The sequence below is a fragment of the Myiozetetes cayanensis genome, unplaced genomic scaffold (genome assembly GCF_022539395.1).
Source record: "Myiozetetes cayanensis isolate MyiCay16 unplaced genomic scaffold, myiCay2020 scf9, whole genome shotgun sequence".
Classification (NCBI taxonomy): domain Eukaryota; kingdom Metazoa; phylum Chordata; class Aves; order Passeriformes; family Tyrannidae; genus Myiozetetes; species Myiozetetes cayanensis.
Window position 1 is genome coordinate 774,787 of NW_026088185.1, and position 141,234 is coordinate 916,020.

The 141,234-nt window shown below is 49.2% G+C and overlaps 2 protein-coding genes across 8 annotated transcripts; one reads left to right on the forward strand and one right to left on the reverse strand.

Annotated features, from left to right (window-relative positions):
* Window positions 1-5,758: 5,758 nt before the first annotated feature.
* SPP2 (secreted phosphoprotein 2) lies at window positions 5,759-16,043 on the reverse strand. 3 transcript variants are annotated; one of them, XM_050339483.1, is made up of 7 exons: window positions 15,876-16,043; window positions 15,663-15,787; window positions 14,565-14,687; window positions 13,572-13,682; window positions 11,282-11,336; window positions 10,783-10,884; window positions 5,759-6,068 (listed from the first exon to the last, which is right to left on the reverse strand). In XM_050339483.1, the coding sequence occupies exons 1-6, from the start codon at window positions 16,024-16,026 to the stop codon at window positions 10,793-10,795; spliced, it is 657 nt and encodes a 218-aa protein (XP_050195440.1). In that variant the 5' UTR covers window positions 16,027-16,043; the 3' UTR covers window positions 5,759-6,068; window positions 10,783-10,792. The 3 variants fall into 3 exon arrangements, with proteins under 3 accessions (XP_050195440.1, XP_050195439.1, XP_050195441.1); XM_050339482.1 differs by having other exon boundaries at window positions 5,759-6,073; XM_050339484.1 differs by lacking the exon at window positions 5,759-6,068 and adding an exon at window positions 7,757-8,687.
* Window positions 16,044-45,015: 28,972 nt separating this feature from the next.
* On the forward strand, window positions 45,016-101,242 carry COL6A3 (collagen type VI alpha 3 chain). Of its 5 annotated transcripts, none has more exons than XM_050339452.1 (43): window positions 45,017-45,378; window positions 52,601-52,750; window positions 62,427-63,029; window positions 67,346-67,912; window positions 70,536-71,156; window positions 72,172-72,771; window positions 73,334-73,936; window positions 74,345-74,947; window positions 75,677-76,023; window positions 76,455-76,533; window positions 76,876-77,021; window positions 78,130-78,222; window positions 78,616-78,669; window positions 79,555-79,626; window positions 80,534-80,560; window positions 80,674-80,718; window positions 80,828-80,881; window positions 81,034-81,096; window positions 81,495-81,560; window positions 82,259-82,312; window positions 83,033-83,068; window positions 83,602-83,664; window positions 83,944-84,006; window positions 84,678-84,740; window positions 85,211-85,273; window positions 85,450-85,500; window positions 85,623-85,658; window positions 85,755-85,817; window positions 85,954-86,016; window positions 86,729-86,761; window positions 86,850-86,886; window positions 86,985-86,996; window positions 87,152-87,645; window positions 88,292-88,391; window positions 88,880-89,578; window positions 90,701-90,809; window positions 91,720-91,973; window positions 92,965-93,219; window positions 94,642-94,716; window positions 96,868-97,047; window positions 97,163-97,213; window positions 100,104-100,274; window positions 100,434-101,242. In XM_050339452.1, exons 2-43 carry the CDS (start codon window positions 52,663-52,665, stop codon window positions 100,472-100,474), a joined length of 7,797 nt encoding a protein of 2,598 aa, XP_050195409.1. In that variant the 5' UTR covers window positions 45,017-45,378; window positions 52,601-52,662; the 3' UTR covers window positions 100,475-101,242. The 5 variants fall into 5 exon arrangements, with proteins under 5 accessions (XP_050195410.1, XP_050195409.1, XP_050195407.1 ...); XM_050339450.1 differs by having other exon boundaries at window positions 70,539-71,156; window positions 97,160-97,213; XM_050339449.1 differs by having other exon boundaries at window positions 45,018-45,378; window positions 97,160-97,213.
* The last annotated feature ends 39,992 nt before the right edge of the window (window positions 101,243-141,234 follow it).

Consider the following 141,234-nt stretch of genomic DNA (forward strand, 5'->3'; position numbering starts at 1 on the left):
ACGCTGGGCTCAGCCACTCAGAACTTCATTTACCAGCGCTGTAAACAAGCACTTGCCGTGTTTTTTTAACACATTAGGGGCTGGGGAGGTGTGTTTGGAGGACAGGAATCACATCACACTCTGCACTCACAGCAGGTAAGAGAGAACACACACGGAAAAGGATGAGGGAAAGTGCTCCCAGGACTTTCAGCTGAGCCTTGGCTGAGCTTTGCTGTGTGCCATGGGTGTGAATTTCCCAGATTCCAAAGGTCACACTCAGCTCCTCGGGCTTTGGGAGCCCCTGCAGGACCAGGAGTACAAACCAGATGGAGTCTCCTGCACCAGCAGCATTCACACTCAGACTGTGGCAGACTCCAGCCCCCCCAGCACATCCCTGTGCAATTCCAGCCCTCTGCTCCTGGTCTTCTCCAGCACAGCCAACACTGCAAATGTCAACTGATGACAGGCACGAGCCCCACGCTGAGAATCCGTGCTCTTGTTCACAGTGGGGCCAGGCAACGTGCTCAGTAAATAGTAAGTTCTCCTAAAAATAGGATTTTTTAGGGGAACTGGATTTTATTGGCAACTTTTTGCTGAGTTATTTCAGCCAGAAGAGGGATCAGAAATGAAGAAGTGTCAGAACACAGCCTGTTGCCCAACACCAGACAGCAACTAAACAGGCATAGTGATTAGTCATTTAAAAAAAGATACAGTCATATATTCATGGCAGAAAACCAAGGCCTAATATTTCAGCTCCAAGCTTTTGTTCCATCTCCTCCACTGAAGGAACTAAAATCCGTGACACTTTTCAAACAGCAACAGCAACCCAGCCATTCCCTTCTGGTCTTTCCCAGACACCCCCACTTCAGCAGGTGTATTTGCAGGCTCTGGCACGTGGGATTTTTGGACAAAAAGCTGTGTTTTGGTTCACTGAGCACACTAGCAGACGCACAGATCTGTGCACAAACCTCATCTATTTGAGTCCTTTTCTCTGCTGGGAAAGGAGCCTGCTCCAGAAAATTAACCAGCAGGACCTGTGAGTCCTTTCAAAGCACTCAGGAGCTCAAGAAGCTGAAAAAAAATACCATGGACAAGTGTTTCATTCCGTTCTTTCCAAGTCTGCAATTAATAAAACTACAGGTTTTAACCAGCTCAGAAAACCAGGCAAGTCAAAGGCTCTTGCAATCAATTCTACCATTTCCTGTTGTCAGGGCTTCTTCCCCTCAAAATACCTTGTAAGACCATTCCACTAAACAGGAAAGGTCTGAAAATATTCCTTGGCAGCCCCTGCATCAGAGACCATCCCAGGGTTTTCTGCTTGGTCTTTTTTTTCATCCTCTCTGCCTGCTTCCAAAATACCTGGAAAACCTGCTTAATGGAGATTTCTCACTGTTGAACAAGGCTGCCTTCAATATTCAAACACAGAAAGACCTTTAAAACATGCACAGAAAATGTTATTGGGCTTTTGCTGCCCCATCATTAAGTTGGCAGTTGGACTGGATGATTTTCAAGGTCTTTTACAACCTCAAAGCTTCGATGAGTCTATCCCAGTAACCCACAGGTGCCACTGAAGCCCCAGGTTTAAATCTTTCTGACCCCATTCTTCTGCACAGGACCCCTTGTCGATGAGATTATGGGCTTTCTTTTTGCTGTTTAAATCCACAGCCCTCTGTTTGGGATGCTGGTATTTTCCCCTCTCCATCATTCAGCCCAGATCAGGAGGCTCAGCCAACACCATCACCTTCCCCCTGCTCAGAAGAAGGTTCTGCCTCCAAAAGCACTTAAGATTCTTTTTAAATTCTCATTAATCATGGCCTGTAATCCCTGGGATCCTGCCAGGCTCTGTGGTTTTCCTGGTGGTCTCCTCCTTCAAATCTCACAGATAAATTATGCCCTAAATCAGTTTGGAGGCCAACACAAAATCCCAATCTCCTTCTTGCACTACATTTCTCCCAGTTTAATCTCCCCCTGATTTAATCTCAACCAAACATCTAGATCACTTCCAGGAGCTTTACTTTCTTAGAAGAGTTAAAACCCGTGTTTTAAGCTTCCCTTTCCAGGTCCAACACTGGTTTTCTAGCCCAGGCTCCCTGTTTGTCACAGAGAACAAGCAGTGCCCACGGACATGTCACCACCACCTTCTCAGAATCCCTCACCACACGATGATTGTCAAGGGTTGGTGCTCCATTTCCTACAGAGAGTCCCCACCTTGCCACGAGACTGAGGCAGCAACTCATCCTGGGAAAAAGGAGAGGGGGGAAGGGGGGAAAAATCAGGATTTTAAAGCCTGCAGAAGGTCTGAAAGGAGCAAACACAATGGCAGCTGTGAATGTCAGACAGCAGCAAATTTCTTGCTGGTTGTGGAAGCATTAATTAGCACATCTAATCATTATGAACCATTAGGATGCCCTTGCTAATGTTAACCAGCTGCAGTGAGTGAGCTGAGCTCTTGAATAAGAGGAGAGATGGCAGCTGGGAGCAGGTAGAAAACTTCAACTCTAAAATTAAAACCTCTCCACAACCAGCATTTATTTTGCTACCTTTTCTCTTACCAAAGGCACTTCACAGCCAAGGCAAGGGGAGGCTGGAAAATTGGATTAAAGTTTTATTTAAAGCCACTTTATCAAAAAGGGTAAGTTTGTCACATAGGAGAGAGAAAACTCCACTGCCCCATGGACTAAAAAGCAAACCCATCTTTGTGCCTGGAGCAGAATTTAAGCTCTGGGCTGCCACGGGCAAAACAAGCACTTTAAAACCTGGCCAGGACTTCTTGTGTCAGTCATTTCTCCTCTGCAGCCCCTGCTCTCTTCACCATTTAAACACACAGATCCTCCTTGCCCAAAGGTCATTTTGCCACACAGCAGGCCAGAAATCAGGTGGAAAAAAAAAATAAAGGGGAATAATTTGAGAGCTGAGCTCCTGCCTACCCTTGCGTTTGTTCAATCCTGACATCTAGTGGGCACCACTGCAAAGCAGGAGCAGCACGACCAGGCTCTCACCAGCAGCCACTGCTTTGGCTACTGATTTATCCTGCCACAAAGGACAATCTCCACCCTCAGCACAGCTGTGTCTCCTTGAAACCCTCCCAAGCCTCCGTGTTGGGCTTGCACGTGCGGACGAACCACGCGCTCAGTCAGGACGGGAAATCGCTCAGGTCCCGATCCCAACATCTCCCTGCTCTCTGAATCACCACACGGGTTTGGCAACGAGGGCCTCTCCTTTGTTTCTGAGAGATCATCCAGGGGTCAGTCCGAATTAGCAACCTGAGAAGAGGTTGCTGACAGCAGAGCATGTGCCAGGAAAGCTCTGCATTCCTCCAGGGTGAGCAACAACCTTCTCTCTGACATGGGCTGGGCTCCATCCAGCTCATCATCTCTGCTCTTTGACAGTGGTTTAGGCCAGTTTCATGTAGGACTAAACCCCCCGTGTGTTGCTGCGAGTTCTGCTCATTCCCAGCTATTCCACATGAACTGAATTTGCTGTAGGGCTACCAAGGCACCGGCACCAATCCTGTGGTGGCACCAACCACACCAGGGCCCAGCAGTGACCACAGAATCACAAACTGGTTTGGACTGGAACTGACCTTAAAGCTCATCCCTTTCCACCCCTGCCATGGGCAGGGACACCTCCCACTAGCCCAGGTTGATCCAAGCCACGTCCAGCCTGGCCTTGGACACTTCCAGGGGTGGGGTGTCCATGTGGGGTATGATGCCAAAAAGAGGGTCTGGGAAATGAGATGCCGTGACACCCTGGAGCCCAAATCCCACTGTGCTTCCACAAGTGTTGGCTGAAGGATGAGAAGGGAACTGAGCCCGTTTTTTCTGCAGCATCACTGGATGGTGGTGTCCTTCACCCGTCCCACACCATGGGAATTCCTGCCCAGACACTGTCAGCATAAAAAGTGTTGGGGTGTACAAAAAAACCCCAGAGAAAATGCAGACAAAAGGAGTGATTCTGCCATGGATGCAGGTTTTACTACTTCTCCCAGAGAGCAGAAGGTCAGCAGTTTCCATCCTTCCCCAGGGACACATGGGCTGTGCAGGGGCCGGGTGTCCTGCCACTGCCCCTGCCGCTGCAGGTGGCTGAAACTGCTCCTGCTCATTCCCCAAATTACTACACGAGTCCAAATTAACATAAATCCTCCCCTCTTCCCTCATCCTACACATTGAAAGGGTGACCATATTGCAGCTTCTGGTGAGGCAACACTCAAACCAACCACCACACAGACACCCCAAGTCCCGCTCTAATCCCTTTGCCGTCCCCCTTCAGCCATCGCTCCTTTTTTTGCTGCCTCGGAGTTTCTGAGCAACCTCAAACCCTGCAGGAGGAGAGTTTCTACTCTGCACATTCCTGCCAGGGCAAGGAGCATGTGGAAGGGCGTGGGGAAAGCTCCCTCCCTGTCCCTGCTGCGGCATAAATCTGCACTCCCGGAGCAAAACCCCACAACCAAACGCGTGGTCCGCTCACACAGACCCGACTGCAGCCAGGGGGGCTGGAAGGGAACATCCACAGCAACTGTCATTGGTGTGCTGGAGCATCCAGTGCTTGAGTCAGCGATTTGAGACCAGGACAAAGGAAATACTACTCCCTGCTGCCAGATAAACATCTGCACAGCAGATGCCACGTCAGCTTCTAGGTGTGAAGGCATTTGCATACACGCAGCAGGGAGCAGAATTCATTTTGCTGGGTGGGGGGGGGGAAATAAAGGGTTTTCTTTGCCTTTTTTTTTTTTTCATAGAGAAGTGCACATTTGATTATCATACATCAGCATTCTATAGAATCATGGAACATCCAGAGTTGGAAGGGACCCACGAGGATCACTGAGTCCAACTGCTGGCCCCGCATCACTGCTTTTAGGCCAAGAGAACTGTCTGTTAGGAACTGGGAAATGCAGGAGTGAAACAGGGAGGAGTACAAACCCAGCTGGATCATGTGTCAATCCACCTTATCCTCCCTAGGACACAAAGACAGGTCTTGGGGGAACAGCCCAGGAGGTTCTTCTGCTCACCTTCCACTAGACCAGGTTGCTCCAAGCCCCATCCAAGCTGGCCCTGAAGGGCTGATTGTTCTGTTGAGTCAAGCAATCCAGAAGAACCATGGAAGAGGAAACATCCCTTCCTCTGTTGGACCTCTACACCTTATCAGCACCTTTCACCTCCTTCTGCTACAGCTGATCATCGAGGGCTCTGACTCTGTGTCTTCCTGCTTTTGAGACAGAAATTCCTACAAATTAAGTCACCTTGCTGCAACGAGCAGGGAAAATTAACTGAGAGCCAAACTGGGTGGGAGAGCCGCTTTAGACAGAAAAATCAGTTGATTTTGACTGTGGCATAACTGATAAAGCATTAAAAAACTCAACAAGAAACCCCCCCAAACTGCACAGTAAGCTTTCCCCATCACAAAGAGCTGCAGGGTGGGCTCTGGGCATGGAGTGGAGGGGAACGGGACAAGACTGCTCAGACCTGTTTCCCGGGAGAGGAATATATCAGAGGTCTGTTCTAACCTGGCCTCCTTCCTAAAGCCATTAGTACCTGACAATCACCGTCATCAGCGTCCCTCAGCTCCCCACATTAGCGACCCAAGTACCATTAAAGCCGGATTTCCTGGTGGGCTACAACTCAAGCCTTTGGATTTGCAGGAAGGCACCTTTTCTGCAGCTGCTGCACCCCGGGAGAAAAAGGAATCGAGTGAGTTTGTTTGTTTGTTTGAATAATCAATAATTAGCCGAGACCATTACAGAAAATTACGAGCAAACAGAGAGCAACCTAGAACAAACAGATGGAATAACGAGCTTTTAATAGCATCAGTATGGGATGGCACAAATATCCTGGACACGGTGGCACTCGGTGCCTGAGAGTCCTCCCAGGGAGAGCCCGCACATCAGAAGGGGTTGTCGATGGACAAGTGTGTATTTAGCATCTCATGAGCTCATCCAGTTGCCATCACTGCAGAAACTGAGTTTGGGGAAAGACTTCCTTTCACTGCAGAACAGTTTTTCACAGCAAAACAAACAAACAAACAAGGACACAGCATCAGGTTCTTCCTTCCCACGTTGGATCTCTGAATCTTGACTCCTCACATTCTCCAGCCTAATCTGGAAAACAGCGAGGAAGGAGAAATATCAGAGCTGAGAATTCGCCTCATGCTTCACAGAACCAACCAAACATCCACAGCCTTGGGAAAAGGGTGTTCAGCTTCACCAATTATCGCTTATTGACTCGCTCAGCGTCAGAGTCCCACCACGTGGAATCTGCAGAAAGAAACCTGCATATGCAAAACACTTCATATGTGCACAAATGTCATGGCAGTGGCTAATTAGGGTAACAAAAAAAGAAAAAAAAGAGGGGAAAAAAAGCACAGCAGATTGTTAGAAAAATTAACGGCAGTGAAATAAGTACACAAATCAAGAGGCATTGTCAAGTCTCAAAAGCAGAGATGGTCGAGGCTTGGAGCTGGTGTCGGGTCTGCTCTGAAATGGATCTGAATTAAGAGCTTCAATATGCAGAAGAAATTGGAGATGTGTTTTTCAGGGGGAACATGTGACTGTTTCCCCAGCATTCTGTAGCCTACACTGTCTCTTCAGCAAGTTGGTCACCATGGCAACCTGAAAATTTTTTCCCTGAGACAATTCTGTTGGCAAAATTTGAGGGCTAGATTCGGGTTGGAAAGGAGCATCCCCACGTGTGGAAGTGATGAAACAGAGTCACCGCTCTGCGAGCAGTTTGTCCAGGAGCACCTGGGTCCTGCCCAGCCCTGGAGAAGGGAATGCAGGGCTAAGGACCAGGACCAGCCACTGCACTCACCACTGGGGACCAACTGACTGGAGAAGATACAGGAACCAGTGGGAACATGGGAAATTCCAGCTCAGTTTAAGGCAAAAAAAACCTTCCCCCAAGAGTGCTGCTCTCTAGAGCCCAAAGAGGATGAGGGATCTCCATCTCAGGGTATCCAAAGCAGCCTCAGGAACCCAGCCTTGCTTTGAGGGGTCCTTCCCAGCCTGCCTGATCCTTTGACAAGCTCGATTCCAGTGCTTCCAAACTGCAACCCTGAGCAGCAGTTTGAGGGCAGCAGTTTGAGAGCAGCCAAGAGCCCTTTCTGCTCCTCCAGGGGGGGAAGTCCTGGTGGTTTTCTCCAGGAATTTGATTAAGGGGCTTGTGAAGCCTAAGGGGTCATCCAAGCTCTGCATCCCCCAGAAGCAGGGACAATTTCCTCCACGCAGCTGTGGGTCTAATCCTTCCACACAGATCGAGAAGGGGTGGACAAAGGGCAAGGCAGAAATTGCTGCTGCTCAGAGCAGCAACAGGAGATTGTCAGAGCGATTCCCCTCTCTGTCAGAACAGCTCTGACCTCGGCCAGGAAAGGTCTCTGTTTCCATCCCAGTCCTTTCCCCCTGAGCAGATGAAAGCTTGCTGTCCTCCCTGCCAGGGCAGGGCACAGCTGCCAGGTGCCACCAAGGGCTCAGCCATCACAGGAGGACTGAGCCAGCAGCCTGTCATTCCCCAAGCTCTCGCTCCCAGAGCTGATCCGACACGGCGCTCACACACTCTGCAACAGATCCCACTCTCCAGGGATTTTCCTGCCCTCTGGTGCTTCACTTTTTTTGTTTTTTTTTTTCTCTTTTTCTTCTTTTCCCCAGAAAGCAATAAGCTGCTTTCTGAGAACTGTAGAAGGTGAGTGGGTGAATGAGAGAGGAAAAAAAACAACAACTAAGACATGGGGATATGAAACGGCAACTAAAATCAAGCAGCTCCTTAATGAGGACACCGGGGATTAAAGCTCGTTTTTCCAGGCCCCAGGAGGGCTTTGCACCCTGCTCTGGTGTTATATTAATAGGAGACAGATAAACAAGCATCCTTTTCACTCTGAAGGTTTGGATCCTGGATTTCTTGGGATGAAAAGAGGCCCAATGCTGCCAGTCACTCTTCCATTGAAAAAACCCCCAAAAACAAACCCTGATATTCAAGGATGCCAGACCATTCAGTTCTGCATCTGCAAGGCTGCTAATCAGCTGCCAGCAACTGCCACCACCATGTTCCTGCCAGCAGCAAGGTGTGCCAGGTAAGAGAGAGTAATTGCCAGGAAAATACAGACAACTCGAGGAGGAAATCACAGCCTTGATGCTGGAGGGATTTGATTTTCTGTTAAAAAATGCTTTCCTTGTGTGATTAATAAGAAAAAATCAGCATTCACATTGCAAAGGCAAGGAACTTGCTGCCTTATTTTCCTGTTCAAGGACAATGAAGCATCGCTGGTGGGATTCCAGATGAAAGCCACGGGTCAGGCACAGGAAAACTTCCTCAGGCCGGTGGTTTTGGAACAGCAGAACGCTGGGACCCCTTTGCTTTCTGGGCTTGGAGGTCATTAATCACTGATGGGGTTTTTCAGATGCAGTTTCTAACTCCTGCAGGCACCAGCAGACCGGTGGGTCTGACGGCTGCAGACTCCAAAATGTTCTTTGTGTAACAACTGCACTGATTCCCCCCCCCCTCGAATATTTAGCACACTCTAATAAACAAAAAGAGCTACAAAGCACCAGTGAGATCATTTAGCCCAGCTTATTGCACAGAATTCCAGGCAAAGAGTTCCCCTGAAATAACTCCTGTAGCCAAAAAGATGAGAAGATCTGGTTCAGGAAACGGAAAATCCAGCATGAAAAACTCTTGTCAGCCACTTGCCTGAGCAATTTTTGCAGCAGCCAGTTACCCATCCTGTTGTGCAAGAAAAAAAAAAAAAAAAAGGAACCACATCTCATTTCTCACCTGAACTTGTCTAGCTTTGCCTGTCAGCACCAGGCTCTTTGAGGAAGAGATGAAAGTCTTCTATTATTAAATTGCTATTTCCCCAGCCTCCCCCAAAAATATTCTCAGCTAAGCTGAGCCAGCTGAGCTGCTGCCATCTCAACTCTCATTTCCCATGCCCCACCAAACACTGCCATCGCACTATGGCTTATAATAATTCCAGTCAGGATCACACAGGTGCCAAAACCCAGGGAAGACAGGCAGGAATAACTTTCCCTGGCCTCAAACATGAAATCATTTGAGGGGAGGGGGTGTGTGGCTCCAAATTAAACCCAGGGATGAAACCCTCTCATTCTGGAAACAACTGAAATCAAGAAGACCTTTCTCCACACTTTACAGCTAAAAAGTCAAATTGATTAAAAAAAAAATAAATAAACAGGGAGCTTTGGGGTGTTTTGATGTCCTCTCCCAATCTCATGGTGTATCTGCCTCTGAGATGTCCAAAATCCAGGAGGACACTGGGATGAAACACAGCTCTACAGATGACACTTGCAACCCCCCCTTCAAGAGCAAGCAGAAAGTATTAAATTTCAACCTGCTCAGGATTTCAAGAACCATAAATTTCTCCCCATGTACTTCACTTTCTCTTTCAAGAAGATTTTACAGCTTGCTTTTGGCCTGGAGATTTGCTAGACAGTAGGTACAGGAACACAAAGCATTCCTGTTAAAGCTTAACGGGGATAGCTCCTCTTGGGAGCCAAAGGATTAAAGATACCTGGCACTTCCCAAATGCAAAGGAAAATCAGGATTCCTCTAAGGAGACAGGCAGTGATTAAAACAGCCTATTGGCTTTAGTGGCTCATGGATGAACTAAAATAGCACGTGGATTTAAAGAAATCATTTGGACAAACGGAGCTGAGTGCCTGGGTTTTCCTTTCATATCTTGTTTCCAGGAGAGCAGGGGAGGGGGGTTTGTCTCCTTCAGCACATGGAGGTTTACCAGGGATACGCTTATGAGTAACATGTGTTAGGTTTTTGGTGAGTCATCAGTGTTAAATTCCATTTAAAACTGGCTCCAGTGCAGGAGGCTTGAGCTGAGCTCAGTTCTGGCACTCTCCAGGGACAGAGACCTGCTAATGATATGTACCTAAACGAGTGCTTGAAGCCTTTTTAATCACAAAGACATAGCACTACCTTCCTTTCCCAACTGCTTTAAACCTGTTCAGCATGCCAAGGAACAGAGCACGCTCTGCGTTGCCAAAACTCTTTCAAAGCACTCCCCTTTAGATTAAATCCCTCAAATGGCAGGTAAGATATCAGCAGCAATTAGAGCTGCTCCCACACAGAGCCTCAGAAGCAGGTCAGCAAAGGTGGATTGTGTAGGATAGGCCTTGCCAGCTCCAATAAATCATGGGTGTCTTTCGTTATCATCCCCATTAATTGGGCTCCAAACATCTCCTTCACAGATTCCCTGCAACAAATGCTTTTCCCTGGGCAAACAGCACCAGATCCTCCCAGATCCATCACACCACGGTCAGGTTTTGTTCCCTAAGCTGTGTGGCCCCTGGGTCAAGGTGTTTTGGGACAAGGTCCAAAGAATCCACAAAACATCAGGCAGAAACATGAGTCTGCCAATAAAGAGATACAGAATCACAGAAGAATTGCTGAGGTTGGAAAAGATCATCGAGGCCCAGCACCATCACCTTGTTCACCACTAAACCGTGTCCTCAGGTGCCACATTTCCATGTTTTTTGAACACTTCCAGGATGGTGACTCCACCAGTGCCCTGGGCAGTCTGTTCCGAAGCTTTACAACCCTTGTGGTGGATTTTTTTCCCCCTAACATCCAACCTGAGCCTCTCCTGGCACAGCCTGGAGGCCGTTCCCTCTCCTCCTGTCCCTGTTCCCTGGGAGCAGAGCCCGACCTTGCCCTGACCCCCCACTCCTGTCAGGGATTGCAGAGCCAGAAGGTCCCCCCTGAGCCTCCTTTTCTCCAGGCTGAGCCCCCCTGCCCCAAAAACTGCAGACCCAGGGTGTACAAATGCTCCACCTGGAACTGTACTCACCCAAACCAGATTATTCCATCTTGTCAGAGCTGGGGTTGTGCCAATCCCCACGGCTGCCACCCCTTCCCCCTGAAGGGAAGGCTTCAGGAGCAAAGGCATCTTCTAAAACAGAACATGGGGACATACATGAGCATGAGATGCTTTCAAACATGTGGTCATTGTTGCCCAGAGCTGTGGCTGCCCAAGGAAGTGTCCAAGGTCAGGTTGGATGGGGTTTGGAGCAGCCTGGGCTAGTGGAAGGTGTCCCTGCCCATGGCAGGGGTAGAGTGAGATGGGCTTTAAGATCCCTTCCAACCCAAACCAGTCTGGGAGTGTAAAATAAATAACATTCAGCATTCAGGACAAAATCAAGGCACCCTCAAGGCTGCACACTAGTCCTGGTTATGAGAGCACAAACTGCTGATCTTCCACATTGTCTTCCCCCTCACACAGGTAACCATGAGATGTTACAAAGGACAAGCACAGGCCAGGGCAGTCCATCGTGGCAGGGCTGTCTCACCTTCCCTGTGAGTGCTGCCTCGCCGGCTGGGGATCATTTTCGGCCCGTACATCATCTGTAAATTAAAGACATTTCTGTGAAAAGCTCATCCGTCAACAAGGCCACCTCTCCCTTTCCTCAGGCATGGGGTGATCGCTAAAGGAACTCCAAACCTCATTACTAACATTGCTGAAAACAAGCATTGCTGATGCTGCTGCAGAGTAGGGGTGTTGCTCAGGAAGTTCGTGGTCACAGGGAGGCTCTCGGGTCAGAATCCTTCGTGCCTCACACCTTACCTCACCTCCCTGCAGTGCAGACACAGCCAGGGGAGCAGAGCCTGCACAGCTCTTACTCTGTTGCAGCCACAGGACACATTTATCCAAAGCTGTATTTTTAAAAGCTTTGTTTTATTGGTTTCTAACCCGGTACCGAGATCCCACTGGTCGTGATCAGTTGACTTGTTCAGGCTGGAGGAGACTGAGCTCAGCCCTCATCAGAGTCTGAGCTTCCTCCTGCAGGGCAGCTCCAGTCTGCTCTGTGTGAGCACTGGCAGGATCCAAGGGAACATCTGGAGCTGTGCCATGAGGGGTTTAGGCTGGATCTCAGGACAAGGTTCTTCCCCCAGAGGGTGGTTGGCACTGAACAGGCTCCCCAGGGCAGTGGGCACAGCCCCAAGGCTGCCAGAGCTCCAGGAGAGTTTGGACAACACCCTCAGGGAAGGGTGGGATTGTTGGGGTGTCCTGGGCAGGGCCAGGAGTGGGACTTGTTGATCTTTGTGTGTTCCCTCCAGCTCAGGAGACCCTGGTGATCCCAGCCTCAGTCAATCACAAATCCTTCTCCCCAAATACCACCACAGCTACCCCATCACCATCTCTGCCAGGCTGAGGTCCCTCGAGCTGAGTTACAGCTCTCGAGCAAGAGCTACAGTGCACTTGCTGCAGCCCTCTGCGGAGGGAAACACTTCCCTTTTCAAGTGCAATAATTCCCTTTGGCATTTATTCCTTATTAACATTGCAGGAAACACATTTCCCAGCAGGACTGGTGGCAGCAGCACTGAATTTTAAGCGATGGTGAAGGAAGACTCGCAGAAAGATGTCTGCTTGTAAAAGCAAGTGTTTGTGCTGAGTGCCCTATTAAACAACAGTTATGTCAACCCACAGAGGACTGACTGAACATCCAACACTCTGTCCCACATTTCAGGGCTTCACATGCAGCCTTTCCACTCTGCAAATCAAGGCTTCCTGTGGTGCACCCACCAGCTAGCTCTGAACAGAGATTTTGAGGAAAAAAGAAAAAGAATAAATGACAAGCTAATTTGGCAATTCAAGCCAGGTGAAGGTGACACAGAATCCTATTTGTTTACAAGGCACCTGGAGAGGGACTTTTCACAAGGGCTTGTAGTGACAGGACAAGGGGGAATGGCCAGAGGGCAGGGTTAGATGGGATATTGGAAATAAATTCTTGGCTGTGAGGGTGGGCAGGCCCTGGCACAGGTTGCCCAGAGCAGCTGTGGCTGCCCCTGTGTTCCTGGAAGTGTCCAAGGCCGGGTTGGACAGGGTTTGGAGCACCCTGGGCTAGTGGGAAGGTGTCCCTGCCCATGGCAGGGGATGGGTCTAGATAAGCTTTCAGATCCCTTCCAACCCAAATCACTCTGTGATTCCATGGTTCAAATTATTAATTTAGTTGCTCACACTTTCCAAAATTAAAAGCTGTCCACGTGCTTCCTGGAGAAACTTTGTTCCCTCAAGCACAACACCCAGTGTAGAGCTGTGTTCAAAGTGCACCCAGGTTCAGGTGTCAGTTCACAGATAACATGAACACTGGCACGATTTGAAAACAGCCAGCAGGAATCCCCAGGTTTGGTCAGCATTTCATCACAGCCTAGAAACCAAACAAGAGCTCAGAAAGGGAACACAGAGATCTCAGCAGAGCAAACGTCCTTCAGTGGTGCTGTGGTGACGTTCCCAGCTGAGAGCGGGGTTTGGTGACAGAGCCAGAGCCACCAGGATTTGCTCTGTCCAAGACATGCCTCTGTTCTCCAGGCACATACCAAGGAAGGAAGTGCTGGAGTTGGTGGATGTGCCAGGCTGCTGCAGAGATTCACACACTGAGCAAGGTCACACCCCTCAGCTGATGGAAAGGGAAGCGTGACAGGACACCGCTGGATTTCAAACCACGGGCAGTTTTCTGATCAAGACACCCAGTTTTGGAGCTGCAGTTCACACACACAGACACCTGACTTCTCTTTAAAAGAGGATGAGAAGACTTTCCTGTCCCCCAGGCAGCACAAAGCAGTTTTCCCTTTCCTTACCTCCTCGCTGCTCAGCGACTCAGAGCTGACCGTGCCGTGGTGGCAGCGCACGATGACGCTGGAGACCTGCTCACCAGAGACCTCCACAACGCTCCTGCAGGAAGCAGTTGGCTGCAACAGAACCAAACAGAGCAAATCTCAGAGGGCAAACCTCCAGGAGATGAGAGTTTCCTTGGGGGTGGGAATCTCACGGATCTAGAAAACAAACTCCAAGACAAAGACACTCAAGAAAGATTATACATGACTGACACACAGGTTGTTGCTCCACAGCTACCTGCTGGCTGTACAACCTCCACATCCTTTTCACTGGCCTGGCATCACCAAGCACAAAACCCAGGGTCAGTGCAGGGCCATGCCAATGGCAGCTCCAGCTCTGAAAGTTAAATTACCTTTTTTTAAAAAAAAAGTTGCCTCTGCAGTTTGACAGAAGCTCCAGTAAAACCTGCACTCCAGTGCATCCTCACACTATCTTTCACACTGTATTGCCCAAGAGGGATGGTGCCTGTTTAGGGTCCAGGGATCAAGAACCTGTTTATTTGAGGCTGAGAGCTGAAGAGCTGAAAGCCATCAGCACAGGGAGAGAATCTGCACTGCATGGGAAGAGAAAGCTTTATGTGATGCCCAGATGCACAACAGGCTCAAGCAGGTCAAATATCAGCTCCTCCAACCACCTTATCTTAGAGGAGAAGCCATCCCTTCTGGAATTTGGCCCCAGAGCACACAGACACTTTTCCTACATGCTGCTCCAAGACACAAGTCCCATTTTCAGCTCACAGCAGCCCCTGTATTCCCTCCCCACTGACCAGGCAGAAGAGTTTGCCAGCACTGACCCTTCCCACCTAACGCCCACTCCGTGCTGGGGGTTTTATCTGCTCAGGCTTTCAGCAAGCCAGTCAGTCATTCCTTGTTTTTCAGCACCAGTAGCGTTCCCAACACATCCTGAGAGCATCCTGCAGGGAGGGGAGGGCTCCCACTCCCCCCAGAGGCACTCACCACATAAGGCCCAGTTTTGAAGTGGCAGGTGAAGGGGTCTCTCCCCGAAGCCTTCGAGCACACGGTCTCACGGATGCTGAACTGCAGCTCTAGTCTGTAGGCATCACTGTCCCACATGTCAACCTGGCAAAAGGAAGGTCAACACAACGTGTAATTAGTGCTTGTCACTCTCCTGTGCCCACTGCATGGCAGCCTTGCTTTGATTTGTCAAGCAGGAGATGGCACGAGGGCATTGGGGGTCAGTGCCCAACTCAGAGCAGGGTGCTGTGGGTGAGAAAGCCTTTTATTGGTAACAGCAACATAGTCTATTGCAAACACCTGGCTTGGAAAGCAAATCCCCTGAGTGCAAGCAGGTGATTTAATGCAGCTTATAGAGGCTCCCCATGCCAGCTCAGGTGCCTCAATTGGCAGCAACAAATCAGCATTGCTTTCAGATATTTGTTGTTGTGGGGTTTTTTTGTTTGTTTGTTTGTTTTTCTCCAGACTGTATAAGTTCAAAAGTCATCTTGTCATTCATTCTTGCAGAAGACTGGATACACACCACCTATAGAAACAGTTCTGAGGGTGTTCAGGAGCATGGACATGCTACCCTTGAATTAAGAAGCGTAAACTCCTTAACTCTGGGTATCCAGTTTAATTCTTAGCACCACGAATTAAAACAGATAGAGGTTTCCTACTTGCATTTAGACTGCAGCAGATTTAAACCACAACTGGTGGTTCAGACAGGTGACAAATACAGAGTGGAGAAAGAATGTGTGGTGGCATTTAATTAGATGAATTGAGATGAACCAGGTTGCTTGGTGCCCCAAGCAAAGCAGTTAGCTGGAGATATTCAAAACCAACACTTCTGAACAAAATCTTACAAACACATCCTTCAAAGATTTCTGTTCTGAGGGCGAAAAACCTGAACTCCTAAAGTATTTTTAATTACAAACCAACAAAACAAAGGATTTTTTGTTCCTAAAGCCATGACTCCGGATAATGCCCCAAGCCCACCCTCTTCCAAGCAGAAAACTCCAACTAAATCTGGGTTTCCAGAGCTGGTTTGCAGAGCAAAGCACGTTTGGGGTAAAGGATCCCCGTTGCCTGTGCACTCACTCCCGTGACGTGGCTCCTGACAACACCATACAGGTTTCTCCCCCAGGACTGGGAGTTGATCCGTGCAATGGAAGCATTGAGAGCCTCTTCCATGACAGGGAGTTCATAGTCATAGGCTGGAAACCCTGAGAGGGAAGCACACTTCCATTAGGAATTCACTGTGGACTTTCTCCCCAAAACCACCCTGAGGAAGAGGACGTGGCTCCAACTTACCCGAGCACGAGAGAACGCTCAGTGTGAGGAGAAAAATTAGGACTCTCATGGTGTGTCTCTGAAAATTCTCCCTTTCTAAGCAGGGATTTCCAGTGCATATTGCTCTGTCTTTATATAAATGCAGCCTTGATCCCATGCCTGACCTCCCCATGCCCAAGCTCTGCTACAAACATTGCACTTTAAACAGAATTGATCCCAGGATAAATATTTGCTGTCAGCTCTTCTCCCTTTAGCAGTAGCTCTCTGATAAGGGATGGGCTGCAGTGCCCTTTTCCCAGGACCGAATTCCCAATAGGAGAATTCAGGGAGCACTGAATTCCCTATATCTCCATAGCCAAAGGTAGAATGTAGTTACTCTGTTCACTTTTAACCATTAGTTTTCCATGGGGTGAGACAACTCTTTCCTTAGCACTTTCATCAGGTTGGACATCAGGAGGAATTTCTCCCTGGAAAGGGTGCTCAGGCACTGGCAGGGGCTGCCCAGGGAGGTTTGGAGTGCCCAGCCCTGGAGGTGTCCAAGGCAGGCCTGGCCGTGGCACTCAGTGCTCTGGGCTGGGGGACAAGGTGGGGATGGGGCACAGGGGGGATCCATGGGCTGGGAGGGCTTTTCCAACCTCAGTGATGTTGGGATTCTGAGGAGTGTCTAATCCCTTTGGCACTGCAGGTCCGATGGACACAGCCTCACCCTCCACAGCTCCTACTGGTGTTGCTGGAAGTGGACTTTGAGAGTGAAGCAACAGAAAGTACAAGTTACAGCAAACAAACCCTCAGTAACACACCCCTGGCGGGTGTTCTGAAACACCACAGCCTGCAGCAGAACCTCAGAGGCCCCACTGCCTTACCTGGAGCCTTTGAAACTTTAAATATTTAGATTTCCTGTGCCTGCCTGGTCAGCAGGAACAGCTCTTACAGGCACGACCCAGTAGCTGATGCAAGGCAAATATTACCTCCAGCCCCAAAGGCTGGTACTTGAAAAGCCACAGAGCTATGTCTGGTTTTAAATGTATTTATTTATTTATGTTTAGCTGACCGTACTGGTCATTTCCAAGGTTTTCTCCCTATCTCTGGGGCACATTCTCCATCAGTTCTGCTGGTACATCCTTGCATTTAGTGAAAGTTACCTGCAATCACCAGTCCCTCCCCGTGCTGTGCCCCTGCCCACCCATCACATACGTACAGGGCACTCTGTGATGCATCCAGACCACAGTGTTGGCCACATCTCCTGTCCTCCTCTTGGATAGACTCCCTGGACCCCCTGGTTCCAGTGGGTGCTGGTCCCTCCTGCAGTGAGGATGATGGTGGTGCTTGGTTACACCTCCAGGAGAAACTTCAGCTATTCCACAGGTGCAGCCAAGGGGAGCAGGACAAGGTATTCTGGAGTCCAAACAGCCAGCAGTGATTGCTTACACCCCCACAGAAGGAAGAAATGGTGTGAAGAAGACCTGTTGGACCTCTTATGTGTCCCTCATTTTAGATTTATAGAGCAAAGCAGCTCCAGGACCAGAGCAGGAAAGGCCTGAGCAGGAAAATCATGGGGGCCCTGCTGCAGCCCTCTGTGTTATCAGCCTGCCCTCATCCTGTCACCACCAAAACAAGACACAGAGACACAGCCTGATGTCCTGGGGAGAGAGCACAGGTCAGGCTCTCTCTGAGCCCAGGCAGGAGGTTCACAGCATCAGGGACCACTCCTGAGAAACACCTGACCCACCTGAGGATCCACAGTAGGTCCTGGGTGATCGTGGTCAGTAGGCACCTTGCTCCATCACCTCTCTTCTGAGGCAGGGACCTTGCAGGACCATCTTAACTTCTTGTAGTTCTACTGTTTTCATCGACCCCCTTGCACATACACAAAGCTTAACCCCCTCACCCCCATGGTGGTGGCAGCACAGGAGTTGAACTTGGGATCCCTGTCACCTGACACAGCTTTTACACCCAGTCTGCCAAAGCCAGCTGATCCTCTCTGCTTCACCGAAGTACTGCAACACCTCTTCCTTCATTTGTGCTTGGAGGCAACCCTTGGGGTCGAAATCCTTCATGAGATTTCACAATGAACCCAAAAAGTTCATCCTCAAACATCATTTGCCCCCCTCTCCGACCTGCTTCCAGCTAAACCAGCCACCCATTTCCAAGTGAACCTCATCCCTTGCAGTCTCTTCCTGGGTACATAATTATTTTGTCATGTTTGTTGCAACATGCAGCTTGCTGTTCCAAACCATAACTTGCTGCACTGGGTTTGGCTGGGATGGATTTAATGACCAAGAGAATGTTGGTAACACGAGGACGTTCCAGCTCCTGCAGCCAGGCTGGTGATGAGTGACTGCTTTTGCATCGCTGTTTTTCTTGTTTTTCACTCTTCACTTGTTAAACTGTTGTTGTCTCAACCTAGAATTGCAGTTTTTTTCCTTTTTTTGCCCTTTCCACGCTCTCATCCCAGCGGGAGAAGGCTTTGCTGCCGCCTGGAGCCAACCTGCCGCAGCCGCACTCGCGGCCATCCATCCCCGCGGAGTGACGCTGCCTGCTTCCAGTGGGAAAAGCCATCGCAGGCACTCTCGGCACTCCTGCCACTCGAGGAATTGGGCGTCAAACCGAGAGGGCTGAAAGCCTGGAGAAAATTACAGAAGGGGGGAAGGCTGTTATCCCCGGATTTGTGGATTTTATAGTTGAAGTTTATGCCTGGCTGACCCTTTTAAGGGCTTGAAGTGAGATTTGGAGTTTGTGGGTTTGGGAATTTTTTTTTTTTTTTTTCTTTTAGGTGGAGATTCTTAAACTACACAAACACCCCAAACACTTCACAGCTCCAGCTCTACATTGATACCAGCCACAAAAAAACAAACAAACAAAACCCAACAAACCACACACAAAACCCCCCAAAAACCAAACAAAAAAACCCCAACCAAACAAACGAAAAAACCCCACAACAACAAAAAAATCTAATATCCAAATAAATGTTGTCTATTTGCTCACTATTTTGAGAGCAGAACAGGAAAGAAAGGTGAAGTTTGTGAATAAATTATTCACTACAAATTACAAAGTAGCCCTTGCTTTTGGCAACGGGGCACCCTCCAGCCCAAAGGGGATGTACTGTAGAAACTCAGGAACATTTCACCTGGAGCAGTTCTGCTGCAGTCAATCCAGCCACGAGGTTCCAACCTCACCCTGCTGCATTTTTGTTCCTGCTGAAACCATCCTGAATTTATGAATCCAAGATTTCACAGAAAGCAAAAAGCAAAAAAAAAATATTGCAATCAAGGTATAATTACAGCCCGTGATTAATGTCTAAATTACATTAATCTCTTTTCAAAATACCTGCATACAAGCCACCAGCTTAGGCAAGCAGAACACTTGCAGCCTTCCCTTACTCATATCTCCTTCTCTGAGCTGATCCTTTAAACTGTATGTGACTTCAGAATCTCCCAGACCAAACCCACACTGCAGATAAACCAAAAATGTTTTCCAGCTATTCACCAAGAAAAGCAAATCTACATTTTTTAAACAAACTAAGAACCTCTTAAAAGGGGGGGGGCTTTTATATAATCTCATTGGCATTCCTTATCACAAGAAAGATTTCCCGATAGCAGAACACTCAACATAAATTAACAGGGAGATCATCAGATTTACGTGTTCCTTCAATGACAGCTTTACAATGTTGTTGTTGGAATTACATTAACATCCTACACACAAAAAGAACAAGAGGAATGGTATAAAGCAAGAGCTACTGCCAACTTACACTGGTGAGGCAGGAAAATAATAACACCGAGTTGCCTTGAGACAGTATCATATCAGTGTCTTAAATCAAATTAATAATGGAAAAGCAGGAGACAGCCAGGGGCAACAACATGCAAGCCACCTCCTCCGTGAGGAACTACAGACTGGCTCATTGGAGAACTTTGTGCAAGGCATTTAGGCAGGTGGCATTGAGTGATGTGCCCCAGTCAGTGCAAGTGATGACCTTGCACAAGACTTGAACCACAAAACCACCCTCAGTCCCTCCTGAATTTATTCCCTCCCCAGGCTGGAACGCTCACCACGGGGAAAGGAATGGATTAATGGGTGAGGCTAGGTACAAAAATTACACAGTAGCAGGGGAAAAATGTAAGCTGTGAAGTGGAAAGGAGGGCTTTTAGTGATCCATTTACTTTTAGAAGAGCAGTTAGTTGTGTTGGGGAGACAAACACTGGGAACACTGCTTTGGTTGTAAGATCCAATAGCACTGAGCAAGGGAAGCTTCCCATGAGGGAAGCTGTGAGAGATACACCCTTACCCAGAGCAATAAGGTGTCAAGGCCCAGAATGTCCATTCACACAACCAGCTCTAATCACACCCCAGATAAAATGAGTGCGTATTGGAGCTTAGAAAAACCTTGCAGGATCGAGAATGCAGAGGGATTTGATGGGCTGGTTGGGGTCTGGGCTTGGAGTTCGAATTCCATCGACCAAGAGGTAGTGGCAAACAAAGTCAGTGCAGTGACCTCGGATCTGGGGAAACTGGAGCTCCCACTGAGGTGATCACTGATCACTCCAGATGAACCACAGATGCCAACGGCAGCTCTTGTTCCTCTGGGAGCCCATCACACCACAGGGGATTTCCAGTCACTAACACCTTTGACAGAGGGTTTACAAGGAAATGTGTCCCTGGCCCCTCAGTGCTTACAGCCTCAATTATGGTTACAGACAGTGGCCTCTGACAGAATTAGGGCAGGAACTGTAGGGGATTTACCACAAGAAATTAGGGAAATAATTGCTAAAAATGATACCACCACCCCTTTTGAAATCCATGTCAGGCATGGTGGCAGTTGGTCAATTTTAGCTATAAGGAAAAAAAGGGACAAAGAGAGACTTATGTCCTCACTCTCAGGGAAGAGAATGTTTGGGACATTTTTCCAATGATCTTGGCACTGGGAGCAATCCATCGAGACGCTGTGGTAAGGCCAGTAGGGCTTAATGCATGGGCTAAATATAATGATGGCACAGAGAAATGGCAAACCATTGGTACTGAGGCTTGTATCCCTTTGGGACAATGAGGGTGTATCTGTGAAAATGCAGTAACAGAAAAGGAGGATCGATGCCTCCATGCTGAAGACAGTACATGCACACTTGAGATGCTTCCCACAGGCCATGCACAATCACAAGTGTATTATGTGGGAAAAGGGGGGGCGTGTATTTGGACACCCTGTGCAAATGTAAGCATTGATGACTGTACTGAAGAAACCAACGGCATTAACTTCTGTGTTGGGAATTTTACTGAGATCCAGGGCTGTGATTTTCATTATTCCGCTCCAACTACCCCATCTCAGCTGATTTCTGGTGAATATATGTTGTGTAATGAGGTGTCTAAACTGCAAATTGGAATGGACACTCCAATTTTAAACAAGATGTTGTACCATCCAGATAGAGAAGAAATGATAAAATCCAAGGAACCTCACAACGAGCCCTATGGCAAGTACAACGTGGCACCATAAAAATTCAAGAAATCGTACCCTCAGTTGACAAGGCTGGAGAACATCACTGGTGGGACGTTTCCCTAGGATGGACTTCCCCAACAGCAACACGTCTTCCACTTTCTAATACATCCAGTGCTAATCCTGATCCCCGTGGTCCTATTACTGACAATCCTAAACCTGTGGATGTGGTGGAAAATTAGAGCTGTTGCCCACCACGTGCATGTTTTATGGACTGTAAACCAAATATTGCAAACAAATTTGCAATAGGTACAGAAAAGGGGGGATTGAAATAGAGCCTGGATGGTTTAGGCTTTGTTAACATAAGTGTGACTTAAGGAATATAAGGTGACTGAGATGTTGCTTTGACAGAGGTGCACTTTGTAGGGTGTGCACCCTGTGCTCTCCCCACCAGTGCTTAATAAAGGTATTTTGGTTTACAGTCCATCTATGAGTTGATTCCTTTGAATCAGTCCCCTTGGGGGCTGGGGGGGATGTGTGTCGGGGGGTCTTGGGACTCCTGTGTCCCCTGTGGGGTTGGGGGGATGTGTGGGGAGATGTGTAGAAGGTGAGCAACCTGGGTGAAATTGGATCCAATTTGAAGCAACCTCTGTGTTTTTGCACAGCTTTGGTTCTTGAGGGCAGAAAGAATATCTATGATTTTTCTTTCTCTATTACTGGTACTGGTTGTCATCCAGGGCAGAAGAGGGGAGAGCTGTACTTTACTGGCCACTTAGCTCTCTGGAGCAGAGGGAGGATTAGTGCTTTTTGCAATATCCTGATTTGCTTGGGTTGCTTTTGCAACTCTGAGTGAACTTCCATTCCTTGAGAGCTTTTATACCTTAATAGAATTATTAGGTTCTTACTCCTTAACAGAAAAGTGTTTGAAAACCAAACAATGCCAAATTCTTTTTTTTTTCCCTCTGTTTAGTGTTTATTTTTTGCAATTGACTCTCTGTGGACCCTGTTAAGACAAAGGAGTTGCTGGTTTGGGATCAGAAGCAAACTTCCAAATATTTTACGTTCTCAGGTCATGCCAATTAATCTGGGAAGTTTGCAACCTGCTTTTAAACTACTGGTATTGAGCAATGAAAAGTAATGTGATTTCTTGAATTTAGGACTATTAAATGGCAGAGGAGGGGAGGCCCCAGGGCAGGTGGCAGGGTGTCACAGGGCCCTTTGTGACACGGTGGGCATCGCCGAGGGGATGGAACAGGGCCCTTTGTGACACGGGATGATATAAATACTGGTGTTGATGTGGCAACGCCTCAGTGCTCCTCGGAGCGTGCGACGGGACAGACGGGACAGAGCGGTGCTGTGCGGAGCCCCCGCACAGACAACTCTTTCCTTGCCGACCCGAAGCGTTTTTGGACGTTTTTTGTTAGTGCGAGTGTCCTCGAGGCCAGACCGTGGGACTTGGTGACCCGAACTCTTGTGAGGTGTCTCCAGTCCCTGGGCAGGTGCCCTCGAGGCCGTGCTCTGGGACTTTGTGCCCCGGAGCTTTTCGCTGGCGTCTCCATTCCCTGCAGCAGTGCCCTCGAGGCCCGACTGTAGGATGGCCGAGAGACGCTTCAGCCTGGCCAGGCTGCTCAGGAGGAAACAAAAGAAGGAAGGCCCTGGGCCTGCCCCAACAGAGCAGCCTGAAGAGATGGAGCAGCCCCAGCCCCTGCAGGAAGGTGAGTGGCAAAGCTGGGCTGGGCCATAGGGCTGGTGGCTGCAGCCAGATGGGCATCATTCCATGCCATTCCATCTCCTGTGGACATGGCCAGGGATAGGGAAGGGGGAAGAGGGCCCGTGGCTGATCCCCCAGCAGCTCCATGCACTGGGCATCCCGGGGCTGGCCCTGCCATGGAGCGCAGGGCTGGGCTGTGTTCTCCGGGCTGTCCCGCAGCCCCTCAGCTCTGACCACGCTCGCTCTTTGCCAGATCCAGGCCAGGACCGGACACAACAGCACGACCGTGCCCGTGGCCGCTTCCGCAGGGCAGCACAGGTACCTGCAGGGTGTCACAGGGCCCTTTGTGACACACTGGGTGTCACCAATGGGATAGACTGGGGCAGGGTGTCACAGGGCCCTTTGTGACATGTGATGTCATTGCCTCCTGGGCTGGGCCTGCTGTCCCTGCTCAGCCTGGCACTGCTGTCAGAGCTCTCCATGACACATCCCTCTCTTCCCTGCCCTTTTTTCTCCTGCAGGCCTTCCTGACATCCTGGAGGCGTAGAGGGGCCAGGATCACACCAACTGTGATCATGGTACAGCCAGAGCCCACGCCGAGTGAGCTCAAACCAGTGCCTGAGTTCATCACGGAGACTGAGGGTGCAAGGGCTGAGGACATGGCAGGCACTGACAGCACACCCGTTCAGTGCCTGGAGGATGACCTTGCTCTGGTCATTCTTGAGGAGGGAGATGTCTCTGTTGAAGTAAGCAGCCTGTGGGTAGGGATTGTGTTGGGTCCTCAAGCTGTGTCTGCTTGCCCCCCTCAGCCTTTGAGGCCAGCACAGTGTGGTGGGAAGGGAAACACTTCTGGGGGAAAACTGGGGAATTTCTCCTTCTGGTAGCTCTCCTCTATGTCCCCTCCAGGCCAGACTATGGGACTTGATGTCCCAGAGCATTCCCAAGACTCTTCTGTTTCAGGTGCCTTCGAGGCACTTCTGCAGGACTTGGTGACCCAGAGCTTTTTGATGCCATGTCTCCTGCAGGTGACACCCCACAGAGACACGGAAGGGAGACCTCCCAGGGTGCCCAAGCTGGGCTTGGAGAAGAAGAGGGAGGAAGAAATCCCTGGGGCTGCCCCAGCACAGCAGCCTGAAGAGGTGGAGCAGTCCCAGCCCCTGCAAGAAGGTGAGTGGCACAGCTGGGCCACAGGGCTGGTGGCTGCAGCCAGATGGGCCTCTTCCCATCCCATCCTATCTAATCTTCATCGTCCCTGTCAATATGTCCAAGGAAACGGGAGGGGGTCAGAGGGCCCGTGGCTGATCTCCTGGCAGCTCCATGCACAGCCAGAGCTCTCCATGACACAATCCTCTCTTCTCTGCCCTTAGTTCCCCGGCAGAGGATGAAGAAATCCCTTCCTGCTAAACGCAGAAAGGCCAAGACCTCAGCAACCAAGGTCCTGGCACAGCATGACGTGACACCTCGTGACCTCCAGGACAAGGGGGAAGGAGCAACAACTGAGAGCATCACAGACACTGACACCACACCCATTCAGTGCCTGCCTGATGCTCCTCGAGTGGATGTTCCTAAGAGGAGAGTCATCTCCATTGAAGTAAGCAGCCTGTGGGCAGGCCCTGTGTGGGCCCTCAAGCTGGCTCTGTTGGGCCCCTCAGCCTTTGAGGCCAGCACAGTGTGGTGGGAAGGGAAACGCTTCATGAGGGACAGTGGGCAAGTTGCTCCCTCTGACAGCTCTCCAACTGGCCCATGCCCTCTCCAGGCCAGACTGCCAGACTTGATGTCCCAGGGCATTCCCAAGGCTCCTCTGTTTCAGGTGCCTTCGAGGCACTTCTGCAGGACTTGGTGACCCAGGGCTTTTTGATGCCATGTCTCCTGCAGGTGATGCCCTACAGAGGCCCAGAACAGAGACTTCCCATGGTGTCTGAGCTGGCCTTGGTGAAGAAGGGGAAGGAAGAAAGCCCTGGGCTTGCCCCAGTAGAGGAGACTAAAGAGGTGGAGCAGTTCCAGCCCCTGCAGGAAGGTGAGTGGCACAGCTGGGCCACAGGGCTGGTGGCTGCAGCCAGATGGGCCTCATCCCATCCCATTCCATCCCCTGTGGACATGGCCAGGGATAGGGAAGGGGGAAGAGGGCCCATGGCTGATCCCCCAGCAGCTCCATGCACTGGGCATCCCGGGGCTGGCCCTGCCTGTGGAGCGCAGGGCTGGGCTGTGTTCTCCGGGCTGTCCCGCAGCCCCTCAGCTCTGACCGCGCTCGCTCTTTGCCAGATCCAGGCCAGGACCGGACAGAAGAGCAGGGCCGTGCCCGTGGCCACTCCCGCAGAGATGATCAGGTACCTGCACCATCGCCTCCTGGGCTGGGCCTGCTGTCCCTGCTCAGCCTGGCACCGCTGTCAGAGATCTCCATGACATTCTTTCCTGCACTTTGTTCTCCTGCAGAGGGTGCGGAAATCCGTTCCTGTTGGGCATAGAAAGACGAAGACCTCATCACCAAAGGTCATGGCACAGCCAGATCCCAATGTGACCGAGGTGAAGGCCAAGACTGAGACCCCACGGACTGAGGACATGGCAGGCACTGACAGCACACCCGTTCAGTGCCTGGAGGATGACCTTGCTCTGGTCATTCTTGAGGAGGGAGATGTCTCTGTGGAAGTAAGCAGCCTGTGGGTAGGGATTGTGTGGGCCCTCAAGCTGTGTCTGCTTGCCCCCCTCAGCCTTTGAGGCCAGCACAGTGTGGTGGGAAGGGAAACACTTCTGGGGGAAAACTGGGGAATTTCTCCTTCTGGTAGCTCTCCTCTATGTCCCCTCCAGGCCAGACTATGGGACTTGATGTCCCAGAGCATTCCCAAGGCTCCTCTGTTTCAGGTGCCTTCGAGGCACTTCTGCAGGACTTGGTGACCCAGAGGTTTTTGATGCCATGTCTCCTGCAGGTGACACCCCACAGAGACACGGAAGGGAGACCTCCCAGGGTGCCCGAGCTGGGCTTGGAGAAGAAGAGGGAGGAAGAAAGCCCTGGGGCTGCCCCAGCACAGCAGCCTGAAGAGGTGGAGCAGTCCCAGCCCCTGCAAGAAGGTGAGTGGCACAGCTGGGCCACAGGGCTGGTGGCTGCAGCCAGATGGGCCTCTTCCCATCCTATCCTATCTAATCTTCATCGTCCCTGTCAATATGTCCAAGGAAACGGGAGGCAGTCAGAGGGCCCGTGGCTGATCTCCTGGCAGCTCCATGCACAGCCAGAGCTCTCCATGACACAATCCTCTCTTCTCTGCCCTTAGTTCCCCGGCAGAGGATGAAGAAATCCCTTCCTGCTAAACGCAGAAAGGCCAAGACCTCAGCAACCAAGGTCCTGGCACAGCACGACCTGACACCTCGTGAGCTCCAGGACAAGGGTGCCAGAGCAACAACTGAGAGCATCACAGACACTGACGCCACACCCATTCAGTGCCTGCCTGATGCTCCTCGTGTGGATGTTCCTAAGAGGAGAGTCATCTCTATTGAAGTAAGCAGCCTGTGGGCAGGCCCTGTGTGGGCCCTCAAGCTGGCTCTGTTGGGCCCCTAAGCCTTTGAGGCCAGCACAGTGTGGTGGGAAGGGAAACGCTTCATGAGGGACAGTGGGCAAGTTGCTCCCTCTGGCAGCTCTCCAACTGGCCCATGCCCTCTCCAGGCCAGACTGCCAGACTTGATGTCCCAGGGCATTCCCAAGGCTCCTCTGTTTCAGGTGCCTTCGAGGCACTTCTGCAGGACTTGGTGACCCAGAGGCTTTTTGATGCCATGTCTCCTGCAGGTGATGCCCTACAGAGGCCCAGAACAGAGACTTCCGAGGGTGCCCGAGCTGGGCTTCGAGAAGAAGGGGGAGGAAGAAAGCCCTGGGCTTGCCCCAGTAGAGCAGCCTAAAGAGGTGGAGCAGTTCCAGCCCCTGCAGGAAGGTGAGTGGCACAGCTGGGCCACAGGGCTGGTGGCTGCAGCCAGATGGGCCTCTTCCCATCCCATTCCATCCCCTGTGGACATGGCCAGGGATAGGGAAGGGGGAAGAGGGCCCATGGCTGATCCCCCGGCAGCTCCATGCCCTGGGCATCCCGGGGCTGGCCCTGCCTGTGGAGCGCAGGGCTGGGCTGTGTTCTCCGGGCTGTCCCGCAGCCCCTCAGCTCTGACAGCGCTCGCTCTTTGCCAGATCCAGGCCAGGACCGGACAGAAGAGCAGGGCCGTGCCCGTGGCCACTCCCGCAGAGATGATCAGGTACCTGCACCATCGCCTCCTGAGCTGGGCCTGCTGTCCCTGCTCAGCCTGGCACCGCTGTCAGAGCTCTCCATGACACCTCCCTATCTTCCCTGCCCTTCCTTTTCCTGCAGAGGGTGCGGAAATCTGTTCCCGTTGGGTGTAGAAAGGCCAGGACCTCACCACCCAAGGTCTTGGCACAGCCTGACCTCAATAAGAACGAGCTGAGGGCCCAGGATGACGCCCCATGGATTAAGGCCATCACAAACGCTGACACCACATCTGTTCAGTCCATTGTTGAGGCTCTTGGACTGCTCATTCTTGAGGATGGAGTTGCTTCCGTGGAAGTAAGCAGCCTGTGGGTAGGGATTGTGTGGGCCCTCAAGCTGGGTCTGCTGTGCCTCCTTAGCCTTTGAGGCCAGCACAGTGTGGTGGGAAGGGGAACATTTCTCAAGGAAAATTGGACAAGTTGCTCTGTCTGGCAGCTCTCCAAATGCCCCATGCCCCCTCCAGGCCAGACTGTGGGACTTGATGACCCTGAACATTCCCAAGGCTCCTCTGTTTCAGGTGCCTTCGAGGCACTTCTGCAGGACTTGGTGACCCAGAGGTTTTTGATGCCATGTCTCCTGCAGGTAACCAGGTTCCCCCCCAGAGACCCAGAATGGAGACCTCCCAGGGTGTGGAAATATGTTCCTGCTGGGTGTAGGAAGACTGACATCCCAGGGACTGAGGGCACCACAGGCACTGACACCACACCTGTTCAGTGTCTACTCGATGATCCCAGCCTGGACGTTTCTGGTGATGGAGTTGTCTCTTTTCAAGTAAGTAGCCTGTGGGTAGGGATTGTGTGGGCCCTCAAACTGGCTCTGTTGGGCCCCCTCAGCCTCTGAGGCCAGAGCAGTGTGGTGGAAAGGGAAGCACTTCCTGGGGGAAACTGGGGAATTGCTCCCTCTGGCAGCTCTCCATCTCTCCCCTGTGTCCTCTCCAGGTGCCAGCTGCAGTGAGGTACATCCACTGGTGGCTGACCTCCAGTGTGTCTGATGGGCCTGTGCTGGGTAAAACCCTTCTAGCACTGACCGAGGCACACCCCGAGGATGTCGTGATCTCCCTGCTGCGCTGTGCCCCTTCATGTGACAGGTACGACCCCACCTGCCTGGAGGGCTCAGAGCTCACCAGCCTTCAGAGCCCATCAGCCCCCTGCCCCTGGAAGCACCGTGGCTCTGGCACCCGGCCCTGCAGCTGCCCAGGTCAGGGTGCTGTGGTCGAGCCCCCCCTGATGCAGAGCTGTGACTCCCCAGAGCTGCTGTGAGCATGTGGAGGACCATTGCCTCGTCAGCAACGGCGCTGGAGAAGGTGCTGCCCCCGCTGCTGTGTGTGATGGAGGACTGGCCGTGGCACAGCACATCCACCTCTGATGGGGACCACACAGACATCTTTGCCCTGGCTGTGAGTTTCTGCAACTTTTGCTTGCCCCCAGGTTGCCTCTCTGGCAGCTCTCCATCCTCCCCCAGCATGGCATCTCCCTGCCCATCTCCCTGCAGGCACTGGGCTGGAAATGTGATTTAGGAGCAGGTCCAGGGGCACCAGGCCAGGCTCTCTCCCTCAGTGTCCCCTGGCTTCTCCCTCCCACGCTTGGGCCCTGCCACATGGATGTCTTGGCACTGAGTGCTGTGTCTGGGTGGTTTGTTCTTTGCAGGCAACTCTGGCACTGTGGATGATTGTCCAGGAGCCCCAGTGCCCAGTACCAGTGATGGACTATTCCCCCCATCTCCTCGTGGCTCTGCTTTTCCAAGTTTTTGTCAGCACAGAGCAGATGTCAGAGGAGGTCGACACCTTCTGGAGGGAATGCCAGGAGCAACACGACCTTCCCACCAACCCCAGCAGGTGCTCCATCCCAGTCCTCCCCTCATTTTCATGCCCTTGGGGCTGGGTCAGGTCTCCCAGTATGACCTGGCCTTTGCTCTGCACACAGCTTTGCCGTGCTGACCATGAAGGCCCTGCTCTGCTGTCTCCACTGTGAGGATGTGGTGAATTCAGTGGAAGACAAGCGTGGCTGGGCGAGGCTCCTCAACGCTCGCAGCCGCCGCTGTGCAGTGGCTCTGCTGGCCAGGTGAGACCCCCTTGTCCCCACTGCCCCTGGCATTTCTGCCTGTGCACGGGGCACCCCCACAGTGCCTGGGCCAGAGGGCCTTGTCACCCAGGGATGGCTGAGCAGAGTGGAAAAGGCTGGGAGAGGCGGGGGCACAGGAGGAGCTGCCTCCCAGAGTGCCCTTGTCCCCTTCTGAGAAGGTGGGGAAAGACCAGGCCTCTGTGAGTCCATCCCAGGAGAGGTTTTACCCACCCAACTCAGGCCAATGGTGCCTTTTTCCCCCTGCCAGGGAGATGCGCTGTGTCTCCAACCCCTTGCCTTCCCGGATCACACTCCACCTGCTGGAGCTGCTGAGCAGGGAGGAGCCATGTTGGGACCTCCCTGCCATGGCATTCCTTGTGGAGGTGAGCCTAATGGCGAGTGCTACCTCACCCAACTGCCTCCACCTCTCTTTTCCCCCTCTTGGAGGCCCCAACCCTGTGTGGGTCCGGGCTCCTGCTGGCTGGGCACCCCATCACTGCTCTGTGCCTTTCAGGTCCTGGACTGCTGGAGATCCTTTCAAGGAACCTGGGGAGCCCAAACAAGAAGTGGCGTCAACTGGCACTCCGAGTCCTCACAGCACTCAGCCAGGATCCCCTGATGGTGAGCAGGGGGCAGGGGCTGAAGCCGTGTGGGCAGCGTGGGGCTGGGCAATGCAGTCACTTGGGCTGGGCTGGGCTTTGGGAGCTGTGGCAGCTGCTCCCAGCTCTGCTGCCTCCCTGTTCAGCTGCCCCAGTCCCTCGGGACAGGCCTTTGGCCTCCAGGCCCTGCAGCAGCACCTGGGGCTGACCCACCCGAGCGGGGTTGGCTCTGCAGCCGTTCATGGCTTCACAGCACAGCCTTGTGTTCCTCACAGGACAAGAACATCTGGAGCCTGAACGAAAGCCTCGTGCAGCTACTGGGGGATGAAGACAGAGATGTGGTTTGGATGACCCTCTCTGTGCTGGACAACATGCTCTGGAGCAGTGTCTGGACACAGCTCCACAAGAGGGTCCACAGCAAAGACCCCCCGATATCCATCCCCATCGGCCTGCAGTTGGCTGAGGCACTCCGGCCACTGTTTGACCACGTAAGGCTCTGTGCCCCTACCCCGGGCTCTGGGCACTGCTGGGTAACTTTGTGCCCTGTGGATTTTCAGGCCTGTGCCCAGTGGGGCCTGGAGAAGCTGGTGCTGAGGTTTTTTCCTCTTTCTTTCTACCAGGATGACAGCAGTGTGCGGGAGGGCTCCATGGTCATCTTCACTCGTGTGGTGAAACTGATAGAGAGAGCAGGAAGGAGGGCCCTGAAGCCACACGTGTGCCTGAGCCTGCTCCCACTCTACTTTCACCAGCATGATGAGAACATGGCTGTGAAAAAGGTGAGGGTTCATGGGCTCTGGTGTCCCTGTGGGAGGGGGCTGGGCTCATGGGCTCTGGTGTCCCTGTGGGAGGGGGCTGGGCTGCCTCCTGCCCTGGCACCTCCTGGGCTCCACCTTCTCCCGGCCTTGGTCCAGGGACACGAGTCCTGTGCCCTGGGCTGCGGTGCCAAGTTCTGGTCTCTGTTGCTCTGCAGGCCTCTCAGAAAGCACTGCTGGCTGTGACCAGGTTCCTGAAGAGAAGGGATCTTGGGCACCTGGTGACCAGAGAGGAGCCATGGAGGTTCACCGAGTGCTTGGTAAGGACGGACCTGAAGCCCCAGTCCCCGATGCCCCGAGTGTGGGGCTGGCACTGTGCCCCTGCCCACTGCTGCAGCCCCTGTGGGACAGCAGCCTGCGCCCCAGCCGCTGCTGCCTTCCCTGGGGCGTGTGGGCTCCTCTGCAGCTCCTGTGCCCCCGAGCCAGGGTGCCGCTGGAGCCCCGGCCCAGCTGGGCTGTGGGGCAGGGCGGCCAGTGCTGGGCGCAGGCAGCGCCCGGCCAAGGGGCAGAGCCCCAGCCAACCATTCCCTCTGTGCCTGCCGCTCTCTGCAGCTGAAAAAGGACCGGACCCAAGTGGCCAAGTACATCCACCAGGCCCTGCCGTACCTGTGGAGCCCACAGCAGCCCTTGCGAGAGGCAGCCGTCACCTTCATGGGTGAGCCACAAGGTCCAGGGCTGTGCTGGGGAGCCCCGAGTGCCCTGACGGTGCTGCCGCCCTGTGCCAGCCCAGCCCTGGGGTGTCCCCAGGCGGGAAAGGCCCGGGTTCAGCCCTGCCAGGTCAGGAGGATGTGTGGCCAGGCTGGCAGTGCCACTGGGGGAGCTGTGACACCGCTGGGGCCCTGACAGCATCTGTGTTCCCAGGGATCGCTGCAGGGTACCTGAGGGGACAGTACCAAGAGCTGCAGCTCATCATTGACGGTGAGTGAGGGCAGTGGGGGCTGGTGAGGGGAGCTCAGACCCTGGGCAGGGAGCTGCAATCCTGCCCTGGCTGCAGAGGGCTCTGCTCCCTGCACGGACGAGGGGCCACGTGGGCAGAGCAGAGACAGATTTCAGGGGCACGGGGGTGTTGGTGGGCAGCACCTTCTGGCTGATCCCACTGGGCCCTGCTCCCTCCAGACCACGGCAAGAGCTGGGTGGGATGGCCCTGGCAGGAGGGGCTCCTCGGGTCCCCACCAATCCAGGCTCTGACCTTGGCTCTGTTCCTCTCTGTTCCAGCCCTTCAAGCCACGAGAGATGACAGGAGCCCTGCTGTCTCAGAGCTGGCACTAGAAACCATCAGCCTTGTTACAGCTGTGCAGAGAGCTCCCTACCCCAGGTTGCAGCAGCTCCAAGACCAGCTCTGCAGGGCATGGAATACGCACCCTTCTCAGTGAGGCTGTGCGTGCCTGTTCTGCTTTAGATGTGTGGAGGGTTGATCCAGGCAGCTCTGTCTGTTGGGGACACCTGAGTCAGCGCTTTGGGGTCTGCTGCAAAGATGGCCCAGTTCACAAGCTCAGCTTTCCTGCTAGAAGATCTGACTTGGGCTTGCTGGAGCCCATTCCCTGTGGAGGATCCTGACCAGCCTGACCAGACAAAGGGTTACCAAAGCAGCGGACTTGGAGAGAACGGAAAAGAACACAGCAGAAGATAGTAGGTGGTGACCACAGTCCCTGGACCCAGATGGTGTGATCTTCGCCTGACCCAGAGCAAGAAGACGACTGAAGAAAGGAAGAACAGCTTGTTGATCGGTTGAAGACGCTTTGCTCACAGATCAGAAATGAAATGAGTTCCTCTATAAATAGAGGCTTGAAACAAATAATAAATGATTCTCTTGCTGACCAGCAACAGAAAGCTCTTGCTGTCCAGGTAGTGCCGAGAGTGGTGCACCAGCTGTGCTTGAGAGATGGAGGATAAGGGCTTCCTTCCCCGGGTGGAACGGCAGTCGCTGGACTGCGGGTGCGCCGTGCTGAAATTGGCCATCTGACTGCCAAAATTCAGGATGGAGGAAGATCCCTCCCAGATGAAGTCCTCCCGTTCAGAAAGCTCTTGCTGTCCATTGGCACTGGGGAAAGTGAAGGGGATAGGGAGGACTCTGGGATCCAAACCTGTTCTGTGTCTCTGATGAAGGTGCCACCCCACTGAAGGAGCAGCCCAGACAATGCTGGCAGCAGACATCTTCTGCCAGTTGCTGCTCTTGCGTGGACACAGGGTACACGTGTACCCACGTGTCCAGAACACTTGATCCAAGAGCAATGCAGGGCCATGCACTGGTAGGGAATGGGCTCCAGCAAGCCCAAAGTAGCATCCTCTAGCAGCAAAACCTGAGCTTGTGAGCTGGGCCATCTTTGCAGCAGACCACAAAGGACTGACTTCCCTCCATCCTGGAAGCTAAACCATACAAGGCCCTGCTTCGGCTTCTACTGCTTCTTCCTTCCATTCCTGAAAGGCGTGGATTTAGAGTTCAGAAGGACATGCATGTGTTTTTGAAGTGCTCCATGGAGGAGAGCTTCAGCAGCTGCACCCCAAGGTTTATGTCCCATCCCAGTCTCTAAGGATGGCAGCAGTGCCACCGCTGTGGGACTCCAGAGTGTGGCAGGTGAGTCTACCCTCAGGCACGGTCGTGCAAGTCAGTCAGGATGACAGGCTGCCCCTGAAGCTGCCAAGCACTGCTGAGATGCTGGGGTTCCTTGAAAGGCTGGAACAGAGAGAAAGAGAGCCAAGGTCAGAGGCCAGGTCTGTGGGGACCTGAGGAGGTGGTCACCAATGCCCCATGTGCCCCTGAAATGTCTCTCTGCTCTGTGCACGCAGGGAGCAGAACCCTTCACAGCTGGGGCACGATTGCAGCTCCCTGCCCAGGGTCTGTGCTCCTCCTGCCAGCCCCTGTTGACAGCCACACACTACAAGTCTACTGTTATTATTTCACGGCCTTTGCTGCCATCCAGCATCCTTTTGTGACAATTGCAGCCTCTGAAACACTTTAGCATTTGGGTTTTAGTCCATAAATTAATCCTTTATTGTGCTGTATCTTTTCACTGTGCAGCCTTGAATGCTGACTGGTTGCTTGCCAGTTCAAAGATATTTTCTATCTGTTTGCAAAATTTATGTTTAACAGCTCCCTTTCATTTGTCCCATTTCCAAGCCTTGAAACTGGTTCTTCTTTGTTCTTGGATGGCAAATTTCTGCTTAGTTTCTCCTTTTAAGCAATACAGAACCATACATCCTTTCCATCTACAAACTAGGTGTCTTATCTTAAAGGTGTCTTATCTCCCTGGCAGAGAGACTTGGAAGCACTCAGAGGTCCAAAGTGACCTTGTGTGGGCAGCAGGGAATTGCCTGAAGTGATTCCTGTGTGCTCAGACAGTAATTATGAGAAATCAGAACTGTTGCCAAATTTGTGTAGGTTTTCCTGAAGGAATTTTAGGTGTCAGATGTAAATAAAAACCTCACGACAGGGCCTTGTAAAAACAAAGCAAGTTGTTTTTAGTCGGGTTGTGCCTGTGATTGTAGATTCTTTTATACTGGAATTTCATAAACCATGTGGTTTGTTCTGTAACAGCAAAACAGACCATTGGTTACCCAGTTTTATCAGACTTCTGAGCAGTAATTTAGGGAACTGGGCTTGCCATTTCAGAACCTTGGGACACATAAAAAGGTCTATCTGTTACCTGTGACTTGAGACAAACGTTTTGGAGACTGTGAAATGGTAACAAGCAAATTCTTGCTACCAGAGGGCAGCACAGACTGCTAAGAAGCCTTCTGAGGTTATTTTGCAATAACAAATTCTCTGTAGCTTTAGAAACAGCTGATTTCTAGATGCCATTAGTAGTTTAACTCATTGTTTTTGTCGGTTCTTTTTCCTGCTTCTGACCTGTTTGACACACAGGCCTGTTGCAAGTGGAGAATGCCATCAGATGCAGGGTTTCCTGGAGTGGTTTATGCACTGGTGGGAGTGCCCAAGACGCTGCATTTGGAGGTCAGTGTGGTCTCTGAGGGGTTTGGTCCTGGCAGAGCAAGTTGTTGTCTCTGGCTGCTGACTGGGATGGGTCAGTGCAGAGTGGCAAGGAGGGGGAACTTGGGAAGGGCTCACTTTGGGGTTGGTTGTGGTTTTCCAGAGGTGTCAGAATTGGGAAAGTGTTCTCAGATTTCCTGCCTGTGTCTGCTCCCAGTGTTTCTGTGTCCTCAGATGGCAGTGGGAGACAGGCCCTTGCCCTGCTTTCTCAGGCTCAGACATCGACAGCTGCAGATGATTTTGCAGCTTTCCTTGGGCTTCCTGTGGAAGAGGCTGGGAAAGGTAGGTGGCACCTCTTCCCTGGGTATTTTTGGTACTGAGTGAGATCAGAGAGATCTGAGTGATGATTAATAAAATGGGTATATGGATTCTGAGACTGTTATAAAGAGAAGTGATGGGGCAGTGAACTGAAATCATGTCCTTGTTCTGGATAATGGTTGCATTTTTGTAAATTATTTGCCACTAGTTGTTGTTTATTCTTCCCTTTTATATGTCAAAGCAGTTCCATGGTGGGGGAAAGGTGCAGCTAATTCCTTGTGCTCCTGCTTTCCTGATGTTATTTGTTGGACTGCAAGTGTAAATATAAGCATGTCAGTAAGAAATCTCTCTTGCAGTTATGGCACGCAGGCAGTGAGCCGAGGTGCTTTCCTACTGGCCTTAATGTGCCTCTTTATTTTGCATTTCTAGCAATCAGATAAGAAAACGGTTCTTACAAATGCACCAATGCCCTTCCAGGTGGGCTGGAGCGGGGCGGGCGAGAGGACTTTGCAGCTCGCACGGGGACGCCTCAAAAGCCGGGTAGGGGGAGCTGTTATTTCATGAAACACCGAGGGAGCCTTTTCGAGGAACTGGGTGTTAGTTTTTAATTAAAGCTGCACAGAATTCTGTTAGGGATGTTTTGGAGGCTGACGCTGCTTATAAACACGGGACAGCTATAAAAGGTAAGTACAAAGCAGTGGGTTTGGTTTGGACTTTGGAGTGGTTTGGATTAAACCTCACGTGAATATTTTTAACCAAAAGCTGCAAGGAGATGCTGTGATTGCTCTGCTCCTCTGCTGCTGGCTCTGACCCAGTGGCACATAAGCCGGATGACCTGGCTTAACCTAAGAAAGATAAGTAAAAAAATAGAGCATTTTGAACCTGAGAATTCTTTCAGGAGCATGAGAGCATCTTTGGGCAGGGATTTAGTGAATCCTTGTCTTCTGAGGAGCTCCAGTGGTTGGTATAATTTCCTTTGCTTTTAAACTTTATTCTGCTGGATCTTTTCTTCGCTGTCATGGTGTTGATAACAGAATTTTCTGCAGAAATACTCGGGTTTTTTTTGCTAAAGCTGTGTCTGGCTGAGGCAAAAATAAATATTAAGCTATGAAAGCAGGATGGAGTGACTGGTGTTAAGCTGCTCTGTGCAGCTCTGGGAGAAGGAGCCAAATTCCAGCATATCTAAAAGGGCCAGATCTATTAGGCTGAGAATTGGAAGAGGTGCTCATCACCTCATGGAATCACAGGCTGGTTTGGGTTGGAAGGGACCACAAAGATCATCTGGACTCTGGCATTCGAATTCATGGCAAAGAGCACATCCAGCAGCACCTCCTCACTCTCCTGGACATCGTGAGTGTCTTCCATGGCACCACCCAGCCTGTTTGGGAATGGGAATGGCTGCTGGGAGCTCTGGCAGGAGCACCTGGAGACCGGGGTAAAAGGAGCCATGGGATTGTTTGGGCTGCTGCTGGATCTGGTTTTTTCAAGATGTCCCTCTGATTGAGCTATGTCACAGTGGGTTTCTAGGGCACATTTGAGGGCAATTCCAAGAATTTGGAAATAGTGGGAAAACAGTGGGATGACATGTGAACTTGATCCATTTCTAGTAATTCCAACCTTCTCCCACATCACAGTTCTGGGGGAAGCCTGGTTAAAGAGTAAGGATGCAGAGGAACAAGTGATCTAAAGCCCCCTGGCTCTCTGTCAGAGCACACCTGGTCCTTCCAGTGGATCTCTCTTCGAAACTGTGGGATCATAGGGTTTTCCAGGAAACAATAACAAGGACTGAGGTGAGCTCATAGGCTCCCAGTTATAGTGATTTGATGGACATAGGAATGATCCTTGGACATTTTGCACACCCCTTTTTATTTCTGAAATAATTTAAAAATGATTCCCTTAACAAACCATCTAAATTTGAGAATTCAGAATTTAGAATTACCTCCCTGCCAGGTATGTTGTTATTGCATCAGGTCACCATAACCAGTCCTCCCACTGCTCAGGCACGAGGCAGAGCAGCCCTGCAGACATCCCTGCTGCCTGCTCCGAGCTGCAGCTCTCAGCAGGGAGTTCGTTCCCATACAACGGCTTTTCCTTCAGCCCACGAGCATCTGATTTGATCCAGGGGCTTGCAGAGCAGAGAGCTGGCAAAACTCAGTGAGCAGATGTTTTCTGAGGAGGCCCGTGCTCCTCTGTGGCCCAGGGAGGAGGATGTCAGTGGCAGCCCCGCTCAGGGATGGAGATCAGTGCAGAGAGAACACGCTGCTGTCAGCAGGAGCCACGTACACGTTGTGCTCTCTGCATCACTGCACGTTCCTGCTCCACCGAAGCCTCCCTGCAGTGCAGAGGGGCAGGTCAAATACTGAAATTCATCCTTTGCAGCCACAAAAACCCTTTGGTGTCAGCTCTACAGCGGGTTGCTCTCTGCCCCTTCAGCTGGGGACACCAGCTGGGATTTTCATGCCCATTAAGTGCCAGGCTTGGGAGGTGAAGAGGGAGCTTTGCAAGGCACCTGAGTTCATCACAGCCCAAAGACTGGACCATGAGCTGCCACAGAGCAAGGCCCCCTCCTTGGTCTGGGCATCATGTGAACCTGTCAGAGCTCACCTGCTAGGGTGTGGACCAAAACTGAGGGGGAAAGGGAGATTTGGAAAAAGCTGATGGACAGCCTAGGCCCTCGCTGCTGCAGCCTGGGCTGTGCCTCTGAAGGATGCAGCCTTTTCCATGATGCATTAAGGTGGACAAACCTTCCCTAAGAGTCAGAAAAGGACCACATTCACCCAATATATAGAACAATAATTTTCTGGCTGGTGGTCAACTCACCTTGAACCAGCACAGCAAGGAAGGTTTCGGATAGGCACCCAAAATAAGCACCTTAAATATTTAGAAGAGAACAGTAAGTCTGATGCATTGAGGAATCAAAGCTGCTGGGCCAGAGGACAAAGAACAAACCTCCCAAAGAATTAGATTGCTCTGAAGACAGGAAGGAAGCCCAGCACAGATTAACTGTGACTTGGGAGAGGAAACCAGTGAAAGAAATGCTGGTGTTGGTGGACGGTGCTTGGGGGCTGCTTGGCATCCCTCTCCTCTCTCCTTGGAGGACCAGAGACCCCTGAGTGTTGGATAAAACAGGGAAAACCACACAGAGAGTAAAGCAGGACAATCCAAGCTTTGGGACCCAGCCCTAAAGAGGAAGAGGAGCTGGCTGGTGGGCAAGGTGAGGTTAGTGCTGAGGCACACTGGTGCAGCCCATGGGGAGAGCCAGAACATGTCCAATCAGACTCTGCTGGCACTCAGGCTCACTCCTCCCGAGTTTTACTCCCATAGACACTCAGACCCATAAAGACCATCCCTGTTCCAGCTTGCACTGGAGCTGACAGGTGACTTGCTGCTTGGTAGCACAGGGATTTTTTAGGGACAAGCAGACTGTTGTTCCGCCCTGTGGAAATGATGTGATTTTCACGTGTCCCCACTGCAGGATGAATGAATGAGGCATTTGACAGAGGACACATTTGTAAGGCTGGCAAGCCCGCTGGCTCTGGGTTTTATATGGAGAGCTGAAGGCTGTTTTTCCACTCGTTTCTGCCACGAGTGGTTGGAAAGGGTGATAAACAGCAACAGTCACCAGGCAAAGCCAGCCCCACCTCTTCCTACCCCAGCACAGGTTAATCTTTCTCATCCAGGGACATCCCCAGCCAAGGGGCTGCAGCAGGATCCTGGCACCATCAGAGCTGCAGGTGCTGGTTGCCCAAAGAGATACCTGAAGGTGGGGAAAGGTTCAGTTTTGCAGAGGTTTCCCATGAACTATGAGATGTTTCCAGAAGCAGCAGGGAGGAGAACAACCTCCTGAGCCTCCACAGCCAATGTTTGCTCCCCAAAACTGAGCTACAGGACAAAGAAAGACTCAGCTTCTCCTTTGGCTCTGTAAAACCAGGCTGGCTTCCTCAGCAGAAAAACCAAACCAAACCAAAACCAACCAAACAACAAACTCACTGACAAAACTTAAGAATTTTAGCAAAACAACGTCATCTTCCCCAGGAAAATAATTTGCTAATGCTTTTTTTTTGCCCCTTTTACCCCAGTTGTAAGCAGGAGCTGGCACCTGGTCACATGTGCAGCTTTAGCAGATGAAATTGGGGTTTTGTTCCACACTTGAAAATAACCTCAATACCAAATTAGGGTCTCTCACTTTCTTACTAGCTTGTGTTTGACTGCGTGGGAATAACCTGGCAGTGCCAAGGAACTGATGTTTGCCTAAACAAAAACTCTCCAGTAGAGCTCTCATGCAGAAAAATCCATTGCTCTGAAAATTGCCTGAAAATAGACCAACTTCAGCTGAGTTTCTAGATGGATTTGGGCAAAACCTTTGGCTTTTTAGCTTCCAGAGGAGCTCCAGCCATTTACAAGGGGAAAATCCAGCAGCTCCCATATGATGCCTCATCAGCTGTACCCAACACAGTGAACAGCACGGTGGAAACAAGTTTTACCTCCTTGTTAGAAACTCGGGGTCTCCAGACGCCTCGGACAAACAAACATCTCCAGCACAAGTTGTTCCATATGCTCAGTGTAAATCATGGAGAAGCCCCTGAGGAGTAAATACATACTGACCACATACATGCTATTTCCTGGGATTTTTTTTTTTTTTGGTGCTGACTCCAAACAAAGCAGCCAGGACGTGGAGATGCTGTTTACATCAGCTCCCCATCAACTGACGGGATGTTTACAAAGGAGGGAGCAGGACCCCTGTGCCCACCCAGTGGCTCCAGGGACACCTCAGAGCCCCTTCCAGTGCCTAAAGGGGCTGAAAGAGAGCTGGAGAGGGACTGGGGACAAGGGATGGAGGGACAGGTCAAGGGGGAGTGGCTTTAAACTGACAAAGAGCAGGGTTAGATAGGATATTGGGAAGGAATTCTTCCCTGTGAGAGGGAAGGTGGGCAGGCCCTGGCACAGGTTGCCCAGAGAAGCTGTGGCTGCCCCTGGATCCCTGGAAGTGTCCAAGGCCAGGCTGGACGAGGCTTGGAGCAGCCTGGGCTGGTGGAAGGGGTCCCTGCCCATGGCAGGGGGTGGAATGAAATGAGCTTTCAGGTCCCTTCCAACCCAAACCATTCTGTGCTCCTCTGGAAGGAGATGGAGAAGGGATTCAACTCCTCCAATCCCTGGAGCAGAGTGCAGGTGTTTTCCCCACTTTAATTCAGAGTTCTGTCAAGTCAGGAGAGTGGCCCAGTTTTCACAGCTGAATTAAGCCTGTTCGACTTTGCTCCAAAGATTAAAAAGCAGCAACATTTTGGACAGATCACCTGGCAGGATGCCCACAGGGTATTTCAGTCTCCAGCACTGCTGCTCTCTGGGCTCCTTCTCATTCTACCCAAGCAAAAGAACTCATGGAAAATTCTATTTATCACATAAAAGCCCACATGGGCGCTTTTTTTTTTTTTTTTCTTATTTCTTTAATAGGGAACCCTAACAAGAACATACCCCTGAGGGCTGGGATATATGGCACATCAGTACATTTCCAGGGCTCTCCTCTCCTTTTTATCATAACACAAGATTTTTGCTCTTTGCCACTGGTGCACAATGACCACAGGTTTCCAATGAACTGGCTGCAGCAAATTCTCAGGTCTTTTTTTCCCCTCCATATCTTCCTGACTGACACAGCACTCATTCATGGGTATAAATAATTCTCTGTAATTCCTCTTTGAGTACAAATAATTCCCTATAATTCCTCTTCGGCTCGTCTGCCGTTACATCATCCTGTCCGCGTGGGCAGTGAGTATTTCTGGCTTCTCCCTCACTCCAGCTCTTTTCAAGCCACCTCACCTCTCTCCCCGTAATTAGTAACAGGCTTTTCCATCACAGGAGTTGGAAGTTTCATTGAGCTGCTGAAATTCAGCCCGTTTCAAACAGCTTTTATGCAGCACAGGGCTTCCAAGTGTTGCCACAGGACTGGGAGGACAGGACTTGGAAAGACTTTTTTTTTTTTGATCCCCTTGTGCAAGGCTTGACCTGGAAGGGTCCATGACAAGAAAGCAGGAGCAACCCAAAGCAACGGCTGGCAAGGTCTGTGTTGGCCAAAGCACATCTTGTGCTCCCTGAATTATCTTTTATTCTGGAGAAGAGCGTAGCTATCTTTCACAGAAGCGGGGCATCACACTTCACATCACACTTCACTGACCTAGAAGCTGCACGTTGTGTGAGAGGGGGAAATATCCACGCTATTTACATATTTGACAGTAGTTTGTTCCCTGTAATCACAGAAGCTGAAAATCTCTTCCAGCAGAAGGGCTTTTTTTGCAGGATGTAGTTGGTCAGGGCTCCAAGTTTCACCTTTTGAATTATGATCTCTCCTACAGGCCATGGATTAAGAGTATATATATATATATATACACTTAGAGTTTATATACACACACAGCCTGGGGCAGGCTTGCTTTTGTTGCTGAGATTTTTAGGAGGGGAAAAAAAAATCCCATAGAATTATAAAAATCATAAAATGGTTTGGGTTGGAAGGGACCTGAAAGCCCATCTTGTTCCATCCCCTGTCACTGGGCAGGGACACCTACCACTAGCCCAGGTCACTCCAAGCCCAGTTCAACTTGGCCTTGGACACTTCCAGGGATGGGAAGGAGGTTTTACAGAGGTGTTTTAACATCTTGGCCAGTGCTGCCCATCCAGAGATGCTCTTGCCCTTTTCCCTGGCAGTTTCAAAGTCTAGAGAGGTATTGCATGCAACAGAAATACATCAAGAAACATTTGCACAGGGGCAGACAGACAAACAGAAAGAGAAGGAGAAAAGCAGAACCAGGAAAAGCTTCAGGGTGCTGGTGGTATGGGAAGCAGTTGAGATAAAAGCAAGTCATTTCAAACTAATGAAAACCATCTACTGCGAGCAAAATTAAAATGTGATTTGCAGCCCTGCCCTTGTTCCTGCAGAGCAGCTCTCTGCATTGATTTGCAACCAGGAGAAAGATGGGTGTGAAGGCCCCAGCTGGACCCCACATCTCCAATCCACTGTGTGGGTGCTCAGCCGGGGATGGAAAAGTAACGGAGCAACCCTTGGTTTTGGTGGCAGTCCCTGATTTCAGGGTGAGCAGCAGCCCCACCTTGCAGGGGCAGTTTCTACTCGAGGGGGAAAAGATGACTTTGGGTTTGGTGGCTGCCCAAGGAGTCCCTGGAGGAAAAGCCAGCAGATGGTGCTCAAGGATGGAGCCAAGGTGGGATGTTCCTGGGTGTCCCCCTGCACAGGGGACCCAGAGCCAGCCCCCCCCCCACCCCGAGCTTGTGTGAATCACACGTGGGAAATCCACAGAGCTGCTTAAATCAGGGGGAGAAACAGCCCAGCTGAAGCACAGCAGCAAAGAACTGCAGAACTTCACCACCTCCACCAGTTTCACTGAAGTTTTTTAGGAGGGCTCCAGCTGGGACCCTTATTCTGGGGATGGGAGGACACCAAGGTCCCCTTTGCATCCAGGCAAGGATGTAGCACACGTGGCTTTTTTTTTTTTTTGTCGTGGGTAGAAAGAGAATTCCTCAAAACCCATCTCCTGACTCATAGCATTAATCACGTCTAGTTATTAATACACCAGGGACAAAATCTTGCTAAACTTAATCCCAGCCGCCTCTACAAATTACCAGTGTGATGTGATTCAGTCTTTTATTAATTATCAGAGGGCTTGCTGGTGTCTGGGGATGGAAAGAAGTCTGTGCCTGCAGATTGTCACCCTCTCCCCCGGGGTGTCACTCACCCTCAGAATCGTCCCAGGAGCCACAGAAGGGACCTGCCTGGGTTCCTGTCTGCTGCCAGGATGGACTGGGAGAGCTTTTCTGGGGGTCACCAACACAAACAGAGAGGGAACTGCTAAAGGAAGGATTGGAAAGAGTGAAAGGGGAAAAAAGTAACCCCACCCCAAAATGCCCTGAGCGTCCTGGCTCCCTGCTCCCCAACTGTGTGCCAGTGACAAAGCCCCTTTTTGGAAAGCAAAACCTCTCAGCTCGGTTAGTACAGCCATAAAGGCAGTCAGATGGGAACTGAACAGCTCTTACAGCCTCATTAATTACTGGAGCACTGAAAAGAAGTCATTTCAATATTAAAACCATATTAAGACAAAGAAAAAAAAGAAGAAAGAAATGCTAACACCACAACAAGAAATGAGTCTAACTACCCAGTTGAATATGTTCTTAATCGAGCTGTGATAGGCACTCAGCACAGGTCGTGCACGTTTTACTAGCACTGTTACATTATTTATCTGGAATCCTCTGTCTTGGCTGTTTTCACTGTGGTTCTGAGGGTGCCTGGAACTTTCCCGTGGTTTGTTCTTCTGGGTTTTTCTTCAGTCAAATAAAAACATTTCCCCGTGCTCCTTCATTGCCACACAGAAAATTCTGGTTTTTGGAGGTGTATCTGAAGTAAAGGCAATAAAGATCCCAGCTGCTACTGAACTGATATGACCAGACCATACTGGTTACCACTGGTGGTGGCAAACTGAAACCACTGGACCCCATTTGGTGGATGCAATTCTTCATACAGGATCATGAGCTGCTGCTTTGCTGGGGTGCTGGTGCTGCTGAATCACAGAATGGCCTGTGCTGGAAGGGACCTTCAGGACCATCTCACTCCCACCCCCTGCCAGAGGCAGGGACACCTTCCACTAGACCAGGTTAACCTGGAGCCTGTCCAACGTGGCCTTGGACACTTCCAGAGGTGGGGCAGCCCACTTGGGCTCTCTGCCTGACATCCAAAATCACCTGGAAAAGCCCTTGGTTTGGATGCTTCTGCTGACATAATGCACCTCCATCATATGTATTTTATCCTCCAGCAGCTGTCCCTCACCCATTGTGAGTGAAAATGCAAATTAAAAGAATTAAAATAAACCAAAAACAACCTGCTTGTCAGCGCTTCCCAGCTGCTCCCATTCCCACCATCCCTGCTCAGCACCCACCGACCCCCAGCGAGGAGCTTTAGCTCCCTCCTGCCAGGCACATTTGTTATTTGGGAACACCCAGCCTGACAGATCTGGAGGGGGGACACCACACCCGGCTTTCTTTGAGGCTCGAGGCTGGGGAGGGTCACTCTGGATCCCCCTGCGAGCTCGGCGTTCAGCCTCTGCCAGCACCAAGCCAAGCACCATTTCGAGAACGAGCTGTTGCATCACCCCGAGGGCTCAGCACTTTCCTGAAACATTCCAGCTATTTCTTTATGGGGCTGGTCTTTCGAACAGGACAAAACCCAAGAGCAAACATCGTAAATCCCCATTTGAAAGGAGGAGAACTTGACTGTTTGATTCCAGGGACTCCATCTCTGTTCCAGCCTTATATGGAACCAAACAAGAGCAAGAGATAAGAATTAATGTTTCCATACTATTTCTTGAAAAAAAACCACCCAAAAACCAGCCTAGGCTGAAATGTTTAACTTTGACCAGTGATCTGCTCTCGCTCAAGGCGGAGGAATAAAATTAGTCCCAAATTTATTACGCTCTGCTGAATAAAAGGTTAAAGGTATTCTTTCACATTATAGAAGTTTAAAAACTTCCAGAACTCGATTTGTTGCCTTTTAAACTTTAAACCTATATGTATTTTAAAGTACGTGTCCTTATGCTAAGGAATTAGCTTTTATTTGTGAGTTATGCTATAACATAAATCCCCACTCCTTCCTCCGCATCTGGGTAGGTAAAAAACCCCTGCTGTTTTCAGTAGGAAACAGCAGATTTCAATAGGAAACTGTATGAAGAGACTGCCGCTGTGTAGATGCCCGTGACTGTCCAGTGGGGGAGAGTTTGAGCTTCCCGCAGCCTCGAGCATCTCGGAACGGCGCTTCGCTGGAGCCCTGCATAAATTAGCATGGTCCTTGGCACCTCCTGGCTCCTGCAAATACACCCCAAGCCCAGCCCCTCCTGACCAGAAGGCATCGTTTAATCGGCTCCTTCTATTCCACAGGGCTTATTTATTTATTTATTTATATTTTTTTTATACATTTCTTCTCAGAGGTAAGGGGGAGGCACTTTGGATACCGCATGGCCAGCGCGGGAACGGGAAGCCACACATCGCGGAGGCGTCCCCCGACCCCGGAGCGGGGGGGTGGGGGGACGGAGATTGTGTGTGATGAGCAGCTCTGAGCTCAGCCCCGGCAGCGCCAGCACCGACCATCTGGATCCAATTTGCGGCGCCGGCTGGCCCGGCCCCCCCGGCCCTGCCGCGCCCGCCGCCCGCTCGGGCCGCGCTCCGACACACGGACAGACAGACAGACAGACAGAGCCACGGCAGCCGCCGCGCGGGGACCAGCGCGCCCCGTCCCTCGTCCCACGCAGCGAGGCAGGCAGCCCCCGGCAAGGCTGAGCGGCACCGCGTGCCATGAAGCAAGGCTGAAAGAGGCGCTTCGGAGCAGAAAGTCCTGGAACACGCAAATTTTTTTCTCTCTGGAGGTTTGCTCAGGGGTAAGCGTTGCTCTCCGCGCGGGAGCCCTTAGCCTGGGCTGCGGCCCTGGGCAGCTGCTGCGCCGCTTATCCCCTCGTCAGCGGGGTGTTACTGAGGGCTTTTGTTGTACCTGGGGAGTTTTCGAGGAATTTTGGACAAAACCCATTCCCAGGTTTGCATTAGTCTTGGAAAAGCGGGGTGTGTGGGTGGAGGGCGATTCTGCCGGCTTGCTACCCTGGGAGTGTCCTCTCGCAGCTGATGCAGCGCAGTTGTTTCGGGGACACGCCGCTGCAGGTGAACGAATCCATTCAAAAGAACTCAGCGGAGCATTTTCCCCTGCTCCTGCGGGGTGGGTTTTGCCTTTGATGCCTCGAAATCACTGCAGCGGCAGTCGGATGGGATCGGGGCAGGATGACATGCCCCGAGAGGGGCATATAATATTTTGGGGAGCTTCTTGCGCACAAGGAGGTGGGAGCATGAATGGGAGCCTGCAAGGAGCGCGGCTAAGGGGGTGTCTCAGTGCCTCTTTCCTGCTCCCAGGGCTCGGGGGGTGTTCGATAGCCACCCTCACCCCTCCTGTCGCCAGGCGAGGCGGGATGAACCTGGCAGAGGTGCTGGTTCCGTGCCACTCGGGTCCTGCTGCCAGGCGTGTCCCCGCCGCTCCGGGGTGGGCCAGGATGTGGCTGCAGGAATAATCCTCATCCTCTTGTGGTCATCCCCAGAGAGGGAAATGAGCCAAACAGACTTTCCCCTAAGGGAACGGGGCTCTCCAGCCTTGCTGTCACCTCCTGTCCCCACAGCTCCCGTCCACGCTCCCCGCAGCCTTCCCCAGCCCTTTTCCCCCGTAGCCCCAGCTGCCCTCGGCTCCCTGGGGCTTTGAACAGCAGTGCTCTCGCTGAGGGGGCGGCTCTGACTAATGCTGGAGACACCGCTGCGCTCGGCAAAGCCCTCCCTTCCCAACTGGAGCCTGGAGCCACAAATGGTTGTGGCCAAGCTGGTTTCCTGACCAAGCACGGGGGCCAAAACTGGCTGGAGGCAGAGGTGGCCAAAGCCACTCTGGTTCCAGCGGGTGTACTGGGAAACTCTCAGCTCATTTCTGCCTGCTGTGATGATTCATGTGTGCTCTCGGGGGAGGAATCCTGCGTTTTTCAGACTTCTGGCTTTACCCCGTTCCTTACTGGTTTAAGGGAGAAAAAAAAAGTCAGTGTTTGTGGTTGGATAATTACTGTGCTTACATAGTGCTGTTTCTGGGGCTCAGCCACCCGGTTCAGGAGGTTTGTGGAGGACAGACAGATGTCTCCGGCCTGAGTGTGCTGCAGGGAGCTGGAGGATTCCTCCAAGGCTGTGTAGGAATGCAGTGGCAGAGGAGAGACTCTGCACTTCCCTGGCACCATCCCTTGAGTCACAGGTATCAGGGCTCAGGGAAACAGACTTTTCATCCCCAAACTTACACCTTCATTCCATCCTGCTCTTGGCAGAGGGGTTGGCCATGACCAGAGCTGTGATGGCATTTTTAGGACAGGAGTGGAGGGCTTTGTGCTTGTTGCCACCACATTGCCATTCATTCATTCATTCCCTTCCCATTTTCCAGCACTCTTCCCATTCCTCTTTCTGGTTTTTCAAACATTCCTGCCATTTTCCATCCAGATGCGTTAACTCTCCCCGCTTTCAGGGTGAGCTAAACCAGCCCCTGCTTTACTCCCACATGTAAGGGGGGGGGATGTTCCTCTTCTGCTTTTGCTACGTGCCTGTCCAGGAACAGGAGGGAAGGGAAGGGAACATCTTATTCCTTCCATTAGTACAAACTGTGGTAACTGCACAGCCTTGCCAGCCTTGGACTGTATTCCCGCAGCCTGGATGCGCTGGAATTCCAGGGGTGAGGCCGTCCCTGTGCTGGGCGTGCCCGGCAGAGGGTGGCAGTGCGTGCCTGCTCTCTGCCGTGAATCACAGCCAGCCTTACCCCTCCGCGTGCCCATCACTTTTTCCACGTTTTTAAGTGCTCTGTGTTCCACATTAAGCAGCCGATTGGTTTGGGTGGAGAGGCTCCGGGAGGCTTCAGTTGCTATGCATAAAGAGGCATTGATCTTTGAGGGAGTTTCCTCTTCTTTTCTAGCAAATACTCCTTTTCCCCTTATTAACACCTCTATTTTAGTCTCAGCCTTAGGATGGAGAAAACAACTAGATTTTAAGCCAGCAGCATGCTTAGAAGGACAAAAATGGGTATATGATTCATATCAGACTCTTAACAGCCAGGGAGCTAGCCTGGGTAGGACATAAACACAGCCTAACACTGTCACTTTGCTGAATTGGAGCTCACAAGGCTTGCAAAAGGAGGAAGATTTTCCACCCTTTCAGGCTTGTTTGCTCTTAATATTCAGATCTACCTCTGTGGGAACAATAAATGTGTTCAGGTGCAGCCCAACAAGCCTCACCTTCCCAGTGCCACATGGCAGCAACCTCGATGGAAACGCTTCAGAAGAGCCCATGCAAATTAAAATGGCTCCACCTGTAGCCATGAATAAATCCAGGATCTGTCCTGTTCAAGCTCACCCTGAGCCTCTAGAAGTAGCTTTGCTTCTCCTGGACTCTGTGGAGTCAGGTGAGATTCAGTGCTCTGTGATGAAGAGGCAGCCAGGCATGGGACACACTTAATGCCCCTTGGAAAGATAACCCAGCTGTTTCACATGGAAAAATCCTGGCATTTAGCCTGACATGTGCCCAAATCGCTGCCAGAAGTGGCTCTTGGTTAACAGTTTGCCCAGCTCAGAGGAATTTAACAGGGTATTCATGCTGGCAAGAGAGAAGCATACCATCTGTGCCTCCGTGGCTCCACGTCAGGAGTTCAGGTTTCTCCTCCCAGCTTGCTCCACAGCTGTGACCGGATGCATATCCCACTGCTGGGGGTGCAAATAGCTGTTCTGGGTGGCTGGCACCCACTTTCAAGGCACTGACAGGGCTTACAGCAGCCTCTTGTCTTCACTGCCACTTCCTATGGATGTAGATCCAGCAGAGAACAGCCAAGCCGAGGGGATTTGAGGCCGAGCAGTTTGACTGGGAAACAGGGTGATGATGGGCAAGGGGAGATCCCCACAAAGCAAACTGAGGTGAAGGCAAAAGCAGCTCGGTTTTGACTCTGACATCCCCGTGAGACAGACTTTTAGAGGGGTGTGGAGGATGCTCAGAGCACCTCATCTCCTGCAGCATCTCTGGGATGGTGCTTTGCCCTCCCTGATCCCCTTTCAGGAAGCCTGTTGGGGCCCAGCTGCAGATCCACCTCTTTCCCCCAGCCCAACGTGGTGCACCCCCCACGCACAGGGAATTTAGGAGATGACATTGGTTCTCAGGGTTTTTTTACTCAATATATTCTTTGGGGATCCTCCAGGGCTGGGCAGGAAAATTGGACCACATGTACCATATTATGAGTCAGGGGGGCATCCCAAAGGTCCCATCCCAAAAGGGACACCTTCCACCAGCCCAGGTTGCTCCAAGCCCCATCCAACCTGGCCTTGGACACTTCCAGGGATGGGGCAGCCACAGCTTCTCTGGGCAACCTGTGCCAGGGCCTGCCCACCCTCACAGGGAAGAATTTCTTGCCAATATCCCATCTAACCCTGCCCTCTGGCAGTTTGAAGCTATTCCCCCTCATCCTGTCACTCCATTCCCTTATCAAAATGTAAGCTAAGATTTTGGATTTCCTGCTTAGCACATGCCAAGAGTCGGTTCTGTCCACCTCAGCCCTTTAACCTTAACGAAAAAAGCATCAAACTACAAAATACCAGGACAGAAAACCCCTCTGACAGCTTATTGCCTTCTCTTAAGAGTCCAGCATGACAGATAACATCAGTGCCTGAAGCACTGTCCAGCTGAGAATTCAGATGTAGGAGGGATTTTGCAACATCAGTTATTCCCTCTACCCTACTAATTGCACCTATCTATATCCCTGCATGACACACATCACATTCCTATGGCCAAAGCCAGGGATGCTTCCCCTCCTTCCCAAAGCCAGGCAGCCCAGCTCAGAGGCAGATAGGATGAACCAAAGTGGTATGCAACAGCTGCAGGAATTTTCCCCTGCCTTTTATGTTTTGCTTTCTAAGTCTTCTCATCTGCTTTGCACTCTCACAGATCTTCTTTTAAATGCACTCCAGTGAAAAAAAAAAAAACCAAAAACCAACAACCCACACACACACAAGCACATGATTGCTTAGAAAGTGAATTTGAAACATTGCCTCAAGGGAAAAAAAAAAAAAAAAAGGAAAAAAAAGATGTAAAATGTCGAATTTTATGCATGGAGAAATATGCAATATGCAAAAAATAGCTGCTGGGGAAAATATTTAAGGAAATCACTTCATTGTGTCAGGGATAGAAATGATTGCTTTTTGAGAGCACTATTAGGAACAGATGTATTTCTTCTGATGGAGGACATACTGTAATACTAAGAGGTCAGCACACACTATATAAACCCTAGACACACATAAACCCTTCAGATTATTTAAGGCTGCAGGAGTTAGTCTTTTAGCACATGAATCAATGATTAGAAAGGGTAGCCAATTTATTATTGCTTGGGAAAGGGCATTGTATTTTCCCAGTCAGGGAAAAGAAAGAAAAGCTGAGACAGGGTGTTGCTTTGGTGTTGTGTTATCCAGATTCATCTTGTGGTGCCCATGGGCTGTGGGAAGGTCACAGGGGATCCCATGGGCTGGGGAGGGGGGATTCTGTAGCACTAGGGGGGTTTCACTTTTCCCTTCTGCTGCCTTTCGTGGCTGTAAACAGGCTCTGTGCAGCTGCTCAGGGTAAAAACCCCAGAGCTCCCAAATGTTTGCTTCAGTCCTGTCATTTATTAGCTGGCAAGACATTCATTTTCACTGATTTATCCCGATGCTCTGCTCGTCCCCAGCTGTTGCTGGGATGGGCTGCCAGCATTCTGATAACACAGGATGATAACGTGACTTCCTACGCTTTGGAAAAGAAATGTGAGCACTTTGACAGCATTATTTTTTCCTTAGCATGAATTTTAGTTCGCAGTTTTCATTCATTGCTTGCAGCATTTTAAATCTGTGGCATCCCACCCTTAAGGGGAAGGGAGCACCCAAGGTTCTTGGGTGCTCAGGGTTGAAAGGAAAGATGAAAGTCAGAGGGTCCACAAAAGCTTACCCAGGTTTATTAGGAAATTACACACTTGGCATGGAAATTGGTCTGTCAGGCCCTGATCTCTGACAAACACATTAGCCCCCTTTATCTTAGGACCAGGACCCACAGAGATCGTGGCCCTGCATGGGCCACCCCAACAATCCCACCGTGTGCCTGAGAGCTCTTCTTGGCTTCTGCACACTCCCAAAACCCTCTCCAAAAACTTGCAGCTCTTCCCTAAACCTCTTCTTCCTAGAAGGGAGATGCCCCAGTGGGGTTGGATGGGTGGTTGTCATGAGCTCAGTGTTTTCTTGCGAATCTCAGCTCTGGGACCTGCACAACTTTGTGTATTGGTGTGCTCAGGGGTCAAACCCCGTGGCTAATCCTGCCTCCATGGGGAAGCAGAGCTTTTCCCTCTCCACGTGTCCTTTGGGTGAAATTAGTTTTTCCAGGAGCAAGCTGTCCATCAGGGAAGCAGTCCAGCAGGGCAGGTTTGTTCCCGCTGGAGGCACCGGTAGGCTGGGCTTGGAGTGGAACAGCCAGGGGGATGGACCAGTGCCAGCTTACAAATGTGATTTTTTAATTTATTTATGAATGACAGCGATACCTCTGGGCTGCATGCAGCAGCTGCCTCTGTGGATTGAGGGATTGCCAATAACAGGGAGGACTTGCTGTGTCTTAACTGACATGGTGTGCTGACTGCTGGCTCTGGGTGTCTGTCAAATGTCTCTCCATCTGGCATCATTACTCTTAGTATTGTCATTATAATTATTATTCACAAATGTGGGGGGAAGGTAGGAGGTAGCTTTTTCCAAACTCATAAATGCCAGAGTCAGGATCCAGTCAGGTTTTGGGAAACCGGGTGGAAGTTGTCCCCTCCCTTCCACTGAACTGCCCAGTGGAATACCCTGAGGAGTGTTTCCTCAGTGAAAGTGGGGTTAGCTGTTTATTTCCAAATTTTCCCAAATTCCCAGCTCTTGGTTCTGCTTCCAGCTGTGCCAGCAATGGCCATCAGTGTAGTTACCATGGCTTTCCTCAAAAAGGGGGCTAGTCTTCCCCCTAACCTTCTTAGGCTCTTTGTATTGGTCATAACTCTCTGGATTGATGGAATTGGCAAGGATGGTATGAAGAAAATTGAATTACCTTTTTTTTTTATTATTATTTTATTATGATGATGACCTGGTTAACAGTTTGATGTATTTGAGTCACTTTTGGCTGATTTGAGTATTTGAGCTCCTTTTGGGGAATGAAAAGTATTAAATCACTGTGTTCCCTTTTGGGAGGATATTTTCTCAGTTAAGCAAGCCTTGCTGGTTTCTGTTCCGTATGCTTGCAAGTGAAGATTAAATATTAAATTTGTCATCTCCATGGCAACAGAAACACAGCTTTCCTGACAGAGACATTGTTTCAGAAGGCTTGCCAGGTGGATCACAGATAACAAACTTGCTTAAATTATAGTTTTGGCTCCAAGAGATAAAATATTATTCCTGGGGCCTTTCCAAAATACGATCAGCCAGCACAGGCCATTCCACCACCGGTGCTGTGAGCTTGGGGGAGTCCAAGGCCTTTTTGCTGTACAGCCAGATCATGTGGTTCAGTCAGGTCTGGAGTATTTAAATTTCCATTTGTACATTTGGGACAGCTGAAGAGGTGAGCTGAGGCTAAGTGGGATGTTCAGGGCAATTACTGTGGTGTTTAGAAAAAAATAAGGGAAGAAAATGGCAACAGCAAGAGGGAACATCTTGGCCAAGATGTTTCAGCTGGTTGTCCATGAGTGAGGAGGGCAGGTGAGAGGCAATGACGTATTTTGATGGTAGAAATGTAGGCTCAGCAGCTTCCTATGTATTCAGTATTACCTGGGACAGGACAGGCAAGAAGAAAACCATCTGAGTCCACAGGGGTGATTAAATGTCAGTTATGTGAGTGAGGATTCCTCTTGCAAAGGACTGCTTGCTATGAAGTAGATTGTCCAGCAGTAAAATATTTTCTTTCCTGCCCAAGTGCCCCCAAAGCCCTGTAACACTGCGTGGTTTTGGCTTTTCTATCTTGCACCTCATCTGCGCCTGGGCAGCTCTGCCACTGTTTCTCACTCTCCCTGTTTTTCTCCCTCAGGTCCCACACTGGGTGCTTTGAAACGAAGGGAATAAAAGAAAATCTCAGATAAAAGACCCAAAATGAGGAAACACCGGCATTTGCCCTTTGTGGCACTGTTTTGCCTCCTATTGCCAGGCTTCTGCCCGGTTCGTGCCCAACAGCAGGCAGGTAAGACCGGACCGCTTCTCCTGACTTTGGCCCTGTACAAATGAGCCACTAGCTCGCCCTGTTTGGTTTTTAACATGCATGTCGATGGTTATGTCGTGGATTGGTGACCTTCTGCTCTGCAGCTCCCACCTCGCTGGGGGTCCTTTGGGACCCAGACCTCACCCGTGCGCGCGGTGCCTTCCCGAGCATGTCGCTGGCCCGTGCCGTGCCTTGGAGGGTGCTCTGTGGGGGACCGGGCTGTGGGATGCGCACCCAGCGTGGCCCTGAGAGGGTGTTCACGTGGGCAGAGCTGTTGTGCCCTCCTTGCATGTGTAGGATGGCTTTTGCAGTGAGAAGAGCACTGCCGCTGACCTGCAGGGAGGCTGCTTTAAGAGGAGGTGCCGGTGCCTTTGGGACCGGAGCTGGGTGTTAACAGCAGGAAAAATGTGGAAAACTCATGCCAGCACCCAGGCTGCTTAAACCAAGGAGCCCTTCCTTTCCCTGAGAACCACCACAGAGCCAGCAAAGCCCTGAGTCAGCAAAAAACGTGCAGGAGACTGAAATGGAATGAGCCTAAATTCACATGTGGAGCTGCCAGCGTCTTTGTCTGGCTGGGGGCTGCTGTCCAAAGCTGTGAGGTGAGGGTCTGGGAGTGGGGAAGCACCTCGGCACCCCTTCCCTGGGAAGGGTAGGGCGCATGCTGTCCCCTCCTGTCCCCCAGCACTGCGGTGTCAGGGCGCTGACGGCTGCCTGGGTGTTCTGCAGCGCTTCTCGTTGTGCTGCGGGCGATGAGGGGAAGCTCAGCTTCACTGTCACCCCGCGGAACGGGCTGCCGGTTGTTCGGGCGAGGAGGCGTGCTTGTGCTGACCGTAGAAATTCCTAAACCCCCCCATTTGTTTTTTTAAAGCTGTCAGAACCGTTGCCGTGGCTGATATAATATTTCTAGTGGATTCCTCCTGGAGCGTTGGGAAGGAACACTTCCAACTTGTCCGAGAGTTTCTGTATGATGTTGTAAAAGCTTTAGATGTGGGAGGAAGTGATTTTCGCTTTGCCCTGGTCCAGATCAGCGGAAACCCCCACACAGAGTTCCAGTTAAACACCTACCCCTCTACCCGAGACGTCCTGTCCCACATTGCCAACATGTCTTACGCGGGGGGAGGCGCCGAGCCTGGAAAAGGATTAGAGTACCTAATCGAGAAGCACCTCACTAAAGCTGCTGGGAGCAGAGCCAGTGAAGGCGTCCCCCAGGTTATCATAGTGCTGACGGACGGCCGGCCCCAGGGCGGCGTGGCCCTGCCCTCCTCCGTCCCTAACTCAGCCCCTGTAAACGTGTTCGCGGTCGGCGTGCAGGACGCCGCGGAAGGGCAGCTAAAGGAGAGAGCGGGCGGACCCCTCGATGCGCACCGTTTCAACCTAGAGAATTTTACCGCTCTCCACGGCATAGTTGGGGACTTAGTGGCGAGTGTGCGCTCCTCCATGACTCCAGAAAAGGCTGGGGCCAAAGGACTGGTTAAAGACGTCACAGGTAATGGCTGGCTGGTGGCATCTGCTGGCGCTGCGCTGTTTGGAGCCTTTGTAGGGGCGAGACTGAGATGGACGTTCAGAGGTTTAAAAACAAAGGTTTGAAGCGTGTGGCCCGGTGTTTGTGGCTACCGAGCGTGCTGTTGTTTGCAGACCGGGCCGGTATCCCTGCTGGGAATTAGCTCAGGAGTCCTTGGATGGGCAGCAAGCACGCCGTACCCGTCCTTTGGCACACGTGGTGTGGAAATGCAAATGCAGGGGGCCCTGCAGAGTTTTTGCTCCATGCTGTTCGCTCCCAAGGCAGGGAAATAGGGCATGAACACACCAGACCTGGTGGTGATCCTGACCGAAAACCCTCTGGAGACCGATAAGGTCACTGCTGATGGCAGGGACACCATGCAGGATGTCACCTCACAGCCAGATCATGTGGTTCAGTCGGGTCTGGAGTATTTAAATTTCCATTTGTACATTTGGGACAGCTGAAGAGGTGAGCTGTGGGGGGAGACAGGCAATGTGCCACTCCAGGAAGTCACGTTCTTGGCTGAAGACAGCAAAAAGAAGTTGGGTGGAGAATTTCTCTGCTGAAAACCCCACCCCTTAGCCCCTCTCCTCACGCACTTGAAGAAGGTGTGTGGTTGGAGAGTCATGGAGAGTCCACCTGCTGGAGTGCTGGACCCTTCCTACAACCAAAACCTCCCTCCAAGCCACGTTGGCTTCGATGGATCTGCACTGACCGCAAGACAGAGGGGCCCAGTTTTCCTGGAAACAAAATAAGACAGTCTCCCTCCGTCCCTCCTCTGTTTATGACATAAATTCCAGCATGGAGAGGGCCTTCTGAGCAGCTTTGTTGTGTTTCAAAACACAAGTCCTGGAGATCAAACCTTTCTTTTTATTCCTGGGACTCCATCTGAAGGTCAACAGCTTGTGGGGTGACGTGAGGCAACGGGAGTGTGATGAGGCAGCGTAGCATTAATCTCCCTGTGCTGTCTTGCCTATTAACCCTCACACCAGCCCCGCTGGGTGCTCTCCATCTCTGCATGACGCCCAGCAGCACCAAAAGGCCGTGCTCATGTGTGTTTTCCTCGTGCAAAGCGCTTGGCAGGGCAACTATGCAGGCCACGTGGAAGCCACAGGGGAGCAGCTGCCCCAGAAAGGTGACAAAAAGCTCACTGATACTAAGAAAATGATACCAATATATGTGAAAAACGGGTGTTACACCCAACCTGATGACAGCACTGCAGTGGCTGTTGAGCATCTTCACCATGAAGGACCCCAGTGATTCTTTTTTGAAATGAGTAGAGGAACTGGTCTGTGGCAGCTGGCTGCCCTCCTCTGGGCCATGCCAGCAGGTAACCCCATAGTGTGGAGGCACAGACATTTCTTTAAAAGCATTGAAGCCAAAATCCTGCTCTGTGTGTATCACAAATTTCCAAGTTTGTTTCTCCTCAAAGGTATTTTTTGCAAGTATTTCTTTCCCATCCTGTAGCACAAATTTGAAAAATCCCACTATTGTAGTTTTGCCCCTGTGTGACTTTCATGGGCAGTACACAGAGTATCATTTAAACATGGGAATAGTTGTTACAGGTCCTAAACCTCGGATGACAGTAGATTGAAAAGCATGGTACAAATTACTGTTGGTTTAAGAGTTCAAGGAGTCATTTATTGAGCTGATAAGCAGGGCCATCAGCCCCGAGTTTGCCCTGATGGATTTGTTCAAGCTGAGCTGTCTGTCTCATCTGACCTTCCTTGCTTAGTTGTGTAACCAGCACGCTTTTCACTTGTTCTCCACACCGCCTTGTTCCATAAATGTGCACTGAAGTACAAGGTTTTGTTTTTTTTTACAGTGATGACAAATTATCCAACGCATCTGTTTCAGATCTGTTTTCTGTCTGGTGGGAGCGGCCCGAGCTGGTGTGATGGCACCCATTAGTGGCTGAAATCTTGCTCCTCAAAAGAGATAAGCAGCCCTGGGCAAAACCACCTCGAGATTTCCCTGTCATTTGTACGATGAAGTAGAAGGTGTACATCCCAACTGAAAATGGCACAGGAAAGACAGCCCTAAGCACCCCTAAATTTTGTCTCCAGGGAGAAATAATTCCTGAAGCTCTTTGCTGAACCCTGTTGAAGTTCTCCAAGCCAGCACTGGCTGTTGAGTTGGCCCAGGGCAGTGATGGTGACCTGGAGACCTTGTTACTGGAGTTGCAGCATTATTTGAATCTCTAGAGGGCATTGCAGTGAATGAAAACATTTACAGAAGAGCAATCTAACGGGCAATAAATAAACAAATTGGCACTGCTGGTTAATAGCAGAGACCTCAAGTTTATTCCTGGCCTTGCCAAACTACATATCAGTTTTTCTACTGGTTTCACCTTTGGCTTTCAAAAGTTGAGAGCTGATTGATATTTCTAAATGCTGCTTGTCATTCATTTGCAAATAGTCTGAAATTTGAGTTCTTCACAAGATTGGAGATCAATAGCGTGGAAATACCCAAGCATGCTTGGGGTATTTGCTACTTTTTTCCATGCACAGAGCTCTTGGTGAGGTTGATGGTAAAATTAGTTGAGCAAAAGGAGTAAGAGCAGACACCAGGGCATTTTGGGTCTGCTTTGGTAAGTCTCACAACAGAAATGCTCCCCCTCAACCCCGTGTTCATGCCATATCCAAGCTTTGTTTGGTGTGTGTATACTCTCAGCAAATGTTTGTGATCATCTGCATATGGTCACAACAAATAGAGTTGGATAATTGTGTCATGACTGATTTCATCACCCTTTTTTAACCTGATTCTGCATTCTTTGATTGAATATCCAGAGTCCACAGGAAAAACACAGATCAGACCCCTCTAGCAATAACCAACCCGTCCTTGTGCATAATATTTAAAGTGAGACAGTTTTTGCATGGCCCGGGTTGAGAATTGTGTGGGTCCACTTTGCTGGACAAGTTGGATGCTGGCAGCTGGTCAGAGAGTTACAGTGCAAGAAAAACAACCTAAACCTTTTCAATTGTTTCTAACAAATGCATTTCAAATACTAGTCCTTCGTGGTGGGAGAAGCCAGTATATTCAGCCCCTGAGTTTAACCAGAAGAGAGCAGCATTGTGACAGAGGGGCTGAAACACTCCATGCATCCAGTAAATGCTGGCTTTTTACCTTCCAAAAAATGAGAGACTGCAATGATAAAAACCCCCAGGGAATATTACTGTCCTCACCTGCCAACTTTGGTGTGAATTGCCACCAAAATCCACCTTTTTCGTGTGGCTCTGTCTAAACATTAGGACAGTACTGGTGGAATGGATCTTGGTTTCCCACATTTTTTATTTTGCTAAGTTTTCTCCTTGTGTGCCAGTACTGCTGACCCCTGTGTAAATACAGCCACCGGCTCAGGTTGTGTCCACTCGAGCCCTCTCCTGATGGGTCGTGGATGCTGCTGGGAAAAGGGCTGGGAGTTCATATTCAATCAGAATGCAGAACTAAGAGGCAAATGTCACCTCCTCAGCGATCACGTGTTTTGTTTTCTCGTTTTTGTGTTTCTTACTGGTTTTTCCAAGAAACGTGTCAGAACACTGTACAACCGCATGTAATCACCCATTTTAATGCTTTCACCTTTTGCATTTCTGTTTTTTTAAAGCTCAAGAGTCCGCTGACCTTATTTTCCTTATTGATGGATCAAACAACATCGGAAGTGTCAATTTCCAAGCCATACGCGATTTCCTTGTAAATTTGATTGAAAGCCTCAGAGTTGGAGCTCAGCAGATACGCGTTGGGGTGGTGCAGTATAGTGACCAGCCCAGAGCGGAGTTCGCCTTGAGCAGCTACTCCACAAAAGCGGATGTCCTGGATGCCGTGAAGGCTCTCGGCTTCCGCGGTGGCGAGGAGGCGAACACCGGTGCGGCACTGGAGTTTGTGGTGGAGAACCTCTTCACCCAGGCGGGAGGCAGCAGGATAGAGGAAGCGGTGCCTCAGATTTTAGTGCTGATAAGTGGTGGAGAGTCTAGTGATGATATCCGAGAGGGCTTGTTAGCGGTGAAGCAAGCTGGTGTGTTTTCGTTTAGCATTGGGGTCCTGAATGCTGACAGTGCAGAGCTGCAGCAGATTGCTACTGATGGAAGCTTCGCATATACTGCCCTGGATATCCGTAACCTCGATGCTCTTCGAGAATTATTACTGCCCAACATTGTTGGAGTGGCCCAAAGGCTCATTTTGTTAGCGGCCCCAACCATTGTGACCGAAGGTATGTATGTCATTCTAGACCTTTGCATTTCTGTGAATTGATGAATGAATGAGCTTTTGCACACCTGACAAACTCTTTAATTTAGCTCTTTAATTATCTAAAGAGTTTTTTTGCTTTTTCAATTCACCTCTCTGGTCTGGTTATGGACAAAGACAAATAGTCCTGTGGCTGATGTGCAGAAACTCAGTGGACCACTGGGTTATCTTTCAAAAACCATGAGGTTTTGTTACAGTGCATCACATGAAATGGTGTTTTAAAGGACAGAAGCAGAGTATAAAAAAGGAGTATTAAAAGGCTCATATGTAATCCTTACTGGGATATCTAAGCAGCACTGTCAGCTGTAAAACATTTATGTCATGTAAGCTTACATTATACGTCAGTTGAAAGTGTCATGAGCATAAAAGGTGACTGGGGGAGCTAACAGGGATGTTAATGGATCCCTATTTACCAGAGCTGAAGATACCATCTTGCTAAAACAGTAAAATTCCATACCTCATGGAAGCTGGGGGCTGTCCTTGGGAAAAGGGTGAAATTCCTGTGTTGGTAACTTGGTTAAAAGGCAAGCAGCCCTTGGTGCTTCTAAAATGAAATCTGTACCTGGCTAATGTGCATTTCCCTTTGATCCATTAGCTGAGAAAGTTTACAGCTTTCCACGAGGCCATGGGGCATCAAAATGCAGGTGTCAATGTTCCTCTTAGGTCACTTTGTCACCCTTAAGCCCCACTGACTGTTTCTGGACTAGCATTATTTTGGGGATCAGCAGATCTGGATTTACAGAGCAAGCAGGTGATTATGAGTTTCTCACCTTCTGGGTTTAGGACTAATTTAAATCCAGTGATGGAGAGGTTTTATGACAGACACAGTATGGAAAGGGCCAGGCTGGAGTTGCTGCACTTCATTAACAGGATGCTTTAATGCAGACAGCACTTTTGGGATCCCATTGCCAGTCTGGAGTTCTGTACACGCTGTTCCTCATGATGTATGTTGACATATAAAACTGCATTCCAGATGTCTTCACTGATCTGTGTCTAAACATGATTGCTTGTCCTGTGGCTCAAATCAAAGGGAGGAATTTGCCTAAAAGATCATTTTATGACCTTGGCTTGATTATTCCAGGAAAGAACATGAAGAGCTTTTTCTTATAGCATCCTCCAAGCACCATATTTAGCTAAGAAAGATGAAGTCAGTGTGTCTGGCTAAAATGTGCATGCTAGGACCCCTGCAAGTCAGTGGAAAACTTCTCTTTCCTCCCCTCTGATTTTTAACAGTTTGTATGGCAAGATTGAAAATGTGGGTGCATTTGGTTTCACCTGCAGTTGCCTGTTTCTCACTGAGAATGCCAGCTCATTCGTGGAGGGTACCACAGCAGCACTGGCCTGTGCAACTATATGCAGATGGATATGCTAAATGGAGAAGTGGCTATTTTCAAAGGACCTTTAGGGAATTTCCTATCCCTAGCACCCATGGAAATCAATTCTGACTGCTCTGCTTGGTTTGCAACAGCATCTTGGAAGCCTGGAGTGTAAAACACTGGTTTGGGAGACACACCACAGCCTGAAGTGGGTGCCAAAGCCACTGGGGTGCCATGTGTTCCTGTGAAATACTGACGTCACCTCACTTCACTTTAGCACTCTGGCTGTACACTGATCCTCCTGGGATGAATGGATATCTCAGTGAATTTCTGCCTCTCTTCTCCTCTGTCCTTCAAGTATTGGGGGAGCCTGGATGATTAAATTAGATGAGGTGCTTCACCAAAGGTAGCTGAGATGGCAGTGAGGAGGGAACTATGCAGGGCTGGCTTTGATGCTGACACCCTCTTACATTCCCAACTTTTGGAGTCAAAGATGCAATGCTTTGATCCCAAATTCTTTGAAATTCTTGGGAGACTTGCCATCAGCTGTATAGGGCTTTGGATTAAACACTAGGAGATGTGTACAGCCTTGCTTAAAGCCTTTTGCTCTAATTGTATCCATTGATATCAGCATTATGTGCTGTTTCTTCCTCTGGGTTTTGGTTTTGGTTCTTGCATTCCTCTAGGGAATCACAGTGCAGGATTTGAGAGCTGCAAGAGGAATGAGCAGTGGAGGGAGCTCTTCCTTTCTGGCCTCCCTCACCTTTCTAAAGCCCCTTTGATGTTTTCCCCAATCTTCTATATAGAGTCAAAAGTTTCCAGGGTCTCCATTTTTGGGTTTCTAGCTGCTGACAAGCTAAGGACATGCTTTGGGCTCCCTTCTGGGTGATGCAAAAAGCAGGGATTTCAACCCTTGTTATCAATTTGAAAAGTTTCCTGTTTTCAGCCCTCTCCTCCTTGGAGTAACTGCTGAGAGTAAAAACCTGGCTGGAGGGATGAATGCTGGAAGTCACGGCTCTGGGAATGGGATCACTGAAACAAATGCTCGTTGCTTTGTTGCATAGCTCAGTTCTGACAGCCTGGGCAGCCAAAAGCAGCTCACTGACCACTCACATTGCGGCTGTGGCTCAGGGAGGGCACCACCACATTCACTTGGGGCACGTTCTCACCACTCCGTGTCCAGCAGCACCATGGGGGGCGATTTCAAACTTCATTTTTTGACAACTGGACCTCAACAAAACTGTTTGCAGCACAAATCTGGGAGAGGCTTTTGCAAAGGCTGGGGCTTGCTGGTGGAGGCAGGTCTGAGGGCAGAGGGGCAGCTCAATCACACGTGTCATGCCAGCTCTAAGTCACTCCCTGGGCTAGCCCGGCTGAGGAACCTGACAGCCACCAGCCTTTGGGAGCACTGCTATCCATGGCCAGCTGGTGTCTGGCCAGGGAGGACTGCAGCCAAAGCTTTGTTCTTTGCTGAAATCCAAAGTAAACAACCTGCAGGCAGAGGAGCCCTGAGGGGCTGCCCTTCTGCATCCAGGCAGGGCAAGGCAGTGTTTGCTACCACTCACCCTGAGGGCTGTGAGATCCCAAACATGCCAGGGCTCCTCTTCCCCTCAGGCCCTGCACTGGGCATAGCAGCGAGCCTGGGAGGTGGTGGGGCTGCCTCCTTGAATAATGACTCCATCTCAGGAGCTCTTAGGTGGGTAGGGGATTTAAGGACACCCCAAGTCCAAAGCACAGTGAGTCACAGTGCTCAGCAGAACTGGGAAGCAGCACAGAGTTTCCTCTTCAACATCAGTGGTGTGAAATCAGGGACATGATGATGTGAGTGGGGTCTTCTAAAAGATGGTATTAAGATTAGGCCCAGTGATGATCATGTAGAAAGCTGTTATCATAATGTTATTGGTCTTGTTAATATTTACCTTTTTAAAAATATATTTGCTGTATTAAATGTGATGATGCTTTGGTTCTAATGCTGCACAACAGGGTTTTTTTCCTCCCTAATTATCCTTCTTCAAACCTAACCAGGGCACTGGAGTGCTCTTCCATGATTGGGCTAGCTGTGCCAGGAAAAATCCTAACATGTTTTTGTTAGATAAGGAATAAAATGTAGGACTTGAAGACCCAAAATCAGGTATGTTGAGTAAGTGGAGACTGTTCTTTACTTGTGTCATTGGTGTTGGGAACTAATCCTTCTGAGAGGCTCAAGCATGATTCAGATGGTTTCACCGCAGATAGAGGGAGCATCACCTGCTTATTTCATCTGCTGTGCCAGCTGAGTGCCAAGATTTCTCCTCACTGTTTGGCTTTCATTCGTTGCTTTGACAGGTATAGACAGTTTGATATTAAAGCTTGTAAACAACACCATTTTTGCCAGCTCTTCTGTGTTTTAGGAAGGGGAAACATTCAGGTTTACTGTTAGCCCTCTGTTAGAACCTAAAAAGCAATTCTGTTTTGGAAGCAAGAGCCTTTTAAAGGTGTTGAGATTAACAGTACCTCAGGCAAACAAGAAGTTTCCAAACATTGCTGAACTGTTGATGTAGAAATGATGCGGAGTGTGGCGAAGACCTCTGCTAACGTGATGTTCATGTGTTCCTTGCAGTTATTGAAGTGAACAAGAAGGACATAGTCTTCCTGATAGATGGCTCAACTGCTCTGGGGGCTGCCCCCTTTAACTCAATCCGTGATTTCGTTGCCAAAATTGTCCAGAGGCTGGAGGTGGGACCTGACCTGATCCAGGTGGCGGTGGCGCAGTACGCAGACACGGTGAAGCCGGAGTTCTACTTTAACACCCACCAGAGCAAAAAGGACGTGATGACCAACGTGAGGAGGATGAAGCTCATGGGGGGCACGGCGCTCAACACGGGCTCCGCTCTGGACTTCGTGAGGACCAACTTCTTCACCAGCGCCGCCGGGTGCAGGGTGGAGGAGGGGGTGCTGCCCATGCTGGTGCTCGTCACCGGGGGTAAGTCCATGGATGCTGTGGACCAGGCTGCGGCAGAGATGAAGAGGAACCGGATAGTGACCCTGGCGGTGGGGTCGAGGAACGCCGACCTGGCAGAGCTCCAGGAGATCGCCCACGAGAGAGATTTTGTGTTCAACCCAGAGGACTTCCGCCTCCAGTTCATGCAAGCCATTCTACCTCAGGTGCTGTCGCCTATCCGGACGCTCTCAGGAGGGCTGATTGTCCAAGAACCACCCTCAGGTAGTTAATTACCTTTTTCTAATTAATACAATTTATATGTTTGTCAACCCTTATTTCTCTGCCATGTGTAGATAATGGGCAGGGAAAAAGCATCAAACACATGTTCCAGCGTGGTTAAACGTTGTCTCTCGGTTCAGTAAGTGCATGAACAGGTTGGTGAGCTTGGTAGTGCGGTTGTTGTTACAGCTTTATCACCCCTCCCTGGAGGTTTTTGTCCTGTTTCATATTTGTCACCAGGGCCTGGATGTGGAAGATGTGCTTTACTAGATAGGTACTGAAATTGTTCAAAAAATTGTCTTCCCTCACTTAGGGTTTGTGTAACCTATTAATGGGGCACACAGGGAATGTTAAAATCTCTTCCTCAGTTTGAGAATCACTGGTGGTGGGTACTTGCTCAGGAACATAGGAGTTTCTCTGGGGTGTGAAGAACATAAGCCCATTTGTTCATGGAGAATGTCCAGAGAAAGCTACCCTGACACTGTTGGACTGAGACTCGCCCTTTAAGAACATAGTTACAATTTCCTTATAATTTATTAAACTCAAGCCCTAAGAGGTGTAGCTGAGAATACTGCAGTGTTGTTTGTCATTTAGTCTGTTCAGAAGATGATCCAGAGCCCCATGGAGCCAGTGGATTCTTTTTAGTTGGTCTTGCCATTGACACCAGTAGACTTTGGAAGCAATCCAGCTGCCAGGGTCGTGGCTTTTGAGGGAGTCTCCCCTGCACTTCAAGACATGTTCTGGGTGCACAGAGATTTTATACCAGATTTCTCAGGATTTCTTCCCCACAGAGATTTTATACCAGATTTCTCAGGATTTCTTCCCCACAGAGATGCTTGGGGTTGAATCCACGTTGTGCTAGATCAGATTTGAACCTTGCATTTCCGTCTCATGGCATTAAAAAAACAGGACTTCTTCCAGCCCTCAGTAAGGTCAATAGTGAAGTTCCCATCAGCTTAAGTGGCTGTTGAACCATGTCTGTATTTTTTCTACTTTATAAAGTAAGTTAAAATTATAAACCAAGTGCAAAAGAAACAGAATGTTTGGAAAGAGCCCATAAAGAATTAAAGCCTATGGCTGATCTACATGCAGAGCAGACATTCTGAGGTCAGTTTACCAATACTTGTCTTGAATTAAGATGCATATCACAGGACTTATCATTTAATAAGTTTTGTTTCAGAGTGTGTTTCCTGCTAATACAGTTTTGCATGGCTATACACCAGATCTTGCATTTTTATTTTTCAGTGTAAATTCAAAATGTTCCTATATTTCCCTGTTTCAAGCTCATTTGAGCAGCTGTGTCTTTTTTCCAGTCTTTTTGTTCTACTGTACTCACAGCAATTCCCATACATAATGAGCAAGGGATCAGATCCTACTCCTTTAAATTATTAGTAGCAGTAACAAAACTGATTTTGACACTGGGCACTTCCATTTTAGCTGGATATTGTCTCACCCTGGGCCTTGAATGGCACTGTTCTGGGAAAAAAATTAAAAATACAGTAAACCATGACAATCTGTAAGATCAGAGAACAATTCCTGTATTCCAAACAGTCCTTTTTCCCCCCCTTTCGTTTTAAATATCTCAGTATTTATATATTTTATATATAGGACAGCATGCTTACAGGGACAAGGCAAGCTAGAGGGATGGATGAATGTAGCCATAAATGCTTTAAAGAGAAAAACAATGGGCAGAATTAGCAATGGGCATAAATAAATTTTGAATAACTCTTTGGAGGAAGGCATCCAGGAGGAATGAATTAGATGAGTTATCAATTCTCTGAGATCTCATTTAAAATCTTGGCATTTTGGTCTGTGATCTGGACATGACGTGTTCAGAGCAAAAAAAGAAAAAACAACACAGGGTGATAGTCCTGTGGTTTCTTGGGGTGTAGATCTGTGTGCTGGGGCACAGGTGTTGGGGATGCAGCCCAGGAAGGGTTTAACCCTCAAAAGGAACCGAGAACTGGCTGGTTACTGCCCAAAGTAGGAAATTTCTCCTCCTTCACCAGCCCCCAAGATGGATGTCTGTAGCTGCAAACTTTAAATCGATTAAAGAAAGCGATATAATTCCCTAAAGCTTTGCAGGGAAGTCCCAGGTTCATCTGTGGTGACTTGCAGATGAGCAAGGTGTCTGTAGGTGTAATTTGGTGTCGCTCCACCAAAATTAACCTCTCTCTCTCTGTGTCTCTTGATAAGCCTGACATTGAGAAGAGTTTTCAGTAGGAGTCAGAATCCTTCCCTGCCCAGTTCAGGCATTTCCACCAAGGTCCTCGTTACCTCTGTGCTGATCTCGCCCTTGCTCTCCTCTCTCTGTCTGTCTCTCCTAACAAGGCCTCCATGCGTGTACGGCGTACGCTGCATGCACACATGAGAAAGATATTTCCGTTTTTGTTTGTTTGCCGTGATGTCTCACGTTGTTTTCTGTGCTCTACCGCAGTTCAAGTAACCAAAAGGGATATCATCTTTCTTTTGGACGGATCCCTCAACGTCGGAAGTGCCAACTTCCCCTTTGTGCGGGACTTTGTCGCCACCCTAGTTAACGACCTTGATGTCGGCAGTGACAAAATCCGGGTTGGCTTAGTGCAATTTAGCGACACCCCCCAGACCGAGTTTCCCTGTACTCGTACCAAACCAAAGCAGACATAATCCAGCGCCTGGGGCAGCTGAGGCCCAGGGGGGGGTCGGTGCTGAACGCTGGCTCCGCACTGAACTTTGTGCTCTCGAACCACTTCACGGAGGCCGGTGGGAGCAGGATAAATGAACAAGTGCCGCAGGTCCTAGTGCTGGTGGCGGCAGGGAGGTCCGCAGACCCCTTCTTGCAAGTTTCCAATGAATTAGCTCGAGCCGGAGTGCTGACCTTTGCTGTTGGCGTTAGGAGTGCGGATAAGGCAGAGCTTGAACAGATTGCCTTTAATCCAAGAATGGTGTATTTTGTGGATGATTTCAGTGCTCTGGCAGCTTTACCCCAGGAATTAAGTAAACCTATAACAACCTATGTTAGTGGAGGTGTGGAAGAGGTTCCACTCGCCCCAACAGGTAATACCTATCTTCCTTCATGTTGACTGCATTAAGTTGATCTTGTTTAAGTTAATTTCTCCTTTCCAGTGTACACTTTGGCATCTGTCTAAGCCCTGAGTCATCAAAGAGGTTATGGCTGTGCTGAACTAGGTGACCTTTAAGGTCCCTCCCAACCTAAACCATTCTGTGAGTCTGTGAATACATGGCTTGCCACTGGCAGCCCTTCATTTTGTTTAAGTCACTGCCAGCATGCTTTAAAAGCACAATTTTAAGCTTTTTGGTCGGTCAGGACCAAAAGAGGATTGGAGTGAGTCTATGCCCACCAGTCACTGCCTCAGGTGTTCCCTTTTTTGTTGCCATGATGGTGACACAACCTGTAAATGCATTACATGCACTAAATCAGGCAATGGGAGCACGAGCTTTTGACCACAAGGGCTGGTGTGGAAAGGTTAAAGCCACCCCAGAGAGCACAGAGAAGCAGAGGTCTAGCCAGGCACCACTTGGTCAAAGTGATGTTACCAGGCTGTCACAGAGGCTGGGTTTGACTCCCAGTGTTATCCTCCAACATTAAACCCAAAAGCTGTTGGCAGGTTTAACCCTTTTTAAACAGGTATTTTCTCCCTAATTCCATTATTGTGGCTATGTGCCTATGAAGACATGAGAACAACCAGGATTGGTTAGTGTGGAAAGACCATCAAGATTCATATGAAAGATGTTAAGACAGGCACAAGATGCTTGGGTTTATCTTGGGAATTCAATGAGATTAAAAGGGCATCAAATGGAAACAGGTAAAAGGCTTTTCCTCCTCCCAGAGTCATAACTTGCCTCTGGATTTAGTTGTTCCTTGTGATGCAAATGGCAAAAGATACAGAACATGCTTTATGTGTGTGTGTATGAACTAATCTCTCTTTGTCTTCTACTGAGCCTTTAAATAGAAAAAAGACCCCAACACTGCTGTTTTACTTCATGCTTGTGTTATTGACGTATTGCTAGACCTTAAACATCACTGAATCAGCCAATTTATCTGGTGTGATGCAATATGTGGTGTGTCTGTCTGGTGCATGAATTTACTGGGTCTTAGGATGGAGGTGTTCTTGCTTCCCTTTCTTCCTCAGATAAATAAGTCAAAGGGGCTGTGTAATCCTGTGTAATATACCTTGGAATACTTTGGTAAATGGGAATACTGAAAGGCTGAAACCCAGCTGACCCATAGAGAAGTTTTCTAGGATGACATGTAAGGAGAAAAAAAATGCCTTCATATCTCTTTTCCCCCCCTCTTTTCATTTGTGAATTTGTTCTAGAAAGCAAGAAAGATGTTTTATTCCTGATCGATGGCTCAGCCAACCTCTTGGGCAGCTTTCCTGCCGTCCGGGACTTTGTGCACAAAGTCATTTCTGACCTGAACGTGGGCGCCGACGCCACGCGCGTAGCGGTGGCTCAGTTCAGCGACACCGTCCAAGTCGAGTTTGACTTCGCCGAGTACACGTCCAAGCAAGACATGCTCCTCAAAGTGAAAAGGATGAAGATCAAAACCGGGAAGCAGCTGAACATCGGAGCCGCGCTCGATGAGGCCATAAGGAGGCTGTTCGTCAAGGAGGCTGGGAGCAGGATCGAGGAAGGGGTTCCCCAGTTTTTGGTCCTCCTCGCTGCTGGGAGGTCGGCTGACGATGTGGAGGAGCCATCAGACGTTCTGAAGCAAACTGGAGTCGTGACCTTTGCTATCAAAGCCAAGAACGCCGACCTCGCAGAGCTGGAAAGGATCGTCTACTCCCCGCAGTTCATCGTGAACGTCGAATCCCTCCCTCGGATTTCAGAGTACCAGCCAAACATAGTCAACCTGTTGAAAACTGTCCAGCTTCAGCCAACAGGTACAGGGAGCCCCGGGGATTCCAAGAGGCTGAAAGGAATTGCTTAACGTGCCCCATCTCAATTGGCAACTGAGGCATTTGGGTCTGGTGGCGTTTAAAACAATTACAAGTAGAAAATGCTGTTGCACTTAGGTTTTCCTCTCCTCAGACCCTGATCCAGCAAAGTATTAAGGTTCAAACTGAATTTTAAAGATAAGTAAGGGAAAGGTCTTTTCTTCAGCTGGATGAGCTGCAGCTGGTGCTGTTACATGGGTACAAACCTGAAATAAGAAGGAGCCATTGCCCCAGAGACAGTGCATTAATTGATGTGCAATGCTGGGCAAAGGCTAGAAGAAGCAGATACAGGCTTGTCTCAATTTCCTTTTCCATCCTCCCTTTTCTGGAGGAGTGGTAGGGAGTAGGGAGCACTACAGAGCACTGGATTCACTCTTGCTCTGTTGTTTCTTACAGGATATGATGGCAGTTTCTAGGTTTTGTTCCTATGCACCAATAAATAAAATGCTCTCCACTCTCTTGTGATTGGAACTCAGTAGATGAGATGGATTAATTGAAGAGTATTTAAAAAAGAATCACAAAGAGGATCACACTGCCAGTTATAAATTCACTCTGTGGTACTGGAAATTATGAATGTCCAGCTGTGTGATTTCCTGAGGCAGCCCTAATTTGAGCATTACCTCATCTCCGAACAGGAGGTGGAGATGAGGAAAAGAGCAGTGACATCCACGTCATCTCTCCATAAAAGTCCTGGGCAGATGGACTTAGAATCATAGAAACATAAAAAAGAAATAGGGCTGGAAGGAACCTCAGGGTGCCATCTGCTACGTGCCCTTGTCCCCAACAGGATCTTCTTGTCCAGAACCAGCTGACATGGGTCTAATCTGTTCTGGAAACCCTCTGGTGGAGATTTCCCAGCCTCCATAATCAATCCCTTTGATCTGTATCAGTAAACATTTTCCCTTAATGTCCAGCTTCTGCCTCCTTAGTGACACTTGAAGCCTTTTACATCTCCTTCAACTCCAGAAGGGTTCAGATGTCAGCTCACTCCCGTGTTTTGTGTGCCATGCATGTCTTGTCTCTGTCCTCATGTCACCAGGTCTGTACCCAGCTCATTCAGTCTTTCCTGGTAGGCCTTGTAGATCATCATCTACATTTTCACCCTATCCTCTCCAGCATCAGTCTGCTCCAAATGACCTGAGTGCACCAGTGGCATCCCCTGATTATCTCTTACCCCACCTTTTCCATGTGGATTCATTACCCTTCCCGTATTTGTGCAGCTCCTGCCCCAACAAAAACTTGTGCAACCTGTGCTCTTGAATTCCATCCTCCCTTTTCAAACCATTTGTGTCATGTCAAGATCATTTTGAATCCCTTGGACCACCAAGAACTTTTGATAACTGTGCTGTTGAGCTCACTGATAGCTGCACCTACCCACTTTTCCTTTTGTTCTTGGCTAAAAGAGAGACAATTCATTAGAGCATCCATATTTTTTTCTTCTTTATCCACTACCTAGAGACTTTTAATAGGACTTTTTCCCTGCTTCTGAATTTTAGAGGAAGTATATGAAGTTGAAACACCAGGCAATGTCTGCTCCCTCTTCCCACCTATATTGATGTTCCATCAGGTTTCCAACAGTCCTCTTAAATAATCCATTTGTTCTGAAGGCTGCATTAAGAATTCAACTGCCCTTGTTATGTCTTTATATTTCTACCATTCATAAGCAGATATTTAAGATTTTCTTCAGAGGGAGAGATCATGTTCCTGCCAAGACACTTTTGGGAATCCTGTCCAGCAGTTGGTGTGTTTGAGAGCCAGGGATGTTTTCTGCTTGGTTAAGCCAAAGTCTTGCAATTTTCTGCTGATCAGTAGCAGAATCCGTCAGCAATTCTCTGATCTTTGACAATTCATGTTCTTGGAGGTTTTTCCTTTTCTTTTTTCTTTTTTTTTTTTTTTTTTTTAATAGAGAATGTTTGGTCATAATTATTTATTTTTTTCCCTGCCTGAAAATAGTAAAAACAAACAAACAAACAACCAACAACCCCCCTCCCCTGCAGTATCTAACATTTTAGAAGAGCATTTCAGCATTTTCAGCTGGATGTCCTTTCAACAATTTCTTATTTTTATTCTGGGCATGTGCAGAAGTTTTTGTTTCTAAGTTCAGTGATGCCTCAGAAAAGCTTTTCTTTCCCTCTCTTAACCATCTCCCTGTGATATGCCATTTCATCCCAAGACTCAGTGTTTCCTGGGAGCAGAATATTCCTGATGCCCCAGATTCCACCTGCATACTGCAAAGCCAGTGCCAACTTCCCAGTTCCCTTAGGAGCAGGTGGCTTCTCCCAGCCTCAGGTAGGAGATGGCACCCAGAGTCCCCTGACATCCTATTTCCTTTGGATCTGTGATTCTATGACCCGGTGGGTAAGGCGTGGCATCCACTGCACTGTGTCTTCCACCGACTTCCACCCATCTGCCTCTCCACCAGGGGTTGGATCTGATGGCAAAGGAGCTGAACCACTTGTCCCAACACCTCGCTTTCCCCTCCCCGGGCTTTTGTGCTCCTTTGGAGAGTATTAATCACTGCAAAACAGCATCTCACCTGTTCCCCCCTTCCCTTGCTTGTCTCAAACAGTAGTTGAGAGAGGTGAGAAGAAGGACGTGGTGTTTCTGATCGATGGCTCGGATGGTGTCAGAAGAGGCTTCCCTTTACTGAAGACGTTTGTCCAGAGGGTCGTGGAAAGCCTGGATGTGGGCCGGGACAAGGTCCGTGTGGCTGTCGTGCAGTACAGCAACATCATACAGCCTGAGTTCTTACTCGACACCCACGAGGACAAGGCAGATCTCATCAGCGCCATCCAGGAGCTGAAGGTTATGGGAGGGTCTCCTCTGAACACTGGAGCAGCCCTCGACTATCTCATCAGGAATGTGTTCACGGTGTCGAGCGGCAGCAGGATAGCGGAGGGCGTCCCACAGTTCCTGATCCTGCTGACTGCTGACCGCTCCCAGGACGACGTGAGGAGGCCCTCAGTGGTCCTGAAGACGAGTGGCACGGTGCCCTTCGGCATTGGGATTGGAAATGCTGACCTGACAGAGCTGCAGACCATTTCCTTCCTGCCGGATTTTGCGATCTCGGTGCCCGACTTCAGCCAGCTGGATTCGGTGCAGCAGGTCGTCTCGAACAGAGTCATCCGGCTGACCAAGAAAGAGATAGAGTCCCTTGCCCCTGACCTGGTTTTCACATCTCCCAGCCCAGGTGAGAAGATGTTTGTGTCTGCACTGAGAGCCAGTGGCAAAGTATGATGTTTAGTAACATCATGGTTGCAACACAAACCGAGAAAAGCAGAGATGGTCACGGTTAAGACTCCAAGTCAGTCTTGGTCTCACTGTTGGTGCACTGCTCAGGGTTGGTAGGAGCTGTGTAATTAAGCTGAGCCACCTTTAAGCCCAGCCTCTCAAGGTGGTCCATGCTATATCCACACGGAAGACCCATAAAGTGAATGCTATTTCCTTAATCTTGTTTTAAGTGGATGGATTTTAAGTCCATGCTGTTCCTTCTGGAATGGAAATTGCATCATTTAGATGCAACAGGAACACCGTCACACTACTATAAATCAAGGTCAGCTCTCTGCTAAATGAAAGACTTGCTGATTTTTCTTATATTTGCCACCCTCATTCACCAGGGGAAGGGGACTTTGAAGTGAGCATCAGGAAAAGGATCAGATCTTCCATTTCTGGTCTCACTCGGAGTGAAATACAGCCAGTTATGCCTGAGATGAAGAATACCCCAGATCAGTCCCTTAGCAGTTCACCATTCTGCTCTCTGTCTGTTCCTTCCCTTCTAAGCCAGACCACCTTCCTCCATCCCCACTTATCAGGGAGATGTACTGCAATAATTTGAGCTCTGACCTGAATTACCACTGCAGGAAACACTTAATTAGGAATCAAAAAGCCATCCTGGAAAGGCAGAAGCTGAGAGAATAATAAGATAGAAAGTTTCCTAGAGGACAAACCCAAAGAAAGAGGGGTGGTTCTGAGTGTAAAACCATTCCAGGCTGCCTAGCAACCTGCCCTGAGTAAGGACTATCACCAGGACATGTTTCCTTGGGTGGACATCCCGCAAGGAATTATTGTTCCAAGTGTCCCCTGCTCCCTCTTGCTTCCTTTGCTCTGGAAGTTGCTGTTCTTGCACCCTCTGGGGATGTGCCTAGCAGACTGGTCCTGTCCCTGTGTTGGACCCCGAGCTCTGACCACTGCCTTCTCTCCTGCAGCGGGCGTGAAGAGGGACGTTGTGTTCATGGTCGACGGCTCCCGCCACGCCGCCCAGGAGTTCTACCTCGTCCGCGACCTCATCGGGAGGATAGTGAGCAACCTGGACGTGGGCATTGACACCACCAGGATCTCGGTGGTGCAGTTCAGCGAGCACCCCCACGTGGAGTTCCTGCTCAACACCCACTCCACCAAGGACGAGGTGCAGAGCGCCGTGAGGCAGCTGCGGTCGAAGGGCGGCCAGCAGGTGAACGTGGGGGAGGCCCTGGAGTTCGTGGCGAAGACCATCTTCACCCGGCCCTCCGGGAGCCGCATAGAGGAGGGCGTCCCTCAGTTCCTCATCATCCTCTCCTCCCGCAAGTCCGACGACGACTTCGAGTCCCCGTCGCTCCAGGTCAAGCAAGTGGGGGTGGCGCCCATGATGGTAGCAAAGAACGTGGACACCGAGGAGATGGTGCAGATTTCCCTTAGTCCCGATTACGTGTTCCAAGTCTCCAGCTTCCAGGAGCTGCCCAGCCTCGAGCAGAAGCTGCTGACTCCCATTGAAACCCTGACTGTGGACCAGATCAGGCAGCTGCTGGGAGATGTGCAGCCCCCCATAGGTAAGGTGCTGTCAGGACTGACCATCTCTGAGTTGCTACTCAAGTAAATGTTGCCCCAAAAAAACTTCCCTTAAGTTTTGAGGTTTTCCTTAGATAAAAGCAAACATGCAGCACGTGTACAGTCTTGGAAGGAAACTTTCAGATAGGTGGAAATTCTACCCAACTACCTAAAATACATCATAACTTATAACTTTCAGGTCAATACATTGCCTTTTTAGGTTTTCAGTTCAAATTCTGCAACGTGTGCAGTTGCCTGTTCCTATCTAGCAACTCCTTAGGAAACAGGTATAAAGATGGAAACATTGTCAAATCCAGATAAGAGTATTAATGAACAAAACAGATGAGGTTCTAAGTGAGGCATGCTTCAAATATCAGGCAGACTGTTAGCACACACATGCCCGCTTGCACACAAACCCTTTTGGAGAGGCTCCCCAGAACACCATGACTAAAGCTGACTAAAATATGCCACATGGCTTTATCTCACACGAGAGCAGATAGCGCAGAAATCCTCCAGCAAAGGCTTGGCACGCTGGTAATTTCCTCTCTTCTTGCTTCCCCGCAGATATCTCTGGTGAGGAGAAGGACATAGTCTTCCTCATTGACAGCTCCGACAGCGTCAGGCCTGACGGGCTCGCTCACATCCGGGATTTCATCAGCAGGATCGTTCAGCAGCTGGAAGTGGGGCCGAACAAAGTGCGGATCGGGGTGGTGCAGTTCAGCAACAACGTCTTCCCCGAGTTCTACCTGAAGACCCACAAGTCCAAAAATGCCGTCCTGCAAGCCATCCGCCGTTTGAGGCTTAGAGGGGGGTCCCCCCTGAACGCTGGCAAAGCCCTGGACTACGTGGTGAAGAACTACTTCATCAGGTCTGCGGGGAGCAGGATAGAAGATGGAGTGCCCCAGCACCTCGTCGTCATCCTCGGGGACCGCTCCCAGGACGACGTGAACAGGCCTGCTAACGTGATCACCTCAACCAACATCAAGCCCCTGGGTGTTGGAGCCAGGAATGTGGACAGGGACCAGCTGCAGATCATCACCAGCGATCCTGAGCGCGTGCTGGTGGTACAGGACTTCACAGGGCTCTCAACCTTAGAAAAGAGGGTACAGAACATTCTCGAAGAGCTTCCAGTACCTACAACAGAAATACCTGGACCATTCTTACCTGGTAAGGCTGCTATTCTTCGGGTAGACTTCTCTGAACAGAGCACAGATTGTATCTGTACAGTGTGAAAATGATTCCCTAGTTACACCTTTTGATTCCCGTCCCTTTTAGTCACATGGATGAAAAGAACACTTTGAAATAGATTTTACTGAGCACAGGAAAGAATGGAATTAAATCTGAAAGGAGGTGAGGGTGTCTATCACAAAAACAAGTAATGCTGTATGAAGTGTTACACAAAACCTTTCTTCCTGTGTGGATGCAAAATCCTGCCAATGGTTGATGAAACTAAAATGGCAGAAAAGAGAGGGAAACTTCACCTTGCAAAGTGATGCTTCACAAAGCACTGAGCCACTTTAATATTATAGATGCTGCAAACAATTGTTAACCACTGTGTTTGTGATTTCTTTTCAGGAGGTAAAAAGCAGGCTGACATTGTGTTTTTGCTGGATGGCTCCATCAATCTGGGGAGAGATAACTTCCAGGAAGTTCTTCAGTTTGTCTACTCTGTGGTGGACGCCATTTATAGGGATGGGGACTCTATCCAGGTGGGACTGGCCCAGTACAACTCAGATGTCACCGACGAGTTTTTCCTCAAGGACCACTCCACCAAACCTCAGATCTTAGACGCGATCAACAAAGTCATCTACAAAGGCGGGCGTGTGGCAAACACTGGCGCTGCCATCAAGCACATCCAGGAGAGGCACTTCGTGAAGGAGGCCGGCAGCAGGATCGACCAGAGGGTGCCCCAGATCGCCTTCATCGTCACGGGGGGGAGGTCCACGGATGACGGGCCCAGGGCCTCGCAGGAAATCACACAGAAAGGCGTGAAGGTGTTCGCAGTGGGCGTGAGGAACATCGACCTGAAGGAAGTCAGCATGCTGGCCAGCGAGAGCGCCACGAGCTTCAGAGCATCCACAGCCCAGGAGCTGTCTGAGCTCAACGAGCAGGTCCTGGTCACGCTGGAAGCCGCTATGGAGGAGAAGCTGTGCCCAGGAGTAACGGAGGTGACAAGAGGTAAGCACGGTTCTTTTGTAGTGTGCTGAGGAATGGGGCAATCTGTGCCAGTGCCTCACCAGGAACAATTTCTTCCCAGAGTACCATCTGACCCCGCCCTCTGTCAGTGGGAAGCAGCCTGATTTCCCCATGCTCCAGACCAAGGGGCAGCTTGATGGCTGCAGGGTGGTTCCACTGCCCACACTGAATATTCCAGCAGAAAGGCAGACTGGGCATCACCTTGTTAGCTTGGGCTGAGCATCTTCAAATCCTGTTTCTTTCCTAATTCCCAGCTATGCCATGTAAATCCTAGCTACACTTCCCAGGGATTTGGGATCAGTTACCTGGTTGTCACCTCCCTCTGCATCCCTGAGGCTGGAGGACTGTCACTTCAAGCACAGGCAAAGGGTATAGGTACACTGTGCAAGTACTGACAGGTTTTCATGTTGTGGAAAAAAAGGAACAGTCTTGGCTGCCTGGTGAAAATGAAAATTTCTCTTGGACTTGTTTTAGGCAGCTCCTCCCAATGAAAAAAGAAAAGAAAAAGAAAAAAAGTTAAAATTAATAAAATGCAAATTTTTCCAGGTTGTCATTGCTATGGTGAAAGGAAATAGAAGGCACTTGTGTATCAAGTGGTGGCAGTTCTCGATGCAGAATGTCTTCATGTCGCCAGTGACTAAAAGAGTAACCAAAAAAGCCATTACCTGAAAAACAATCATCACGCTGCTCAATGATGCATTTCCCTTTCAGATTGTGACCTGGATGTGATCCTGGGCTTTGATGTCACGGACGTTGGGCCCGGCCAGAACATATTCAACTCCCAGCGGGCTCTGGAGTCGCGGGTCGAGTCGGTGCTGAACAGGATAACGCAGATGCAGAGGATCAGCTGCACCGGCAACCAGGCACCCAACGTCAGGGTGGCCGTCATGGCCCAGGCGCAGGGCGGGCCCGTGGAGGGCCTGGACTTCTCCGAGTACCAGCCCGAGCTGTTCGAGAGGTTCCGGGACATGCGGGGCCGCGGGCCCTACGTGCTCACGGCCGACACGCTGAGCTCCTACCTCAGCAAGTTCCGATCCTCGCCCTCCGGCAGCGCCAAGGTGGGTCAGATCCACAGCTGCTGGGGGGTGCTGGCTTCTGGTGTATTTAAAAAAAAAAAAAGACTGTAAACTCATAATGTTTCACTTAAACCCCTGCCTGTTTCCTGCACTCTTCACTTCATTGTCAGGGTGCTGTCCTGACAGCTGACCGAGCATCGCTGCAGCCAGTGCCCACAGCCACTGCTTGGCTGCAAACTATTGCTCTCCAGGCATTTCCCTGACCATGCTCTAGCAACAGGCACACCTGCATGAGACAGTGTGCAGGAACCTGGCACAGAAATGCCTGGAAAAAAAAAAATGGCCTGGAAAAGGCAGGACATTTCCCCCACCTCATCTCAGATGAAGCGTCCCCTGGAAAAAAAGGCCCTTCAGGTTGCACTTTGATCGTGTTTCTGAAACTTTGTGACATAAACTTATTTCTTCTCTCCCAGGTCATAATCCATTTTACTGATGGTGCAGACGCCCCAATAGATCAGCTGGAGACTGCTTCATCTACTTTGCATGCAGAAGGTAAACCTTTTACTCTTCAAAGCAGTGATTACAGTCCATGTTAGCATGTGGCCCATTTTACCCCCATTTCTCATGAATCCACTGGCTTTTGGCAGTAAGGAATAAGGGTTTCACGAGTTCTGCAGGCACTGGCTGTTCTTCACTGCTTTCCTGTGGTACTCAGCTGCCTGCTGCCACCTAAGCACGGGGGTATCTTGCACTGAATGTGCCTGTTCTCAGTCAAATAAGCTCCCTTTGCAATCAGAGAGGTGGATGAGGATGTGTCAGCACAGGGGAGGGTGTGCAGGCTCTGCACAGCACCTTGCCCCGTCCCAAAGCCCCCTCTGCTCCTCTCCCCTCCAGGTGTCAGCGCTCTCATCTTCGTGGGGCTGGACCGAGTGAGCAATTTTGACAGAGTGATGCAGCTGGAGTTCGGCCGTGGGTTCACCTACAACAGACCTCTCAGAGTTAATCTGCTGGACCTGGATTTCGAGCTGGCAGAGCAGCTCGTAAGTACCTTGGCACAGGCAGCGCTGCCTTGTAATGCTGGAGGAAAGCCCGTGGCTGGATCTCCTGCAGGGCTGCCATGCCAAAAATCTACCCTCTGCCTGTATTTCTGCTGTTGGGGTTTTTAACCTTATGGTAGTGCCCTGTCATACCTGGCCTCTTGCAGAGGCACTGCTGTCTAGGTTTCTTTCCCCAAGATCCTGTTTGGTTAGTTTCTGCTTAGTGTTTATGTAATCAGAAAAAGCAAACAAACTATAAGTCACTGTATTTCAGACGTGCTTTTGACAGACAAAGGAGTTATCCTTTAAGGTCCCTTTCAATCCAACCCTTTCCATGATTCTTTCTCCACAGATTACTGCCCTCACATATACATAGATCCTCTTGAGTCTGTTTTGTTATTTGCTCTCAACCTTGGAATGTCCAGTTCCTCCCAATTTCTCAGCTGCTACCATCATGATTGAGCTCCTTTTGCAGTAGATTTAATAAGATTGGGCTTAGCCACTGATCCCCATGGTAATCTTGCTGAGCCCTTCCCCGCACATCAAAGTGCTGCCACTTGGGAGCGAACCTTGGGTTTTGGGGTAAGAGCTAGTCTTGAGCCCATCCCTGAGTAATTCAGCCTGGGAAAACCCTTCCAAAATGTAAATGTGCAAAGCTGGCAGGAAACATTTGCAGCCAGCAATGTACTTGGCTAAGAAAGTGATTTTTTTTTTTTTTCTTTCTGCTGGATGATGCAAAAACCAGCTGCAATTTCTCTGAGCCCGTATCTTTCTTTTTTATTTTTTTTTTTTTGTCTTTTATTATGTATTCACAAATCATTCTCAGCCTGCATGTTGCTGGTGAGCTGCTCACTGCCACAACTGTCTCGTGACCTATTCCACATCCTGGGTTGGTTTCTTTGGAGATGAGATTTCTCTCTTCAGTGACAGGCTCTGCTCTGGGGACTGATCTCCTGCTAAATGCACTCTAGGAATTCTGCCCCACGCAGTTCCCATTTAAACCCTTCCCTCTGATGTCCAAAATACAGTGTTGGCTTCTGCTTCCTAACCATGTAACCTGACCAGTCTTGCCAACACACCTTCCTGTTGTGTCCTGTGCTGTTTGCTGCAGGACAACATCGCAGAGAGGACGTGCTGCAAGGTCCCGTGCAAGTGCTCAGGACAGAGAGGGGACAGAGGTGTGCCAGGCCCCATAGGACCAAAGGTAGGTCACTTCGTCTGGGGACAAAAGGTGCAAGGGACCCCGGTGGTGATGGGTGGGTGAGCTGTGGGTGTTGTTAATGGGGAGATCATCTCCACTTACTCCCCTCATTTTAAAACTGACTCTGATGCATGCACTGGGGGTTGAGAGCTGCTCTTCTTCCCTTTCCCCACAGCCTCTGTGTTGTGAAATATCCAAGAGGGCAGGGATGAGTGGCTGAAAGGAGGAGGTGAAGCATCTTGTGAAACAATTTAGGGATGTTAAAAGGAGATAGTTTCTCTCATTAACTTGTTTACACGGATGACCAAGCGGCTGCTTTGTGCAAATCGAGGGAAATCTTGAATATCAATCACAGAACTGTGAAAGAAATGCATAATTCTCTCTGTTGTCTTCCAGGGTGTCACGGGTGACCTTGGATACGCGGGCTATCCCGGTGATGAAGGAGGACCGGTGAGTGCTTGCCCCTGCTCAAGCAGGGACCTCACCACAGCAAAGCATTTAGAGGCTTTTCCACTAAATATTTTCTGCTGGGGAGGTGGGTGAGGGTTAGAAGAGACAGAAAGCAGAACTTTGAGGTGCCCCCTCCTGATAGCCTGAGTAGCAGCTCAGGTCCCAGCTGCTCCTGGGATAAAGTCAGTCAGGAGCTTCTTGAGAGCTGGACAGGCATGACAGGGGAAGAACTCCCATTACTTGATGTGACCCAGGCCTGTGCTGTTCCTCCAAGGCAAATAAAATCCCCAGCTTCATCAAAGCTGCAGCCTATGCCAGAGCTTTCCTGCAGCTGAAAGACTTGAGCAAGTCCAAGGATGGAACCAAGAGGGATGTTTCCGTCACATGGCAGACAACATGAGTCCCATGACTTCTCACTAGCACTGCTTCATCCAAACTCTTCGTGAATCCCACGTCACCCCTGCAATAAACATCATCCCCTGCATCACTCCTGGGAGGTGAAGCCGAGGCCAACAGCACAGGCCGGGGCCAAGGGCTGCAGTGAGACACTGCCTGCAGTGCGGTGTTTTCCTGGGGCTTGGAGGCCAGGGTGGGATTAGGTGGCTGTGCAGAGCTCTGGGGGTTTCACCTCGTCATTTCATTTTTGAAAGAGAAGTTTTATAAAGCTCTTTCGTAGCTGAGGGTTTGGGAAGGGTGTTTCTCTCCCAGTGATAAATAAGGCCTTGCAGTTGGTCTCTACGCCAGGAATGCTGCAGGCAGCAGATGGTGGGGTGATCCAGCAAAACCTGATGTTCCATTTGCTCCTGTGCCTCCTGTAGCAGTTAGCCACAGAAACATGCTTAGCAGGCAAACCCTGACCATTGCTTTTTCCCCTCCACGCAACAGGGTGAGCGTGGACCCCCGGGTGTGAACGGGACACAGGGTTTCCAGGGATGCCCCGGGCACAGAGGAACAAAGGTATGTGTGGCACCAGCCTGCACGGAGCAGACCCAGAGTCCAGTGGGTGGGAGTCCACCAAGGGCAGCTCCTGCTGCTTTAGAAGGTGACACAGCAGCTGCCACGTCCACTCCAGTGGTGGTGCCCACCTGGCCAAGCACCAAGGCTTTCAGCACGAGTCGTGGCTTTAGTGTTGCTGTGAAGAGTGAAAGGAAAGTCCAGAGATACCCAGGCTCAATCCACAGACAAGGCTATTTTCTGCAGTCAGGCTCTGGGAAAAGATTTGGGAAGAGATGGATCTCTTCACAACACCCCAAAGTGGCTCAGAGCTGGGACAGTGTGTGGATGGAAATCTGCTGTTGGGGTGGAGGGAGACAAGTGAGCCATGGCTGCAGCTTTAAAGAGGAACCTCGAGCTAATGGCTCAGGACAGCAGCCAGAAAAGGTGGGGAAACATATAATATTTATGGGAAATACTCAGTGAAACTAAGGGGGTGTTTCCATTTGCTCTGACCCCAGGATCCTCTGTCAGGGAGAAAAGGAGTGCATGAACCAAGCCCTTTAGTTGCAGCTGAGATACTGAGTCTCTTAAAAAGTCTGTCCAGCCTTGTCAAAGGCATCAGGACTGGCTCTAGATTAATAAAAAAGTGGGTGCAGGGAGAAAAAAGAGTCAGTGGGGAAAGAGTTGTGGCTAAGGAGTGAGCTATTTTATTGGATAAGCTGGATTAACCCCACAATCCACATATTTTATCTTGGCACAAACCGTGAGGAGGCAGCTGAAGAAAAATGTTGGCATAAGAGGAAATAGGCAAAGTCTTACCCTGGTCCTGGCTCTGGGTCTGCCACCAAGCCCAACCCTCCTTCTCCACCACTTTCCACAGCAATGAACCGGACAAAAATGGAGTAACTCCCTTTTCTGATCTCTTTAGGGTTCTCGTGGATTCCCAGGAGAGAAGGTAGGGAGCAATTCCCTCCCGCCACGGCGGTGAGCATGAATGTTTGGACACAGCTGGATCCCCCTGTTCCCTTTTCCCTCAGTCAGCATTTGCCCTTTGCCTCTCATCCACAGGGTGAACTGGGAGAAATGGGCCTGGATGGTATTGATGGAGAAGAGGTCAGTCATTTTAAAGGCTTTGCTCTTTGTATCAACATGCTTCAGTGGCGTGTTCGAGGAGCACCTTGGAGGTGGCAAATACGCTGAAATATTTTTCTTTTTTTTTTAGGGAGACAAGGGTTTGCCTGGCTCCTCTGGAGAGAAGGGATACTCTGGAAGGAGGGTAGGATTTTAACCACTCCTTCAGCGGGGCTAAGGGGTGGTGTCAAGGTGGATTCAAGCCAGGGGAGAGGATGGGTAGAGGGATGAGGGCCTGGGTAGAGATGCTTTTGACAGGCCAGGGCTGCTCTCCCAACCCTCTGTGTCTTCCTGCAGGGTGATAAGGGAGTTAAAGGCGAACGAGGAGAGCGAGGTGACCGTGGGCTCCGTGGAGATCCGGTAAATACTGCTGAGGCATCTGCTTGGTTTGACACCCCCTTCCCACCGCTCCTGGGGGTCATCATACGGCTAATTAAATGGTGCTGGACAGTGGCAGGTCCAGTGACAGAGCAGGAGCTGGGAGGTGACATGTGGGCACCACGTGGCTCTTGATACCCACCTGCCAATCACCATCTCACTATATTAAAATCCCCCTTCCTCCCCTTCTTCAGTGTTATTATTTCTCCCTTGAAAAGCTGTGTCTGCCTGAAAACAACAATAATACTTCATTTATTTCAGTCAAAAAAAGAGAAAAAAATAAAAGTTGGTTCTGAGCTCTAGCAGAGCAGTTTAGTTTATGATGCCTGATTTTTGTGTCCCACTTACACAGATGTTTCTCATTGCTCTGTTGCTTTCAGGGAGATTCAGGAGCTGATAACACTCAACGGGGCTCCAGAGGCCAGAAGGGTGAAATTGGACCAATGGTAAAATTTCTTTGTTGTCTTGTGTTGTTGTTTGGTTTTTACAATAGGGTGGCACAGAAAAAGTAAGGAAAAAGGGTGCTGCCAAAAAGGTGCAGGTTTCTTAAACTCATCATGCCTTGTCAGATGTAATGGGTTTTTTTCCAGAAGATGTTTCCAGAGCATTTCTGGAAAATGTTGCTCATTTGCAACTAAAACTTTCTCTGTGAAGATGTCAGTTTAGAAGATGTTTTGCATAGAAAGTGCCTTTTAAAAAAAAATTTGTTACTTTACAATGTCTTTTTTTGATATTTTCACTGAAAACAACTTTGTTTATGGAAATTAACTTCACATGTTCTTGTGGGTCATAAACAGAAACAGAGAACTGTTTAGATGATACCAAATCTGAACCTCCTGATTCACCTGAAACCTTGGGGGGGGGGGAAAAACCCCACACTCTCTTTGGAAAATTTCAAAACCCGTCTGTTTTCAAATCAGCTCAGGATAAAAATGCACCTTAAAATGTCAGAAGGCACTCCCAAAGAATGGGGATGTCAAATTGTGCTGGCTCAGAAACTTGATGGGAAGTCTCTGTGACCAATGCAGGACTATTAAGTACCTCGTGTGAGAACATGAAAGGATGCAGGTTTTGAGAACTGAATCCTATTTTCCCAGTGCCTGCTCAGCTCAGGGCTCTCACTTGACTTGTGTTTTTCCCTTAGGGAGAACCAGGACTGCCAGGGCTCAAGGGCCAAGACGGTGGAGTCGGGAGGAAGGTGAGCTGCCAGACCCCGGTCAGCAGGGGGCCAAGCTTAGATTGACAAGAACTTTTTCCCTCCTCCTTCCCACGTATTTTGTTTCACAACCATCAGGAATGCAACCTCAAAAACCAACAGAGGAAAAAAAAACCCAAAACAAACCCACCCAAGCTCAAAAAGAAAAAGCCTGAGGGCTTCCTTGCTTGTTGTAGAGACTTTAAAGGTCTGACCCTGAATTTATTCCCATGCAAATAACTCAGTGCTGAGATCAGTGGAGCTGCACCTGATTTATATGTAAGGACAGGGCTTGGAGCAACATGGCAGGGGGGGTGGGAATTAGGGTCCTGAAGGTCCCTTCCAACCCAAACCATTCCATGATGCTGTGATATGCATCTGCATTGGGCTGCTGGTTTTGAAAAGGTAGAAAGCCAAACTGGAGCTGGTGTGGCTGGAACATCTACAGATGCCTTCCCTGCTCCCATCCCAGGGATGGTGACACAGTCCTGCAACACACCTACATGGTGGAGTGTTGGGGGACGTGAGGGGGGAGAAAACATGCCAGAGGTTGATTAGAGACAGCTGACCATGAAGATTTCTCTCTCCCTCTGTCCCCAGTAGTTTAAACAATTCAAATTTAATTTTGGACTCAGAGCAACAGTAGATATATGGACATAAAAGCCATAGAGAATCGTGTGGTTGCATATTCCAGTAACAAACCTCGTTGTTTCTCCATTCCAGGGTATGACAGGACGAAGGGGACAGATAGGGGTTAAGGTAAGTGGTGATGGGGACAGCACTTCAAGCTCCTGCCACACCATGGGCCAGGCAGCCCCAGCACCCAAAGACATGTGCCAGGAGATGGGTCTGTTCCTCTCACCTGCTCTCTCCCCTAGATTTCCGTGCTCCTCCTGCTCAGGCTCATCTCCCTGCATGCTTCGAGCTGGACTGGGTGCAGAACCAGCCGTTCTGGGGCTGCCTGTCCTGTGCAGCATTCCCTGGCCAGATGTTTTGTCTCCACGTGCTGCTGGAGCAGTGTGACAGGGCCAAAACATAAAGGGGGTTGATGCCCATTGATTGTAGGGGTCACATTACCCCACCCATGCTGTGCTTATTCTCTGCTATAACTATATCCTGAAAAAAGAGCCAAACCAAGAAAAAAACCAAACAACAACCCTCCTCCCCCCCAGAGAAAAAAAAAAATCTGTTTTTCCCTGCTCTTTGTGCAGTTGCAAATGCCCTGAGATCTCCTTTCCCTTGGCATGATGATGACCATGTTCCTGCCATGCCAACCTGTTGTGTACTTGCAGGGCACCAAGGGCGCTCCGGGTCAGGCGGGGCCGGCTGGAGAACAAGGCATGCGAGGGCCTCAGGTCAGTGAGCCTGCAGCAGGGCAAATGTCCTGCCTCCTGGGGCTGCTGTGTCATTTCCTCACAGCCCCTTACCCAAAGGGTCTCATCAGCAGGGGGACTGTCAGGATTTGGGTGTTTTTGGGTGTGCTGCCCTGGGACATCAAGCCTGGTGTGCTCACACCACCCGCAGTGTGATGAGTTTAGGAACCACCTCTCAGGGGCTGCAGCGTTTGCTTTCCTTGGGGACTTGGTGTGTTTCTGCCTCTGTGTGTTGACAGTCTCTCTTTTCTCTCCATGCAGGGCCCGCCTGGCCAGCTTGGCACACCAGGCATAAGAGGAGAGCAGGGTGTTCCTGGACCCAGGGTAAACCTTCTGCTGCTTCTCAGGCATTGACCCAACAATATCCCTGTTGAACTAACAAGATTAAGCCAATGTGTCTTTCCATTCCCTAGGGCTCCAGCTCTGTTCCACTCTCTTATAACACACTCTTCCAGCATGATTCTCTTCTCAACTTACGCTAAAGATTTCTTGATCAAGAGTTATGGAAGAAAAAAAGTTAAAAGCAACCACAGAGGGGTCAGGACTTCAGCGTTTGACCTGTTATGGTTTACCATTTTGGTTGAAGAGCACCCCTGAGTGACTGGCAGGGCATTTTCTGTGACCTTTCAACCTCTGAAGCCAGAGCATGACCATCTCAAATGCTTGCTGGGGACCCCATGTATTTATTTCTCTCTTCTACTGCATGGACATAAAGCCAGACAATCTTGCATTTCCCCATCCCCAGCATGATTTTTTCCCCTCCTGCTTTCCCAGAGTTGGGGGGTCTCTAAGGGCAATATGAGGTTGCTGCTGACATTTTTATTGATCTGAGCTGGGTGTCCAACTCTTCATGAATTAGACTTCTAAATTTCCCAAGGTGTTTTGAGAGGCACCAACCCTACTAGTCAGTACATGATTTTCTGTGGTCACCCCAACCCCTGGTTTCTGGTACCCAAGTTTTCTTGACAGCATGCCTCTCCCCATTTCCATTCCAGGCTGGTGGTGGACCCCCAGGAACCCCAGGAGAGCGTGGCAGGATCGGCCCCCTGGGACAGAAGGTATGTTTTCATGACCACTTGGCATCAGCAACCAAAACAGCATTGAAAAGCTTCTGGATTTTGCATGAGCTTAAAAAAATCTATGAGATGGACCTCTTGCTTGTACAGTGTGGAGTGAAGCAAGGTCATTGCTCTGGTTGTCTCATTAGGCTCCTGTTTCATTGAACAGAGGGGCAAAAGTCATCAAGGAACTGGGCAGATTCTCAGAGGATGCCCACGTGGGAAGGTGGTTGTGCTGGATCTCTCCAGACCCTCCATATGATTTTTATCTTTCCTGAAATCACTAAAGGCCCCACTAAAGAGCAAGAATTTTCCAGAATTGCTGGCTGTGTAGGTCCAGCCGTGCCTTTCTGCCACAAGGACCACTGCAGACTGGTTTGGGTAAAGAAACCAGTGCTGATGGGGGGTGGGAAAGGCTCAGAGCTGCCTGGAGTTCCAGCACATGCTTTAACAGATGCTCCTGTTCGCAGGGTGAGCCTGGGAACCCTGGACCCAAAGGGCCGAATGGACAGCCGGGCCCACGAGGGGAGATGGTAAGTGTGACCACGCCCTCACACCTTTGGGGACACTTAAAGAAGTCTTAGGAACCTTTAAGAGTTTCTCAAAGACCTGTAGCTTCAGTGGGTTCTTTCTGTTGATGCTGCTGGACATGTGGGGTTTCAGCTATTTAATATGACTCATATTAACAACTTTGGCTTTCTGATTTTAGGGCGATGATGGACGAGATGGAATTGGTGGCCCAGGTCCTAAAGGCAGAAAGGTAGGTGTATGCTCAGTGTGCCCACCTCCTTAACAAAGACAGGGAAGTTGCCAAGGTCTCCAGTGCAGATGGAGGAGGGCATTTTCTAAAACACACTCAAACAAACCTTTCTGTCGTTTCAGGGAGAACGTGGCTTCGTAGGCTACCCTGGGCCCAAGGTAGGGTGCAGCCCATGGGCTGTGCATTCCTTTTCCACGGAGTGTAGCCATGATCCTGCAGATCAAGAGCTATAATTTGTGTTTTTCCCCAACCAGGGTGGGCCTGGTGACCGCGGTGTTGCCGGAGGCCCCGGCCCAAAAGGAAACAGAGGCCGCAGAGTAAGTTGGATCGTGGCACAACTTTCCCCTTCTGCGTGAATGCCCTGAAAAGATGTACACATCTTTTCCCCCAAGTGCTCCTGGCATTCCTCCTGAAGATGTTCACAGGTAGAACTTCTCTGCTCTTTGTCTCTAGGGAGATGCAGGAGAACCTGGGGCACCTGGTCAGAAAGGAGAGATTGGATATCCTGGACCATCGGTAAGTGTTCATTCAGCTGACATCAGCATTGCTGATGGAGCCTCTGGCTTCACCCCCAGAGAGAATCCTGACTGAGGAATGTGGTGGTCCCTGCTGGTGTCAGGGATTGAAAAATAAGCCCATCACCACCTCCTGCTGATTTCAAGTTGGGCAAATCCCTCTTTATTTGTCTTGGATATGTCTCTAAATTTCTAACTGGCTGTTTATCACTGATAAATATTTACCCATCCTCAAACTGAAGGAAAAATTCAAGAGACACACTCTTACCAGGCACTAGGATTTCCCCATGGCAATATGCCCCTTAAAATTCCTTCTGGGAGATTCTCATCTCCTTATCATTTATCACCCCCCACAGGATATGGTCCATGACTGAACCTGGCTAGCACAGAGCATCCTAAAGAGTCCAAGGTGACTTGAACTTAGAGCATCATTAATTATAGAAGCAAAGAGTCATCAAATGGTCTGGGTTGTGAAGGACCTTAAAGATCATCTAGTTCAAACCCCCATTTTGGGTTTGGTCTCAGCTGTGTTTAGTCCCCACATGGGAAAGCACTTCCCCCTGTGCTCGAAACACAGATGAAAACAGACAGGTTTTCCCTTGGCTTCTGCATAACGTGTGGTTGAGTAATTATTCTGACAGCGTTCATGTGGTACCCTGAAAATACACATTGCTCCCAGTTTATTTATTCATTTATTTATTTCTTTTAAACAGGGACTTAAGGGCGACAGAGGAGAATCCAGAGATGTAAGTGTGGCACAATTTCTCTCTTGTTCTGAAATCCCCTCTGGCTGGCTGTGTGACATATCTCCTTTTTCCCCTCTTTTTCCTGAAGCAATGTGCCCTTGTGCGGAACATCAAGGACAAATGCCGTGAGTACATCAGTGCTCTGCTGAGTCCCTTTCTCTGCCCTTCTTTGCCCACCATGTTACGTGACTGGCACTGACCATGCTGCTTTTTCTCTCCACAGCTTGCTGCTATGGTAAGTCACGTTTGGCCCTTTAAACCCCAGGGTGCCAGAATTGTTACCCTCCCCGTGTGCATGGTGTGGGTGATTTAGCCCTGCTGAGGACGCGGTCCCTGCAGCTCTGGCAGGTGTTTGGAGCTTGATTTGTTCCCACTGCACATCCCCGGCAGGTCCCAAGGAGTGCCCTGTGTTCCCGACCGAGCTGGCCTTCGCTATCGACACCTCCTCGGGCGTGGGCAGGGAAGTTTTTAACAGGATGAAGCAAACCGTGCTCAGAGTCGTCAACAACTTGACCATCGCTGAGAGCAACTGCCCTCGGGGTGCCCGGGTGGCTTTGGTCACCTACAACAGCGAGGTCACCACAGAGATCCGCTTCGCCGACGCCAGGAAGAAATCCAGCCTCCTCCAGCAGATCCAAAACTTCCAGGCGACCCTGACCACAAAGCCGCGCAGCCTGGAGACTGCCATGTCCTTCGTGGCCAGGAACACCTTCAAGCGCGCCCGGAGTGGCTTCCTCATGCGGAAGGTGGCTGTGTTTTTCAGCAACGGGGACACCAGAGCCTCCCCGCAGCTCAACGACGCCGTGCTGAAGCTCTACGACGCCGGGGTCGTGCCTGTGTTCCTCACCAGCAGGCAGGACGCGGTTCTCAGCAGAGCTCTGGAGGTTTGGGGTCATTCACTCTTTGTTTCCTTCTCTGCTGGTGACCTCAGTCTGGCTTGCAGGGGGACTGATGGCATTGGGTCCTACAGGCAGCGAGGGGTTGGCTCCCATGGGCCTCTCGAGTGCTCGGCGCTGAGAAAGCTCTGCTGGCCAAACTCATCCAGTGTGTCTCCTGGGAGAGAAATCCTAACTCCACAGTCACCACAGCACGTGCTGTGAGACACTACTGGGGTTATCATGAGTCATTTGTGCTCCAGGCCATGGCTCCAGGGTGCCAGGTGTGCTGTAAAACAGGAGGAAGGAGTCTCCGTAGTGAGAAAGGTCTGGCAGAAAAGGCAAAGGGTGGGAAGGTTGGAAGTACGTTAGCATTGTTGGCAGAGGGAGAGTGGATGTGCAGAGATTTAAAGCCAGAAAAAAGCCCCACAGTGAGCACTGTTTCAAGCACTTGATCCTTTTCTTGGAGTTTATGACTCTAAACCAGTCCCACTAACACATCAGGGCCCTGAGGCTCCTCCAAATGGGATCCACCAAGGCCACTGTGCTGAGCAGAGAATCTCTCAGAGTTGTGCACTGCCTTCCCTTACTCTGAGCTGGAAACAGGAGAAGGCAGCATTGCTAACACTGTGTTTCTCTGTTTCTGTCTAACCAGATCAACAACACAGCGGTTGGCCACGCCATTGTTCTTCCAACCAGCGGCAGTCAGCTGAATGAAACTATCCTAAGGCTCCTGACTTGTCACATTTGTCTGGGTAAGGCATCCAGTTTCTGCTCTAGACAGTGCTAAATCCTTCTGGTCACACAGCAGTGAGCTGTAAGTGGTGCAGAAGGGAAGCCCTGCTGGGAGTCAGCCCTTGTGCTGATGAGGGCAAGGGATTCGGGTTCTTGGGTTGAGCAAAAAACACTGGCACTGTGAGCGAGGCCCACTGGGGGTTCTCCACTTTGTAAAGAGAAGCTCCTTTTTAGTCTGGTTCCCACTTTAACAGCCCAAATACTGGTAGGTAAATGCTCTCAAAGGTGGCCTTCTGCCATTTATGACAGAGATCCCCTTGGTCGAAGGAGCATGTAAAAATTCTAAGTGCATAACTAAATGTAGCGTGAAATGAATTTGGTGTCAAGTAATGGACCAGTGAATGTCCATGGCTTGATAGTATTTAGTATGGTTCAAGAGATTTTTACTCTGATAAAAGAGGGTCAGTTTTAGTTCCTTCAGGTGAAACTTGCTATGTTTCTTCCTTAGATGTGTGTGACCCCAATCCCATCTGCGGTGCTGTTACCCAGAGACTTGGATTCAGAGACAGAAGGGCAGCCCCGACAGATGTTGACACTGACATAGCCTTCATCATGGACAGCTCGGAGTCCACCACCCCTCTGCAGTTCAGCGAGATGAAGAAGTACATTTCCCACCTCGTAAGTAACCTGGAGATCAGCTCGGAGCCAAAAGTGTCCCAGCACCACGCGAGGGTGGCAGTTCTCCAGCAAGCTCCTTACGAACACGAGGCCAACTCGAGCTTCCCACCGGTGAAAACTGAGTTCTCGCTAACAGATTACGGGTCCAAAGAGAAGATCATGAACTACCTTCACAACCAGATGACCCAGCTGCAGGGCACGAGGGCTCTGGGGAGCGCGATTGAACACACGATAGCTCACGTTTTCGAAAGCGCGCCAAACCCTCGGGATCTGAGAGTCATCGTTCTGATGATGACAGGCAAAGTGGATAAACAAGAACTCGAGTACCTGCAGAGGGTCGTGACCAGTGCAAAGTGCAAAGGGTACTTCTTCGTTGTCCTGGGCATCGGCAGGAAGGTGAATGCCAAGAATATCTACGGCCTCGCTAGTGAGCCGACTGATGTGTTCTTCAAGTTGGTCGATAAACCAGGAGAGCTCCACGAAGAGCCCTTACTGCGCTTTGGCAGACTGATGCCATCTTTTATCAGAAGTAAGTCCAACATCCTGCAGCCAGAGTGTTGTGGAAGGGGCGACTCAGAGGGGTTAATCTCACAGGTCTGGTCTGCCTGCCTGTTGTTGGTGGGGGGGTGGCTCTAGCAGGACCACCTCTTTGGGCAGTGGGGCCCACTGAAATTAGTCTCTCTCCCATCCCATCCCATCTCTTGTGGGCTCATCAAGTAGAGTATGTCCTTCTGTCTGCTTTGACCTGGTCTCCATGGGCTCACCTGTGGGGATCTGACCTCATCCTGCGTGGCTTGCCACTCACATCTGCAGTGTGTGCCATAGGGTCTGGTCCTGCTGAGGCTCTTGGCCCTTTGCAGCCTGCCAGCACTTCCTTGGAGCTCCTTGAACACCCAGCAAATCCTTCTTTCCAATTTCACCATAAACACCATGTCTAGCAGGCACTTGGGAGGCTCAGGCTGAGATCTGGAGTTGCTGCCTGCAGGCTTAGGGACCAGATGGGCAGGATTCTTTGCTCAGGGATAAACAATGCTGCTGTGTTTGGGGTGTGCAGACTGTGCCTTGAAAATATGCATCTAGCTGAGCTGGAGACCCCAGGCTGGATCTCCAGCAGCCAGGGATCCTAAACACAGCCAGCTAGCAAGGACAAGGAATGGACCTTCTCTAGGAAAGCTAGTCTTAGCAAAAATTCCTGAAAATTAGACTGGTGGGCTGATAAACCACCGATTCAGGAATGTCTTGCACTAGATAGAAAGCAAACATCTGGAAATAAATGTTTAGGTTTTCTCAGTTTGCTTTTTCCATTAACTGCTTACAGCAGTCCTGGAAACTTCTAACTCTTGAAAAAACATCCACCTGTGTGGTTGGAAGTGCCCTGTCACAAGAAATCTGTTTACACGTGACAGACTGAGACACGCAGCCCTCTGGTATCTTGTAGCTATGGCTCTGATGTTTGTAAACTGGAACAACAGATCTCCCAGCCCAGGGTGCTGCAGCAGCCACACCAAACATTGAAAGATATTCCATAGCAAGCAAGAAGAGAGAAGCTGGGTTTTTTTTTTTAATGAATAAAAACATATGTAATGTATTGCTGGTGGGTAACCACCATCCTCAACACCAGTGTTTAATGTCTCTCTCTCTCTGTCTCCAGGTGACTTTGCTTTCTACCTGTCTCCAGAGATAAGGAAGCAGTGTGAGTGGTTCCAGAATGACCAGCAAGCCAGGAGCCAGCATCCTGTCCACACTGGGCAGAAAGCAGTGTAAGTACTGGTTTGTCTGCCAGACAGGAAGTGTTGCTTTGTGTCTCTCTCTCTCTTGGAGAGGAGCCTTCCCTTCCCAGTTCCTGTTTGGAAAGAGAGAGAAAAAGTAACTCCAATACCAACGATCAGGATTATCTTTTAATTAATATAATTTTAATAATATTTTAATTAATTTTGATAGCTCCCTCAGTGCTGTGTCAAAAGAGCAACAGAGATATCTTATAGAGAGGTGTAGACAAGTACACATATAATTTTCAGGTTTGGTTAAATTTCAGGTATGTACATGTATAAAAATATGAAGGATGTATATGCTCTTTTGACTGTGCAGGTCAGGAATTCCAGAAATCACAATTAATTTGGGGATTTCTACTCAACACACTATTTTCAGAGGCTGGGCTGCCCTGGATTATCTGATAGACAGAATCCATTACAGAATGCATCCTAGTACTTTCTGAAGAGAAGTGAAGGCTTGTGTCACCAAGATTCCCTGCTGGCACAGAGCTGTGCTGGCTTTGGAAGGTTTTTGAGCCCCTTGAAATTAGGCACGTTACAGATCTGTCTGCTGAATCATAGAACAGTTTGGGTTGGAAGGAACCTGAAAGCTCATCAAGTTCCAACCCCCTGCCCTGGGCAGGGACACCTTCCACTAGACCAGATTGCTCCAAGCCCTGTCCAAGCTGACCTTGAAACACTTGGAACCCTCTCACATGTGTATTATTGTTGGTGTACAGATAGACTTGTGCCCTGAGTGACGAGCGGTGCTCTGCAGCTCTTTTCAGCACTTGCTTGTGGGCAAACCAGAAGCTGGCAAAGACTACTGACCTTGGGTGGGTTCTTGCCAGTGTTTCTCTCTGTCCTGTCTCTCTGCTCACAAAAAGGAGAGCCATCTCAGCCGCTCTCGCTCCGGCAGGTACGCGGCACCCAACGCGACCCTGAGCCGCACCCTCAGCACCACGCTCAGCGCGACCATCAAGCCTGCAGCCAGCACCCATGCCAGGACCACCACTGCCAGCACCACGGCCCAGAGCAGAGCCAGCGAGCAGAGCACGGCCAGTGCTGCCCTGCCAGCCAGCTCCACCGCTGCCAGCACCACCACCACCCATGCCAAAGCCGCCGCCCGCGCCAACGCCAACGCCACGGCCGGTGGTAGGAGGAGGCAAGGAGGTTTGTGCACGGCTCTCCCCACCCCAGCACTGCCACCCCTCCTCTGTGCCACGCTGGGCTGTGGCTGTCCTTCCTCCCTGGGGGGGTCACACCTGTGGGAGATGCCAGCAAAGAGGCCAGATTTTGTGCTTGCAGAAACGAGCTTTTAGGTGCAAACCTGGAGACCTGCGCTGGCGGCTGACTTGTCAAACCTGTGTGCAGAATTTTGTGCAAAAGTGGGAGGGGGAGAGGCTGCCCCCAGGCGAAACATGAGCAGAACAGCTAAACGTGGGACAGTCCATCCAGCAACAGGGAGCTTCTCCTTCTAGTGTGGCCCTTTTGCTTTCTATGATTTCCTCGCAGCATTACCCCTTGGCCAGGCTTTGCTGTTGATGATGATTCATACAGTGGCATTGTTTGAACTCCCTCTCAGCTATTGTGAATAGTTATTTCATCACTGAATCAGCGTGGAGACCTATTTGGGAACTCTAAAACACTCTCATGTGAGCACAGTTCATGTAACAGAGACTTCCCATGTGTTTTTGCAAGGGGGTACAGGCAGATCTGCAGTAGCTGAGCAAGTAATAAGATGTGCCAAAGCACAGGGATGCTTACCCGGTCACTGAAGACATGTCCCTGCATAAATAATGAATAAAAAGCAATATAGGGAAGAAAGCAGCTGTGAAGCCATTGCACCCTAGAGAAGGATCTGACTGGACATGTTTAGAGTTGTTGGGAAAGTGCTGGGAATTTCAGGCAGTGTAAATCTTGAAAAAAGGGGGAAAAAAAAAAATCTTTGATTTGCTAGATTGCAACAGATGATTAGAAATAAATAAATCATCTAGGCTATGGAAAGCAAAGCCCCCCTGCAGTGTGCTGCGTTGAGCATCAGAGATAGCAAAGTCCCAGCCTTGTTTTCACATGCCTTGGCTGTCAGTGGCCTAGGGTGAAGATCCTGCAGCACTGAGGCACTTTTTTTCCCTGAGACCTTTCTCCTGATTCTGCCTTGCAGCGAAGGCCCAGGACATCCAGATCACGGATGTGACGGAGAGCAGCGCCAGGCTGCGCTGGGCCAGCCCTGAGCCGCACCAGGCCTTCGACATCACCGTCACCTCGGCACACGACCACTCCCTGGTGCAGAGGCAGAACCTCACTGGCACTGAGCACGTGCTCCGAGGGCTCAGGAGCGGGCAAAAATACGTCGTGGTCGTCACCGGCTACCAGAAATCCCAGCCCAGAGTAACCTACACGGGGACGTTCACCACGAGTGAGTACCTCGGAAAAACACATCTTTTTTTTGGGTTTATTTCATTAGGTGGACACAGAAAATGGGGGGAAAAGTAAGTTAAGGGACAGGGAATCAGTTGGTAGCAACAGCCCCAGCCCTGGCAGCGCTCAGCTGTGTCGCTGCATGTCTGCAATCCTCCAGGCCAGCAGCAGGTTATGGCACGGGGCTAATGTGTTTCTTTTTGAAAATGCAAGTTAAACTGCAGTGTGGTTGAGTTGACACAGACTGTGGGATAATTAAAGCCAGTCCCAGAATGGGGTTTGTCTTATTGTACGTGCTGGAGGGTTTGTACAATGGTGCAAAAGGTCTGGGTGGGGGTCCAGCCAGCACTGCTGCAATTAATAGTAAGAGTCAAACTGGTAAATTCAGCCCAGCCTGATTGCAAAATAAGCAAGAAAAACTGCTTCTCCAATCACCGTTTCCATATCCTCCTCTCTGCTTCCCATACTATCCAAAAATAAAACCCACAAGAGAGAGATTAAATGGGGGGTTTAGCCCCTGGGGATCTGGGGATCTGAGCTCCATGTGTACAGGTCCCATGTGAACCTCACCAACCTGAACCCTCTGGCATGCCCAAGACACAGTCAGTTTATTTTAGTACAGTTTGGCACAGAGGTGACTTGGCTTGGTGGTGTGGAGTTTGTGCTGGTCCTGCCACTGCTGTGTGTCTGGCTTCTTCTGGCACTTCAGATCCCATTTCAGTGCCCACGGAGAGCCCTTTCCTTTGGCTTCAGTGGGTTTGGACCAGTCCCTTACCTTCACCAGCAATAAACATTCCCACAAAAACGTGGAGAAACGACGTCAGTGTGGAGAAGTAACATTTGCAGTGTGCGGAGTTGGAGCTCCTGCTGCCTAGGGAGTGTGGCCCAAGGGAGCCAGGGAACGTACAAACAGTCCTCGAGGGAACAAGAGAGGGCCCCTCATGGATGTGGTCCCCTGGAGGATGCCGTTTTTATTGCGGTGCCTCTAAGGCCAGAAGAGCAAAGTTAAACTGGCTACAGAGTGGGCACATCCAGCTCCTGAGCCCCCACCCAGCCAGTGCTGTGGGGTGACCCTCCCCAGCAGTCAGGTGGGGCCCTGAGGGTGCTGCCTTGCGAGCACCCCTGAGGATGGGAGCTGGGTTGTGCAGCAGAGCCGCTGGCCGGGAGGGAAGGGAAGCCCTCCAGGCACAGCTGGGTGGCTGTGAGTGACTCATCCCCTCAGCTGCCTCCAGTAAACATTTCTGAGATGGATGTGTAGGGTAAACAGATCCAGGCCTGACTCCTGCAGCCCGTGTGCATCCCCTGCTCCGGAGCTGGGGCCAGGCAGTTTGTTTGTGGCTGAGCTGAGGGCGCTGCTGCAGATGCTGCAGATGCTGCAGATGCCCTTCCCCTGGGCTGACCCCCTGCTCCTTCTCCACAGAGGCCTCGGTGCAGACCAAGGTGTCCCTGGCCAACATGATGCTCAACACCGAGCCCCTGGAAGGGCCTGAGAGCGGTGAGTGTGGTGGGAGTGCTGGGCTGGGGGGCTCTGGCAGGACCCCACTGGGAGCCAGCCTTCTCCTTACCTGCTCCTAAATCCGTCCTTTCCTGGAGTCCCCTCGGGACGGGAGGATCTGTGAGTCCTTTGCTTTGCAGAGCCGACAGGTCATGACCGAGGTGACATCCTTGGCCATGTGGGTCTGAGCCCTCTGTTGGGGTCTCTGCCCCATGAGGGATCCAGAACGCCCTGAAGTTGCTGTGGTGTTCATGGGGAGCTCAAACCAGGTCCTGCTCCTGTAAAAGGATGGGAGATGAGCCACGACCCAAGTGCTGGCCACACTTCAGGGACAAATTGTGTCCCATGTAGGCAGCATCTGTAGATGTAGGTGTGGGTACAGAACATCACCTGATGCTTGCTCGTTCCCTCCCTCCCCATCTGGGGCAAAAAACAGGTCTTGGCCTCTTGTTTTAACACACAGCTCCCAACAAGGGCTTGGCCAGACTGGACAGGGCTTGGAGCAGCCTGGTCAGTGGTGGAAAGTGTCCCTGCCCATGGCAGCGGGGGGATAACTGGATGACTTTAAGATCTCATTCAACCCAAAGTGTTCTGTGATTCTACGCCCAGCAGCCAGGGATTGCCAGAAGTCAGATTTGCAGAAATCAGACTAATTGGTACCCTCCCTCCAGTTTCACCCATCTGCCCATCCCCTGCTCCTCTGCCACGGGTGGTTTATGTAGTAAACTGCTAAATGAGTGAGCTGTCAGCTCCTGCTCTGTGGTTGATCCCATTAACCTGTGTCAATAACCCATGATCACTGTAGCTGTTAATGCGTCATTTCATCGCTTCAGTTGACATCAAGCTCATTATATCAGCACCATTACACTCAGCTGTACCCTCAATGCCAGGCTGCAGCTCTTCCTCCAAGGACCTGGAAGGGCTCTCAGCCTTCATCAAGCAGCACATCCAACCATGGAACTGTTGTCCAGAACCCATCCCTGAATCATCACTCCCATGTTTTTCTTTAAGCACTTTGCTTGCGCTGTGGCTCATTTTCTTCCCGAGGAGATGCTGCTGCTCAGTGTGCTCAGCCAAAAGTTGGGAAGCTGCTGTTGAGCTCTGGCTGCTGCTTGTGCTGAGTGGGATGAACATGGACCTCGTGCCTGGCTGGTGGCACCACTGGAGGGGCTTGTGCCAGGCAGGGACCATCTCATTTTCTGCTTTCCTGCATGGCCCATCATCCCACCCTTCCCATTTGTTCCCTCTCCCTGGCACTGACATCCCCTCAGAAGCCTTGTCCCCACCCTCGTGGCTTCATTTAGCCTGTTGTGTGCCAGCCCTTTGGAAACAAGGTTTGCAGGCTTCTCCTGCTCGAAGCAAGATGGATGTGCTCGCCCTGTGCTCCCACACAAACCTCTCATTCTCAGCTCCTCTTGAGGACCCACTTGCAGCAAACGCCCCTGCCTGAGGATTTATGGCAGTTTGGGAGACTGGGGGGAATATTCCCCAGGGATGCTAATATGAAGGTTTTCACCAGGCTGAAGACCTTAAAGAGGGCAGGGAGTTGGGGAAGGGTTTATCTGAGTGTCTGTGCAGCAGGAGAGACCCACGTGCAAATCTTCTCACAGACCTTGGAGGAAGCCCCAAATTCTGCCCTCCTTCTATAGGTAAAATAGCATGGGTGGACTAGCATTGCTGATTAAAATTCTGTGGTGTGGACCTAAATTATCTGTTTTGGGGCCAGGAAAGCAGACATGTTTAAATCTGCACCAAGCCTTCAAGTCCCCCCAGGTGCAGCTTGCTTTTGGAGATAAACACTCCTAAAGATTCAAAGCTGCAGCCAAGACAAAAAGCTTTGAAAGTAGATGGTGGGGGGAGTTGTGTGAGGGCTAAATCCCGAGTGCACCAGCAGGGAGTCAGGGGCTCCCACCATGCTGCTCCAATTTGGAGTTTGGATGCATGACAACATCAAGAGCAAGGAGAGGTAAGCTGGAGGCTGGGGAAGGTTTGCATCCAGCAAGGGAGATCACAGGAGAAGGAAATGCCACCAGTCCTGTACTGGGCTTTGTTTTCCTTTTTTTTTTTTTTTTTTTTTTCAATCTCTCTTTGCTTTTTCAGCTTTTTTAACCCTTTCAGAGTCACTTAACCTTTGCACCTTTTGACATGCAGATTGGCCAGACCCTTGCTTGCTGGACTTTGACATGGGCATGCAGTGCAAGGACTATCAGATTGTGTGGTTCTTTGACTACAAACACAAGTTCTGCAGCCAGGGTTGGTATGGTGGCTGTGGAGGTAATGCCAATAGATTTGAGGCCGAAGCAGAGTGCATTAGCAAATGCTTAAAGCCATGTAAGTACCACGTGGGGATGAATCCTTCTGTGTTTTACCCTGCTGTCAAATGATGTTTGGATGGGAGAGAAGACACGGTTTAAAATCCAAACCCATGCTCTTTTTCCTCCAGCAGCAGCTGAGAAAGCCATGCAGCAGCCACTCCTTGAGAAGAGATTACCATCAGGTAAGACCCAAAAAACCCATTAATAATCACAAACCAAGCCAATCCATTCTCTCACCTTGACCCTTTCCCAGCATGTGTCCAAGCCTGCCTGGGCTACCACTGAGTAGTGCAGACTTAGTTTTCACTTGCTCCCTGACAAGGCCACCCTCTTTGCATGAGCAGGTCACCTTTGCACGGGTGTTGTCACAGCAGGACAGGCTTTGTTTGCACAGCCTGACTGCAAATCACAGCAAAGCCACCCAGTGGATTTCGTGGGAAACGTGGGGTTGGTGACCTGGAGCGTGGAGCGGGCCCAAACCAGTCCCTGCTTTCGTTGCATGACCAACCAGTGCCCCCACTCTGCTGAGATGCAGAGAATTCCAAACATTTCACCGCCAGTAACCAGAACACTTGATGGGAAAGGACTCCAAGAGACTCAGGCCTTGCAGGCAGATGTTTTCATTTTGCACCAAAAGATAAAAATCAAGACTGAGGGAGGAGCACGTGGGAAAATGGCAGTGACCTCCTCTCCTCAAGGAGCTTCTAAGGTTAAGGGGTTGTGTTTGCAAACCTCTTCAAGACCTGGGAAGGGAGCAGAGACTTCCAATCACCACTGTGGTGGCTGAGCAAGGTTGGGATGGGAATCTGATCCCAGCAAAGCCTCCTTATCATAGCAGCCTCCCCCTCCCAGTGGTGTTTCAGGGCCCTCTGCAGAGGTGGGAGGAAAAGCAAGGAGTGAAGACAGCTCTGGTACCTAATTGGCAGGGCTTTAGTCCTTGAGGGGTCATGGCAAATTAGGGACCCCTCCCACCTTATTGATTTTCTTAGGTTTATTTTAGTCTCCTTAAAAGGAGCTTGGGAATATTAGGCTTGGGAATTTTTGCCACTGACAGCCTTAGTCCAGCTGTGGATGCCCCTAAAGAAAGGTGCAGGCAAGTAAAGAGGAGGCCCCCACCAGCCACGGAGATGTCTGGGCTGGAAAAAGGAGGTTTGAAGGTGCTTTGGGGGTTCAGATGGGGATCATGAATGCCTTGGTTGCAGTTTGAGGAGTTTTGAGCCAGAGGAAGCAGTTTACATGTCTTCAGCCTAGAGCAGGACTGCACCCTCACAGAGCAGGGAACCCCCCCGCTGTGGTTTTCTGCAGAGGACCCTGTTTTCACCAGCCCCAACCCATGGGCCAGCCCCTTCTGATCATCCTCACATGCCTTGATGGTGTTTCCAGCAACTGTTGTTGAGGCTAAAATTGTACTTCATCAGCTTGGCACCGTTCTGCCCCAGGCAGACAGTCAAGAAAAGCAGCTGAGGGGCCCTGCAGGGACGCTCGAGTCTCTGCCCGCCGCCTTCCGCTCACCACCTCGTCCTCTCTCCTTCTTCTGGAAAACCAGAGCTTGAATCCCCCGTGGAAAAAGAGACACAGGGTTCACGTGCAGCTCAGCTTTAAGGTGCTGGGCATTGGGTTGGGCTCTCAGTTCAGGTGCAACACTGAGAAATGAGCTCTCTCCCAGACCGTAGGGTTCTTGGGGTACAAAAACGTGCCTCAGACACACCTTCCATGTGAAGCCTTTTAAAAGCTGTGATAACCTTTATTTATTGACTTCATATACATATATATTTCATGTGTAGATGTGGTGCTTGGTGTTGTAGTGGTGGGCTTTGCAGTGCTGGGGAATGGTTGGACTCAAGGGCTTTTCCAACCTGAATGAATCTATGATTAATTTATTATTAATAATAATAATAATAATAATTTTAATTTTTTACCATGACAAAAGTAACTATATGTGCCACTGAGGAGCCCAGGCTCATTTACTCCATGGGGTGAATTAAAACCCTGGCTTGCCATGGCTCTCCCCATCTTTTGGGTCCACTGCCAGACCTACTTTCCAGTTGGGATTTCAGGGATAATCCTCTGTGCCCTTCTTCCTATTAAAATAGGTTAGAGGGGTTTGATACACCTTTGCTTTCAGCAGGCACTAAAGAAGCTTGCTGGCAAATGCATCTGTGTTTATATTCACCCTCTAGCTATGTAGTCTTTCCTGTATATTTTTTTGTGTAGCAGAAACCAGGTAAGAACTTCCAACCCCTCACAAAATGCTTTTCCTTATTGCTTGGGACAGGTTGAGTTAACTCTGCTTTTGGGGGGGGAAAAAAAAGGAAAGAAGGTAAAGGCTTTTTTTTTTTTTTTTTTTTCTTAAAAAAGGGTCCTGGTTGCAAACACCCCTCTAGCAAGAGGAACTCACACTCTGTGTGTTGTGATTCCCCCTCATCCAGGATGAGGGGGGTGGCATGAGCTCCTTCTGCACCCCTGGGTGCCAGGGAGGCTTGTGACATGGTAAATTAATGGCTAATATCACATTTCATTTTAAAATAAGTTATTTGGAGGTTTCATTTTAACACATCCAAGTGCTGTGTTGTTTTGTTCCCTGCTCACCCAGCAAGGGATGCAGGATAATGTGGGCAGGGTGTGGTAGATCCAGGAGCACCTTCACACGGAAGATTTCTCTTTTCAGAGGAAGGCAGGCATTTTAACAGGAAAATGGTGGTGCCAGTACATTTTCCCTTGCAGCCCAGCCAGTCCTCTCCCAGATCTGAGACCTGCCAATCACTTCCCGCAGATCCAGGGGATTTGCAGGCAACTGCTGCTGTGCAGTGCCCTTCCTGCATCTCATCATCACTCATGGCAGCAACATGGACCAGGGCTTTGGGCCAGGGCTGGTGACTTCCAGGGAAAGACCCTCTCTTTGCAAGGAAAGAGATGGGATTTAGTCACAGCAGACTTGCAGAGTCAACGCCCTGGTTGCCCTGTCTGAGCTTGCATGCCAAGCCCTGCTCACAGGCATTTCTGTGCCGTGCAAACATGGTCAGGAGGGGCTGTGCTGTCGCTGACCATTCTTGCTGCTGCTTTTCTCTGCAGCCATGGACATCTGCCAGCTGCAGAAGGACGAGGGGACCTGCAGGACCTTTGTGCTGAAGTGGCACTACGACCCTAAGACCAGGAGCTGCGCCCGGTTCTGGTACGGCGGCTGCGGCGGCAACGAGAACAGATTTAACACGCAGAAAGAATGTGAAAAGCTTTGCATCCCTGGTAAGGAGGGGCCAGCCTGATCCCTGGCATTCCCAGTCCCTCGTGTCGCCGTGCTGGGCTCCTCGGCAAGCCCTGGCAATTAATTCATTTACCTTCCCCCCGCTGTCCTGCGTGGAATAACCTTGTTTATTTCCTCTTTCTCCATCAAACCCCTTGCAGGGAACATCAACCCTGGCGTGGTGACGACAATAGGAACATAGAACCAACACATACCTCTGGGCCAGCCAGGAGCGTCAGCGCTGCCACCTTGCCCCTATAGAAGCTGAGGGTATAGACGACCTTGCACTGTAACGTTTCATGCTTTTAACTTCCAGGCAGACCCTGATTCAGGAAGGGTTCTGCTGCATGACCTATCAATATGGTGCTAAACTGTTTGTGGACTGAGTGCTGCACATGCCAGGGTTATATTGTATAGCTTCAAAACTGCCGAGTATTTACCAAACTGCAGATTGCTGTTGTCTCTCAACGTGTCTCTAAATTACCCCCTTTTTATCCTGATTCCGGCAGTTTGCCTGTCTAAGGCACCATAAAAATTAGTTTAAAAAAAAGAAAAAAAAAAAGGATCATAATAATTTCACTGCAACTTGCTACCTGCTTGCTTTGAACCTTCTCCTAGCTGAGCGTGCCTTTACAGGGGAAGCCTTTGTGTAAGAGAGTGGCTGATTCAGATAAACAAGTGGTTCCATTTTCACTCTTTCCTCTTTTATTGTCTTTCTCCTTTTGCTGGATTAGATCTCAGACTAGATCTCTTTTTTTATGCATTTGTTACACACGTGGCCAACCGAACTAGCAAGGAAAAGGAAGCCAAGTTTCCGAATGCAAATGCACTGCTGGGACCAAGGCCTCAGTTTAACAAATTTTTAAATTGTGGTGTAGGATGCCTCTTCTGGCATTCTTCTGATGTTGTATGTTTTATAAAATACGAAGCAAAGCAATCTGGGGAGGGGGGAGCGGTGGGTGGGAGAGGGATTTTATTTTTATTGTGGGTTCTGTGTCAGGAAGTCTATACAAAGAACTTTTAAATAAAGTCTAATGGAGGTTTTGAGAAACTCATGGGTTTGTCTTTGTTAAAGCCACAGTGGGTATCAGTGGAACCATTTTCCAGGCTTTGGAAAGCAATTATTTGCTGGGAAATTCCCCCTGTCCCTTAAAGGCGAGATAGATGTAGTATGGATATTGAGGGGAGCATCACTGAGATACTACTGGTAACCTGGAGTTTTCCAGCTTGGAAAAGAGTGGAAACCGAGATGCCTTGGTTGTGAAATCTCCATCCCAGAGGAATTTAAACTCAGCTGGACATGGCATGGAGTAACTTGGCCTCAGCTGGCTTTGAGCAGAGTGTTGGACCTGGGTGTCCCTTCCAACTGCTGTGACTCAGTGACCCCATAAGTATTTTCATCTGTCTCCTTTGCTGTCCTTAGCCATGATTTTGACCTTAGGCTATTCCTGTCCTTATCTGAGCTCACCCAAGGAAGCCAAAATTCACAGAAACAATGCACATATCCCTGCCTCTCCAAAAATCCCCCCTGAAAAGCACAAAGCAGATGAATGTGACCGCCCCAGGGCACGGGGCAGCTCTGGGGGTGATGTTTCTCAGTTTCCCTGAGCCCCCATTGTGGTCTGCAGGTGGGGGTGGATAACTTTTCTCATTTCCTGCTGGAGGTGCCTGGAAGGAAGAACTGAGCCTTGCAGGCACGTGGGATGGAGAGGCCGAAAGCAGGGCAGGTCCAAGAGAGAGGGCATTGACTTCTGGAGAACGGGGTTGCATTGGTTAAATCTTGGGGAGGAGAGCCAGGGCTCCTTACGATTTAGGGCTTATCCAGTGTTTTCCTCCATGAATCAGGGTGGGACTGTCACAAGGAGAAGGCTGCTCGGTGCTCTCCCACCCCACATTTTGAGGTGCTACTTTCTGAAGCCCTTCAGGTGGGTCTGCAAGGACCGCGACGTGAGACATTCCACATGTGTGTTGTGTTCGACGCCTTTGGAAGCACCAACCCCAACAGGATGATTTGCCCTCCACAGCACCAGTTTACAAGGCTGAATTTAGCTGATCCAACACCTCAGGCTCCCTGTTCAGTGCTGCACATGATCAGCAGGATTCCAGGAGCCTCACCTGGGCTTGTCCGGCTGAGCGGGGCCGCAGATCCATAGGGATCTGGAATCCAACAGGCCGGGCAAGGAGAGCTCACAGGGCTTCCCATGGGGGCTTTACAGTTTTAGGCACCCCGTTCTTGGCACGCAGAGCAGCCCAGATCCCAAAACTTCCCGTCAGTACCAAGCCACTTGCGTGGGGATAGGGCACAGCAGGACACGGCTGGGCTGGGGATGAGCCGAGCCGTGGCAGCTGCACTTGGGAAAGTGCACTGTTTATTTGGCACCCTCTCCCAGCACATCACATGGGCTCCATTAAAAAAAAAAAAAAGAGGGGAAGGGGTAAATGTTATTTATTTATTACTGTAAGTGGGTCTTGCAAGGGCTGCACCCGGCTGTGGCTGCTCCCGAGGACACAGCAGCCCGCCCTGCCCCTCACCGCCAATGGACCATGCCCCAGACCCCCTTTCTCTGCTCTCATGGAGTATGAGAGCTGTACTTAGGTTAAAGCGATCCTTCCCTTCGTCCTCCCGCCCCTCTGCAGCACGGGAGAGGTTTCCCAATGCTTGTGCCGCCCCCGTTTCCCGGGAAAGCTGCTTTCAATGGACCGTGCAGACCTCCGGGATGCAGAGGAGCAGCCCGGGCTTTCACAACGTGCCGGGAACGGGGGGAGGAGGAGGAGGAGGAGGCTTGGGAAGGGGGCCCCGCATTCCCTCCCATGCCTGGGGCGTTGCATCGCCTCTCCCGAGCCTTTTAAGGAAGCACGGTACGCCCCGGGCCCCCGGCCAGCGGCCACGAGGGGCTGCACATGGAAGTCATTGCAGCTGGGAGCGCATCTGCCAGCGTGGCTGCGGGACCGCACCGCGAGTAAAAATAGCTCAGCCCGCTCTGCTCCCGCCTGTCCCGGGGGGGAGCCCCCAGATCCACGCCCTGCTGCTTTTGGGGTGGCCTCAGAGCCCCCTCTGAGCCGGATTTCTTACGGAGACATCCTGTCTAGAGCTCCTGCATCAGAAGCGGCGTCGCCTCAACCCCTGCCCAGGAGTGGGACGGCAGAGACATCAAAGTCAGACTCCAGCCTAGAATTCCCCCCCACCCCAAGCTGAGGTCGCGTTGTGGAATAAAAGAACTTCACTGGAATGGCTTTAAATCTCCAGAGTTTTGCAGGAATGGGTCAGGGAAACCTTCGCAGGGCTGACGTAGGCTGAGCTGACCCTGACTTGGAGGCCTGCATAAAGTCCAAGAGATCCTTGAATTTAATGCTTTGTCTTCAAATCGGAGTGTTAATTCTGTCACAGAATCATAAAATGGCCTGGGTTGGAAGGGGACCTTTAAAATCAACTCATTCCAACCCCTGCCATGGGCAGGGACACCTTCCACTAGCCCAGGTTGCTCCAAGCCCCATCCTACCTGGCCCTGGACACTTCCAGGGATGGGGCAGCTTCTATGGGCAACCTATGCCAGGGCCTGCCCACCCTCCCAGGGAAGGATTTCTTGCTAATACCCAATCTAAACCTCCTCTCTGTCAGTTTGAAACCGTCACCCCATGTCCTGTCCCTTCGTGATCCTATAAATAGTCTCCCTCCATCTTTTTTGTGGGGTCCCTTCAGGTACTGAAGGAAGATGGGTGAGTTACAGTCAGCAGAGCCACCAGCCCTTCTTTTACCAGTGACCTTCCTCATGGAGCATTTCACAGTAAGGCTGCCCAGAAGAAGCCACAAAATCCTACATCCCCTCCTGCACCCACACCTCCTCCCTAGAGCGAATTAATTAAACACTGAAAGCAGACCCTTAAATTTAAGGCATCAGCAGCATTTAATGCTTGGTTAGGTTCCCTTAATGCTGTAGCTTTGCATTTAATCATAGCCTTCTTGGGAGACCTTTACAAGGAGAGGCAAAGTGGCTCTGACAAATTTTATTAGCTGGTATTAAATTTATTACACCAATAAAGGAAGCCAGTCCATAGATGTACACATGTACCTGCCTAGATCCTTCCAGTTAAACAGGGTTTTCCAGCAATGCCCTACATGGCAAGTGTTGACACTGCAAGGTCAAGAGTTGAAGGAAAAGGATGTCTTCCACGCTGGGTGTTCCTGGAAATTAGGACTGTATCCAAGTGCTTCAGCATAGATGCAGATAAACCTGAAGCAGCTGAGCCTGGAGGAAAGGATCTTCACATAACTGGGGCAGAAATATGGGCATTTTCTTGGCCAGGGGTCTTCTGTGTGGCCATCACCCTACCCTTGGTCCTTCCTGCAGCCTTCTTCTCGTGAGATGGAAATGCTACATCATCTCCCAAGCCTAAAATCGTTAACCCTCTGAGTAACAATAAGCTGGGAGAAAGGGATTTGGAAGCCCCTAGATTTTCCAGGTGCTCATTTGCTTTCTGCCTGTGTTCTGTAGCCCCATTAAGCTCTTCAGGGCAGGGTGGTTTCCCCCTGGCTCACCACGAGCGAGCACCGTTCCTGCCATCTGAGCTGACCTGTGCCCAGCATCCTGGGCGGCTTCAGATCCACGGGATCATCTTAAATCCATGACCATTTCTCAGCCCCTTGCCCAGCAGCTGTGGATCACTCAGAGAGTGGCAGGAGGGAGCTTGCTGGAGGCACAGCCTCCCTGAAGGAGCGTGGCGGGATGGGGAGCGGCAGCGAGCGGCCGGGGCTGCGCTCCAGCTGTGGGATGATTTACGAGGCAGCAGGAGCACGGCTCTCGCTCAGTGAAAACGGGGCAGATCCAAACCAGATGTCTAACCTTTATCTCCAGGGCTGAGGAGACGGAGGAGCAGACAGGGGAGAGAGAAAGACGTTGGAGTTTCCATGAGCTGCCGCTGCGCTGCCTTCCCAAAGCCAGCTCAGAAAGAAAAATGAACCCCAGGAGCCAGGAAAACTTTGCTTTGGTGAACTATATGTTTGTTTCGCCCTCTGCTGCTGTGGCAACCACACCAAAATCAAAGTGAGGCCGGCTGGGGTGACCTCATCCTATTGCTCCATCAAAATCCGATATTATAGAGGTATAACCAGGGCAGAAGATTGAGGATGTGCCCTTCACTCTGCCCTCCAGGACAGTGGGGCTGGAAAGGGCAGGAATAGGGGGATTGAGGGCAAGAGGTTGAGGATTTTCCCATATCAGGAGCAAGACATGTGGAGGGAGATGTGGGAGAGTGGTGGGTGCTGCCTTGTGCTCCCAGGGAAGGGGCAGCTTTTGGCCACTGGGGATGAAAAGCTTTTGGGAGGGCTCTGTTTGTGGGGGGAGGCACAAAATGGGGAGTGCTGCATCCAGCTCTGGGGTCCCCCAGCACAGGAAGGACATGGACCTGTTGGAGCGAGTCCAGAAGAGGCCACAGAGATGATCAGAGGGCTGGAGCACCTCTGCTCCGAGGAAAGGCCCAGAGAATTGGGATTGTTCAGCCTGGAAAAGGGAAGGCTCCAGGGTGACCTAACTGTGGCCTTCCAGGGCCTGGAGGGAGCTTGCAAGAAAGATGGAGAGAGCATGGAATGACAGGACAAGTGGGAATGGCTTCAAACTGCCAGAGGGCAGGGTTAGATGGGATATTGGGAAGGAATCCTTCCCTGTGAGGGTGGGAAGGCCCTGGCACAGGTTGCCCAGGGAAATTGTGGCTGTCCCTGGATCCCTGGAAGTGTCCAAGGCCAGGTAGGACAGGGCTTGGAGCCACCTGGGCTGGTGGGAGGTGTCCCTGCCCATGGCAGGGGGTGGCACTGGATGGGTTTTAAGGTCCCTTCCAACCCAAACTTAAGGATTCTCTGATTTCCAAACTCCTAGCCTTGCAACCAAGGAAATACCCTAGGAATAACATCCTGCTCTCACTTACCGAAAATTAACTTCCAAATCTGGGCTGAAAGCACCCCAGTGTGCTGCTGGGGATCCCCTCTGAGATGGGAGCATCTCAATTTTAGGATATTCCACGGGGCAAAGGCCAAATAAACCACTGTTCTTGAAAAAAGGCAGAAATTGTTTAAATGTGAGTGAATTTATATACATATCCATATATATATATATATAATATTTAAAGCTTATAAATGGGCTCTGCAAGATGGTGAGCATGGTCAATGAACTGATGGCCTGGAAAAAAAAAAAAAGGGGTTGCTAGGGACAAAATCAGTAGTTTGTTATTTCTAAAATACCCCTCTATCTTTCCAGCAGTGATTAATTCGGCAGATGGGGAGGTTGCCTTGGAGGTTAATGAAAAAAAATGAGCATTGCATTAGACTGACTGGAATATTGCAGAGGGCATGACACAGCCTTTGAAAAAATAACTGGAGCCACTCTTCCACACAGTCTGGATTTCAGGCTCCCCTGCTGCTTCCAGCCCTTAGAAGATCCTTTATATTTACTGATGGCCAGTCTTGGATGACAACGTTGCCACTTACTGTCTATCAGCTAAAAGCTTAAACAAGAGCCATTTGGAAAGGAAAGTTAAATAAACTCACTCACTGCTCTCACATTTTTTTTTTCTTTTTTCCCCAGAAATCTGGCAATTTTTTTGGCAGGAATAGTTTTTCTAAGGGGAAAAAAAAAAAAAAGAGATAATCAATGGTTTAAAAGGGAAGTTTTGCAGCAGGAGGATTAGACACAATGAGCTGACCTTTCCCATTAAAACCCACAGCTCCACAGATCTCATGGCACTGCATTTTGCCCCAGTTCATTTTTCAGGGCTGCTAGAAATGAGAAATGATTTTGGAAAAGCCAGAATCCTTCCCTGGGTGCTGTGCATGGCTCGCTGGGTGCAGCTCCAGCTCCCAGAACTCCCAGCACTTGGAGTTACACAGGGGTGGATTTTGGATAACCTGACTGACAGCTTGACACACAGCAAAAAAGTCACCAGATCCTGAAGCCTTTTCCAAAATAATTATTCAGAATCCCCACTTGCACTGTGCTCCTTTTCTCTGTGCTCTCTCTTCCTTCATCCCCTTCCCTTGGGATGCAAACCATGGGCAAAGGCACCACAGCTCTGCATCATCCTGTGTGCTCTCCCAGAAATAGATGCAGGTGGTCCTGTCTGGCAGAAGCTTTATATTTAGTGCTATTTCTCCCTCAGGATGGATTATTTAATGCTATTTCTCCCCCAGAGTGGAGAAAGGCAGAGGGGCACCTCCAGAGCAGCCTGGAAGCTGCACCCCCTCTTCCTACCTTAAAAGCCTGTCGGTTGTAGGTGCCAGTCTGGGAATAAAGCAGCAGATTGGCCCATGAGGCACCTAAAAATGCAAATGCTACCCTGAAAACCCACAGAGGTCTCTGAGAACAGCCACAGCTCCTCACACAGGTACAACACAGACCAAGCAGCTTGGGGACCTCTGGACTCGTGGCAGCCACATTAGGTGACATCTCCAGACTGCCTGTAATTTTAGGAAACTAAAATTACGGTGTGCTAGTTGTCCTAGCAAGCAGAATTAGAATCGTCATCCCAGGGGAGGCTGTTTCTTGAAGCCAGCCAACTCAGAGCATCCTGCCAGTGCAGCCCAAAGGGCACCTTTATGCCCAGCTTCCCAGCAGGACAGGGTGGATCAGGCAGGTTTGACACCTACCACGTGCAAAAGCCTTGTCAGAAATACCTGGAGTTTGGAAGAGCTTAAGGAGCTCCAAAGTGCTTGGGATCAAAGCCAGCTTCATCCTGAAAGTGGGAGGTGAGCAGAGAGGGCAGGTGGCAGTGCCTGAGCCCCCAGGGATGGGGTTAATTAAACAGCCTGAGGAGGAGACACGTCTGCCTGCACCAGAAATCTCAGGAATTTCCACGGCGCTGCTCTCAGGAAATCTCTGCCTTTCTGCCTAGGAAGGGACAGCGATTGCACAAGATGGTCCCAGCACTGGGGAAGAGAGAGTGCAGGGAAAAAAAAAGAGACAAAAAATCCCGAGCAACGACTCCTCTTGGAAAAAGCCGTCAGAAGTTTGAAGCGCATCCAGACCGCTGGTCTGGAAATCAAGTTGAAAAATCTTGTGACATCAGGCTCTCTTAGGGGGTCGCTGCTATTTCCCAGCTGTAAATCCCCGGGAATGTTGCTAGCGGCACATGGAGGGATTTAGAAGAGGTGGAAAGGCCGTGTTTCAGTGGCCAAGCAGCACCTTATAAAATATTAAGGCTGGGAAAAGTCATTAAGACTGGCAAACACCTCAAAAAATTATTAAGTCCAACGTGACCGAAAGAGGAAAGGTAAAAAAAAGAAAATGGGAAGTATATAGGTATGGGAAAGGAACAAAGGAAAAAGGGAAAGGGGAAAAGGAAAAAGAAAAAGTAAAAAGGAAAAATGAAAAAAGAAAAAAAAAGAAAAAAGGAAAAAAGGAGAAAGATAAAGGAAAAAATTAAATAGAAAAAGGAAAAAGAAAAAGAAAAAATGAAAAAAATAAAAAAAGAAAAAGAAAACAGAAAAAAAAGAACAATAAAAAAGAAAAAAGAAAAAGGGGAAAAAAGGAAAAATAAAAAAGGAAAAAAAGAAAAAAGAAAAAAAGGAAAAAAGGAAAAAGGAAAAAAAGAAAAATAAAGGGAAAAAAGGAAAAAGAAAAAAGGAAAAATAAAAACTGAAAAATAAAACCTAAAAAATAAAAAGAAAACAGAAAAAAAGAAAAAGAAAAAAAGGAAAAAAAATTAAAAAAAGAAAAAAGGAAAAAATGAAAAAAAAAAAGGAAAAAACATAGGAAAGGAAAGAAAAAAAAAGTAAAAAGTAAAAAAAAAGAAAAAAAGAAAAAACAAAAAAAGAAAAGTAAAAGAAGGGGAAAAAAGGGAAAAAAGGAAAAAAGGGAGAAAAGGAAAAAAGGAAAAAAGAAAAAAGGACAAAGGAAAAAATGAAAAAATAAAAACAAAGAAAAAGGAAAAAACATAGATAAAGAAAGGAAAAAATAAAAAAAGAAAAAAGAAAAAAGAAAAAAGAAAAAAGGAATAAAAAGGAAAAATAAATAAGGGAAAAAAAGGAAAAACGAAAAAAGGAAAAAAGGAAAAAGGAAAAAATGAAAATAAAAGAATAAAGAAAAAAGGAAAAAACATAGAAAAAGAAAGGAAAAAAGAAAAAAGTAAAAAATTAAAAAATAAAAAAGAAAAGGAAAAAGGAAAAAGGAAAAAAGAAAAAGAAAAAAGGAAAAAAGAAAAAAGAAAAAAGGAATAAAGAAAAAAGGAAGAAAAGGAAAAATAAAAAAGGGAAAAAAGAAAAAATGAAAAAAAGAAGAAAAGAAAAAGGAAAAAAAGAAAAAAGAAAAAAGAAAAAATTTAAAAAAGGAAATTTAAAAAAATGAAAAAGAAAAAAAGAAAAACAAAACAGAAAAAAAATAAAAAATAAAAAGGGAAAAAAGGAAAAATATAAAAAAAGAAAAAAGAAAAAAAGAAAAAAGATAAAGGGAAAAAGGAAAAAATAAAAAAAATAGAAAGGAAAAAATTAAAAAAGAAAAAAGTAAGAAAAAGAAAAAGAAAGGAAAAAGAAAAAAGAAAAAAGTAAAAAATGAAAAAAAAAGGAAAAAAGAAAAAAGAAAAGGAAAAAGGAAAAAAGAAAAAAAAGACAAAAAGGAAAAAAAGAAAAAAAAGAAGAAAAAATGGGGAAAAGGGGGAAAAAAGAAAAGAGAAAAAAAGAAAAAAGGGAAAAAAGAAAAAAGGGAAAAAAGGAAAAAATAGGAAAAGAAAGGAAAAAAGAAAAAAGTAAAATATGAAAAAAAGAAAAAAGAAAAAAGAAAAAATATAAAGGAAAAAAAAGAAAAAAGGAATAAAAAAGAGAAAAAAGGAATAAAAAAGAAAAAAGGGAAGAAAAGAAAAAGGGAAAAAAAAGAAAAGAAAAGAAAAAAGGAAAAAATTTAAAGAAGGAAAAAAGGAAAAAAGGAAAAAATAGAAAAAGAAGGGAAAAAAAGAAAAAAGGAGAAAATAAAAAAAAAAGAAGAAAGGGAAAAAGGAGAAAAATAAAAGAAAAAATTAAATTGAAAAAAAAGAAAAAAGAGAAATGGAAAAAAGGAAAAAGAAAAAAGAAAAAAACAGAAAAAAGAAAAAAGAAAAAAGAAAAAGAAAACAGAAATTAGAAAAAAGAGAAAAAAGAAAAAAGGAAAAAAGAAAAAAGAGAAATAGAAAAAAGGGGGGAAAAAGGAAAAAATAAAAGAAAAAAGAAAAAAGGAAAAAATGAAAAAGAAAAAAAGGAAAAAATAGAGGAAAAAAGAAAACAGTAAAACAGAAAAAAAAAAAAGGAAAAAAAAAGAAAAAATAAATAATAAAAAAAAATAAAAATCTTGAAGCTGAGTCCACATGGACCTACAGCAATTCAGGGAAGGAACAAGGAGTGGGATGGGGACCAGGGCAGGGCCAAGGGAGCTTTTCCCTGCTGAAAACATTCTCCCTGCCAAACCCAAAAATGGGGTGGGAAATCATCTTAACTTCAATGCCTTTTGAGCCCATGTGAAATGGGGGCTTTGAGCCGTGTGTGTATTTAACACACGTCCAAGCAGGGAACTCTCCTGGCCCAAGGGGCTGAAAAGGGGCTGAAAATGGGATGGTTTTGGGATTTCACAGACCTCTTTGCTCTCCCTGAGGCTGGCAGGGGGCAACAGCCCCAGCACACGCTCAGGCAGGGAGGGGTGCAAGTAAAGAACCCTCTCTGGGGAGAGCCAAGTGTGTTTTTGAAGCCCCTGCTTGGCTGGTCTCCCCTCTGAGCTGGTTGACACGAGGGGATGATTTGTGGCCTCAAATCCCTGCGTGAGATTTGGAAGAGCTCCCTTGCTGACATGACAGCTGCTGTCTCCTGCTCGAGGGGCCGGGCTGGTGGAACAAAAAAAAAAAAGGAGAATTTCATCAACAGCCACAGCAACTTCAACACTCATGCACTTGCCATCGTCTGCTCTGGTTCCTGCGTGGCTGGGGTTGCACCACGTGGGGAGCTCGGGCTGGAGCAGCGGGCTGCTTCTCCACCCCTGGGGATGCAATCCTGCCCTAAAAGTGGGAGATTGGCACGGGGATGGGGCCTTTCCATCCTTCTGCAGCAATGACCCTTCTCATTGCAGCTTTCTACCCACATTTTTTAACCCACAGTGTTCTCACACCGTCCCAGTCCTTAACCACTAAACCAGCCTCGATACCAACGTGGCCAGTTCCTCGCGAAAGAGCAAAAACAAGCCAATAACTCATACAGCTCTCCGAGCCCTTGGCTTTGCCATTTTTCAGAAACTGGCTGATCCGAGGCAGAAATTCTAGTAATTTCCTCCAATTAGTGTCTTTTTCCTTTACCTCCCTGGTGCAATTTTCTGCAGAGAGCTTTACTGCGTCATGTTTTACAGGGACAGCCAAACACCTTCTTGAAACAGCAGCCCAAGCTGGGCTTAAAGAAATTCGCTGCTTTCTAGTAATACTTTAATCTAATAATACCTTTTAATCTAATAATAATACCTTAATGTGAGAAAACTTCAAGCTTTGGTTGAACTTTGCATCCCTCTCATGTCGTGGGGACTTTACTGTATGAGAAAACAGGGAGAGATGGACTTAGTCTCCCCCTTCTTCCTTATCATCCCCCTTCCCCTTAGAGGTGAAAAGGCAAATATTTTGAGGGTGAGGTGAGGAAGGCAAATATTTTGAGGGTGAGGAACATTTATGATGTAAAAGAAGATGAGAGATGTGAGAGGAAATTCTGAGGTAAAAAAAAAATCTGGGGTCCGGGGACAAATTTTGGGGTGAAACAGGTAGATTTTGGAGTGTGGGGGGAAATCCTGAGGTAAAAGGAGATGTCGAGGTGAAAACCACAGATTTGGGGGTGACAATGCAAATTTTAGGGGGTGGGAGAATATTTCCAAGGTAAAAAAAAATCAGATTTAGGGGACTGGGGGTAGATCTTTAAGTAAAAAAGGCAGACTCAGGGGGTGGGGAGGAAATGCTGAAATAAAAAAAATAAAAAAAAAAGTTGATCTTTGGGTCTGGAGGCAGATTTTGCAGTAAAATGGCAGAATTTGGGTGAAAGGGGCAGATTTTGGGGTCTGGAGGCATATTTGTGGCTGAAAATGGTACATTTTGTGTAGATGGAGCAGATTGCAGAGCCTAGGGGGTTTTTTTGAGGTGGGAAAGGCTGATCTGGGGTGAAAAAGAGCAGATTTGGGGCTGGGGGACCAGGGCAGAGATTTGTGGGCCAGCCCAGGAGAAAGGCTGCAAATGCCCTTTGCATTCACCCTTTGCTCCTGCTGCTGCTTCTGACCAGCACTGGGAAGTGCTGCTGGTTGGATTTTGTCCTGCAGAGAGAAACATCTTTCTCCTGAATTTTATGCCCTGAGGTTGCTCATTTCCATCTGATTCGCAAAAATCCCTCCTGTTTCAGGCGTGTGGCCTCAGTATTTTCTTCAGTCCTGAGCCTCTCACATGATTGCACTGGCACAGAAGCCAGAAAAGTTTAGTCATGGCCTGTGTCCCTCCTGTGCCAAGGAGGACAGAAATGAAAACAACCACTCTCAAAGGCAGCTGATGGACTGAATCCCAGCCCAGAGCTAAGGAGCTGGACACACATTGCCCCAGGAATTGTGTTAGGCACACACACACACACACCTTCTCAGTCAAATAAAAGGAACCTCCCATTCCAAAAACCTTCACTTTCAGGCTAGTGAACGACTAGGAAAAAACCACAAGCTGGAGACTTCGAAAGGAAGTTTGTGTTAGAGAGTATTTCCCACCTTTCTCAGTTTCCTTGAGCTCTGCCTCAAGGAAATGGCAATGATCCTCCCTGCTCACAGCAGCTGATGCTGGAGACCTCAGATCCCTCTGATCTCCTGCTCCATCCTTGCCACTGCCCCTAGGGAAGCTGTGCTTGCATCTCTCCCTCAGCTCTTCCCAAATAAACTGAGTCAAACCTCAAGAAAATCCTGATGTTACCTTAAATAGAGGGGTTTAAGGAAAAAAACTCGCTAACTAGCTCTAATTTGGTTGAACATCCACACCTGACATGCTGGAGGACACGTCTGTGTGCAGGCATGATGTGGGCTGGATGCAGTTCTCATCAATTCTGTAAAAACCTCATTTCTGAAGACCTTTGGAGGTCTTGAAAAGCTCCACTGAGCCACGTGGAGGGCCAGACTCTGGGAGGGGCATGAGGTGGGTGCTAACAAAGCAGGGCTGAGACCCTGAGGGCAATAACAAATATAAAATGCCAAGCTGAGCTGGACTGCCGGGGCAGGCAGGGAAACTCCACAGGGTGCATCCCAAAAGAGAGGAGTTTTGCTCCAGAAAGCCAAGACAACAAGTCCACAGATACCATCAAGGAGCTTTTAAGAAGACAGAAGGGTGAGGGGCTGGGCAAGTCGTAATGGGAAAGAACAAATGAATGTGGGGAAAAAAGTTCACTACAAAAAAAGAGCTGGCATTGGTCAAATGCCTAAAACTATGGGAGAACTCATGGAAGAAGAAGCAATTCAAGTCCCTAGTCCTTAAATGGATAAAAATGCTCAGATCCATTGGAAGCAACATCAGGACAAATGCTGTCCATGAGCTCTGGCGAGGCAGAGACTGCAGTGATTGATGCACCGCGAGCGAGACACTGCCAGCTTCCAGGACAGCTGGGAGGAACTGTGTCCAGAGCTACTGCTAAACAAATGAGCTATCTGGCTGAATAACTCACCTGGAAATACCTTCAAGATGCAATCCTGCTGCAGCCATTCAAGGGGAGAGGGAAAAAAAAGGTGAAAATTGGGATAGAAGAACATGAGCAGTACCTCAGGTTTTGGGAGGGCCACGTTGCCCAAAGTCTTGGGGAAGGGTTAAGTGGTGAGTGAAGGTAAAATTAAAATCAAAATAAACCTGCAATCCTGGGATCCCAAACTGAGAGAGAGAGAGAGAGAGGCTACCTGCTCCTCTGGATGGAATGACAGATCATTCCCAGGGTGAGGGCTCCCATGGTACATTTGGGTTTCCTCCACTGTCACCCACCAGTCATTTTCCCCACACTGCATGGGTGGACCTTGACTGCTCTCCCCTTTCAAGGAACAGCCTTTTGCTGATTAACTGTGCAAATAAATTCAAAATACAGGATTTTACAAGTTCCCGTTTTAATTTGTTGTGCTAACAACATGCCCGAAACATTTAAGCCCTAGGGAATCTGGGAGCAATATAAAAAGCAGAGAACAGCAGCCTCTTTTCAAGGAAGATACACTGTTTAGGTTTAATCCAATTTACTGGCAGTTTCAGGTAAATTACAGGAATTTTATAGGGTGCAAGATGCCCTGGTACTTGTCAGAGCTCTGGCAAATAATACTGTTCTCCTTCCTTCAGGCACTGTGGTTGCAGTCACTGCCATCCACTCACTGGTCTTGTCCCAGTCCTCAGCCAGGAACAAAATATGGGGATATGTCCATTTTAGGAAATGAGCTGTTATTTCACTTCTTCTGGCCAACAGAAGCCCTTGCACAACACACTTTACAGTCTCCAATATTTTCAGTTTTCTGCAGATCTCCCTGTTCCCTTTGTGCTCAGTCATGGTTCCTTAAAAAGAGAAAGGCAAGATATGAGGACTGATTCTGGTGGAAGGTGTCCCTGTCCAGGGCACACACCGGCATTTGTCTCCAGAGGAGACACCTCAGTGAGGAGTGGAGGCACAGCACGTGGTGTGGTGGGACCATCAGAAGGGTACTACCCTTCTTGCCCTCAGCATGGAAAGAAAACCCCTCCACATCCCAAAATGGTCCAGCAGCAGGTCTGGCTTCCAGGCCAGCAGGACCACGAGGCGTTGGAGGATTTGTCCATCTCTTTATGCACTGCCACAGTGAGCTCCAGACAGCCCGTGCTCAGCCCCAGGCCCACGAGGAGGGAGATAAAAAGGGCTGGGAGCTCAGGGCTCAGGGCTGTTGGGAGGTAGGACATCCACACATCCAGAGCGTGCTCAGGGCAGCTGCTTTGATCTCTCTGTGAATGCATTAATGTGCAGAGCAGAAATATCTGGCGGTCAGCTGGGACAACATACAGCACAGCTGGGGACCCTGGAGGAATCTGAGGCTTTCTGAACTTCTGTGAACACTTCCTTCTTTTTTTTTTTTTTCTCTCATCCCTTTTCTTTTTTTCCCTAAAAAACTGTGTCTTTTCCCAGGGAGAGATATCAAGTTCCTGATGTAACAGCTACAGTGATGGCTGTTCTTTAAGTCAGTAGGGATGTGTGGTCACAGAAGTATGAAAAATTACAGGAAAAGTATCTTTAATCAAATCAGCCTCCTCTTATCAGCATACAGAACTGATCTTTAAATCCAAACACTGCCTTCAGACACACACATTAACCCCAAACCTCCAAACATCACTTGTATGTGCCCAGATATTTTTGCCTGGCTTAAAACAAGAAGTTTTACATTTCACACACTATCTGACTTACAGAGTGCACCAAACCCTTTTGAAAAGAGAAATTAAGACAATACAGAGTCCTTCAAAGATCCTCCAGGTTAAATGCCCACCTGAGCTAGGCATGCAGGACTCTGTATCTGATGGAAAGGCAAAGAAGAAGCCTCACAGGGTGAGTCAATATGTCCAAGGATAGGTGGGAGGGATGCATATTTGAGACAGCCTGCCATTCCCTTGGGAAGGCAAATCCCACTTCGCAACGTTTCACATTTTTTACCAAGAATACAATAATTTCCAGATGACTTTTCCCCTCTTCTGCAACGTCTCCAATGTGCTCGGGAGCCTTCTAGAAGAAAGGGCCTCTCATCCACGTACGCCATGAGTCATCTGGAGGAAAGGGGAAGCCCTTGGAACACGGGGATGTAACTGGTTCACAGGGCTGCCTGGAAGTCTGAGAGAGCCCGTAGGCGTCTGTGGGCATGGAAATCTGTGCAGGGGTTGTGGGAGGGCTGGGAACGGTGACCAGCCAGGGCCTGAGCCAAACCAGGGCAAGATTTTTGCTCAGTGAGTCTGATGACCGTGTCCCTTCACCAGGGGAGAAATTTGGCAAGGCCAGTCGCCAGGATGACAGATATGGAAAGTGCTGGGCAAAAGGCACGGAGCCAAAGGAGTGGAAAGAAGGGAGAAGGTCCCCACACAGAGTATCCCACGTCCTCTCTTCCCACCAGCAAGTACTTATTGGATATCCAGCAGGCTGGGGCCAGCCTGGGGATTCTGACACCCCTCCTTTTCATCCCTGAAGAATACCACAGGCTCCTCTTAATTCAGAACTCCCTCGATAGAAATTATAAGTTCAGGTTACATGGGAACAGCGGGACTGAGGTTTCAGGGCACCCAGAGTCTTGCACACAACCTGTATTTTGCCAGGCTGAAGGCCCACACGGCTGACCCACTGTCCACACTGAGGTATTTCAGTTAGAGACAACACTCGGAGAGAAAGCCAAATTTTTTGGCTCAATAACCTTGCTGGAGGCCTGAAAAACCTGCAAGTGGCCTCTGCAAGGTCACTTCTGGACACTGGGAGGAGGGAGGAAGTGGCAGGGAACAGTGAGCATTACAGGGTTGCTCTGGGTTTGTGGCCACACGAAAAGCATCTCTGGCAAGGGATGAGCACATCTCTCCATCACCACTGGCAGTCCCCACACCAGGAAGCAGCTCTCCACAAGAGGTGGAGAGGCAAACCACAGGGCTGGGTGGGCCACGTGAAAGGAGATTTTCAGCCACAGTCATCTTCCTTACCTCCCATCCTGGTGAAAACGAGGTGTGATGGCATCAGGAAAGGCTTCCCACATTGAGCTGCATTAAGAGGGGACAGAGAGGGAGTCCCATCAGCTCTTCCCATCAGCTAAGGCAGATGCTTCTCTTGGTGGCACCAGTCTGGAAACAGGACAGAGATGCAGCTGATTAAAACCTCAGAGAAGAGGGGAAGCCAGCCCAGTAGGTCAATCTTACCCCATTCCAAATGTCCAGGGCAGACATCCCAAAGGCAGGCAGGGCAGCAGCTCTTCCAGATGACCCTCACATGTGGTGCTCCCATATAAACTGTCTGGGGCATAAGTTTTCTGCAAGATGTGGCATTTTGTGTGCTGGCATCCTCTCAGTTATGTGACTGGGAGGGTGGAAAGTCAGCTAAAAGCACTGGGCCATGTGCAAAAGAAAGTAATAGCATGGATTTCTCTCTGGGGATCAAAAAAAAAAAAAAAAACCAACAAAACCCAGCAGATTTTAGAAACAGAGGTTCCTTGGGTAAAGATAGCCCTGGCCAGCTGATATCCTGTGCAAACCCTCACCTCTTCCTCGGATTAAATACCTCTGTTTCTATTCAGAAGTGATGTTTGAAGCTCAGAAACACCAAAAAAAAAAGTCGAGGACTTATGTATGGACTGACCTTCACCTCTGTATGAAGCTTCATGAGACCTGCACACTCTATCAAAAGGCTGCCAGGTGAAACCGGGCAGATCTGAGGCAGAATCAATTTTGACCAGCTGAAGTTCTTTTAAATTCACTGAATTTTCCTGTTGCCCGAATGAGAGTGGTTTGTATTACCACAAGAACTGCCCAGTGTCCGTTTTTATTATGTGATAAATATAAACAATTACAATTCACCTACTATTACAAATGATTCTGCTACTGACATGCTGAAGCTGTCACAAGTCTAGAGGTCACCAAAGGATTAAACCTACAGGTTTGGAGTTCATTTCTTTTGATGAAAAAGTATATTAAGCAAAAAAAAAAAGGTAGTTGTTCCCAGATACACTTGGGAGCACTGGAAAGATGTGGCAATCCACTAGCATGAAGTAGTCCTTTAAGGCTCAAAGAACAATCTCCAGAGTTAAAACTCGTGTTTTTGTCAGGATAAATTCCTCTTGCCTTTGAACAGGAGCTCCAAAGAGATGGAAAGTTCGATTTACTCACATCACTTGCCCTCTTGTTTCTCCTGAGTTTTAGTGACACAACCCTGCTGCCACGGATTTGCTTTGAACAGCTCATCAAAAGCCCTGTTAGTGTAGGAGTTAGAACTGCATTTGGTTGGAGAGCCTTGCAACAGGAATTTTTTCCTAGAAAGCTCAGAGAATGCTAAAAAACCAAAAACAACCAAACAACGTAAAGAAAGGAGCTGGCCTGGCCCAAACATTTGGTAGGTGAGACTTGAAGGAAGCAGCTCCCTGGCAAGCTGCAAGTTATCATGCTGGTTATCATTACTGTTTATTCTAAGCCTGGGTAACTGCAACATGAGGAAAAGCTGGAGGATGGACTATATTTCTCAATATAGAGAAAGGGCAAACCCTTTCCTAAGATCTTTCACTTTAGGATTGGCTTTACATGAAGCATCTAATGCTTATCTACCTGAGTAGGACCATCAAACCACAATGGGCTGCTTAAGCCCTTTATAACTCTCAAATTCAGCTTTTCAGTTTAGAATAAATCCTGGTAAGCTTCTAATTCTGAGGAAATTCAAAAATATGCATGTCCTAACCATCACTCTTGGGATAACCTTCAGAAAGTAAGAATTTTGGATGGCAGGAAGCTGTTGAGAAAACAGCTTTATGCAGGATCACACCAAATAATTTCCTGTGATGTTACAGCTGAAAAAAACCCAAGTTTAAAAGAGAGGGAGGGAAAATTCTGTTTCCTAGAGGACACAGCACAGTTTTAAACAGGACAGAGTGGATGCTCCTGAAAGAGCTTTACAAGGTCTCTATAGAAGGTTGGGATCTGGAAAAAACACTGGCAAGACAGAATGGAAAACACAGGTAGCACCTGTTGGAACTGCTGGGGGTCCTGATGCTGCATGGGAGTTCTGGGACAAAAGGTTTTATCACCCTTTAATTCCCTGCACCAGCTTTGGAAAACAATTGTGCTCTCCATTCCCAGGTTCTCCAGATGTAAAACAGGAGGATTAACAACCTCTCTCTGGCTCTGTATGGCATTCAGTGAAAACCCCCTGGCTGCTTTGGTAAGTCAGGTTTATGTAAGAACAGATTATAAAATCAGTAATGTTGAATTATTGCAGGTTCTCATTGCCAGACCACATGGATCATAGAACAGGTTGATAAAGGCACTCTCACACCAGTGAAATGAATGCTTGCTTATCTCTACAAAGAGAATCACCCTCAGGTGGGCTGGCAGGTGTAATTTTTGTTCCCTGGAAGACCCCAGTATTTTTGTATAAGCTCCTAGAAAGGCAAATTAAATAAAAATAATGTTGTAGAAACTAATTGGTGAATTACTTAAAAAACAAACACAAAAAAACCCAAAACAAAAAACAATAACAAAAACAACAACAAACCCCACCTGAAATACCAATATAGTTTGTTTTAGCAATGCTGATTTTTTTTTTTCTGATAGCATAAAATCTCTTCTTCTTAACGATGTAGAAATAATTTGTTGCAATGACAGTAAAACAACAAATCAGACTATCAATATACTATAAAAATAGCAGGTCTATGGCATACTGAAGTCAGATTCTAATAAAAGCAGCTCCATCAAAAAGGCAAAGCAGCACAGAGAAATGAAATGTTTTGACGGTGTCAAAACAAAAACTGTGGTGTCAAAGCCTGGGAAACCCACGCCAGCCTAGGAAAACCAAGCTCTCTTTCCTGGCAGCAGATGAAACACTCAGACATTTTTATCACAAGCCTTTCTGCCTCCCACTGGAGCCAGACTCCTGATAACTGATCCATGAACACAGCCTGATCCAAACTCCAGGAGCACATCCCAGCTCTCCTCTGAGCACTCTCAGCTGCTTCAGTGGCCAGGAGGGATTTGTGCACGAGTGTCTGAGAGCAGCACTGAGTGGCCTTGCCCCACACAAGAGCTGCATTAAGGCTTCTGGGGTGATCAGATCCATGGGGCTCCGTGTGTTCCTGGTAGGGCCCCCCCTTCCTGCTTGGAGAGCAGCTCTTCCCAACCTCTGAAAGCCTCCTCAAAGGGATGGCGTGAGTGACCCAAAGCAGAGTCATTCCACTGGCTTCGGACCAGATTTGCAGAAGGCAAGTGAAATCCAAGGCAAACCCTTGAGCATTTCATGGAAAGATTCCCAATGGCTCCAGCAGGGTTTCATTTGGATTTTTTTGGCTACAGCCCCAAAACGGCCGAGTTCTCCAGGTAAGGGGTGGGTTTGGGTTTGACAGGGTGACACCTCGGAGCCCCTTGGCTGCAGGTGGAGGCCATCCCTTCCCCTGCGTGGCACAGCAAGCAAAAATTAACAGAGCACTGCGATGTTTTTGCCTTTGTCATGCAAATCCAGCTCATCTCCCCAGCGCTCAAACAGCTCGGAGCAGCTGTGCAGCTTCCTGAGGCAAAGCCGCTGGAAGCCGCTCCACTGGAATATTTCATAAAATCCTACACCCTGCTCCGTGTCCCTGCATATGTATGGATAATGTTTGTTTGCCCTACGTGTCGTACACTGCAGAAGTATTTTCTATTTCCTGGCAATCCTGGAAATCATTAATGACCTCAGAGCACAGCAGATGGTCTTGCCCCGCTTGTGAAAAAGGAAACACAAAAGGAGGAAAATTCGCACGACCTGTTCGGAGTCCTGAGGCCAAGTCCTGCTAGAGAGAGCCCAGCAGTCCAGAGGGACCCACTGCAGGCTGGGACACAACCTGCAGGGAGCTGCTTCTCAGAGCAGAGACTGTCCCATGGCTTTGGGTAAATGCCTGGCTAATCTGTGCTGGTACAGACGTGTGGGGGAAGCTGCCGAGCTCCCCTCTGGCTCAGGCCATGGGTTTGCATGAAGCTGAGCATTGCTTCATGCTTTGACAGGTACAACACGTGCTGTGCTTGCACACTGGGACGATTTGGAGATAGGATTTGACTGGGGGGGGAACCCAGAGGGGAAGATCTGGCTGGTGCTGAGCAGAGAGAGGAGGATGTGTGCTCATTCTCTCTCTAAAAGGGGTACCATGGGAGCAGCTACAGCCAGGAACAGCCTCTGTTCTAGAATGCTGGCAACCCAAACAGCTGAAGAGAAAATTGCCCATTTAACTGCAGGAGAATTGAAGCAGAGAGAAGTGTAAAAGATAGGCTTAAGGTTGCGTGGAAGAACCTCTGGCAGACCGTGACCTGAACTTACTGTCCTGACAGAAACCCACGCCCCAGCCCCAACCTCTCTGACCCCCAGCTCGACTCCTGCACTGGATCTGTCCTCCAAAGGGTGCCAGCAATCCCAGGGAAAGATTTTCCTGCTGGAGAAGAAATAAAGGGTGGGGTGGGATGAGACTGACAGTGAGGGAATTGGGATTATTTTTATCATTGTGGAGCTTCAGACATTTTTTTTGGGCTCTCTCCATTTTCAGCCTCGCAGATGAAGTAGAAACTGCGGCTATCAGCACTGAAACTTCTCCCTGGCACTCTGACTGCTGCCCTGGTTCTGACCTCTCTGGAAAGCAGAGTGGGGAAGTGAGAGGAGCCAGCAGCTGGGAGCAGCACGGCCCTGCAGCCTCCGGAGCTGCAGCCCGGCAGAAGTTAAGGGGCTCTCTTCGTCTGTACAACTGCTACAGGACTTACTGGGACACAGTCACCCTTGGTCCTAACTTCTGGAGCAGATCAGCTCCTTTTCACCTCAGTAAAGCCTTTCTCAAACAGCCAGCTCCTTTGAGAAGGCACCTGGAAGCAGCCAGAGGAGCCCTCAGCACCCACATTTGACCAATCCTCCCGTTCCTTGTAGCGTTTCGAATTTTCAACAGCCCCTTCATTTCTGTTTCTCACTTCTTTTGTGAGCAGTTTTTTGGGAACAACCACCTCTCCCTTTGACCTCTCACACAACACTGGGGGCAGTGGGTGCTGTGACTGCCCAAACAACTCCAGGAACTCAACAGCCTGCTCGCCCAGATTCAGTCCTGCCTGTCAGAGGTGTTGGTTGATAGGATTGCTGTAACATCTTAAGGCCTCACCATCGAGCTTTTTTACCCCAGGGATGTCACATGGATTCAATCACCTCCCAGTAGCCACCCCCAGCTCTCCCAGCAGCTGCACAGAGAGGAAAATACCCACAGCCATGACTCAAAAAGCAATAACAGCTCAAAAATCTCAAGGTCTAAATTCCTCTGTCATCTGGGGCTTCTTTCCCAAGTCTGCTGACTGCCTGGGACTCTTCCCACTGATCTAAAAGGTCAGGGATTGGGTAAATACAATTAGGCAGGGACTGCATCCCCACCAACTGCTGAAAAGCATCTGTCTGCAAGGTGAACATCTTGCTCCACCACATGCCACAGGATTAATTTTTGCTCTCCTTCTGCCCCTCCCACCTTTCAGACCACGCTGCACAACATAGCCCTCCACCATGGCATAAAACTTCTCCATGAGTTTTTGGTAAAAAAGCCTCAGGAAGGTTTTTGGTAGTAGGGTAGTAGCTTGGGGTTTTTTCTTTGGTTTTCTGGGTTTTGGGGTTTTTTTTTGATTGGTTGGTTGTTTTTTTGGGAGGGAGTTTTGTGGGGGTTTTTTTGTTTGTTTGTTTGGGGGGGTTTTGGGGTGGGGTTTTTTGGTGTGTTTTGTTTGTGTTTTTCCAATGGGAAAAGCCCTCTGCCAGCATTTCCCCATGATGCTTATGCCCCCCCAGAAAGCAGACTGTGGGTCCATGATGCTTATGGTCCCCCTTGGAATGCAGATTGAGGGACAAGCAGCAAGAAGCTGGGTCCCAGTGGCAGGTCCTGTGGAGCTTGGGATCTCACCCAGGGAGCTGGGGGAGGTCAAGCTCTGCCTTTTGGCAAAGAGCATCCTCAGGAGAGGTGATTTCAGCTCCTGGCTTTGACAGGGGCCTCCTGCCTGACTTGGCCAACTCAACCTTTTCCCCTTTAATCCAATATTTCTTTTGCTCTGCCCTGTCAACGTGCATCACAAGTTTTGTGGAGGAAGGGTAGGGCTGAACCATGGTTGTGACTCCCAGGATCTGCTGGGCACAGTCCCACTGCCTGCCTTGCTGGGAAGCTGCAAATGCCCTTTTTTTCAGCCCCAAAATCAGGATCCTGGCTCTGCTCAGTTGTTTGAAAAACAGATTAGTTATTACAGACATGCCTCAGCTATTAGCACATCATTAATCAACGCATCACAAATAAAGAAGCTCTCTTGCTATTTCAGGGTGCCCTCCAAGTAACTGTTCTAATTGTTGATGACTGCTTAGCCTGCATTCTCGTGATGTGCTTCCTTGCTGTGCCTTTTTGAATGCAGTTTTCTCCCCGCTCACCTCATGAAAAAATCTTGGGTTTTGTGATTTTGTTAGAAAGGAATTTATCTGCATCAGGGAAGGGTTTTCTTTCAGGCCTGGCATAAATTTTCTAGTTAGGCAAAAGGCAGCACAGCCCAGCACGTGCAGCACTAACCTGGAGAGAGCAGCATAAATTTTGCTTTATGCATCCAGTGACACTGAGAAGCACTTTAGAGAAGCTTTTCCAAACCCCACAAAGGGCTGGGATTGACTCAGATATTGCCTCTAGGGTGCCATTCCCTGCCCACGTTCTCAGTTGGGAGAAAAACACGGCCTTTCCAGGAACATTTCCGAGACAGCTACTACTGCCATGGTACAGAAAGGTCTGTCCTACAGGCAAAGCCCCATTTGGTTCTGATCAGCCTAAATTCCAACGGGGCAGTCAAGGCACCATGGCCACGATGGTGAGCCAAGAGGTGCACCCAGAGAGCAGCTCTCAGCATTCCTTCAACAGGAGAAGTGGCCACCATACAGGGACTTGGGCAGTTAAAGGAGAAAAGGAGGCTCAGGGGGGACCTTCTTGCTCTTTCCAACTCCCTGACAGGAGGGGAGAGCCTGGGGAGGTGGGGGTCGGGCTCTGCTCCCAGGGAACAGGGACAGGAGGAGACGAAATGGCCTCAAGCTGAGCCAGGGGAGGCTCAGGTTGGACATCAGGAAGAATTACTTCATGGAAATGGTTGTCAGGCCTTGGCAGGGGCTGCCCAGGGAGGTTTGGAGTGCCCAGCCCTGGAGGTGTCCAAGGCAGACCCGGCTGTGGCACTCAGTGCTCTGGGCTGGGGGACAAGGTGGGGATGGGGCACAGCGGGGATCCATGGGCTGGGAGGGCTTTTCCAACCTCAGTCATTCTGGGATTCTTTAAACTGACAAGAGGGCAGAGTTAGATTAGATATTATGAAGCAATTCTTAGCTGTGAGGGTGGGCAGGCCCTGGCACAGGTTGCTCAGAGAAGCTGTGGCTGCCCCTGGATCCCTGGAAGTGTCCAAGGCCAGGTTGGACGGGGCTTGGAGCAACCTGGGCTGGTGGAAGGTGTCCCTGCCCATGGCAGGGAGTGGAATGAGATGAGATTTCAGGCCCCACTGACCCAAACCATTCTGTGGTGACTGTGTGACCTTACCCAGGGAAATCCTGCACCTTTCTTTCTGGAAGGAGGCATTGGGCTCACCAGCGTTCGAGCAGTTCCTCTCCTAGTGTTTCAGCTCTCTCCTCCACTTCAGTGCTAAATCTCTCATGATTAATTTCAGCTGTGACCTAGAAAAGAAGCAGACCTATATTCACTTTTTATGTATTCCTTCCCCTGCTGCTCCCGAGCCAGCAGGCAAAGCTTTATGAGCCGATATTTTCCCCTCCCACCTCCCTCGTGCCCTGAGTTTGCAATAAGTATTTGCCTCAGGATTTCACACACTCAGCCCTCAGGAGGTGCCTGGCCTCTTGCACCACGCACATGACGCTGTCCAGGTCTGCACACTGTGATTCCCTAGGAAAGGGGAGCCAAGGATTCCATCCCAGCCGCTGATAGGAAATGGGTTCCCATCAGTTTTCCAGTGCACATCCCCAGGGAGCGATTCAGGGCTTAACAACTGACTCCAAAAACCAACAGACAGGAAGCAGAGGAGTTTCTCTTTAACAAAGAGAATACTCCTGAGACAAGCTGGGATGAGGAGGAGGAGGAGGAGGAGGGAAGGGCCTTTCCAAGACTCTACCGTGGAAAAGGGAGAACCCGTGGTGTTAACAGGGCTGCCTTTTGCCTCCTTCCCTTATAATTTCTGCAGGTTCTTTTAGCAGAGATGAACATAAGTGCCAGACACAGAGCTGAAGGCTCTCTGGCAGCTTTGCTGCCTTCATACTTCTGTTTCCATCATCATAAACCCAAGAAAAGCCAGATTTGCACCTTTTCAGCCATGTATACATTATTAACAGGACCTTTGGGATGCACTGCTTCTGCCTTGAAAGCAAATATCAGCTTAAGAACAGTTAATTCTGCTGACAAGAAGGGAGTAAAAGCACTTATTTTTGTTCACTGGCAATACCTAAGCCTTTGAATGATACCAGATGGGCAGGAGCCAACAACCCAGCCCGAATAACGGGCTGCTCAGGCTGCCTGTAAACAGATTTTAGTGTCCCCCTTTTATCTGAAGCTGGACACAGCCAAGGGGTGTGCTGGGGACTGCCACACACGTGCCTGGAACAAGGGGGTGGGTGTTGAAGCAGCTGCAAGTCCCTCTAATCCCTTCCCACCAGAGGGGCCACTGAAAACACAGGAGCCACGGGGCTGCTCTGGCTCTCAGTGTGGCTGGGTGGTGCAGCAGCAGGAAACAGCAGCCAAATTCTTCATATCTCCTCAGTCTCAGCTGAAGAAAAGCCCCAGAGCAGGTGGTAATTAGGCCCTTCCACTAAATAAAAAAATATGGTTATTTTTCCCACACTGGCATGCAGAGCCAGGAATTCAGACAGGCAGCTCCGTGCTGCCTCCTTACACAGCTGGAGCCCTTCCATCTGGGAGATGGAGAGCTCCCATAAGGGTTGGCTTTAGTGGGCTTTACACTCCTTTTATCTGCCTGTTTAGGGCTCACCACGGCAAGTCTGTCTCACAGAGTGTCATTGAAAGAGATGAAATTCCCAGTTCCTTGATTAATAAAAATAAGATAAATGTAACCTACCCACTTCGTTTTGGTCATATGGTAAATTTACAGCCTAATGACACCGATTTCTGGGACAGGACAGGAAGAAATCCTTCCCTGGGAGGGTGGGGAGGCCCTGGCACAGGTTGCTCAGAGAAGCTCTGGCTGCTCCATCCCTGGGAGTGTCCAAGGCCAGGCTGGACAGGGCTTGGAACAACCTGGGATAGTGGAAGATGTCCCTGCCCATGGCAGGGGATGGAACAAGATGGGCTTTAAGGACCCTCACAACCCAAACCATTCTATGGTGATAATTTTAGGAGGAATTTGTTCCCCCTGAGACCAATGTTGTTATCTTTGCTTTAGAGCAGAGGCCTTTCAGAAAATGTCCTGATACTTCAAGACCAAGGTTCATTTAACTCAAGATCACACATTCCTCTATCTGAAAAGTCCACCTTTTGTTCAGATTATTTCTTTGATATCCATTTCACAGCACAAACAGAGGCAGGAACATTCAGGTGTGCTCCCATGTTGTGAGCTGAAACACGGGGGGAAAATTTTATGTTTCCTTGGGGCTCTTGTTTGGGATTTAATTTCTTGTGCTTAAAGAGAATTCAGGATGGTAAGTGCTGAAAACTTGGCTTAATCTGTTGGGGTTTTTTCAAGAATTCTATTATTGCTCTTACCCTGAATTCACAGAAATCGAGATCATTCACCACTGATTTCCACAGAAGTGGAGTTCACAGGGTAAGTGCTTTGGAAAAGTCTTACCTCTCACAGCTGCTAAAGGCTTATGAAAATCTTGCCCCCTCTTGCAGGCCATAGAGATGAGCCCGTCAGAGATGAGGTGTTTGAAGAAATGTCCCACAGAACCTGGGAATAATGATGATAAGGAGGAGACTGAGACCACGTAATTAGGTCAGAATCTGCCCATTCCTCACTGTGCATGGAGGGTAATGAAGGTCCAGCTCCCACCACGAGGCACAGCAGGGAGCAGGAGCTGTCAGGGAGTTCAACAGGACAGGATTTTGCAACGTGCTACAAAAATATTCCCAGTAAGTGAGCCAACAGGGATCAATCTTTGTGTCACATACTGTACGTACTGGGGCAGGGTGCCCAGCTCAGCTGGGAGTCTGGGTTTGGTGACTGAGTCATCATCTCAACCTGTTGAACGGGATCCAAAGGTTTTCCCACTTGGTTTGAGGGAAACAGGCACACACATAACTCTGGTGGCAAGCCAAATTTCCTCCTGTTGCAGCTCAGGCAGGGTCAGGCTGCACCACTGAATATCAGTATCTCTTTATGTTTTTTTGCTGCCCCAAGAGTGAGTCTAAAAAAAAAAACAAATAAGAGAAAAACAAATAAGATTTTCCTCCTTAGTCAAAGATGCCAGCAAATATCTGACAGACCAGCACAGTGGTGAATGGCAGCTCAGTGAAATCCAGCTCTCAGAGGGCTGGGCATGGTTTGTGCACCCAGAGTAGGATATTGCTGGGAAATTCCAGAGCAAACAGCAGCCACCCTAGAAAGGGGAAGCCCCACGTTGTGGTCCAGCCCTAACAAATGACACAGCTAAGAAGTCCTTACTCTGAAGTCCCCAAGGGGTGAGGAGTACCACTTTGAGAAAAGTGAGATGCAATACACAGTCTAAAGAGTCAGACCAAAAGAAAAGCCAGTAGAAATGTCATCTTGTTTTAACCCAGAGCTAAAATCTTCGTCCTTCCAGAACACACAATTCCCTTTGGAAGCTGTTAATGGCTGCCTCTGAGATCCACAGACAGGAAGAAAGGCAAGGCAACACGTCTTTTAAGTACTCAAGAAAGCCTAAAAAGGAGGAAGGGGAAGCATGTCTGGAGGAGCAGGAAGACACACAGAGCCTGCTGAAGAGAGTTGTGTGTTTTTGACAAGGAAACTGTTTGTTTCTTTTGGGATCTTAGCAACAGGACAGCACGGACACGGTGTGTGAGCAAATAATGGTTTTTCCAAGGAATACCTCTCTCCAAGTAAAGTAATCAATTTCTCATCTTAATGGAAAAAAACCAAAGCTATACAAACCTGCCAGGCCAGAGAGACAACGCTATTCTCCTCCAGCACCTCTTCTGTTTTTCCAAAAGCATTTCCCAGCTTTAATTCCAAGGTGGTGAGTCCTCTCATCCAGATAGTGGAGCAGCCTGCTCTTGAGAAACACAAATCACAGATAAGGAGGTGACCCAGACAGTTCTCTGAAGCAGTAAAAACCCAGTGTTTGTTTGCTTTCAGCTGCTTCCTCCAGGCCCTCCCCATGGCTGCTGCTGGGAACTGATCCACCAGTCCCTGACCTGCTTCCAGCTCATACAAGCCACTCTCCCACAGCAGCTTTGCAGGTAGCAGTGACCTCTGCTCTGGTCTCCCTTACCTGTTACAGTCCAGCAATCCCCCAAGCCTAGACTGAGATGGGGGGATTTCAAGAGAATGGAAATGAAAGCCCTTTGGCTGGCTTTGGTCTCACAGATGGGATGGGTCAGGCTGGAAGGGACCACAGTGGGTCCAACCTCCCTGCTCAAACAGAGTCATCCTGGAGCACATTGCACAGCACTGCATCCAGCTGGTTCTGGAGTACCTGCAGTGAGGTGTCACCAGCTGTCCTGGGGTGGGCTGGTAGCAGAATTCATCCCAACGTGAAGAACAAAGTCACCAGCAGCAGTGTTCACACTCCTGTACGTCTGTTTGCATCCCTCCTTTCTTTTCCAGCTCCTCTTGGCTTGGCAAACAGGAAGAAATAAATGTTATAGCTATCCCAATCTCTTTTTCATTGAATCGTTTCAAATGACTTCTTGAATCACTTCAAGGGCTTCTTTTGGAAGTGCTTACAGAGGGGTAAATCCTGTTACAGACTGAGCTGCTGTGACCTTGCTGTGTGGGAAAACCAAAAGGCACATTAATCAGCAGCTTAACTAAACTCTTCTGCTCAGCCTGGAAATGCACACTCTCTGAAGTGCAGCTGGGATACCTGAAAAATTTTAAGGCAGAGGCATAGTAAAAAAAAACATGTAAGGAGCTGGAGATAAATAGACTCAGGTAGTGCCTGGGTTGAAAATTGCTGAAGGGTAAAAAGAGTGTAAGGGGAAATCACAGAATCACAGGACAGTTTGAAACCATCTCTTTCCATCCCCTGCCATGGGCAGGGACAACTTAAAACTAGACCAGGTTGCTCCAAGCCCCGTCCAACCTGGCCTTGAACACTCCCAGGGATGGGGCAGCCACAATCCACAACGTATCAGATGTTGGGAAATAAAATTAAGAACGTTATTGCTAATTTTATAGGAGATGAAGACTGTGGAGAGGTAAATTACAATAAGGACAGGTCATTAATACACCACATGTTGAATTATTTTGTGTACTGGTGTACACTTCACAGGGGGAAGCTCTTTATCCTGGGGCAACAAACACTAAGTGGTGCCTCAGGTCTCAGGTTTTCTTATTTATTGTTATTATTTAGAGTTGTTATTATTATTATTATTATTTATATTTATTCCCACATGGTAATTAGGAAACTGATGCAATGAAGGCCAAGATGAGTGATGCCCTGAAAACTCAGGGCCAAATACTCTGCTTCTTTGCTCCCTGACACTTGCTCACTGAACAGATTCTGCTTCCCAGTTGATCTGCTTGACTCTCAGGAGGGTTGTGAATCAACTGTAGAAGTACCAGTTGGGTGCTGAAAAGTGCATGCAATTAATATTCACAATTTAGGGGTATTTCCCTTAAGTGGTGCAATCTTAACAATGTATTTCTATTCCACAATATCTGTTTGATTCTCTCCTCGTCTCCCATCCAAATCCAATACATACCTGGATTAGTGGAGTAATCCTGGATGATTATATTAGAAAGAGACTCCAAAAAGCTTTTGGTTGAGGGTTTCTGTAGTGTATCCAGATGCTTTCATGACTTCCTAAACATGGCAGAACTCATCCAGCCTCAGCTCCAAATGCCCTGTTCTTAAAACTTTGAGGAAAGCAGCATCCTAAAGAAAGTCTTGATTGCTCTTGGAATATAAATGGAGGCACTTCTTTAAAGTTTCAAAGCTTCACTTCTGAAAAAAAAAACCAGAATAGACATTTCTCAGTAGATAAAAAAGTATTTTTCAAACTAAACATCCTGATAAGAATGTGTTCAGGAACGCCAAAAACACAGAGAAGGGCTTTTTGATGGCTGCAGGTACTTTGGGAAGGTAAATCCTTTGAGCCCATTTGTTCACCAACACAGCAACTTGCCACAGACTCTCCATCCTCATTCTTGTACTCAGATGATTTTTAAAAACAACAGTGTGCTATCCATTGCAATGTGTCCTTTACTATAAAGGTACAATCACAGGAAAAAATACGACGCTTTTGAACATACAAAGATAATTTCAGCAATCACAAACATTACAGGAGCAGGTTGAAATGACTGACTATGTTGCTATTCGAGAGAAAATATTTTGAAAGGGCAAGGGAGGGTTCATTTCTAAAGAAATTCAGAAGTCCAAGATGAAAACTCTCTCTGGGTGGGGAAGAGCTCAATTAAGAAAACATTTTTTAACTCTTATCCAAAGCATTGTTGCAGTAGAACGCTTGAGTTTCTGCCTGATTTTAAACCCAGAGATTGCCACTGGGGCCAAAATCTCCCCTCTGCCCTGAGGTATGTGCTTTAATGCCACAGAAAACTCAAAGGAAACCTTCCTGGTGGGAGTCTATCAGCCTGCTGACTCTGTCCCAGACCTTTACCTATTCAGCTCCTTCACTGTGGCCCCGTGAAAGCTCAGCATTAACACTGCACAATCCTTACTGACTGCAGACACCTTTTTCTTGTTTTCTGGGGTTTTTGTGTGTGTTTTTAAATTATTTTTATTTGTTGTTGGTTTTTGTTGGTTTTGTTTGTGTTTTTTTTGTTGTTGGTGGGGGTTTTTTTGTTGGTTTTGTTTTTGTTTTTTTTTTTGGTTCAGGAACCAACCTCATTATTTGGCTTGATTTATTCATCATTCCCACTGTGCAAGACCAGGGAAGAAGCATGTCAGCTCTTTCTGCAACAACTCAGGGTGTTGTGGGTGTCTGAATCCTGGCTGGTTTGGGACTCTGGTCTGTGCACGGACTGGAATTTGGTGGGAGGCTGAATTTAAATAGCACCCTTCCCTCCAGAGAAACAGGGGGGCAGAGAATTTTTGAGGGCCACAGGTGCTTTATAAACTCTTGCCACAACTGCAGGAGTGTAGACAGCAAGAGGACAGACTAATTAGCCAAAAAAAGAGAAGGATTTATTTTATTCAGTTGGAGCTCTCACTGCTCATCTCCAGGGCACGATATCAACATAGAGGCTCCAACCTCAGGGTTTCAGAGAACTAAATAGAAAGGGAAACAAAGCAAGCAGTGAAAAGCACCCCATCAGGACAACATCAGGGCTGAACACCCAAAACAGAAAAAAGCCTAAAAAAACCATAACCATGACACTGAGTCAGCAGGGATAGAAGTCACACACGGACATGGGCTCTACTTGCTCCTCCAGCACTCCTGAGACATAAAGCATCTTTCCTTCCCTTCTCCCTGACCACCAGCAAACAGTTTTGATAAAAAATGTAAGGGTCCTCTAGCAACTCAATCTATGCCAAATCTTTGCTGTCCTCTGGTGCTGTCACCAGCTTCTCCCAAGTCATTCCAAGCTAAGCAGATGGGCATTTTTATTGTCTCTTCTCAAGCCAGTTTGTCCATCTGAAAGAAGAGGATAACTGTATATAACTTTCTGCCCCACAGTGGCCACTGAAGGAGTAGATATTAATGCTCAGAGATAACACAGAGACTGACCCTTAGCCAAAAGTCACCACAGTCAAAGGAGCACTTTCAGTGAATTTTGTACTTTTAGTCCCAAAACAGGGGAAAAAGAAACTGGCATCAGCAGTGACACATCAATGCAGCCTGATGTCACAGAAGAGACATCTACCAGTGACAAAGCCTGTTCGATATTCTAAACAAATTTGAAATTGTGTTTAGTCTGGAAGTGATTATTTTGCTTATTCAGATTGATGTTTAACCACACACCGAAAATATGGTCAGGTGGCCCAGCTCCAACGCAGGGAAGTGGATCACAGCACCATAACCAACAGTGCATTACACAGGACTGAATAATACAGATACACCATCATTAAAAGCCACAATTTAAACTCTGGAGCCGAGGTTTTATAGTGGCAGGACAAGCATGATACATGTTCTCCTTTTTCAGACCCTGCAGTGTTTCGGGATACATGGGAAAGCAGATGTTTTCAATAGTCTGAACCTTAAATAAGCTTATTCTTCCAAACCAACTGCATGCAGTCAGGAGTGAGGAGCTGCTGCACGGATGGTCAGAATGTTCCATATGTCTTGACTCCAGTGGAAAATGCGTATTCTGACCAAAATAGAGATTTTTCACATTAAGACTTATTTTTCCCTGCAGTGTCCAAGGCTGGGTTGGACGGGGCTTGGAGCAACCTGGTCTAGTGGAAGGTGTCCTTGCTCAGGGCCAGGGGGTACAATGAGATGGTCTTTAAGGTCCCTTCAAACCCAAACCATCCTGTGATCCTGTCCTCATGCAGAGTAAATCCATGGATGCTGCTTGGCCCTGCACCCACTGTGGTGCCACCTGAGGTGGCAGAGGCAGCCCAGACTAAGGGGAACCCACAGACATCCTGAGCACTGACTTCAACATGCCTGAGAGACATCAGTCACGCTGACAACCCGGAGGGGTTCGAGCCAACCTAGGGCTGCCAAAGAGAGTGTTCAGAAAGCATGGGGAGAGGGCACATGCAAATCCAGAAGCAAAACTGGGGAGTGGCAACCTCCAAGGAAAGAAAGCACGGAGGACTCTGAGGAAGGATGTCAGGAAGCAGCGTTTTACAGGCGGAACCATAAACATCTGACACGGGAAAGCTTTCAAAATAAATGTGGCGTGGGTTTAGAGCAGAAACTCCAAAGCACAGCTGCCCTAATCATCTTACACTGTTAAGAGAGAAGTGAGAGATGTCTGTTGGGAATATTGCTCCTCCTCATGGCCCAGAGGATGCAGGCTGAACGGATGATCCTCCCCTCCCACTCAGCCCAGAAGGCAGAGACCCCTCGAGTTGAGCCAACAGAGTCACATCAAGAGCAAGCAAAGAGGAAACCATTCCCAAATGCTACTCACATTACATTAGCTCCCCATGGATCTCTCTGTCCACACCTTCCTCTGTGCCATACCCCTGACACACCTGCCCCCTGCTCCCTGTGCCAGTCAAGAGCCCTATCAGGTGAAGATTACAGAATCACTGACTGGTTTGGGGTGGAAAGGACTGTAAAGCCCATGTCATTCCAACCCCCTGCCATGGGCAGGGACACCTCCCACTAGACCAGGTTGCTCACATGTTGTTTGTTGCGCCTTCCTTGAGATCCTCCTGAAGGACTGGGGTTTGAACCCCACTGAAGGGGTAGGAGCATGCAAGAAGCACTCTGAATAGGCTACCACCTAAAACTGGGAGGATGCTGCCTTCTCTTAAGTAGATTTGGTGGGGGACCTCAGCCATGAGGTAAATCCTGTGCTCTGGGCTTGCCTTAACGAGTACAGTGAGGGACAGAGCCAGGCTGGGGAGGTTTGGGACCAGCTCTGCCGCAGCTGCACCCAAATCCTCCAACACTGACCTCCTTTCCCAGCAGCAGCCATGCTGGGCACGTACCACACCAGATGCAGGAGCTGTAGCAACGTGGAAAGTTGTACTTCTGAGGTGAGGCAGCTCCTGAACAGGATGGCTTGATGGGGATCTCAGTTTCGTGTCCAGTAACCAAAGACTGTGGTCCACACGTTGCGGGTTGCTTGCTGGGGAACCACTGTGGAGCCTGCTCAGCCCCACTCAGGGGTGTGTTTTCCAGGGATTTGTAGGAGCTGCCTGGCTGAGTTGACACAGGACATCCCTGCTCAGCAGTGCTGAGAGGACTCTGCATCCTGGGGGCGACACCAGGTTAGAGACATGGCAGGAAGAGAGCAGTGAGCACTGGACACAGAGCAAATCCCGTTTATTCCCTTTCACAGCTTCCCACTGAGCAGTCCAGTGCCACACGTGGAATATGTGCTTCCTTCAGCAGAGCAGCAGCTCAGCTCCTTGATTTCTTTAAGCCAGAGAATTTTATTTTATCTGGAGCAAACTGCAGCTGCACTGCAAAGGCAGAGACCTCAGGGACAATCCACATCTGATGAAACAAGACACAGATCAGCAAGGCCTCTGCCTCCCAAACCTCAAGGAAGATGCAGTTGCACCATGTGAAATCCCTTTGAAGACATTCCCTAGCTTTCCTTCACAGTGACAGCGAGGAGGGAGGAACTGGCAGAGTCCCTGCTCCCAGCTGCACACCACTAATCCACACGAATTTTTTTTCCACCCCGGTTCCTGGGAACATTTGCCGTGGAAGAAGCCAAGCCTGTTGCTGCTTCCAACTCCAAAGGCGCTTCTTCTGCATCATCCATTTTCTACCAGCTGTTTGAGCTCACAACCAGAGTCAGACCAGTCAGAGCAGAGCTGCAGGGCCCTGACTCCCTGACCCCTCCGTGGAGTACAGGCTGCCTCCTCCATCCCAGGTGCTTTGGCTTTGCCCTCCTTCTTCTCCACACTGATCAATTCCTGCCTTTCTCTTGTGGGTATCTCCACTCACAAGCATCTGCCAAGCTGCTCAGGGCTTCCCAGAAAAGCCCTGGCTTCCCTGAAAAGCCTGTCTCCAGCTCAGAAATGAGCTTCCCTTCCTACAACACCTCACCCTTGGGCAGCCAGAATTGCACAGCAAGAGGAATTTCTCCTCTGTTTAGCCATCTTAGAGTAAGGACCTGGTTCTCACAGGAAGCAAGATCACAGAAGCCTAGAGTGGTTTGGGTTGGAAGGGACCAGAAAGCTCATCTTGTCCCCCACCCCCTGCCATGGGCAGGGACACCTTCCACTAGTCCCAGGTTGATCCAAGCCCCATCCAACCTGGCCTTGGACACTTCCAGTGGTTCAATTTCTACCAAACCATGTCCCCAAAGGTGACATGACAGGCAAACTCCTACCTACATGATCCAAAAATCAGGAAAACAGACCGGTTCCCCTGTCTCCCAGCTATTTACTCCTTTTGCTAAACAAAACCTTAAGTACCAAGGCGTGTTTTCCAGACTACAACCATTTTCCCCTCACTAACCAAATCCAAATAATAACAGCAGGAAATATTTTTCTCTCCCCTTCCCCCTTCCCCCCTCCCCCCATGACTCCTGAATTCCTACTCCATAGCTCCTCATTAGGCCTGGTGTTAATTAGAATGGACTGTGAAGTTCGCTACATCTGTGCAAAATAGTGGGGGTGGACAGACACATGACCTGAGCTCTTGCGAAACCTCCAGGTCCCAAAAAAAGGTCCCAAATAATGGTGATAGCTTCTCCAGTCATTCCTTTTGATATTTATCTTCCCATGAAGTTTAGTGAGAAGAAAAACAAAGAGGAGCTTACCAAAAAGTAACTTCAAGCACTTTGAGGAGAAGGGAGTTATTTTGCTCGAAGGCCTTTCATTAATAATCCCCTTAATAAGAGGTTTTATTAGTTTGTAAATGTTCCCTTTTGCTCAATCACTTGATGGCATCCTTGGCAGCGACACCCCATAATTCTTCATAGCGTGTGTGTCAGCCTGCTGTTTAAAGTTTAAATTAAAGCAAGGCTTGTGGTTGAGGCTCTAGCGCACAAAAAGGAAAGGAAAGCATCAGTCTTTAAAGTAACAGTGTTCCTATTGGCATGGTAGCCCCCCAGGACAGGAAAATCCTGGAAAACCACCCTCTGAAGTACTGGATCCAAACTCTGAAACCCTGAGACCTTTCCATCCCTTCAGGTCTGCATCCTCACCCACTATTCCACTGAAACACCCAAATCACTGAAACAACTGTAAAATCAGGCTGGGAAGTGAATGTGTCTGCCTCTAAAAGAGGGGCTGTGAAACAGGGCAGTTAACAGAGCTGATTTCACAGAATTACACCAGAAAAGAGCAGTCTGCAGTGCTTCTGGGAATCCTACCTGAAGTTCTTTGAATCATATCACAGTTTTTGGAGAGAGAGCAAAACCAGCCTTTCTACCTGGATCCTGCTGACCTCACTGGATCACAGAATCCCAAAACGATTTGGGTTGGAAGGGACCTTAAAGTCCATCCAGTCCCACCCCCTGCCATGGGCAGGGACACCTTCCACCAGCCCAGGTGGCTCCAAGCCCCGTCCAACCTGGCCTTGGACACTTCCAGGGATCCAGGGGCAGCCACAGCTTCTCTGGACAACCTGTGCCAGGGCCTGCCCACCCTCACAGGGAAGAGTTTTTTCCTAATGTCCCATCTAAACCCACTCCCTGTCAGTTTGATGCACTGAAACTGGTGAAGTGCATCTCACACACTGGTCAGTTTGGTGCTTGGACTCTCTCTGGTCTCCCAAAGTCCCCCCAGAAACTTTGTGGTGCAAACAAGAATGGAAGCTGTAGGACTTTGGACCAGCTCCTGATGTCCTCCCTTGGCTGCTGGGGAGGATTTTGGACAAGAGTGGTAGGACCCTGGATTAATATTCTCAGGAAAAAAAAAAATGAGTAGGAGGCCTGGCAAGTAAGTTTTCACTCTCCCCATGATTCACCAGGAAGTCAGACAAGGAATGTCTCCACCAGGAGACAAATAGGCTCAGCTCAATGGCATCTTTAATGGTGACATATTTCTTTATGAACTGCCAAATAGTTACTGGAACAGCCTCAGCACAGAACAAGAGTGACTTCTAGTGCAGTCCAGGAACATGGCAGGGGTTACTGCTTGGCATTATCCCTACATGTGTTTGAGTTCATCAGCCTGTGCTGCCTAATGCAAATGAGACTTGGTCTAAACTGCGAAGTGCCTGCAAAAGTGATGGGGATGTGGCTGCCACGTTTATGCTCTTAAATGTAGAAGATTTCTGTTTTCAACTGTTGACTGCTTCACACTAACTTTGCTTTGCTGTTTTTGAACCTCACTGACGAAATTCACACACAGCCCGGGCAAATTAATCCAGCCCTGCCCAAGCTGACACCTGCAGAGCTTCCATCCATATCCCACTGCTGGTACTCAGACAGCTCAGCAGGAAGCCATGGGATACCAGGTATTCCTGGCTGTGTGGAGCACTGATGCCCCTCTGGCTGCTGGGATGTGAGAGATAACCCACCAGGAATTTTTAGTCACCTCCTTTACTGTGCGACCAAATTTGTCTCACAGCATACATCAAGTGTCACTCAGGGTCCTGCTTCTACCCCTTGCCCAGTGGTGACCTGGTGGAAGTCAGACACATGACAACAGCCTGGTTGGTCTAAAGCTTTTAAGAACCAGAGCCCCACCATCCCCAGCACCCCCTTTCAGAGTCCTGTTCTCTCTGCCTGTATTTTTTTGTAGCTTTACTCTGTCTTCGACTAATAGCATATAAAAACAAGCCCCCAGTATGGTTCTACTGAAAGTGTTTTGTATAAAACAGTAGACAGAGAGGAACAGAAAGGGATAAAATTGAAATATCAGAGTGGGGTGAAAATAAATGGTTAACACAGTTCCTACTTGGTGCTGCCTTCGTGCAAACACGATGTCAGCTGAAGACTGCTGGCAAGTGAAACCAGGAGGGATGGATCTCAGCTGAACAGCAGATATTCCCTGGGAAAGAGAACACAGAAGCTGCCTGTAACTGCACATGGCTATCCTGTTTGTACAAGATCAAATTCTTTCCTGTGCACGTAGCAGCCTTTCAAGAATCACAGTCCATGACGTCACCTGGTGCCAAACGCCTTCCCTGTGGCTCTGCTTTTAACACTGGAGCCCCCAGAACAGCTGGATGGAATAAGAATGTCAACTCATCAGGGAATCACAGAATGCTTTGGGTTGGAGGGGACCTTAAAGATCATCCTGTTCCACTCCCTGCCATGGGCAGGGATACCTTCCACCAGCCCAGGTGGCTCCAAGCCCCGTCCAACCTGGCCTTGGACACTTCCAGGGATCCAGGGACAGCCACAGCTTCTCTGGGCAACCTGTGCCAGGACCTGCCCACCCTCACAGGGAAGAATTTCTTCCTAACATCTGATCTCAGCCTACTCTCTGAGTTTGAAACCATTCCCCCTTTTTCTGTCACTCCATGCCTTTCAAAAGTTCTCTCTCTGTCTTTCTTGCAGGCTCCCTTCAGGTACTGGAAGGTCTTCACTTCTGCAAGCCACGATTTCACAGGGGGATTATCACATCCCACTCATTTAGGGATCCAGTGAAACCAGCCAGAATTATCCTGCAATCACTTAGGAGAGAAAGAGACCCCTCAAGGAGGACCAGGCACCACAGAAACCTACTCAAAATGCTCCAAATTGCCCCAGGCAGGAACCTTTCCCCACCCTGCCCTGAAGTGCCTTGGAGACCGGAGTGCAAGTGATGGGAACGTTTGATCAAGTTCTGATACCCAACTGTTCAAAGCCCATCAGCAAATTCTGGTGTGTTTACAGCCAGAAATTCAAAACCAGAAGGAAAACCACAAAGCACCGAGCTTTCAGCAAGCTGGTCTCTTCAGTCCCAAGCATCACCCTGCTGATCAGAATGCCTCTGAAATCTGTTTTTGAACTTCAGGTGCTCTCCACTGCAAACATATCTTGATATATCTTCTCCCTCCATAGAAAATATCCTTGGAATAACAGTTGGTTTGAACGCAGGGAAGAGCCACTTTTTTTTTTTTTTTTTTTCAGGGGCATAAGTTGTTTAGGAATATTTCACTAGAACACTGGAGCAAATAGAGACCTCATTGAAAATGAGAGTGCTCATAGGGAAGAGTGATTCCATATGAGTTTTAAGTTTCAAATTTCACGAAATGTTTCGCTTGTAACATTTTTCGAGGGGAGAGTTCCAAGTTTGGAGCCTGAAATGGTTTCATTTAAAACAATGTTTCTTTCTTCTACGGATTTCGGTTTCCAAATCTGGGCTGTTGAAGATGGACTGAAATGAAAGACATTTTTCATGTCCTCAACAGGTCCAATAACACACTTCTCTCTTTTTATTAGAGGTGTGATTTCTACCCCCTCAGATTCCAAACGGAAAAAAAAGAGATACAGCTCATCTTTTTCATTGCTATTTAAAAAATCTCTTCCCCACCCTGACACGGTGAAAAGAAAAAAAGCCAAAATAGCTTGTTCTAGGTGTGTTTGTGCCTCTGCCTCCCAGATTAAAAAGCCCAGAGTGCCTCAGTGTAATGACTGAGGGCAAGTGTATGACTTTGCCCGGAGCAGTGGAGCCCACTCAGCTTGGAGAGCAGAGATTTAAGGCTAATAAGGAGCTGGTTTGGTCCAGACAAAAGCTCTGTTGAGTTCTCTGCTACCAGAAAACCTCCAGCAATCACTGGAAGAACTGCCTCAAAACTGTCCTGCAATGTCCATAAGAAATGGCTTTACCACCACACCCAGCATAGGAACTTGCTGTATGTTCCCTGCTGCTGCCAAGGCTCTGCCTCCCTTTCCTGCATCTTTAGCTCCTACGTTTCTAATCTGTACATGCTGTTCAGCTCCATCTCTTGCAGTTTATGAACTCGAACACAAAGGCAATTCTCACTGCCACTGGAAGGAGTGAATCTCCCCTCGTTCCCTGGAAAAGGAAAAACAGCGTCTGCCAAGGCAGATGCTCCAGCCTAACCTTCTTCTCACGTAATATAAGGAAAAAGCACCTCTATAACTTCCTTGCAGTGATGACAACGAAGTCCCTGGAGACATGGGGTTTATTTCTAGCCCTGACACAGACACCTGGTGTGAACTTGCACATTCTTGAAGGCCTGGCTCTGGCTGAACCAGCTCCTTAAAATCTGAGTAACTCATGGCATTGAATAAATCTGTGAGGAACACAAAACGCTACTCCGTGCCTGAGAAAGAGCCAGAACCACATCCAGAAAATTCTCTGCAGCTCAGTGCTCAACAAAAGAAGCGCCTTGACCCTTTGTTTTCTAACGCCAAATTTCTTTCCGAAACAAATGTTCCTAACCCTGAGTGCCAACCTAACTTGTGAGTGGTTTATCACTGACTCAGAGAGAAGCTGCCAAGATTCAACCCAGCCAACAGCAGGCACTGAGCTCCTCGAGTCTGCTCGAGGTCTTTACGTGCTTAGTGAAGGGACAGACAATGTTGTAAGGCACTTCAGATGTTGGTAGAGCTGAGTCACCCCCTCTCTGTAACCTGAACACGCCAGACATGACTAGAAAGAAAACAGTAACCACTATTTTGGGGGGCAAACGCCAACTTTTCACATCCATCAATCACTGGAAGCCACACTGGCCAGAGTGTAAGCTCACTGTTGTGCTTTATTTAAGACCTGCACGCAGCAGGAGGGCAGGAATGTTTCTAGGCCTGAAGCCTCAGCCAGAGCCAACCCAGCTAAATTTTCCATGGAAAGCTTTAGTTTGAGGGAGGAGAGCAGGGTGGAGGTAACAGCATCAGTCACTGAGTGACAAACTCCTGCCTGGCATTGCCTCCTGGAGGAAAGAGCCAGCTGCAGTCACTGCTGCCAGCCTTCAACATCAGCAACCAGCTGAAGGGGCCCTACTCATATCTGAGCAATACTTATTCTAGCCAGGAGATTCAGCCCTGGGAATCTCTTTGAGGACAAGATAAGCCTAGTGGGATTTGGCCAGTTAATGCCTATCCATGTCACTCGGTATCCAAACACCAACTCAAAGCACAGGACAAATATCCTTCCACTGCCCCTAGGAAGAAGAACAGGCAAGAGACCGCCCTTACTGCATGGATATGGGAAAAGAAAGAGGACTGTGGCAAAAACACCCCTCTTACTACTCCAACATATGGCAGAAAGGGCAATCAATACCTGTACCTTCATGATTAATGTTCCAGTTACAGGAAGCTTTCACCACTTCACATCAGCAAGAAAATCACCACCTTTTCCTTTCCAGGCTCTGCTATTATCCTGAAATCACAAGAGCTTTAGGTGTTGCCTGACACTCACACCCAGGTCCTTCAAATGCTCCATGCCAATAACAAAACCATTACCTGACCCTTCTCTACACAGTGAGCTCATAAATATTAACAGAGAGAACACAGTACCTGTCTGGCAACAACACCCACAAAACCTAAAATCAAGCCATTTTAGAGTGTCTTACACCGGTCAGCACGTGCTTTTACGTGCTTAAAACAGGCCACACTGCAACAAATCCCTGCCACTAGCTAAAGACCCAAAGT

Coding starts and splice junctions, on each gene's coding strand:
- SPP2 (XM_050339483.1), bottom strand. CDS start 16,026: ATGGGGAGGTCAGGCATGGGATCAAGGCTGCATTTATATAAAGACAGA. Junction 14,688..15,662: donor TCAGGAGCCACGTCACGGGA/GTGAGTGCACAG, acceptor TCCTTTTGCCAG/GTTGACATGTGGGACAGTGA. Junction 10,885..11,281: donor AGGCAGCACTCACAGGGAAG/GTGAGACAGCCC, acceptor GTTCTGTTTTAG/AAGATGCCTTTGCTCCTGAA.
- COL6A3 (XM_050339449.1), top strand. CDS start 52,663: ATGAGGAAACACCGGCATTTGCCCTTTGTGGCACTGTTTTGCCTCCTA. Junction 81,561..82,258: donor AGGGTGAAATTGGACCAATG/GTAAAATTTCTT, acceptor TTTTTCCCTTAG/GGAGAACCAGGACTGCCAGG. Junction 88,392..88,879: donor GACTTGTCACATTTGTCTGG/GTAAGGCATCCA, acceptor TTTCTTCCTTAG/ATGTGTGTGACCCCAATCCC.